At 43.7% G+C, this 141,305-nt stretch overlaps 9 protein-coding genes across 22 annotated transcripts; 7 read left to right on the top strand and 2 right to left on the bottom strand.

Annotated features, from left to right (window-relative positions):
* Positions 1–10,075: 10,075 nt before the first annotated feature.
* Positions 10,076–14,025, top strand: ACD2 (accelerated cell death 2 (ACD2)). Its single transcript, XM_008784001.5, has 2 exons — positions 10,076–10,442; positions 12,466–14,025. The coding sequence occupies exons 1-2, from the start codon at positions 10,101–10,103 to the stop codon at positions 13,072–13,074; spliced, it is 951 nt and encodes a 316-aa protein (XP_008782223.3). The 5' UTR covers positions 10,076–10,100; the 3' UTR covers positions 13,075–14,025.
* Positions 14,026–15,151: 1,126 nt separating this feature from the next.
* LOC103701814 (putative calcium-binding protein CML13) lies at positions 15,152–22,697 on the top strand. Its single transcript, XM_008784000.5, has 7 exons — positions 15,152–15,283; positions 18,031–18,154; positions 18,245–18,281; positions 18,388–18,415; positions 20,848–21,000; positions 21,161–21,263; positions 22,357–22,697. Exons 1-7 carry the CDS (start codon positions 15,281–15,283, stop codon positions 22,419–22,421), a joined length of 513 nt encoding a protein of 170 aa, XP_008782222.3. The 5' UTR covers positions 15,152–15,280; the 3' UTR covers positions 22,422–22,697.
* Positions 22,698–56,033: 33,336 nt separating this feature from the next.
* LOC103701813 (uncharacterized) lies at positions 56,034–69,517 on the bottom strand. 3 transcript variants are annotated; one of them, XM_039130071.3, is made up of 8 exons: positions 67,129–69,517; positions 64,187–67,008; positions 63,840–64,072; positions 63,608–63,749; positions 59,355–59,541; positions 58,928–59,266; positions 58,136–58,827; positions 56,034–57,320 (listed from the first exon to the last, which is right to left on the bottom strand). In XM_039130071.3, exons 1-8 carry the CDS (start codon positions 69,179–69,181, stop codon positions 56,637–56,639), a joined length of 7,152 nt encoding a protein of 2,383 aa, XP_038985999.2. In that variant the 5' UTR covers positions 69,182–69,517; the 3' UTR covers positions 56,034–56,636. The 3 variants fall into 3 exon arrangements, with proteins under 3 accessions (XP_038985999.2, XP_017696999.3, XP_088565109.1); XM_017841510.5 differs by having other exon boundaries at positions 64,187–69,517; XM_088708983.2 differs by having other exon boundaries at positions 58,928–59,197; positions 64,187–69,517.
* Positions 69,518–72,025: 2,508 nt separating this feature from the next.
* On the top strand, positions 72,026–84,367 carry LOC120103751 (protein WEAK CHLOROPLAST MOVEMENT UNDER BLUE LIGHT 1-like). Of its 3 annotated transcripts, none has more exons than XM_088708981.1 (4): positions 72,101–72,422; positions 72,771–72,805; positions 80,804–81,798; positions 82,348–84,367. In XM_088708981.1, the coding sequence occupies exons 3-4, from the start codon at positions 80,842–80,844 to the stop codon at positions 84,199–84,201; spliced, it is 2,811 nt and encodes a 936-aa protein (XP_088565107.1). In that variant the 5' UTR covers positions 72,101–72,422; positions 72,771–72,805; positions 80,804–80,841; the 3' UTR covers positions 84,202–84,367. The 3 variants fall into 3 exon arrangements, with proteins under 3 accessions (XP_038985997.2, XP_088565107.1, XP_088565108.1); XM_088708982.1 differs by lacking the exon at positions 72,771–72,805 and adding an exon at positions 75,005–75,048 and having other exon boundaries at positions 72,296–72,422; XM_039130069.2 differs by lacking the exon at positions 72,771–72,805 and having other exon boundaries at positions 72,026–72,422.
* Positions 84,368–86,886: 2,519 nt separating this feature from the next.
* Positions 86,887–92,436, top strand: LOC103701901 (initiation factor 4A-like protein). Its single transcript, XM_039130068.2, has 7 exons — positions 86,887–87,258; positions 87,362–87,410; positions 87,491–87,628; positions 89,235–89,468; positions 91,712–91,751; positions 91,832–91,929; positions 92,003–92,436. Exons 1-7 carry the CDS (start codon positions 87,185–87,187, stop codon positions 92,018–92,020), a joined length of 651 nt encoding a protein of 216 aa, XP_038985996.2. The 5' UTR covers positions 86,887–87,184; the 3' UTR covers positions 92,021–92,436.
* A 4,886-nt stretch (positions 92,437–97,322) lies between these two features.
* On the top strand, positions 97,323–101,729 carry LOC103701900 (UDP-glucuronate:xylan alpha-glucuronosyltransferase 2). Its single transcript, XM_008784118.5, has 3 exons — positions 97,323–97,782; positions 98,186–98,789; positions 100,546–101,729. Exons 1-3 carry the CDS (start codon positions 97,597–97,599, stop codon positions 101,478–101,480), a joined length of 1,725 nt encoding a protein of 574 aa, XP_008782340.3. The 5' UTR covers positions 97,323–97,596; the 3' UTR covers positions 101,481–101,729.
* A 2,327-nt stretch (positions 101,730–104,056) lies between these two features.
* LOC103701899 (putative LRR receptor-like serine/threonine-protein kinase At1g67720) lies at positions 104,057–108,286 on the top strand. Its single transcript, XM_088708848.2, has 8 exons — positions 104,057–104,529; positions 105,362–105,902; positions 106,042–106,505; positions 106,744–106,879; positions 107,028–107,099; positions 107,231–107,299; positions 107,402–107,473; positions 107,607–108,286. The coding sequence occupies exons 1-8, from the start codon at positions 104,403–104,405 to the stop codon at positions 107,680–107,682; spliced, it is 1,557 nt and encodes a 518-aa protein (XP_088564974.1). The 5' UTR covers positions 104,057–104,402; the 3' UTR covers positions 107,683–108,286.
* Positions 108,287–109,996: 1,710 nt separating this feature from the next.
* LOC113462379 (calmodulin-like protein 5) lies at positions 109,997–110,510 on the top strand. The gene has a single exon (XM_026802508.3). It carries the CDS (start codon positions 110,056–110,058, stop codon positions 110,371–110,373), a length of 318 nt encoding a protein of 105 aa, XP_026658309.3. The 5' UTR covers positions 109,997–110,055; the 3' UTR covers positions 110,374–110,510.
* Positions 110,511–110,912: 402 nt separating this feature from the next.
* On the bottom strand, positions 110,913–137,924 carry LOC103701810 (phosphatidate phosphatase PAH2-like). Of its 10 annotated transcripts, XR_015972187.1 has the most exons (13): positions 134,743–137,881; positions 133,886–134,466; positions 133,730–133,803; positions 133,514–133,672; positions 130,130–130,214; positions 119,329–119,415; positions 119,107–119,179; positions 116,983–117,026; positions 114,105–114,155; positions 113,341–113,469; positions 113,152–113,250; positions 112,776–112,922; positions 110,913–111,264 (listed from the first exon to the last, which is right to left on the bottom strand). XR_015972187.1 is itself a non-coding variant. In XM_088708980.1 (10 exons), the coding sequence occupies exons 1-10, from the start codon at positions 137,168–137,170 to the stop codon at positions 112,866–112,868; spliced, it is 3,657 nt and encodes a 1,218-aa protein (XP_088565106.1). In that variant the 5' UTR covers positions 137,171–137,881; the 3' UTR covers positions 112,651–112,865. The 10 variants fall into 10 exon arrangements, 2 of the variants coding, with proteins under 2 accessions (XP_088565106.1, XP_038985995.2); XR_015972186.1 differs by lacking the exon at positions 114,105–114,155; XR_015972180.1 differs by lacking the exons at positions 114,105–114,155; positions 133,514–133,672 and adding an exon at positions 112,177–112,300 and having other exon boundaries at positions 111,064–111,264.
* Positions 137,925–141,305: the final 3,381 nt, after the last annotated feature.

Below are 141,305 nucleotides of genomic sequence, written 5' to 3'. Positions count from 1 at the left end.
GAGGGTGATGATGAACAACTGACTTGGGATGAATTTAAGGATATATTCTATGATCAGTATTTTCCTAAGTCAGTAAGGCTGACAAAGGAGAATGAGTTCCTATCTTTAATGCAGTCAGAGAATATGACGGTGCTGGAGTATGCCAATAAGTTTAATGAATTAGGCCGGTTCTGTCCTCGACTTATGGAAGATGATCAAAGCAAGGCCAACAGATTTGAGCAAGGCTTGAGATACAGAATTCGATCCCGGTTGTCAGTTCTAATTTTTAATAGTTACAGGGATGTACTCGACAGGGCTCTGAAGGTTGAAGCTGAACTGATTAGATCAGAAAGAGAAAGGGGTAGCCAGAAGAAGCCTAGAATATTAGGGAATCAAATCAAACAGCCAAGGGATTCTGAAGGCCCTCCAAATAAGAAGAGATTTGAAGCTTGTTACTACTGTGATAAATTCCATGCTGGACCTTGTCTAAAGAAAGCAGGAGCCTGTTTCATTTGTGGGCAGCTGGGGCACATAGCACGTGACTGTCCGAATAAAAAGGAGAATGACTCTAGGCCTGCCAGACCTACTGATCAAAGACAGAAGGGTGGTGCACGGCTTTTTGCACTAACACAACAGGACGCTAGTGCCAGTGACGAAGTGGTGGCAGGTATGATTCCCATTAATACTATAGATGCTTATGTATTATTTGATTCTGGCTCTACTCATTTCTTTATATCCTCCAAGTTTTCTGCCTCCTTGAATCGCACACCTGATAAGCTAGATGAGCCACTACATGTTGCCACTCCTCTTAAGAAAACAGTAGTAGTTGATTTTGTTTTTAAGAACTGCATAATTCAGATAGGAGATAGAGAACTGATGGCAGACTTGATACAATTAGATATACATGACTTTGATGTGATTCTTGGGATGAACTGGCTGTCTGAATATCATGCTCATATTGACTGCTATGGCAAGAAGGTAGTGTTCCAGAAGCCTGATGATCTGAAATTCTTCTACCAAGGTGATGCACCCACCATAAAGCCCTCCTTGCGTATTATTTCTGCTATGAGTGCAAGGAAGGCGCTAGGAAAGGGATGTCGGGCCTATCTAGCCTATGTTGTGGACACTCAAAAAGAATCAGGACTGGATGATATCCCTATTGTAAGGGAATATCCAGATGTTTTTCCGGAGGAGCTACCTGGACTACCTCCTAATCGAGAAATTGACTTTGAAATTAATCTCATACCGGGTGTTGGACCAATCTCTAAGGCTCCTTACCGGATGGCCCCTGCAGAGCTGAGAGAATTGAAAGTTCAGCTACAGGAGCTTCTAGATAAGAAATTCATCCGTCCGAGTGTTTCTCCATGGGGAGCTCCTGTACTATTTGTAAAGAAGAAGGATGGAAGTATGCGGCTGTGTATTGATTACCGAGAGCTGAACAAGGTGACAGTTAGGAACAAGTACCCTTTGCCCCGCATTGATGACTTATTTGATCAGCTGCAAGGTGCCCAAATCTTCTCCAAGATAGATTTGCGATCCGGTTATCATCAATTAAAAATAAGAGCCGAGGATGTGCCTAAGACTGCATTTCTAACCAGGTACGGCCATTATGAATTTTTGGTTATGTCTTTTGGACTAACCAATGCACCTGCTGCCTTTATGGACTTGATGAACAGAACCTTCAAGCAATATTTGGACCACTTTGTTATTGTTTTCATAGATGACATATTGATCTATTCTAAGAGCAAGGAAGAACATGAAGATCACTTGAGAAAGGTGTTGCAAACTCTTCGGGAGAAGAAGCTCTATGCCAAATTGAGCAAATGCAAGTTTTGGCTGGACAACATCGCATTCCTCGGGCACGTGATTTCCAAAGAAGGGGTATCAGTGGACCCAAAGAAAATAGAAGCAGTGGTGGACTGGCCTCATCCTACAAATGTGACTGAGATTAGAAGCTTCTTGGGATTGGCTGGGTACTATAGAAGATTTGTGGAAGGGTTTTCCCGGATAGCTACTTCTTTGACTCGTTTAACCCAGAAACGAGCAAAGTTTGAATGGAGCGAGGATTGTGAACGAAGCTTTCAGGAGTTAAAGCGAAGGTTAGTGTCTGCTCCCGTTCTCACTCTGCCGTCTAATACTGGGGGTTTCACCATTTATAGTGATGCCTCCAAGAAGGGGTTGGGCTGTGTACTGATGCAAAATGATAAAGTAGTGGCTTACGCCTCTAGACAGTTGAAGCCCTATGAGCAGAACTATCCGACACATGATTTGGAATTGGTAGCGGTAGTCTTCGCTTTAAAAATTTGGCGACACTATCTGTATGGGGAGCCATGTGAGGTATTTACTGATCACAAAAGCTTGAAGTATATATTTACCCAGAAAGAGTTAAACATGAGGCAGAGGAGATGGCTTGAATTACTGAAAGATTATGATTTAAATATTAAGTATCATCCGGGGAAGGCTAATGTGATGGCAGATGCCCTCAGTAGGAAGTCAGCAGTGGGCACAACAGCCTTGCTCACTACTCAAAAGCAAATTTTGAAAGATCTCCACATGATGCAGATTGGGGTGACTACCAAGGATGCTGGGAGCATGCTGGCTAGTTTGATGGTACAACCCACATTGATAGAGAAAATAAAGGCTGCCCAACAAACAGATGCACAGATGTGTCGGCTCATCAAAGATGCAGAAAGAGGGTTGCGACCCGAACTCAGGATTCACCCAGATGGTACTCTACGATTTGGGAGTAGACTGTGTGTACCTAAAGATGCTGACTTGAAGAAAGAGATTTTGGAGGAAGCTCACCAATCCCATTTCTCTATTCAACCTGGAAGCACTAAGATGTATAGAGATTTAAGGGAACATTTTTGGTGGAATGGCATGAAAAGAGAGATAGCCGAGTTCGTAGCTCGGTGCTTGGTATGCCAACAAGTGAAAGCTGAACACCAAAGACCTGCAGGATTGTTGGAACCATTGGAGATACCAGAATGGAAATGGGAACATATCACCATGGACTTCGTTATCGGGCTTCCCAAGACAGTCAAGAAAAATGATGCAGTATGGGTAATTGTTGATCGCCTCACAAAGTCAGCTCACTTTTTACCCTTTAGGGTTGTCACTTCACTTGATAGGCTGGCGCAGAGGTACATTGACGAAATCGTGCGCCTACATGGGGTACCGGTGAGCATCGTGTCTGATCGGGACCCACGATTTGTATCTAGATTCTGGAGAAGTTTTCAGGATGCCATGAATACTGAATTGAGGCTCAGCACCGCTTACCATCCTCAGACCGATGGTCAGTCAGAAAGGACGATCCAGACCTTAGAGGATATGTTGAGAACATGTACAGTTGATCTTGGAGGTTGCTGGGATAATCATATAGCCTTGGTGGAGTTTGCTTATAATAATAGTTATCATTCTAGCATCAAGATGGCACCATATGAAGCTCTCTATGGGAGGAAGTGCAGGTCTCCTCTGCATTGGGATGATGTCGGAGAGAAGAAGTTATTGGGTCCGGAATTAGTGCAAAATGCCAGGGAGAAAATCTTGTTGATCAGAGAAAGACTCAAGGCAGCTCAGGATAGACAGAAGAGTTAGGCAGATAAAAAGCGGAGAGAAGTAGAATTTCAAGCAGGTGATTGTGTTTTCTTGAAGATTTCACCCTCGAAAGGTGTCATGAGATTTGGGAGACATAGTAAACTAAGTCCTCGCTACATCGGGCCCTTTGAGATTTTGGACAGAGTTGGAGAGGTTGCTTACAGATTAGCCTTGCCACCCGGGCTATCTAAAGTACACAATGTTTTTCATGTTTCCTTACTAAGGAAGTATATCTCGGATCCCAGTCACGTGGTACAATATGAGCCATTGCAAGTTGACGAAGATTGGACTTATGAAGAATTTCCTTTACGTATTATCGATCGCAAGGAGCAAGTTTTGAGGCGGCGCACCATCCCCTATGTGAAAGTACAATGGAGCAACCATTCAGAAAAAGAGGCAACTTGGGAGCTTGAGGATGAAGTGCGTGCGAGGCATCCGCAACTCTTTGGAGTCTCAGGTATGTAAATTTCGAGGACGAAATTTTATTTAAGGGGGGGGGGAGAATGTGAGGCCCAAGCCGAAGGAGATGCCGGAATCCTCGGCTGCGCCTTCTCGAGCATAACGGGGGCGAGATCCGCGGCGGCCAATTGAATGGCCGATGAACCCGCGCAACCGCCGCTGAAATTGCGGCGGTGAATGAGCATAGCCGTTTGTAAAATCCCCCCCCCCCCCCATTGACCGCATCTGAGATCCACCAAGCACTCCTCCTTCTCCACCCCACTCTGCCTCTAACCCCTTTCTTCTCCTCCGCTGCTAGGGTTTGGAGCTCGCACCAGTGCCGCCGGAGAGAGTAGCTGCAGTTTCTCTTTATAGCAAGGTATACCCTAACCCTGTGTCCTTTTTATCTTATAATAATGAAATAAAACAAAAGAAGAAGAGGGGAAGAAGGCGTACCTGTGGTCGTCTGCGTCGCCGGCTCCCGGCCACAAGTGCCGTTTGGTTTCGGCCGCAGCCACCGTCAGTCGTCGGTAGGGACTGCAGCCGGATCAGAGCCTTTCCCTTCTCCCCTCTGGTGGGACAAAGGGGGCGACTCACGCCTGTCTCCCTGGGTGAGAAGCAAGAAAGAAAGAAAAAAAAAAAAAAGAGGAAGGGGAACGCCGGCCACGGGCCGCAGGCACGACCTGCGACTGCGGGCGCCGGAGGCCGGGGACCGCCGGCCGCAGGCACGGCCTGCGACTGCGGGCGCCGGAGGCCAGGGACCGCCAGCCGCAGGCCGTGGGTTCGGCCACGGCTGTAGCCGCGGACCGTGGGCACGGCCACGGCCGCAGCTGCGGGTGCCGTAGGCACCGTGGGTGACGGCCACCCGCGGGCGCCGCCAGTCGGCCGAAGGGGCGTCGCCGGCTGCCGTTCGTCCCTCTCGAGCCCGACCTCCCTTACGGGAGAAAAAGGGGGGGCGAGAGAAGAAGAAGAAGAAGAAGAAGAAGAAGAAGAAGAATAAGAGGGGAAGCTTCGGGAAGAGGGGAAGCGTCGGGAGAAAAAAAAAGAAAAGAAAAAATAAAATAAATAATAATAATAATAAATTTGTAATTAAATAAATAGAGAATTAAGGTAATAGATGTATTTAAATGAAATGAAATAATAATAAATAAATAAATTAAAAATAAAAAAAATGATCAATGAGTGGTTAATAATCTGTCCTCTATGATGATGATAGGTACAGTGAAATTGTCATCTGGTTCTAGAGATTCGTGAGCGAATCAAGGTAAGTAACCCTGGCACTGATCTTATTAATTTAAAAATCACTGTTTAATTGTAAGAATAAAATAATAAAAAATATATTTGTTATGATGTATTTTCTTAAAAATAGGATCAAGCATATGATTGCATATGATTAATGAGTTTGATTAAATTGCATCCTTCATAAATATTTCAATATAAATTATGGTTATGATAAATTGCATGAAAATAAGATTTGTGGCATGATTATGAATTTTATACATTACGATGAATTATGGTTATGATGAATTGCATGAAAATGAGATTTGTGGCATGATCATGAATTTTATACATTACGATGCCATTTGTCATTTTCCAACCTATATATGAAAGTATGACTTATGAAAAAGAATAATGATTTATGAACTCTCAGATAGCTATGCCCACCTCTAGAAATAGAGGTCAGTCGACCCCTCTGGAGCTAGCATCCAACGAATATGGCCCTCTGCCAACGGGTTAAAGTTGGTAACGAATAAGAATAAGTTATAAAACTTGTCGACTACGAATACGAAAGCTGTCACGGGATTATAGTGACCATAGCAGCACATCCGTCTGAGAGTAAGATTTATAAAGTATGGATGAATGACAACATTTTTATAAGACTTGCATTATCATGTTTATGAATTTGCATGGTTGAAGCATATTTTGCTTTTTAACCTGTTTGAATAGTTTATCTATGAAATGCTTTATTTTCTGTTAAGTTCTTCAAATGATGCATTGGCATGAGAAAAATTATGCTTGATCTAATGGGATAGTACATGGTTACTTACTGAGTAGCAAGCTCATACCTCCCTGTTGTTTTCTTTATTCATTTCAGATAATTAAGACGATTTGGAGCGGAAAAGAGTGAATGAAAATTGGAGTGGAAGCATAGTTATAGGGACTCTTAGAAGTATCTATGTTAATAAGTTTGGGTTGTAATATTGCAAACTCAAGTATTTGATTAGATGCTCTGTATTTGCTTCTTTATGATTAGTCAATAAACTTGATCGGATTTGGTTTTATTTCATAAAATAATATTGTTATCATGGGCTGCGTGTTATTGTGGGCAGCAACCTACAATAGCACGGCCATATCATGAGCCGGATCTGGGATGCAAAACATAAAAAAAAAAAAAAATAAATGTCCGGATCCGGGGCGTGACAAAAGGCAACTACCTCTATACGTTGTGCTGATAAGTCCAAAGTAGGATAATATCCATGCACATCCGACTGGGAATGGCCACAACAACATGAAAAGAGTGCTCATAAGCATCCGTCCTGAATCATGATTTATGTCTTTGCCTAATGTTGTGTAGATGAAAGCACGCTAGCATCTTTTTCTATAATTTTTTTATTTTTATTGTAACAAAGCAATTTTTTTCCTCAAAATTCAATTGAAAATTAATTGATGGTCTATGACTAGCGGTTGTGCCAGTTTGATTGCTGACGGAGGGAGAGGTGCGGGAGTCACTCTGGGCCCTGGGAGAGGATAGGTGTCACGCCCCCGCCTCTACGAGGCACGTGAGGCACCTAGTGCCCACGTGGGGGCCACATGAGGAGGGAACACGGGGCTCCCCTGCCAGATATTGTCCGGTTCTGGGACTTCACGCAAGCGTCCTTCATCCCTCCCCGGTTTTGTTTTCCACCCAAAACGCGTCTGCAGGATTAGGAGACACCCGGCTCATATGCCCAGGCTCTTAGAACGAGTTTTTCCGATGTGGGACTATTGGGCCTCACACCCTTCCCACCATCGGACAAGAGCCGTCCTCGGCTCTGATACCAAATGTCATGTTTCCGCCTGCGCGAGATACGTGAGGCACCCAGTGCCCACGTGGGAGCCACATGAGGGGGGAACACGGGGCTCCCCTGCCAGATATTGTCCGGTTCTGGGGCTTCACGCAAGCGTCCTTCACTCCTCCCCGATTTTGTTTTCCACCCAAAACGCGTCTGCAGGATCAGGAGACACCCGCCTCATATGCCCAGGCTCTAGAACGAGTCTTTCCGATGTGGGACTATTGGGCCTCACACCCTTCCCACCATCGGACAAGAGCCGTCCTCGGCTCTGATACCAAATGTCACGTCTCCGCCTGCGCGAGGCACGTGAGGCACCCAGTGCCCACATGGGGGCCACATGATGGGGGAACACGGGGCTCCCCTGCCAGATATTGTCCGATAATGTTACGCTCCCGCCTCTGCGAGGCACGTGAGGCACCTAGTGCCCACGTAGGGGCCACATGAGGGGGGAACACGGGGCTCCCTTGCCACGCAAGCCTTTCTTTCTTCTCTCCTCCTCTGTAAACCAGATAAACAAACATAATAAACTCGTTTCTTGGTTGCTATGCTTCTTTCCTCCTTATATGTGACTAAGCAAGCGCGCATACATGATAGTGCAAGTTAGTGTATGACATATGACTACTTGTTAGCTACGGATTACTATTTAACTTCTGTTCTACGAGTTAATATACATAGGCAAGGTTTGCAAATACACTTTTTTTTTTTAATTCCTGGACTCTGTCTTTATGAGTTGATTAAGAGAAAGAAAAGCATCATAAGCATGTTTTGCAACCAATACATCTATCAATTCCTAGCGTGGTTGATGGATTAAACTCCATGCAGCAAACATCTTGATGGCATTCGATAATTAATCATTGCCATAATATGTTGAATCCATTGTCAATCCAAACTTGACCGTTTGAACGAGTTAAAAAAATGAAAAAAATGTGACATGCCGTCTATCAAAAGGCGACATGCCTGACATGCCTAACTTGTTTGATAATCAGATCTAGTTGTCTTAGATCTATGATGATATGTTAACTTGATTTGACATGCATATTAATCCATAAATAAAAGTATTTAAGATAGGTCTAAAACATGTTTACAAATAAATAGGTCTTAAATGAGATAGGCATAGTTGTATCAACCCTACTCAATTATTAAATGGGTCGATCCGGATTAAATAGGTCAGAACTCCGAACTTTAATATCAACCAATTAATAATTGAATTAGTTGTGTTAGCATATTTACAACATGAACCTATTATGTCAAGTTTACATGTACTTGTTGCAAGTTAGTTGCACATTAGATTGGAAGATCGGGTTGTGGATTAATTACCAGATCTACTTATAACTCTTTAATCGATTTTATTGGATGGTTTTGAGTAATAATGAATGCATCTTCGATTTGGTTAGTGTATTGTTTGCAGTAGATTACAAGTAATTGTAGATTACACCTACAAAAATAAATCTTCTTGAATTTTAAGATGATCCAGTTGTTTTTTTTTTGTGTGTGTGTGTGTGTGTGGCATTAGAGAACCATATGCATGTATTATAATGTTCGTTGTACTTCGATACTAGGACCAATAACTGAAGTGTAATCCTGAATATATCTTGACAACTAATTGGATGTAACTAAACAACTTATTTTCAAGCTTGTGTGGGAACCTGCGCACTGCATATTCTTTTGTGCGAGCTTTTAGATATGCTATGATATATATGATTACGGAGTTGCGCCAATGGATTCACTTTTCTAGCAAAAGTATGATATTTTATGATTGCATAGGCTTTCTAAAATGCAAACATAATCTAGTTAGAGGGCTAAAGCTGCGGGTTGAAGAGTTATATTGGAGTACAATCTGACAACAGATTATGGTGGTATTGGTCCAATATTTTCTCCAAGTTAACCAGGCTATGCAGTCGGCCAAAAGCTTAATTTCATATATGGACTTAATTTGACATGAAGGTCAAAATTCATGCTAACGAGCAGGAACCTTCTTAAGAAGTTATCTATCCAGAAGTATAAAGTGAATGGCCCTTTCAATTAACAATCAATTTAACAAATATGACAAGAATAGAGATTTATGTTAACTAAGGTAAAAGTGTTGACATTGCAGAACTGGAACAAATTTCTGCACTAGCTAATACTCTTTTTAGATGATGTATATGCTTTTGTTTTTATAGCAACCACACTTTATAAAAGGCCAAGATTAGCAAGTTGATACCCCCATGTTTAGAATTGAACTCCACATAACTCTTTTTGGTGGGGTCACATGATATTCTTAGAACTTCAGAACTGTATACTATTTCTTCACCATCCCCTTATCTTGAAACATACTATACATCGAAGGAGAACAAACAAAAAAAATAGTATTAAAAATTTAAGAAAGAGAAAAAAAATTTGCTAGCACAAATTTGATAAAAAGAAGGAAAAGAAAAAGGATCTTTAGCAATTTATAGAATTGAATCATGTTGTCGAGTATATGAATTAAAATCCATCCTATAACTCAAATCCTGATCTTAAATAACTGCCATAATTCTTCACCCAAATCCAACCGCAGGTTAATTTTTGCCGATATCGTAAATTATGGTTGCAAGTCCATATTAAAAATTTGAGATAGGTTGGAGTAAAAGCAACGGCCGAAAAAAAAAATAATTTAAGAGCCGTAGGAGATTCGAGAAATTGCCAACCGCCACATCATCATTACATTATTCGAGATGTTTTTGCACCTCAAAATATCTAGCTGCAAGACACGTGTCACTCTCCGGAGGTCGCTGCCATGTGTAAAAGCTAAGCATCGGCCATGATCTGTCGGATCCAAGAGAATGATGTGGTATGGGAAAAAGCATATGTAAACCTTTTGAAATTACATAAATTAAGTGCAGAACAAAATAAACAAAATATGCATTTAGTTTATCAACCCCATATAATTATGATCCACAAGATCATGACCATCCATCAAGTAGTACACGACATTGAATGACCGGCACTAGCATATATCTCGTTACAAACGAGCAACGACCAAACCTCGCTCTTTTAGTAATCCATCCATCCATGTTGGCTCTTTCCCACCACCCCTTTTTACGTCATCTCCCGCCCCCTCTTTCTTCTTCTTCTTCTTCTCTGCCTTCTCTTCTAACTCCTAATTCTGTCAAGAGATTCGGCGCGGTCCGAGCCTCCATGGACCAACCGGCAGCTGCGTCGCAGGTGATGGGATTCCCGCATCTGCCGCCGCCCCATCGGGATCTGATGGTGGATCTGCTCTCCACGATCGAGGCCCGGCTGGGCCCCCACCTCCTCCCCTCCGTCGTCCCTTCCGACGTCCTCTCCTTCCAGGGCCAAGGCGGAGCATCCAGGGGCGCCCTCGATATCCGATCCGGCGGTCAGGACTCCTCGGTTCGTTCTTCTTCTTCTTATTATTATTATTATTATTATTGACCAAATATGAAGTTGCCATGAGTTGGTGGACAGTATCAGACTCATTCCATTTGATCAAAAATCAGTTAATCAGGGACCTGGAAAAAAAGCCACTTTAACTGAGAAAAATTCTAAAAAAGCATTAAATGCATATGTGACACTCTTTTGATACAATTTCCAACCTCCAAAAGAAGCAACAAGTTATTTGCAACCTATTTGTTCTCTTATGCTGGAGATGAACAACATTCTGGGTATTGGTATGCTTGTAGAAGCCAATGTTGGTTGAAGAAGCTGCATAGTAATAATAAGGCTCATGAAGAGAAAGAGTCGAAGAAAATTAGCAGCGATAATTGTGAATTGCCTTGGTATATTCCTCCATTGAAGAGCATAATGTTTCTTAATTGTATTTTGTAAAAAAATGTCCAACAAGTGGTGGCTGAGAAAGCCCAATGAGGCTGAAGCGCATTCTGGTTGAAGCTAGATAGGGAGGACAATCTCACACAACTGAATTGTGAGAGAAGTGTTCCGTTGGATTAATTAGGTTGTCATTTTACAAAATGGTAATGTGGTTTGAAATGCATAGTTTTTGTGAAAAACTAGAGCTTAACAACTTCATTCTTTTATTGGATTTGATACTCTTGAAAGATGCCATTAGTCACATGATAATTTGAACTGAGCTGTAGATAACCAGCTTTTGAGAATTTTCATTTTAAGATATTAATATTTTCAAGCTACACTATAATACGAAGATACCTGCATTCAGCAATGACACTTTTGTGAAAAGTTTCGATCCTTTCTTCTTGATATTGTGGGTGACCTATGATTCGAATAAAGTTTTTTTTCTTAAAAGCTTCTTCTTTTAATCCATCTTTAATAAATGCGGGCTTCAAGATACACCTTCAAATCTTGCGTATCTTGTTCTCCCAACATATGGCCAGTATAACCTGTATATGAAAACTTGAAAATCCTCTGTTAGTCCATGAAAGACTAAGTGGGTCTCCTTGTTAGTCACCTAAGTGTCCTTATGCCTTGAGGAATGTCAATAATTGAGTTCAGCAATCCTGATTGAAAACCTAGCAGACCTTAGGACCATCTCATATTGTGCTTAAAGTTTACCACCAGAGTAACCTTGACAGAACCATATCACAACCATTTGTCCGAAACAATTTGGCCATGTGGGACCCATTAGATACCCAATCAACGCTCATGTTGAGTTGCCCATAGGATCTCTCCTTTTTGCCTATATGCAATGCGAAGGGCCACATGAAACTCGGTCACCTTATATTTCTACAATTGACAATTGAAACTTCTAAGCCCTAGCTCAACCGAAGTGCATTTAATGGATAAGGATAGAGAAGTGTTAATTGAACAAAAGGCTACTGGAACCAAAAAAAAATAGTGTTTCTTTCCAGCCTTCCGAGAAAGCAACAACACGACTTTCAAAAGAAGCAGCAATAGTAATGTCATTCTAATCTTTTTTTTCCCCTTGAATCCAACATGTATTTCAAGTAAATCATCACCACAAATGGATAAAGGAGCACTCCTAAATGAAGAGAACTGCATTTATATCTGAAGCAGAAATCACGAGACAAGAGTAGCTAATTAAAGTCACATTCCCAAGGACGATTCTTTCATGAAGAAATTAACAATGAAATGATAATGGAAATTTTCTTCTAAAAAGAAATGGTATTGGAAATCTCTAAACTGTGGTCTGTAAGTTGGTCAAAGGCCTAGTAGAATGAAATTTTCATGTATGAAACAGAGAGAAGAATGAGTTTCTGTGTTTTTAACATCACACACACAGTTGAATTTAAATTTGATTCTGGGAGGATGTAAACATTACTCTATTTTCATTAGGAACCCTCTAGACACCACCATATATGCAAGAAATTAAAAGGAAAACATTTTTTCTTTGCTTGATAAACTACGGTCACCATACCTCGAGCGACTTTTTATGAACCTAAAAAATGGATTGAGCTAAGACTGTGTCCTTTTTGTACAGGTTGATTTCATATTAGAATCATGGCTCCACTGCAAGGTCCCATCTGGTTCTCTCAATATAACTACTCTATTTGCCTTCCTTAAGGCTTCAACAGATGCACCTCACCTTCTTATGGAGTTTATACAAGGCAGTCCAACCTCTCTCATCCTCTTCATAGATTTGCTTCCTCGCAAAGATCTTGTTCTACACCCTGACTATCTTGATGAGTTCTACCAGAATACCAATGTGGATAAAGTGAGGCAAGAACTTGAGAATGTGCCGCAGGTGCTACCGTATCGTTCATCCTCTCTTTACATACGCAGTGTCCTATCACCAACGGCAGTTGCTGTTCAAATAAATTGTGGAGCAGAGGGAGAGAGTGCTATGGAAGAGATTATGCGAGTTCAGCTTGACAGTGTTGCCAAGGAAATTATGAGAATCTGGTTGGATAAATGTGCCAGAAGTATTAAACAATTGGGAGAAACCGAGAGGGCCGATTTGCTCAGAAGAGACACTTTGATCAAGAATAAGACTGTTGAAATTGATCTTGCTGCAAACTTGCCTAGATTATTTGGCCCTGATGTTGCAAACCGAGTGGTGGAAGCAATTCAAAAAGCTTATAGGATATAAGACAGCAGGCAGTGAAGGTGGCTATTAATTTGTGGTTAGCAAAAGACAGCTTCTGAAGAAATACTGAATGGATAACAATCACCATTAGCAAATCCAGCTGCAATATTGGCTCGTTACAATAAATGTCATTAGTCTTACAAGGGTGTAAGTTTTCCTATTGTATCATGTACTCATCAGTATCTGATCATTTGAAGGGTTATTCGCCTGCTTCATCCTACCTTAGAAGCCACAGCAGAGTGATTCGGAGTAGGCAAATAAAAGTCGCATATTGAGAATGTATATATGCAATATCTATGTCATGTTTTTGAGAAAAAAATGTCGCCAATCTGTGCTATGACTTGTATTTAGCTTGTTTCTTCCTGTATCTTCACATGGTGCTGGTTTAGCTTCATCTCTAACTGGCCTTTCAGGTCTACAAAGCAAAGAGCAACTATTTTACATCTGAGATCCTAGCTAATTCACCAAGATTTCAGATGACTGTCTGGCCTTTATTTCTGATCCAGATTCTCAGCTGAATGCCATCTCCTTTTGCTTCGAAACAAGAACTCAGAACATTTAGTGGTTTGTGGTTATATGCTTTCAGCTTCTGGCACCATGGAGCAGAAGTTCATCGAGTTGATGAACGCGGCAGAATGGGCACAAGTCTTTCTATTAACTATGACAATTAACCACCAGAAGAGAGAGAGAAGAAAAACACCTGTCTCAGCTTCTAGACAGTTGACAACAACAATCCGGGCAGTAACATCTTGAAGAAGAAGACGCAAAAAGCACCTGTAAGACATGCTAAAAGGAACTCAATACTGTGGTGGATTATCTTGCAAAATTTTTTTTATGTAATGCACCAATCATTTGTAGCGTGTTCTTGTTAAAGAAATTTACTGCCAACTATGTCCTCCTATTTCTTCTTCACCTGGCTATCTATGGATTTGGAAACTGCCAGTTAGCCCCTAAGTCGAAGTCTTTCTTTTAAAATTGTTTTGTGATTGCCTTCCCATTGCTGCTGTGCTTTGTGCATGCAGGGTTGCAAGCTGATACTTATTGCAGTCAGTATAGTGGAAAGATTAAGATATTTCAACATGTTTTTATTGAATGTCCTCTCACTCAGACGACACTTGGACTGAATTAGGCAGTGTTCTGTTGTAGCCTGATCTGAAGTGGCTGGGATCATTTCTTGATGCATTGCAGTTAAGCTATAGCTCCATTAGAAACTTAATTACCTCCTCTAATCTGCTATGTTGCTTGTGGTATCCAGCTTACCATCCAGCTCACCAGCAACCGGCATCACTATGAATTCTTGAACTACTCCTTCAAGGGTGATTGTTTGATGGCCTATTATCTCATGTCAGGAGTTCTCTTACACATCTAAACCTCCTCTTCTATATCTTCGGTCCTCGGTCCTCTAGGGTTTACAACATAGCTCAGGCCACCTACTCTCCTCTTATTGGTTGGGATCCTTTATAGCAGGAGGCATCCAGGCAAATGGTGTCTTCAGTGGCCTCTCCTTTACTAGTTAATTCTGTTCCTGCGGCTAAGCTTCGTGGAGCATGGAGAGGTATCTACTTTATTTTTCTATTTTTGAACTATAGAAACAGCCTGTCCATATGTAAATATTAGGTTGTATATATCTGACCCTTCCTATATTTTGCGGTGGTGGGAGCCTGCAAATACCGTTGTTTTGTAGTTGCTCGATCCATCTTAAAGATAACTCAATGATGGTAATCAACTAGGTTGCAAACAATGCCAATGATGTTGTATCCTACATTCCAGTGCTGCTTGATATCCAAGACTTTGCAAGGGATCTTAGAAGCATTGGAGTTTCACAAACCAAGCATGAGAGTCATAAAGTTACGGATCGGCTCGCATAACCAGGGACCTCCGAAAAAATGTTACAATGGTTGTTATGTGAAACCCTGCGAGATGGCTCTCTAAAATCACGGTGTTTTGGATTGGTAATGAGTAAGCTCCGGTCTGGTCTTTCAAGGGTGGACCGGGTGTATGATGTGAAAACGGGTACAACTTTTCATGACCCGACCCGTTTTCCTTTTCCGAATCCGTTAAGGAAAACAACCAGCTTTTAAAAGAACAAGCCCTGCAGATGCCAAAAAATAAAAGAACCTATGAGGCTATAAATCTCAAGAAGAAACGCCATTGGGTTGTAGTTGCGAACCCGGTCGACGATCTCTAGAGTCCCATCCAATCCAATCCAATGGTATCTTCCAATGGTTTCTCCACGAATTCTCATTCATTCAGATTTCTCCACGAGTCCAATTGTTGTTTCCATTTGTTTCTTTTCGCCTTCAAATCACTCTTCTTTCATTCGTTCTTTCCGTTTTAACCTTGCTTTTTCCTCATGTTTTGATTCTTTTTTCCTTTTTAGCCGGATTTGGGTTTTGGGAATTTGACCGATCTCGGTATTTAAATTTTATAATGTTAGCTACTCGATAAAAGTATAAATTTTTGGATTAGGGTTTTCCTTGGTTTGAATAAAATTTGAATTTATTCAGAAGGCGTGATTTTGTTTAATAAGTTATTTTTCTTTCCACCCATTAACTATGGTTTCCAAGTTTTCTTGATCTGTCCGGACTCAGATTTATATATACCATTAGTGCTAATTCTTCGAGTAATGCTGATTAATGTGCTCATTGGGTGGTGGATTAATATGTTCATAATCTTCATACCTAACAAAACAAGTTGATTATACTTCGTATTTATGAGTTCAATTCTTTTTCACTTGTTGCAATTCATGCATTTCGCGTTGGTATATGTAACAAATCTTCGTAATCAAATGCAGAGAAAGGAAAGAAACAGTAATAAACTATGGAAACAAATATGAAAGTTCACATTGTCTAGAATTTAGATGATTATAGAGAAAATAAATGCTTCCTAACTATCAAAAATTGCAAGGAAACCTCATAAAGACTGCAAACATTTGATTCTATGCCTATGCATAACAATTGCAGGTTTAGTTAAATTCCATTGATGGAAAATGTTCGTATTGGCTACATATGTGTGCTATTCTTCATATCTTGTTTTAATGCTTTATCCGCAGCAACAATCAAAGAAGCTTGGGTTAAATGATCCTAATGCATGCTTGCTGGTTGTTTCACTGTGTTATACCTTTCCAAGTATGGGGAGGTTCATTAAGATCTCTTAATATTGGTTGGACGTTATCTTCCAAGGTGGATGGTCTTTTTGATCATGGGATTTCGTAGACTTATCCCAATGAAGGAAGCTTGAGCAGTAAATTACTTTTTTTTTTTTTACCAATTTCGTGATGCTTATGGTGAAAATGCGACTTTCACTCCTCTTGACGAGGGACATATGCCAGCAAATTTGGGAGACCTTATGACCTGTCTCCTTTGCAAATGGCTTGTGCTACTTTATGATTTCTATGGTCTTGCCTTCTTTGGGTAGAATGAAATTCTACTGCTGTTGGTGTTATCAGTCTCCTATCTGACTCTGCCATGATGGCCCTGGCTCCTCTTATTGCATGATGTGAATCTTTTCTACGAAGTATTTCGGCCTTTTTGCTTAAGTACTTTACATTTACCAGTCAGATAGGAAAAGAAAGTCCTCCATAGACGATGAAACTTGTTATATTAGGTCTTCTATGTGTTCAAGAACTTCTAGTCATGGTGTGTTTTCTGCAATTTAGCAGTGCATAGACTGCTTTATCTTTAGCATCTACCATATGGCAATGAGCAATAGCAGATGCTTCATAGAATAGTTAACTTTTTTCAAACTAATGTCTCATTTATTGAACTTTGTGAAATAATTTTTAAACATGTTTTGTGAAGCATAAATGGTGAATTTATCATGGCAGTCCCCAATTACAATCTGATGGACTATTTGTCTATTTCAACCATGTTAAAAGTCTATTGCAGTCATCCATTTGGTATTTGTTGTCAGAATAGGATGGGCATGTATAGCAATCGAAATTGTGCTCTTTATTAAAACTGATGAACAAGTTTTCTATTCATTGATTCATGTCAATTAAAATATCTTTCTGGAAAAGAATTTTACTTGTCGAATATTAATGTTTTGACATATCCTTTGGGAAGTGCTTCGGTTATTTTTAAATTTATAACAATTAGATCTTCGTCGTGTGCAATGAATGTGAGAGGGAGCTTATCGATTAAACAGGTAGTTGAAGCATCCGTAATTTTCCCCCTTTTATAATTCTCTCTCTCTGTCTACCATGATGGCAGGACTTCTGCAGACTGTCTGTTATCTTCTTTCCTCTTCTCCTTCCTTGCAATCATTTGAGATTTCACGTGATAGTACAGTTGAACCCAATTAGGGCTTCCAACAGACATCTGGGAGAGTTTGCATTATATATTAGCATGTTAATTACAATATTACCTAAAAACTTCAGTTCTCAAGTTTTTTGGATATGATTCATAGCAAGACACTCCTTGACACCCCAAAAAATGGAGTACCCTATTTACATCAGCCATAAGTGTGACAACTTGACACATTCTGTTGGAATATTCCAATAAAAGGCAACTTAATCTAAGTTATAATTCTATAGTTTTTAACTATTTAGATGCTAAACAGTATTAGCTTAATTTGTCAGGTGTTCCAATTGATGTGTCACGTATTTTTCCTCTTTTCCATTAGTGTGATAGGGTGAGAAATGCAGATTTATTGAAAAATACCCTAGAGTAATTAACTTAGTCTCATATTCAACATACTTAGATATTTGATAACATAATTTTTTTAAATATTCTTGTCACATGGAGGTTGGGGTTTTTTGAAATTTGAAATGTCATGCACCTTGGAACACTGGGAAGCTTGGCTCCCATGCCACCTTCTAGGTAACACTTTGTGTACATAGATAAAGATTTTGGATTTATATAATGCTCGTTAAGCTTTGTTATTAAAACATCTGCAGATCTTGTTTGTTTACCTTGTCTTAATTGAGTAAATGTAAATTTATGATTCTTGGTCATGTAGGCAAGTGTTCATCCTAGGGTAGGATCGAGAAGAGAAAAGTCAAGAGGACGTCATCATGGTTTAAGCCAACAAAAGAGGCAAGAGATAAGGGAAGCATTTGAACTCTTTGATACGGATGGTTCTGGTATGGACTTTGCTTTAAATTATTGTGAATTTGTTTTCCATTCTTCTTTCTCTTGTCCACTGTAATATAACCTTCTGATCTTTTTTATAGGGACTATTGATGCCAAAGAGCTGACTGTTGCCATGAGGTAATAATTTCTTATTCTATTTAGGCCCCATTCTTTTGAACTAATTTACATGCTATCTCATTGTATAGGGTGATGCAACAATACTCATATAGAATTTTATTTGCAGGGCCTTGGGTTTTGAAATGATAGATGAGGTAAAAGTCTTCTCTTCATTTCAAGTCATTAAATCTCTTTTCCTTTTTGCCTTTTAAGTTGTACTTGAAGTTCAAAGTTGTTTTAAAAAGTTATAATGTGGGCATACAATTAACTTTCTTTAGTTTACGTTTATCTGTCCATTGATATATCAATTCACAGCGGAGAATCTGTCAGATACAAAAGGAAGTTATAAACTGTATGCTAATGCGTTCCAATTCAGGGCATGTGGAAAAAATGAATTAGAGACATTCGTGGGCCAATACAATATATTTGTGGCAAACACCACGAAATACATTTGGTTAGAAAACTTGATGTAAGAGTCAGGTAAGCAGAAGCAATTGTCTAGACTTTCTTAAAGTTCCATTACTTTTTGGTTTATTCTTCAATTAGCCTCCATTCTATATCTTGCACAGGAACCACCTTTCTATAAATCTGTCGTCCATTTTCAAATGGATGTGTATTAGTGGAAAAGGAAGCCGTTCCTTGATCCAATTGATTATGCTCTTCAGATCACCTCCAATTATAAGTGGCTTAGTAGGTTTTTGCTAGAAGCAGAGATAACCCTAGCCTGCACTTCATGCAACGTTGTTAAATGGGAGAGGTAGCCACCTCGTCTTGAACCCTTTGAGAAATCAATCAATCTGCATTGTGCATGGTTCACAATGTTCCAGCAGAAACCTATGAAATACATTGATCTACCTTTTCCTTAATCAAGGCATGTCTTCCCACTTGATGCACCCCTAATATTGAGGAGAGATGTGTAAGGAACACAATAATATAATTTCTTTGTAAACTTAGATTTGTATTCAATAAGGAAGGGCAATGATGCTTAGCCTCCGATACATAAACCAACATACAACAAAATAGAAACACTAAAAGAGTAAAAGCCATCATGTTGAGGTGGAATAGAGCCAGGTCCAGAGGACCTTCAGACTATGCATATACATAGCAAGTGCAAATTACAAGTGTCAACAGCAAAAATTGTTATCACAATAGAGAAAAATGATCATCATTATTTTGCCATTGTTAGTGTTTCAGAAGGTGATCTTAACAATCATAATTAAAGTTTCTCTTCATGAGAAATGATACTCCCAGCATATAAGCTTCCTACAATATTGACAATAGTTATATAACTTCTAGATCTTGAACATGATAACCAGCAAGGGTTCCTAGAATCTCCTCAATATTCAATTACGGGACTGAGGATTTTGATGTATGATATCTTCGTTAAAACAGATTTTGTCTTATGATATATTACTTGTTCATTTGGTAAATGGAATATGGTTATGTGCTACTCAATCTTGATGTATGTTTAGTATTTTCGGTATGTTACTGACGTGCCCCTCTTTAGGTTATACATTTCTGATCTGTGGTACATAGCTGAGGGTGTTTGCTAGAGGTTGTGGGCTGCAGTCTCCTTAGATTATTATGATGAGTTGCGATATTGAATCCACCACTAAGTTGTTAAGCAACATTAGAGTGATAGATAATTAGATATAGTTAGAACCTTACGAATTGCTACGGCTCTGTAATGTCCAGGAAGATTACTATGTAACAGTAGACAATATGTCGTATCTTCCACCAATAGCATCTTGATAGATGATTCTCATTTACCTTTATTGGTTGAAGCAAAGGAAAAAAAGTGCCAGGTGTTGTCTTGTTAGACAGGATACTGAATATAATTTAATTTTGACTCCTAGTTCAAATAGATCTTACTGATTGATGAACCTAAATTGTAAAATGTACTAATTTGCTTCTGGATGCCTGGTTGAGCTTTATAGTCTTCAAAGGCTTCACTTTTTTTAAGTTTTAAGATTCCTAGGTGATTGCTTATCATGGTCAAAAGAGGAAAATGAACCGAAATTATGTTAAATAAGCTGAAGTCATCCTAAATGCTACTTTAAAATCAATTGGGGTTCACTATATAGGCCTTTCCAATATTTTATTGGTATTGATGTGTAAGATTCTAGACATATTTTAAGGACATGCTAAACATACTTTCATAATGGGCAAAAAGCTCTCCTCGTTTTCTTGCATAGTTTTGTATAGTTCAAATTACCCAGATCCATGCTTCTCCTTGTCAAGCATTAGCAAGTATAATGATGCTTCAAGTTAATATGCGAAAATTCTTGGCTTTATTATTGGTCCAATGGTTAAGCTGCAACTGCTCCAAAAAATCTAGATGTTATTGAACCCTTTTTGTCAACTATTGCTATCCCAATATAACACTCTTGGCCTTAACAGCCTGAACTTTGAGGCACCCTAGATTCAGATGTTGTTTGATTATATTAGCATGACAGAAAATGAGAATCATCGTTTCTGCAAGAATTTCTTCGGGCTAAATGCTTATGTTTTTCAATTCTTTCAAAACCTGAACTTCTAAGTGAAATCTGACTTGAAACTAAGACACAGAACCCTTATTTTATTGCAGCAAGTTAGTCAGATGATTGCTGATGTAGACAAAGATGGCAGTGGTTCAATTGATTTTGATGAATTCGTTTACATGATGACATCCAAGATTGGAGAAAGGGATTTCAGGGAACAGTTGATGAAAGCTTTTTGCATTATTGACCAAGATAGCAATGTAAAGTTTGTGACTGTCTTGCTTGTATCTATATAGCTATATCAAATTCTCTCTCTCTCTCTCGCAACCTACCCCCCCCCCCCCCCCCCCTACATATGCATGGATACATGTATATGGGATTTTTTAAAGACTGTTGTAACTCTTTTGGGGCATATTCCAGGGAAAGATATCTGACGTTGATATCCAGCGTCTTGCTAAAGATTTGGGGGAAAACTTTACTCTTGAAGAGATCAGAGAGATGATAACAGAAGCAGACCGCAATGGTGAGAACTCTCTCCTTTTGAATCTTCAGTGGAACTCTTGAATATTCTCCAGGGTTAATAACATGCTTTCATATATCATCTTTTTAAATCATTCTAAACCTACCAAATTTGATTGAATAATTTCTCTCTTATGCAGGCAACCAACATATTCACATACAATAATTTCCTGGAACTTTTAGGAAGTATAACCAAGATAATGTGTCAGAAAAATTGTACAAATACTGGTGATACTTGAAATTCTTATTTAGGGATAATTATTAGAATCTCATCTTTCTTAACTAATTAGAAATCAGCAGCTTATTTTTTTCCTATTATGGCTTTCATAGAGTTTCACCATTTAAGAGGATGAAGTCCAGTTGATGGACAGGGGAGAAAATAATTCTACTTTTAGTTTCTATAGCTGTCTGTGTATAATTAAGAGGAACTGCAGTGGTTAGTTGGGAACACTTGCATCCCACACCAGTTGACTTGGGAATAGGAAACTTCATAGTACTTATACAGTATTTACATAGGATCCAGATGAAAGAACATGGCTCAATATAAGTTTGTCCCTCCACCCTCCGGCCTCCACCTTTACTGCAAATATTTAGATTTTTGAGTTTTGCCACTTTGGGATCTCTTCTTTTCTAACCATATTTCCGAAATCCTCTTCCAGTTTCTTGCAGTCATTTCTGCAATGACTCCACTCTGTCGCCTTCTTAATTATTACTAGTTGTAAACTCCTTGGAGAAGGTTTCCTTTCTACTGTTATTTTCAGAGTCTCATCTTGATGTTTGTACCATTATACTTAGTTCAAATGTTTTGGGGATAATGTCATTTCCTGCAGCAAATGTAATTAAATCTTCCGTTCAATATTGCCACAGGCTGACACCATCAAACTGTTGTAGCTTCCTCTTCTAGTTTGATGAATTTGCTTACTAACAAGTTTTCTCGTGACTCCATATTTATATGTTGATCAACCTTTTCATTGGCTGGTCTCCCTAACAAATGCCCCTGCAAGTAACAAGTAGAATTCCAGTCCTATACAGTTGATTGGATTTTTTTCATCCATGTAAATTATTGGAGGTAATTGAGATATTCATCTGTTATGCAGGCGATGGAGAAGTTGATGCTGATGAGTTTATCAGGGTGATGAAAAGGACAGGTTATGGTCATTAAATATCCAAAATTATCTTGCTGCAAAAGACTCATTCTTTATGATGCAAGTGACTCAGAAAGCCTTGAACTCAAGATTATGATGCAACTTAAATTAACCAATCTGTCATATGAGATGGTTTTCTGTGTATAACCATATTTCACTTGCCCATATAAGCCTTGTGTGGATTCTGGAGTTTCATTGAACATGTTTTATTTATGGTTGTGTTTATTGGTAGTTGTGTACTCTATTAAAAATGGGTAAATTTTGGATGTTGAATGGATAAATCGTTCACCAGATTTTTAACACCTTATGATTGATAATTCATTGATCAAAAACCAATTGCATCACCAGTGAGACAGTGTACTCGTTTAGGGCTTGAGCTGATGGATTCTTTGCAGAATTTTTTCCTTTGATGTTAAATACAGTCTAGGAATTAGCATTCCATGTGGACACACCGGGGAGTATTGCAGCACATCAGCACATCATGGATTCATGGTGGCATCGTCAAGGTTTTAGAACTGTGTGGCATTTAGCAGTGACCTCTGGAGGCTGCTATATACCAGATTGGTGATGAGGAACTTTGCGATTTTCACTTTACCATATGAATGGCTAAGATCAGGTCTTCCATGTGAGACTTACAAGAATGGATTTTTTGGTATGTATGCTTCCTTCCCTCCTAGATGCTAAATCTTCTTCCCCCTTGAAATGACATGAAATATATTTCACAGGAAAAAGGTAGCTATCAGTTCTCAATGTCACACTCATTGAAGAAGATCCAAGTATCTAGATACTCGCTTATTAAATGATTCCAGCTTTACTCGCTTATTATATACTTCGACATGAAAAATAGTTATCTTGTTTTTTCTTTATAGGTCAATATTCTGATAGTTCAATCATTATATTTTGCCCCAAGGAGACATTAATCAAATACATTATCTCATATGTTGGCATTTTAATCCCTTGTGACTAGCTTATTAAATTCGTAGTCTCAGTTTTACTATATGGGCTACTATTTTGATGCCTAGGTTTTTCTTTTAAAAAGTAAATAGAACTCGAATAAACAATGTAATGATAGAATATCATGCTCTCTTTTGTGCTCTACCTAATCTATGGTTGCTGATTATAGAAGAAAGTCTCGAAGGTAGGACAGGTAATTTTGGATGAGCAACAACTAAATCTTCTCTTGGTACTTAGTGAGACAATTTAAATTACTAGCATCAGTACCTTCGCTTGATGCGTGATTGGCTTGATAATCATTTAGAGAGCTAGGCATTTCATGAACATCTTGAAACAGTTTACATCTTTTATTAGTCCACTTCGCATCTGTTTTTGAATCCAATTCAGCTCAGTCTAATATGTGGATGGAATGAAGGCTATATATGTTTACCTAGTTATCTGGAGAGATTCCAACATTGAAGTTCTGCAACCTCCTGCATCAACATGGATAAAGCCATATCCAACTTGACACCCACAGACATCAATCTAACATGATAATGGCAAAAGGACTTCTTTGGTAAAGGTAAAAGATACAAGGAAGACATTGCATCGGGAATTGATGATCATGTAAATTATGGAGCTTCTGCCTTGGAATATACACTCCAAGTGCACTAAATTCTTGGATGCATGACCCATCTCAAATCTGCCACTTGGATTACCTATAAAAGGCAAAGACTGTTCAGCTACTTCAACAAATCAAACCCTCAATGCTAAAAAAAAAAAAAAAAGCAGAGACAATAGCATAATTTTATTTTTTTTATTTTTAATTAATATAAATATAATTTTTCTTAACATCGTTAGAATAATGTGATATTAGGGGCATTTGTACAATAACAGAGTTTTACGAGGGTATACATACAAATATCAATTTTAGAAGGGTATTCATCCAAAATTTAATATTTAGAAAGGTATCCATGCAAAAGATCGTTAATTCTATGCATGGAACCGCAAGCCAAATTGAATCTTGGGCCAAAAGATCATAATAATTGGGTCTTGCAAGATGGCTCATATCAGATGGCCCATCACGTTCCATTACTAATATGGGCCACCCAGTTTGAGCTTCTCCACAGGCCACAGGAAAAACCTATGATACTATAATGGGAGGATGTGGAACAGGTTCGGTATAGCAATCACGGCCGTCTATGACTGGCACAACCGCCAGGATTGGATGAACTCCACGACATAATGTGATGATCCGGTAAATACTGGGCTAACAAAGAGAAAAAGCTGAGCTTGGACTTTCCTTAGCCTTAACGGATTCAGTAATATCCTCATTTGTTCCTAATCCAACCCCGATACACTTTTTAGATGAACCAGCCTGCCTCTGAGACCAACCAACTTTTGGTCTATATGGGCTTTGGGTGCGTCAATGGTCCATAATGTGCGGACGCAACTAGGCTTCTATCAATGAAAATCCCGCTAATACTATAAAGTCAACAGCGTATCACAGCCATCCACAGTTCGTTTCCTCGTGCCGCAATAGCATGAAACCAACGGCAGACATTGCGAAAGGAGGTCATGAGGGATATAACCCGAACTTGTAGGACTCGGAAATTTAATGAAGTATCCTTCGATAGCAACTCGAATTCATAATTCGAACAGAAGCTTTCCATATATGTTACACCAGCGAAGCCTTTCTTCCCATGTTCTCTTATGATTTCCGAACCCGTAGGAGTCGGAAAGAACTCTTATTCGATAGCAACTGGAATTCATAATTCGAACAGAACTAGAAGTGGCAGCTTTCCATATATATATATATATATATTACACCAGCGAAGCTCTTTCTTTCCATATTCTCTTACGATTCCCCTTCTAAAAAGGTTCTTTCTCCCCTTCTCTTTCTTGCGTTGCTCTTCTTCATCAATTCTTCTACCACGCAAGAAACAAGAAAGATGACGCAGTCCAAAGGGAAGAAGGTCGATGCAATTCATTGCCCACGCATCATTCCTTGCTGGGTGATGGATTTGGCGGAGAACGAAAAGGGCACCGAGCCGTGCTTCATCATGGCCGAAAAGCTCACCAAGACCGACCTCAACCGGCAGCAGAACCGCCTCCTCATCCGCTCCGGCTTCATGGATGCCCATCTCATCCCTTTCCTCTCCGACGAGGAGAAGGCTGCCGCCAACTTTCTTGACGATGGGAGGAAGCGCAAGAAGACGAGCAGCAGAGCCGGGGAGCGCAAAAAGATCAAGCCGGCCGGGTCAGGCGGTGGAGCAGTCGAAGAACAAGTCCACGGAGAGGCCGCCGAAGACGACAAGAAGAAGGAGGCACGGAGGGTTGCCCGTGTCGGTGCACGTGGGAGCTCGCGGGTGGAAGCTAGGCCTACGTGACGATGACCCATTGGGACTCCTCCAACAGCACCGTTCTCAAGGGCGGCGAGTACTCGAGGTATGTCGCCAAGTGGAGTGGCGTCGAGGTGGGCGAAGAGGTGGAGTTGTGGGGATTTTGGAAAGAAAAGAGGGGAAGTCCGTGCTTCGTGCTCCATAGAAAGGAGAGTAGTTTGGTGGGTTGGTTTGCCTTTCTTCTCCTCCTTGGGTTGGTTTGTTCTTCTTCTTATAATTATTATTATTATTATTATTATTATTGTAGAGGCCCCCGTTTGAGTTGGGCCGGCCTCTGAGTAAGGGCGGCCCAACTCGTGGAAATGGGGGAGGGAGTCTCCCGATCGAAACGCCTCCCTCCCCTGTTTTTCGGAAACCTCCTCCCCCTACTCCCGAATCCACCGGAAAGAGGGATCTCAGGGTGATAAAACCATAGCAACCGGGCGAGAATCACCCCCTCCTCTTTCTAGGGCATCCGTCGAGAGCCTTTCCACACACAAAAAAAAAAAGAGGGTTTGGGTCTTGCCTTGCCGCGGGAGGAATCGGAGCGGTCGCCGACGATCCGGCCGGGAGGATCTCGCCGGAGGCAAGGTGAGTCGTCCCTCCTCCTTCCTCATTCTCTAGATCCTTATTTCATTCGAATCCGGCCGGCGAGCCGTTGGGTTGGAGACAAGAAGTCTCCGGTTCCCCCCTCTCGTTCGACCGCCCATCGTCGGGTTGGCGCGTGGCAGCCGTCGCCGGACGTGGCGCATGGCCGGCACCATGTTGGGGGCGTCGACCGCTGGGGTCGCCGGCCATCGGTGGCCACTGCCACCGAGCACGCCATGGGGAGAAAAGAATGAGAGAGAGAGAGAGAGAGAGCCAACTCTCTTCTTTGTAATTTTATTGACAGAGGGAAGGGAGGAAGGAAGTGAGAGGGGGAGAACAGCCGGGTTCCATCTTCCTTGTTCTCCTCCCACTCCAGTTGCTCTAGTTGCTCTATTTTAATTCCATGTTTTCTCTCTAGTCTAGTATAGGGAAATCATGGACTGATGGTTAATCCTAGAGTGTTAGATACTAGTGGACCCTCAAGGGGATCCATAGGGGGTTTGGGTTTTATATATATTGGATAATTTTTAATGATGATTTGGTTCTGTAGGGGAACAATCTGTTGGACGAGAGGACATTGAGCAGGATTCTGTGCATTCCGGTTCTTTATCGCCGTGAGGGCAGGTGATTGGTTGTCTAAATTTTCAACAAAGGTAAGAATCCTTGTACGCCAATCCTACATGATATAAATATTTTGCACTATATATATATGTTTGATATGCTATGATCCAGGCAAAACAAAATGGTTTTTATATTTAAATTGTATTTTGATCGTCTTTGCTTGTGATTGGTATAATGATAGATGCATGCATGCGCATAACTTACACCTACATAATTGGACTGATGGATGTGGTGCTCTAAACTAACTATGTGATATTGGTTGCCCCGTCACGGGCTGGAAACGTGACCGTGGTTAGTTTAAAGCCGAAAATAAATATAAAGAAAATGGATGTGTAGATGTAAACTGGATTATATGAAAAGGAACTTTGGGTTTATCTTGTTATTATGGCAGGCCCCGTCACAGGCTGAAAATGTGGTATTTTGGTAGGCCCCCTCACAGGCTAGAAATGTGGAACTATAATGTGCAGGCCCCGCCACAGGCTGAAAATGTGATATTTTGGTAGGCCCCCTCACAGGCTAGAAATGTAGAACTATAATGTGCAGGCCCCGCCACAGGCTGAAAATGTGATATTTTGGTAGGCCCCCTCACAGGCTAGAAATGTGGAACTATAATGTGCAGGCCCCGCCACAGGCCGAAAATGTGATACTTTGGCAGGCCCCATCACAGGCTAGAAATGTGGAACTATAATGTGCAGGCCCCGCCACAGGCTGAAAATGTGATAATTTGGTTGCCCCACCACAGGCTGAGAAATGTGACCGAGATTTGACCCAAAGTCGGAAAGATAATTAAACCGGATCAAGTTGAAGAAAAGACATTGAAACTATAATACATGTTTATGAGCTATCATATGCTATATATTTCTTGTGTGGCTGGACTTTTATTGATGATTGATGTACATACTGGTATCGATTATTTGAGCTTTGATAGCCGGTTTATGACTTCATGATATGTGCTTTGACTTGTCGTGGTTTTCAGATTTTTATTATTATTGTGTTGGTGTGGATGTGTAGGGATTCTTACTGGGCTGTAAAGCTCACCTCCTTTTCTTCTTTCTTTTTATCAGAGTTGCAGGATGCTTAGATTTGGATGGGATGGGCGCAGAGTGCAAGTATCAGAGTCATTAGCTAGTTAGTTTGTTTGTCCTTCTTTGATGTCGATGAACATTTGAAGATCTTGTAATTGAACTAATTTGTTTATTTGGATACGTCGGACTTGTCTATTTGAATTATTAAATTAATCGTGGATTTATTGGAATTTTGTTAAACATAGGCCTTGCATGATCTTTAGGGCACTGCTCTAGGGCTCATGCGGCCGGTCGCGTACCGGACCCGGGTGTTAGGTTCGGGGCGTGACAGAGTGGTATCAGAGCTTAAGGTTAAGGTATCCTAGGGTTTAGGTTCAGGTGAGAGTGAGTGGGGGAAGAATATCTAATGACTTATTAAAGTACCCTTTAGATACATTTTTCTTTGTAATCTTAAATGTTAAAGGTAACTTGTGTAGGTTGATATGGCACGAGGGAGTGGACGTGGGCGTAATAGGAGGCCGACTCGTTTTGCCGATGGCTCCGCTGCTTGGACGCCCTCCGAACAACAAGAAGATGTTCCACCCTCACCAGCCAGAAGTGTGCACCCGCAGGAACACCCCATCAACCCTGTTGGTAGTGCTCTGGAAACGGGAACCCCGGAAACTCCAAGGACAGGAACCTCGGGTGAGCCTAGGATTCAGCCGAATGAACCACTAAGTGCTTCTCAGATGATGGAAGCAATGATGCAACAACAAGCTACTTTCCGTTCAGATATGATGAGAATGATGGAGATGCAACAACGCTTCATGGAACAGCAGCAACAATTTATGCAGCAACAGTTACAACATCAGCGGCAGCAGATGACTCCTCAGTATTTACAGGGGGCTACAAGTCGGCAAGAGCATCATGTTAGTTTGGCAGAATTCAAAAAGTTTGCACCTTCAGCTTTTAAAGGCACTTTTGACCCTTTAGAGGCTGAGACTTGGCTGAATGAAATGGAAAAGGTTTTCAATGCTCTGAGATGCCCTGATGAGGATAGGGTTACTTTTGCTACATTTATGCTGCTGGGAGAAGCGGATATTTGGTGGAATGTGGAAAGAGGAAAGATGGGACAGGACGCTACATCTTTGACTTGGGAAGGATTTAAGGAGCTTTTCCGTGACAAGTATATTCCCCAAAGCGTGAGACGGCAGAAATTTCGAGAGTTTACCCGGTTAGAGCAAGGGAATATGACGGTCGCAGAGTATGCTGCAAAGTTTGAGGAACTGGCCAGGTATGCCCCAGGACAGGTGGAGAATGAAAGAGAACGAGCTGAGAAGTTTGAAAGTGGACTCAGAGCCCGAATCAGACAACAGGTGTCTACCTTCGAGCTTTCTTCCTACAAGGATGTGGTTAACAAGGCTTTGGTAGTTGAAAAGGGTTTGAATGACACTCAAGAAGAGAGGGAAAGAATTTTGAAAAAGAGAAACAGACAAGCTGAGTTACAAAATAAGCATGGCAAAAATACTGAATTCAGGCCCAAGAAACAAACTACTAGGAATGATAAGACTCAGCGCAAGGATACTGTGAAATGCTATAGATGTGGCGGACCCCACTATCAGAGCGAGTGCAACTGGTTTAATGGGAATTGTTTTTCATGTGGCCAACAGGGCCATAGGGCAGACACTTGTCCTAATCGCGGAGAGCAACAAACTCGACAGGCATCTCAGCCTATTCAGGGAGCTCCAACCAACCAAGCAACTCAGAATGAACAACAACGAGGAGGACAGCAGAGGCCTAGAACTCAGGGGCGAGTCTATGCTCTTACACAACACGATGCTGACGCCTCTAACACCGTGGTGACAGGTACAATTGAAATCTCATCCACGAATGCCTATATTTTGATTGATCCTGGAGCTACTCATTCTTTTGTATCTGCTGATTTTGTTGGAAGAAATAGTACATTGATTTCTTTGCCACTAGAGACTGAACTGTGTGTCTCCATCCCTAATGGAGATGTAATCTTAGTTAACTCTGTCTGCAAAGACTGTATCTTGAATATTGAAGGCAGGGAAATGAAAGTAGATTTACTAGTCCTAGTGATGAAGGATTTCGACATGATCCTTGGGATGGATTGGTTGGCAGCATATCATGCCACTGTTGACTGCTTCGAGAAAACAGTAAAATTTCAAATTTCTGGTCAGCCAGAGTTTACTTTTAGTGGCAACAGAGTGTTACCTCCGCCAAAAGTAATCTCAGCCATACAGGCCAAGCGACTCCTTCGGAAAGGTGATGAAGGATTCTTAGCCATGGTAGTGGGCACCCAGCTGGAAGAACTCAAACTAGAAGACATTCATATTGTGAGGGAATTTCCAGATGTCTTTCCAAAGGATTTGCCAGGATTACCTCCTGATAGAGAGGTTGAATTCTCCATTGATTTGATTCCTGGCACTGGACCAATTTCTAAGGCCCCATACCGAATGGCTCCAGCTGAATTAAAAGTGCTAAAGGAACAACTACAGGAGCTGTTGGACAAAGGTTTCGTCAGGCCTAGTGTTTCTCCTTGGGGTGCTCCTGTACTATTTGTGAAAAAGAAAGATGGCAGTTTTCGGCTTTGCATAGATTATCGAGAAATAAATGGAGTAACAGTGCGGAACAAATACCCTTTACCGAGAATTGATGATTTGTTCGATCAGCTGCAAGGGGCACAAATCTTCTCAAAACTTGATCTACGCTCCGGATATCACCAGTTGAGAATAAAGGCTGAAGACATACCAAAGACAGCATTCAGAACTAGATATGGACACTATGAGTTTTTGGTTATGCCCTTCGGGTTAACAAATGCACCAGCAGCCTTTATGGATCTTATGAATCGGGTGTTCAAACCCTATCTGGATCAATTTGTGGTAGTATTTATTGATGACATTCTAGTCTATTCAAAAAGTCCACAAGAGCATGAGGAGCATTTGAGGATAGTGTTACAAACTCTTAGAGAAAACAAGCTTTATGGCAAGCTGCAGAAATGTGAGTTCTGGTTAAACAGTATCACCTTTCTCGGGCACGTGATCTCCAAGGATGGCATCTCTGTCGACCCAAAGAAAGTAGAGGCAGTAGTTGATTGGAGTAGACCTACTAATGTGTCCGAGGTGCGCAGCTTTTTGGGAATGGCGGGATACTATCGGAGATTCGTTGAGGGATTCTCTCGTATTGCCATGCCTCTATCTCGTCTAACCCAAAAGCAAGTAAAATTTGAATGGAAGGAGGATTGTGAGCAGAGTTTTCAGGAGTTGAAAAGACGATTGGTGACAGCCCCGATATTGGCCCTTCCATCTGGATCAGGAGGCTTCAGCATCTATAGTGATGCATCACGCAAGGGCCTCGGCTGTGTTCTTATGCAGAATGAGAAGGTGATAGCCTATGCTTCTAGACAGTTGAAACCATATGAGCTGACTTATCCTACTCATGATTTGGAGTTAGCAGCTGTGATCTTTGCTTTAAAAATATGGAGGCACTATTTATATGGTGAACATTGTGAAATTTTTACGGACCACAAAAGTTTGAAGTATATCTATACTCAAAAGGAGCTGAATTTGAGGCAAAGGAGATGGTTAGAGCTATTAAAAGATTATGATCTAACTATCAATTACCATCCAGGAAAGGCAAATGTTGTGGCCGATGCTGTAAGCAGGAAATCTTCAAGTAAATTAGCGGCTCTGATCACTACACAAAGAAACATTTTGTTGGACTTGGAGAGATATGAAATTGAAGTACGACTGCATGATCCTCAAGTACGACTTGCTAATCTTATGGTGCAGCCTACCTTGATTGAGAGGATTAAGTCATCTCAAAAAGAGGATCCAGAATTACAGAGGGTGAGGGGAACAGTTGAGTCTGGTGTTCAAAGCGAATTCCATATGCATGAGGATGGTTCCTTAAGATTCGGTAGCAGATTGTGCGTCCCTAAAGTTCCAGAATTAAGAAATGAAATTTTAGAGGAGGCTCATAGCTCGGCTTATACAATGCATCCAGGAGGCACAAAGATGTATCAGAATTTAAAGAAACATTTTTGGTGGAGTGGTATGAAAAAGGATATTGCTCAATTTGTAGCTCAGTGTTTAGTATGTCAGCAGGTAAAAGCAGAACATCAAAGACCTGCAGGACCATTACAGTCTCTACTTATTCCTCAATGGAAGTGGGAGCATATCACCATGGACTTTGTGACTAGCTTGCCAAAAACCCTACGAGGTAATGATGCCGTGTGGGTAATTGTTGACCGGCTAACCAAATCAGCACACTTTTTGCCTTTCAGAGTTGGTTTCTCCTTAGAGAGATTGGCAGGCTTATATATAGAGCATATTGTGAAGTTGCATGGGGTTCCAGTTACCATTGTGTCAGACAGAGACAGTAGATTTGTATCACAGTTTTGGAAGAGTCTTCATAAGGCTTTTGGAACCAAATTGAGCTTTAGCACAGCTTTCCACCCCCAAACCGATGGACAGTCAGAAAGAACCATCCAGATCTTAGAAGACATGTTGAGAGCCTGTGTAATGGATCTAGGAGGAGCGTGGGATGGCCACTTATCACTAGTAGAGTTTGCTTACAATAATAGCTATCAAGCAAGTATACAAATGGCTCCTTTTGAGGCGTTGTATGGCCGGAAGTGCCGATCTCCTATTTGTTGGGATGACGTGGGCGAGAAAAAATTATTAGGCCCAGAGATAGTACAACAGATTGTTGATAAGGTGCAAGTGATCAGAGAACGACTCCGTATAGCTCAGAGTCGCCAAAAGAGTTATGCTGATAATAGAAGGAGAGAACTGGAATTTCAAATTGGAGATCATGTTTTCTTGAGAGTGTCACCTACAAAAGGTGTGATGAGATTTGGGGTTCGTGGCAAATTGAGCCCTAGGTATGTTGGTCCGTTTGAGATTTTGGACAAGGTTGGGGAGGTGGCGTATCGATTGGCTTTACCACCGGCTTTATCCAGTGTGCACAATGTTTTTCATGTGTCAATGTTGAAGAAATATGTACCAGATCCGAGTCATGTGGTAGCATATGAGCCATTACATCTTCAGGAGGATTTGACCTATGAGGAGTTTCCGGTACGAATTGTGGACAGAAAAGATCAGGTACTACGACATCGAACCATTCCTTTTGTGAAGGTACAATGGGATAATCATACGGAAAGAGAGGCTACTTGGGAGCTCGAAGAAGAGATGAAAGTCAAGTATCCGCAGCTTTTTGAAACCCCAGGTATGTCAATTTCGAGGACGAAATTTTCTTTTAGGGGGGGAGAATGTAGAGGCCCCCGTTTGAGTTGGGCCGGCCTCTGAGTAAGGGCAGCCCAACTCGTGGAAATGGGGGAGGGAGTCTCCCGATCGAAACGCCTCCCTCCCCTGTTTTTCGGAAACCTCCTCCCCCTCCTCCCGAATCCACCGGAAAGAGGGATCTCAGGGTGATAAAACCCTAGCAACCGGGCGAGAATCACCCCCTCCTCTTTCTAGGGCATCCGTCGAGAGCCTTTCCACACACACAAAAAAAAAAGAGGGTTTGGGTCTTGCCTTGCCGCGGGAGGAATCGGAGCGGTCGCCGACGATCCGGCCGGGAGGATCTCGCCGGAGGCAAGGTGAGTCGTCCCTCCTCCTTCCTCATTCTCTAGATCCTTATTTCATTCGAATCCGGCCGGCGAGCCGTTGGGTTGGAGACAAGAAGTCTCCGGTTCCCCCCTCTCGTTCGACCGCCCATCGTCGGGTTGGCGCGTGGCAGCCGTCGCCGGACGTGGCGCATGGCCGGCACCATGTTGGGGGCGTCGACCGCTGGGGTCGCCGGCCACCGGTGGCCACTGCCACCGAGCACGCCATGGGGAGAAAAGAATGAGAGAGAGAGAGAGAGAGAGAGAGAGAGAGAGAGAGAGAGCCAACTCTCTTCTTTGTAATTTTATTGACAGAGGGAAGGGAGGAAGGAAGTGAGAGGGGGAGAACAGCCGGGTTCCATCTTCCTTGTTCTCCTCCCACTCCAGTTGCTCTAGTTGCTCTATTTTAATTCCATGTTTTCTCTCTAGTCTAGTATAGGAAAATCATGGACTGATGGTTAATCCTAGAGTGTTAGATACTAGTGGACCCTTAAGGGGATCCATAGGGGGTTTGGGTTTTATATATATTGGATAATTTTTAATGATGATTTGGTTCTGTAGGGGAACAATCTGTTGGACGAGAGGACATTGAGCAGGATTCTGTGCATTCCGGTTCTTTATCGCCGTGAGGGCAGGTGATTGGTTGTCTAAATTTTCAACAAAGGTAAGAATCCTTGTACGCCAATCCTACATGATATAAATATTTTGCACTATATATATATGTTTGATATGCTATGATCCAGGCAAAACAAAATGGTTTTTATATTTAAATTGTATTTTGATCGTCTTTGCTTGTGATTGGTATAATGATAGATGCATGCATGCGCATAACTTACACCTACATAATTGGACTGATGGATGTGGTGCTCTAAACTAACTAAGTGATATTGGTTGCCCCGTCACGGGCTGGAAACGTGACCGTGGTTAGTTTAAAGCCGGAAATAAATATAAAGAAAATGGATGTGTAGATGTAAACTGGATTATATGAAAAGGAACTTTGGGTTTATCTTGTTATTATGGCAGGCCCCGTCACAGGCTGAAAATGTGGTATTTTGGTAGGCCCCCTCACAGGCTAGAAATGTGGAACTATAATGTGCAGGCCCCGCCACAGGCTGAAAATGTGATATTTTGGTAGGCCCCCTCACAGGCTAGAAATGTGGAACTATAATGTGCAGGCCCCGCCACAGGCTGAAAATGTGATATTTTGGTAGGCCCCCTCACAGGCTAGAAATGTGGAACTATAATGTGCAGGCCCCGCCACAGGCTGAAAATGTGATACTTTGGCAGGCCCCATCACAGGCTAGAAATGTGGAACTATAATGTGCAGGCCCCGCCACAGGCTGAAAATGTGATAATTTGGTTGCCCCACCACAGGCTGAGAAATGTGACCGAGATTTGACCCAAAGTCGGAAAGATAATTAAACCGGATCAAGTTGAAGAAAAGACATTGAAACTATAATGCATGTTTATGAACTATCATATGCTATATATTTCTTGTGTGGCTGGACTTTTATTGATGATTGATGTACATACTGGTATCGATTATTTGAGCTTTGATAGCCAGTTTATGACTTCATGATATGTGCTTTGACTTGTCGTGGTTTTCAGATTTTTATTATTATTGTGTTGGTGTGGATGTGTAGGGATTCTTACTGGGCTGTAAAGCTCACCCCCTTTTCTTCTTTCTTTTTATCAGAGTTGCAGGATGCTTAGATTTGGATGGGATGGGCGCAGAGTGCAAGTATCAGAGTCATTAGCTAGTTAGTTTGTTTGTCCTTCTTTGATGTCGATGAACATTTGAAGATCTTGTAATTGAACTAATTTGTTTATTTGGATACGTCGGACTTGTCTATTTGAATTATTAAATTAATCGTGGATTTATTGGAATTTTGTTAAACATAGGCCTTGCATGATCTTTAGGGCACTGCTCTAGGGCTCATGCGGCCGGTCGCGTACCGGACCCGGGTGTTGGGTTCGGGGCGTGACAATTATTATTATTATTATTACTATTTGAAGAGAAACCAATTTATAGTTTGTCTGCCAAACGGTAGGATGTTGCGTTTAGGTTTTCTCTGAATTTTTTTTTGCTCTTTTATTACTTATTATCATTATTATTACTATTTGAAAGTATGGTTTTTTTTAGAGTTTCATCAGGAAGTTTTCATGATACCAGAGAATCATGGGATTTTGTAACTATTTTATTGATCTGGTGAATAGATACTATGCATTACTTTGGAAGAGTCTGTTCAGTTAATTTGGTATTCTTGATTCTATTTCTTAATTGTGACTGATGATGGATGGTCATAACATACATATCAAACTTCATCTCATTGTTATGAATCTTTGCAAATTTTTTTTTGATGAAACTCTGTGAAATGTAGCTGATTTAAAAATTATAATTTACCCATATTTTGGATATCCCCAACTTCAGACCCTTTCTGACCCTCTTGTTAGAATTTGGCCGACTATAAATCTCAACATGGAGAGTGTTGCTGGAAATTGGACCCGGGGGCGATCGTCGGTCGAAGAGGGGGAGCTGCAGGTCTTCACTGGGGAGCAGCGGTCCGTCGGCGGGCGGCGTCCTCCGTCCGGGTGCCTGCAGAAAAGCCGGTGGCCGGGTCTTCCGGCGCCGGCCCTCCGACACTCAAGTCAGAAGGGGGGCAAATTATATGGGAAGAAGAAGAATAGTATTTGTAGAGTGCGGAGTCTCCAACCCCCCTCTGAGAAGCAAGGGCTCCCTTTTATAGGGAGGGTCGGTTTACCTGTGATGTGATGGGGCAAGGCTATTGTACGGCTCGGCATGTTGCTCAGATCGGCGCACGATCAGGTGAATCATTATATTGATGTCGGAGGTGAGGTCGTCGTACGACCCGAGGTGGCACGCGATCGGGCGAATCATTGCATTGATGTCGGAGGTATGGCCGAGATCAGAGACTTATCATCGTTGATTGGACTCTGCTGGGCTGACTTGCCGTGGAGAGTTGCGGGTCCGTAGATAACAGGAGCCACGCGCGATAATGGTGGAGTAAGCTGGAGATCCGCATTAATTATTGAGTGAGCCGGAGATCCACATTAATTGTTGAGTGAACCGAGGGTTTGCAGAGGTCGTGCGCAATAAATGCCGGGGCAGTGGCAGGATATGGCCCTCGGCCGGACCTTGGAGGGGTACGGTCGTCGTGGGTAGTCGACAAGAATAGACCTCGGGTGTCGGAGATTCTGAGGTCGGATGTTCCGAGGCCGGAGGTCGGACGCCGACCTCGGCTGTCCCAGGTCGGCGGTTGTGCGGCCTCTTAGGAATAATTATGTTGCTGGGGGAAAAGCATATTTCCCCAACACTACCCCCCGACTTCCGAGTTCGAGCAGCTTGCAGGCTCGGACGCGGGAAGTAGAGATTATCATTATTAAAGTCGGAGGGAATCACGTCCGCACCCTTACGCTTTTCGGAGCTTTTATAACGGAACCTGCGCCCTTTGGCGCTTCGAGGTCGCTTTAGCCGGCGAGCTTATGATGGGGTCTGCGTCCTTACGTTTTTCGAAGCGACTGCAACGGGGATGGCGCCTTTTGGATCTCCGAGATCGCTTCGTGCGGCGAACACATGATGAGGGGCCTTGGGCTCGACGAGGCGGCGCCTCGATCTCATGGTCGAGGCTTCCCTCAAATAAGTATGCCGTTTCGTGCTTTAAAATGGACACGCGGCGTGATCTGAGGTCGGACGTTTCCGATCTCGTATTAGCAGATCACTGATCTGGGGAGGTGGAGGCTACATCGGTGCTCCACGTGTCCCGGAGGTTTATTAAATGAAGGGAGTGGGGATGACGTCCGCTCGTCTTTTAAGGTGATTCGGTTTTGCGGACCCATGATGAGGCCGTGAGATCCGATGGGACAGCGTTTCGATTTTGTACCCGATTTATTGATCCGGAGTGAATGTGGTGCCTCGGCTTCTGAGGCCGACACGCGGCGCGATCCGGACGGGGCACGGAAACCGATCCTGTCGATCTGGACTGTCGGGGGGGTCTATATAAACCCCACGAGTCTGCCCTAAGAGTTCTATTTGGTTGCCTTGTATTTTTGCCGTCTCCTTCCTCGCTCCACCCTTCGACCAAATTTTGCCGACGGTGCCCGGAGCGATTTCCGGCGATGTCCCGTAGGTTCCCACCCTGTACTAGCTAGGGTTCCTTTTCCTCCTCCCTCCTGTATCTTCAGTTTTATTTTATTTCATTTTCCTGCAAAATGGGTCTCGGTCCCGAGGAAGTAGGGTCGAGCTTGTCGGGGGAGCAGTTGGAGTTGATCCGCTCCCGGTTCTTCTTTCAGCCCGGGTTTCGTCTCGAAACTGCGGGACCGGAGGATAGGGCGACGCGGCCGCCTCCAGGTCGGATCGCGGTTCACCGCGAGACGCTCTGGGCCGGCCTGCGGTTCTCTGTTCACGAGTTCGTGAACAACTTGCTGGTCGAGTACCAGCTCGTCCCAGCACAGCTTGCTCCGAACTCGTGGAGGACCATAATCGGGTTCCTGTCCTTGTGTCTCGGGCATGGGATTCCGATCTCCGTGAGCGTCTTCCGTCGGTGTTTTCTATTAAAGAAAAACCCGGCGGACGCAGAGTGGCTGTACTTCGCCTTTCGGGGCGGTATGTCACTCTTTCATGGTGCCCCTTCCTCTATTCATGAGTGGAAGGGAAAATTTTTCTTTCTTGCGTCTGAGGTGCCGTGGGGGTTCAACTCGAGGTGGGGGCACCCTCGGTTGAAGGCTCTCAACAGGCTCTCCGAGCCCTCGGGGAGGGAGCTGAGGGTCCTGGACTCTTTACGGGCCCTCGGGAAGGGATACAACCTGACCGAGCTCCTACAGGAGGACGCCCTGGCGAGCGTGGGTCTGAGTTCGGCGCGCCCCGAGGGTAAGAGTAGTTACACTACCTTCTCTTTTTTATCTGTTCTTTCTTTTTACTAACATTGGTCTGACACTTAGGAGAATTTTTAATTTCAGATATTTCCCACATGCCGACTAGCAACACGTCTCTTTTCTCGCGAATTAAGAGGCGAGAGACCGAGGCCGGGGGGGCTATTCCCCAGCCTCGAAAAAAGTCGAGATCGGCCGGTGCTTCCTCATCGGTCGGGGCGAGAAGCCCAGAGGCGGGGGCCTCCGCAGCCGACCAGGGGCGGACGTCGGCCGTCGGTGATGCGGGCTCGGCGGCCCCGCCTTGTCCTGCCCCCGTCGCCCAGCGGGGGTCGACCATGATCCACCAGCAACGATCGGGGCCTGAGCCGAGAAGAGGCCCCGAGGTCCCCAGTTCGGGAGAGCCGAGCTCTTCAAGGGGGCCAAGGGAGGAATCGGCCGAGCCGGGGTCCCCTCTCCTCGAGGGGAGTTCGGCTCTACACGACGCCGATGTCGCACGAGCCGTATTTCGGCGTGCGATGCTTCCAGCGGACCGGGCCGAGTTCCGAAACTTGCCGCTGGAACAGATCGTCGACGGTACCTACCGCAATACCGTTCGGGTAAGCTACTTTCCCAACTTTCCTTAAGCTACTGGCGAACACGCTGTATGTTTTTCGACTCATAATCGCTTCATCCGTTTTCTCTTGCAGCACATTCACAAGGTCGACGCCTTGGTGTTCATCGCCCAAGGGTGTCAAGAAGAGGCTCGGCAGCTCGGCCGGCAATTGGAGCCAGCTAAGAAAAGAATTGCCGAGTTGGAGACGGCACTGGCCGAGGCCGAGGCACGGAGGGAGGCCACTGAGGCCGGGCGCCTAGCTATGGTCGAGGCGCTCGAGGAGGAAAGGGCCGCCCATTCGCTGGCCAAGTCGGCTCTGCGCGCCTCGGAGGCGCGATTGGGGGAGGCCCAGTCCGAGATCGCGGGCCTCAAGTACGAGTGCGGGGTCTTCCGCCTCAAGATCGAGCAGCTTGAGGCTCGGAAAAAGAAGGCACTCGAGCGGGCCGAGAATGCCGTGGAGCTCTTCAAGGAGTTGGAGGAGTTCCGCGACATGTTAGAGGAGGAAACCGTTGACGGGTTCCTCCGGGGCTTCGACAACTTTCGGAAGCAGATGGCTCGGATCTGCCCCCAGTTCGACCTTTCAACAATTCGTCCGAGGATGAACCTGGGTTACGGGTCTGATACGGACGACATCCCCGCCATCCTGACATCCGAGGCGGGGTTGTATGAGTGTGACGCCGCAGAACCTGCGACGGCGGTGGCCGAGTCGGAAAGTGTTCCGGAGGCGTCTGCTGAGGCCCCTGCCGCGGACCCCGAGCCCGTACCCGCTGAAGGCCCCCAGGTCATCGTCGTGGACGACCCCGAGGGTGACGCGTACGCTGCTGCCGCCTCTTAGGATTTAGGCTTTTATCTTCTCTTTACTGTAAATGAGGTCGGCCTTCAAATTTGTTAGACGACCGACCTCCAATTTTGTACTTAGCCTTTCGGCATTTTGCTAATGAAAAATCCCTTTTGTCACTTTGCCTTTCTTTCTTCTTTTGTTTTAAACGAGGCTGGGATTTTAACCCATCGTTTTACCAGCGGTCCGCTTCATACCTTAGCTTTCGAGTTGCTCAACAGAGGCGTGTCTCTTCATTGGATATACCCCCGCCTCCGCTAGTTCCGATCGCACTAACCGGAAGGAGCTTTGAGCCTAGGTTTTTAGAAAATTTTTTCAAGTCCTACAGCTCGGACTCTAAGGTCGCAAGAGTTGCCGTATTTGGCTTTTAGGTTTGTGAGGCACCGAACTTGGGCCTTGGTCCTCCAAGCGGGGCCGTGCCAGATTTGCGCTGGCCACTATCTGGAGAGTTTAGTTGATCTTCCGAACTCGGTTCTCAGATGGTAGGACCATAGAAAGGGTTGGTGCTATCCCGCATGGGGGAGCATGAGCTAATAATCGAGTTGTCGCCAGGGTTTTCTCAACTTTCGTCCTCGGACTTTGCCGAGGTTCCGATGAGCAGGGCCGGAACTTTTAAAGAATATCTCGACATCTTTGAACTCGATCGGTACGCCCGCGGTCGAGGTCATTTTCATAGCTCGACATCGGAGTCTACGCATGGGGGCCGAGTTGGGCCTTAGTTTACGAGGACTTGCATAAGTTGTGGAGATTTAGCAAACGGAGTATGCATAATGTTGGTGGGAGATCAGTTTTAAACCGACTCATAGGAGTAGTCCAACTTTGGCCAAAATAAGGCCTCGACTTTGACTGAGATTTCGCTAGCAGCGCGTAGATAAAATATGACAAGGAGAGTGTCGAGTTGGATGTACCTTTTGCATTCCCAGAGTTGTGCTCCACATAGCTGAGTGGGTTGTTCCCCTTCCTCGTCGACTTTCGGAGTCATTCTTTGACTTGTTGGGGGGGGGCTTGAGCCTCTTACGGACCGATGACGCCCGCCGAAGTCGAGAGGATCTGGGAAGACTTTATTGATCCGCGACTCTTCCCGAGGTCGAGGGAGTTTGGGACTCTACGGTCGAACCTCGGGGCATCCCGACCTTGGTCGAGGAATCTTACGTCAGGTCGGTGATCCTGGGAATGCTCTGCCGACCTGCGATGCATCCCGAGGTCGAGGGAGTTTGGGACTCTACGGTCGATCCTCGAGGCATCTCGACCTTAGTCGAGGAATCGTTCATCAGGTCGATGGGTCTGGGTACGCTCTATCGACCTGCGACGCTTTCCGAGGTCGAGGGAGTTTGGGACTCTACGGTCGACCCTCGGGGCATCCCGACCTTAGTCGAGGAATCGTTCGTCAGGTCGATGGGTCTGGGCTCGCTCTATCGACCTGCGACGCTTCCTGAGGTCGAGGAAGTTTGGGACTCTACGGTCGACCCTCGGGGCATCCCGACCTTAGTCGAGGAATCATTCGTCAGGTCGATGGGTCTGGGCACGCTCTATCGACCTGCGATGCTTCCCGAGATCGAGGGAGTTTGGGACTCTACGGTCGACCCTCGGGGCATCCCGACCTTAGTCGAGGAATCGTTCGTAAGGTCGATGGGTCTGGGCACGCTCTATCGACCTGTGACGCTTTCCAAGGTCGAGGGAGTTTGGGACTCTACGGTCGACCCTCGGGGCATCCCGACCTTAGTCGAGGGATCTTGCGTCAAGTCGACATTTCATCATCCTGCGATACTTTCCGAGGTTGAGGGAGTTTGGGACTCTACGGTCGAGCCTTGAGGCATCCCGATTTTAGTCGAGGAATCTGAGGATCACAGATGACTCAACATTAGAAAAGAATCATAATCATTGAAATGGGCAAATTATTTGTAGAAAAGAGACTGAGTTCATATTCCTGATTGTCTTGAACCCCTGGGGGTTTCATTGGTAGTACATTCGTAGATTCTCGGAGTTCCAGCTTCGCGGAATCAGAGTCCCCTCTAGGAACTTCAATTTGTATGCTCCGGGTCGTTGTACTCGGGCGATTTGATACGGCCCTTCCCAATTTGGGCGAGCTTTCCCTGCTCGGTCGGTTGAGAAGCCTCGGCTCTCCTGAGGACGAGGTCCCCTACTTTGAAGAGCTTGGGCTTGACTCTGGAGTTGTAGTATTGGGCCGTTCTCTGTTGATATCTCGCCATACGGACCCGGGCGACCTCTCGTGTCTCTTCAACAAGGTCCAAGTTGTTCCTGAGCCGGGAAGAATTGGTGTCGGGGTCGTAATGCTCCACCCTTGAAGAAGGGAGGCCGATTTCCAGCGGGATGACGGCCTCAGTGCCGTATGCTAGGTTGAAGGGGGTCTCTCCCGTGGGCAGTCGGAACGTAGTCTGGTACACCCAGAGGACGTTGTACAAGTCCTCGACCCACTGTCCTTTGGACCGATCGAGCCTAGCCTTGAGCCCCTGCAAAATGGTACGGTTAGTTACCTCAGTTTTCCCATTTGTCTGGGGATGGGCGACCGAGGTGAAGCGGTGGTCGATGCCGAGCTCAGAGCAGAATTCCCTGAAGTGGACATTGTCGAACTGCCGGCCATTGTCAGATATAAGGATACGGGGTAGTCCGAATCTGCAAATTATGGACTTCCACACGAAGTCCCGCATCTTTTGCTCGGTGATCCGGGCTACAGGTTCGGCTTCGACCCCAATTGGTGAAGTAGTCGATGGAAACGACCAGAAATTTTCTTTGCCCGGTAGCCAGGGGAAAGGGCCCCAGAATGTCAATCCCCCATTGGGCAAACGGCCAGAGGGCGATGATTGAAGTCAGCAGGGCTGAAGGTCGGCGTTGTATGTTAGCATTCCGTTGGCACCGGTCACACTTCCGGACGAAATCCATCGCATCTTTCTGGAGCGTGGGCCAGTAATATCCTTGCCGCAGGATCTTATGGGCTAATGCCCGACCCCCCAGGTGATTTCCGCAGATTCCTTCATGGACCTCTCGGAGGGCATAGTCCGCCTCAGAGGGGCGGAGGCATCTGAGAAGAGGAGAAGTAAATGATCGACGATAGAGTCTGTTTTCATGCAAGACATACCGGGGAGCTTGGCGCTTGATTCGGCGAGCCTCTGTCTCGTTATGGGGTAGGGTTCCGTCCTGGAGGTAGCAGACGAACCCGTCGATCCAGCTTGGTTCGAAATCGATGCACATGGTGGGTTCTGGTTCCTCCGTGCTGGGAGTCTGAAGATACTCGAGCGTTGTCCCCGTGGGAAGCTCGCTCATGCGGGAGGTCGCCAGTTTGGACAGCTGGTCCGCCCTGAGATTCTCCGCTCTGGAAATGTGTTGAATACTGAAAGAGTTCAAGGTAGTCGTGAGTTCTCGCACTTTTTGGAGATATTTCTGCATGGATGGCTCTTTTGCTTCGAAGTCTCCCCGGATCTGGCTTACTATCAACTGGGAATCACTGAAGGCCATCAGGTCTTCCACTTTCAGCTCCTTTGCTAACTTGAGCCCGGCGGTAAGAGCCTCATACTCAGTCTCGTTGTTCGAGGCCGGGAACTCGAGGCGCAAGGCTTGCTCGGCCACCACCCCGTCTGGACTGGTGAGAATGAGTCCAGCCCCGCTACCCCCCGAAGTTGAAGACCCGTCCGAGTGTAAGACCCATGGTAGCCTTGGGGCTTCCTCTATGGATACGGATGGCAGCTCGGGGTCGTCCGGCAAGGTGCACTCTGCGAGGAAGTCGGCGAGTATTTGAGCTTTGATAGCCGGCCTGGGTCGATATTCGAGGTCAAACTCTCCGAGCTCGACCGCCCATTTGGCGATCCTCCCCGCACGATCCGACCTTTGCAGTATTTGCTTCATAGGCTGGTCGGTCAGTATGGTTATTGTGTGGGCTTGGAAATAAGGCCGGAGTCTTCGAGCTGAAGTAATGAGAGCAAAGATCGTCTTCTCAAGTTTGGAGTATCGGGTCTCAGCATCTCTGAGGACCCGGCTGATGTAGTAGACCGGCTTTTGGAGCTTGTCCTCTTCCCGGACGAGGACTGAGCTCACTGCAACTGGAGAGATGGCCAGATATAAGTAAAGGACTTCATCCCTCTGCGGTTTGGTGAGCAGCGGGGGAGAGGCCAAAAGGCTTCTGAGCTCTTCGAAGGCCTGCTGGCATTCTTCTGACCACTGGAAGTCCTTTGGCTGCTTGAGGATCTTGAAGAATGGGAGGCAGCGCTCAGCCGATCGGAAGACAAATCTCCCCAAGGCGGCGACCCGCCCGGTAAGCCGCTGCACCTCCTTGACTGTCCTCGGGGGCGTCATTTCTTGCAGCGCTCGGATTTTCTCAGGGTTGGCTTCAATTCCGCGCTGGGTCACTATGAAACCCAGGAACTTGCCCGATGTGACTCCGAACGCGCACTTCGCGGGGTTGAGCTTCATTCGGTATCTCCTGAGCTTGGAGAACGTTTCGTTGAGGTCAGCTACATGGTGCTCCGCCGCTCGACTCTTCACCAGCATGTTGTCCACGTAAACTTCCATATTCCGGCCGATCTGGTCTTTAAAAATTTGGCTGACCAGCCTCTGATAGGTGGCTCCAGCATTCTTCAGGCCGAAGGGCATCACCTTGTAGCAATAGGTGCCCTTGTCGGTGATGAAGGCCGTCTTCTTCTTGTCTTCTGGCGCCATTCGAATCTGATTATACCCCGAAAAGGCGTCCATAAAAGTCAGCAGTTGGTGTCCTGAAGTGGAATCGACGAGCTGGTCGATGCTTGGGAGAGGAAAACTATCTTTTGGGCAAGCCTTGTTCAGGTCGGTGTAGTCCACGCACATGCGCCATTTTCCGTTGGCCTTCTTTACGAGGACTACGTTGGCGAGCCAGTCTGGGTAAGAGACCTCCCGGATGAAGCCGGCTTCAAGAAGTTTATCCACTTCCTCGGCCGCCGCTCGTTGCCGTTCCGGGGCGGAGCCTCTTTTCTTCTGCTTTACAGGTCTGCTGGTTGGCTTCACCCGAAGTCGATGGACCATGACCTCGGGGTCAATTCCCGGTACGTCCGCGGGCGACCAGGCGAAGATATCGGCATTGTCCCGCAGGAAGCTGATGAGGTGATTCCTCTCGCGGGCGCCAAGGCCGGAGCCGACCTGCACAGTTAGCTCGAAAAAATTTTCTCGTAGTGGAACTTAAACAAGAAGCTCACCAGGCTCTACTTGCTTCTTCCAAAGGGTGTCCCTCGCATCCAGGATTTCTATGGGTAGTGAGGGGCCTGTTGGCTGAATCGGCGCCTCGGTCGGTTGCCTTACTCGGTAGGCCGCCATGTAGCATTGCTTGGCAACCAACTGGTTTCCACGGACCTCGCCTACTCCTTGGCCGGCGGGGAACCTCATGAGCAGATGGCGGGTTGAGACCACGGCTCGGAGGGCGTTTAGCCCTGGCCGCCCAAGGATGGCGTTGTAGACTGAGGGCAGGCAGACCACAAGGAAGTCCGTCCTCACAGTGCTCTCCCGGGGAGCGAGGCCAACTGTGACAAGGAAGCTGGCCTCACCTTCAACTGGGACCGAGTCCCCGGTGAACCCAACCAGTGGGGTATTGATTTTCCGGAGATGTCCTTCTGGCAACCCCATTTTTTGGTAGGCATGATAGTACAAAACGTTGGCTGAACTTCCATTGTCAACTAGGACATGTTTTACATCAAACCTGTTTACAATCATAGAGATGACCACAGCGTCATCGTGGGGGGTCTCAACCCCTTCCAAGTCTTCGTCCGAGAACGAGATGACTTCATCAGCACGCAAGCGCTTCGGGGGGGCTCCCTAGGCGGCTGCTCCTACCGAGGCTCCTCCAATCATATTAATGGTGCCGGCGATAGGCCTGTTGTCGTCCGGGTTCTCGGGCAGTGTGGCGTTTTCCGTCGGCCTTCTTTCCTCACGTCGGTTTCTCACGAACCGATTGAGTACTCCCCGGCGGAGGAGCGCCTCTATCTCGTCCCGGAGCTGGAAACAATCCTCCGTGTCGTGCCCACGGTCTCGGTGGAAGCGGCAGTACTTCCTGGGATTGCGGGGAACTCCAGTATCCCGCATAGGAGGCGGGGGTCGGAAGAAATCCTGACCCTCGATTTCCATCAAGATCTCGGCCCGGGGGGCATTGACAGGTGTATAGTTCTCGTACCTCCCTGGGTACGTCCGAGGCCGCGGTGGAGACCTTGGTCGAGGTGGAGTCCTCCGCTGAGGTCGTCCCTGCTGCCGAGGCGGGCTCCTCAGTCGGGGGAGGTTCTTCTCTCGACGGGGGGATCGGCTTCTTTGTCGGCCGCGCTCCTCGCGGCGTTTCTTCTGCTTTCTTGAGGCGGGCTCAATTGCACCCCGCCTGGAGGCAACTGCCTCCTCGGCCTTGGCGTACTTTCGGGCTCGGGCCAACATTTCGGTGAAGTCGGCCGGAAAGCTCTTCTCAATGGAGAAGAGGAATCGGTAGGAGCGAACTCCAGTCTTCAGAGCCGACATGGCTATTAACTGGTCTAGCTCGCGAACTTCCCACGTGGCGGCAGTAAAACGGTCCAGATACTCCTTGAGGGATTCCCCCTCCTTCTGCTTGATGTCCAGGAGGGAGTCTGACGTCCGTCGGTGGCGTCGACTGGCGGCAAAATTGGTAGCGAATTGCCTGCCGAGTTGCTCGAAGGAGGACACCGTGTTCGGCTTTAGTCCAGAAAACCAAAGCCGAGCTGTCCCTCGAAGAGTCGCTGGGAAGGCCTTACAAAGTACGGCCTCCGAGGATCCTTGTAGAGCCATGAGGGCTCGGTAGCTCTCCAAGTGGTCGAGGGGGTCGGTAATTCCGCTGTAGGGCTCCACCTGAGGCATTTTGAACCTCGCGGGGACAGGCTCATCCTCGATCTGGCGGGAGAAAGGGGTTTGGTGGTGAACTCGAAGTCTCCCTCCTGCCTTGCCTTCCTACTGTGGAGCGCTGCGATTTGGCGCTCCAAATGCTCAACTTTCCTGTCGAGCTCCCCAACCCGTGGGATTGTCACCGTGGTCTGCTCCGGCTCACGGTGGTCTGGGGCTGACTCAGCCTCAGAGGGTTGGGGTCTTCTATTGATATCTTCCCCCGGTAGCTCTCTCTGGGGAGAAGTCCGCTCTTCATTGTTGGCTCTGGAGGAGCCATGCAAGTTCTGGCCTGGGAGAACCGGGCCGTTGGGAGGAAATTCCGGCAGGACCTGGGCCTGCGGGGGGAGCGTTGGTAAGGCCTCCTCGCGCCGCAGGCCTTGAACGGCGGCCGCCAGGGCCTGGACTTGCTGTACCAGGGCATTGAACTGCTCCGGCTGGACCTGAGGAGCTAGGTCAGCCGGAGTGAGTGAATTCTGGACGGAATGTCCAGGACTCTGCGGGGGACGCCGGGAGATGTTGGAGGCTCCCTTGCTTCTCAACTTCATGATCGCTACTCGGGCCCTTTGTTGAGGATCCACGCAAGCAACACCAAGGAAGCGCCAAGCCAAGGGAGGATCATGTGCCAACTGAAGGACAAAGTTACCCCGCCAACCAAAAAGGACATCAGGACATAAAAAGGCCAACGGAGGGTCAAGCCAAGGTCAGCCACTTTGCCGGGAAAAGCCTTGGCCAAACCCCTTCATTTGGCCAAGCACGCCCATGGTCGGCCGAGACCATGCCCGGGCCGCACGCACCGCGCCCATGCATGCCAAGCCTCGGCCGAGTGCGCCCAACCTCGGCCAAGCCAACTGCGCACCCATGCGTGCCCAAGCCTCGGCCGAGCATGCCCAACCATGGCCGAGCCCACCGCATGCGCAGCCCCGCCAAAGCCATGCCGCAGCCAGGTCCAGCCGCGGTCAGCCAGCATGCTACAGTGCGGCGAGGTTTGGCTGCAAGAACCTCACCAGCTACAGTGACACGCCTGCTACAGTGCGGCGAGGTTCTTGGGCAAGAACCTCGCCAGCTACAGTGACTGCGCAAGAGCCAGCCCGCAAGCCAGACTGCTACAGTGCGGCGAGGTTCGGCCAGCCGAACCTTGCCTGCTACAGTGCCCGCGCGCACAGTGCTAGCACGCCCAGGCCCACGCGCGCCCAGCCCTGCGCACAGCAGCGCCCGCGCGCCCAGGCCCACGCGCGCCCAGCCCCGCGCGCCCAGGCCCGCGCGCGCCCAGGCCCGCGCGCGCCCGGCCCCGCGCGCAGCAGCGCCTGCCCGCGCGCGCGGCCGCGCCCGCCCGCGCGCCCGCGCGCCCGCGCCCGCCCCCGCCCGCGCGCGCGCGCGCCTGCCCGCCTGCCGAGCGCCCAGCCCCAGTCCCAGTCAGAATGGGACTCTGCCAGCCGGGACGCGCGACCCGGCCAACCGGGACACGCGTCCCGTGCGCCCGGCCTGCGCGCCCCGTCCCAGTCCCTCCCGGACTGGGACTCTGCCAGCCCAACCGGGACACGCGTCCCGGCCATCCGGGACACGCGTCCCGTGCGTCCGGTCAGCGAGTCCCGTGCGATCTAGGCCCTCCATTGTCCACCCTTCAACGGCCAAGGATCAAACCCAACCAGCTGCGAGAGGACCTCTTCTTGGGTGATTTTGAGCCATAGATCTCATGTCAATCAACGGTGGAAAGGCCTTGGATCCATGAGATGACAATATGCCAAGTTTATTACTTAGTTTTGTCTAGGGCTTAGCCTATAAATAAGGTTGTGAGGGGCCATTGTAGGGCATCTAATGATCAATGAGTTGAGTCTTGTTTCTCTTGTGAGAGAGTCGGCCGTAAGGCTTGGGCTATTGGGGGGTTAGGCCTTCAATAGATTTCGGTCCTTAGATCTCTTGTTCTAGGACTTGGGCTAGTGGTTGATAAATCAATCTCCACTAGATTGGGCTAGGAAGGGATCTCTTCAATCTCTTTCTAGATTTCTTTTTGCTTTCTTTATTATTGTTCTTCGTTGTTCTTCGTTGTTCAAGTTAGTGGAATACAAATCAAGTTTGCTTTCATTGATTGATCTCTTTTATTGAGTTATTCCACCGGCGTTACCTACAATCGGTCCATCATCCACGTACTTTGGAGGCGCACACGAGGAGCGCAAGGAAAAAGGGCTTGGTGAGGGGTTCTGGACCGTGAGCCCCCATCAATTTGGTGCTTTCGTTGAGAGATATTCTTCAAGGAGGTAACGTTCTCATCTACAGAAAATTCCAGATCTGATTTTTGGTGTTTGGGGAATAGATTTTTGAAGCATATTAGGATCTGGAGTTGTTTTAAAAATTCTGCAACCCCATATCCTTGATCTGAAATTCTGCAATACATATAACTTGATGTTTGAGGATCCTGCAGAAATTTTCAGATCTGAATTGGAGTGTTGGAAGATTGGAATTGGGTGTTAAATATATTTGATCCATTGCTGTTTTAACTTTCTGAAACCCATATTGGTTGGTCCGAGGGAGATTAAAATTTCTGCAGCCCATATATCTTAGTCTGAAGTTCATAAAAAAATCTGCATCTTATATTGGGCTTGAACTTGTATTCGATTGGGAGATTTAATTTTCTGTTTTTCATCCTTGTGAAACTCCTGTCGGAGGTTGATTGAGTGGTGTACACGTCAGGTGGGTTGGTTCATCCATTGGGTGACAACCGCAGGAGGATTGGGGACTGGTTTGTGAAGTTACTGTGTTGCAGAAAAATTCTGCAACTAGGTGTTTGCTTGGGGTGTTAAGAAGGGTTTTTCTGAAGCTTTAATTCTGATTTTTTGTGGAGAGTATCTGAGGGTATTAGTTACTGTCATAGGCCTCTTTGTGGGGTGATTTGAGTCTGCCTTGAAGGTGAAACTGGCTGCTGAAGTTTGTGGACTGCCGCAGAAATTTTCAGCAACACAGAAATTTTCCTTGTGCAGCAAGTTGTGGAGATTGTTGAGTTCTGATTTTCGGGAGTTTGAGGGGCTGTTGTCTCAATGTTTTAGAGTCCTAAAACAGAGGGTTAAAAGGAGATGGAGTCCCCCCGTTATAACAACCAAGATAGGAGGTTAGAAGCCCTTGAAGTTAGTTCGGCCAACCTAAACCGGGCATTGGAAAACTTGTCTAAAACAATGGCAATGAACATGGATGAAATAAGGAGGGAAAGAAGGGAGAAGATGGAGAGATTAGAAAGGAGAATAGGTGGATGGGAAAGAGAGAAGGAACAAAGAAGAACTTATAGAGAAGTACCTAGGTCGCATGCCTCACGGCAAGACCGAGTATGGTATGAGAACGAGAGTGATGATGATGATGACCTTAGGCATAACACGAGGCCAACCATAAGACAAAATATGAGGAAAAACATGAGCCGAAGAAGAAGTGTTGTAGAGAGGAAAAAAGGAGGAAGACTAGAAGACCAAGGAGTTGTGGTGAAAAGATGGTATGAAGATGGTGAGACGGAGTCCGAAGAGGAGGCTTTCCATGCTCGAAGGCTTAAAGGCCAGAGAGAACACATGGATAGAAGGAGGAGGGGGCTGATTGGTGATGTCTATGATATGAGTGCTACTAGGGATCGAAGGCTTCAAGAGAAGGGGCCAAAAGAACCTCGACTTAACTTTCCAAGGTCCAGCACCAATACCAAATTGACCGACGGCCCTGAACTTGATCCCAAACTTGAGTTCAAAGCCAATCGTGCAGCCCCAAAGCCACAACAACTAGCTGCAACAACTAAGGATACAGCAGCAACCTTGGAAGAAGATAACCAACAACGGGTGACTATGGAGAAACCCAATTCTGCATCGGCAATTCCTATAGCAGCAGAAATTCCAGCAACAACTGAAATTTCTGCAACCATTGCAGCAGCCCACCGAGCTAATATCCCTTATCAAACCAAGGCTGCTGATCTTCAGATTGCAGAACTGCAGGAGGCCGAAGTCACCACCGGAAATCCTATTGGTGCAGCAGCAAGCAGCAGCAGGAAATCCAACAGCGAACCAGAAATTTCTGCAACTGCAGAAATTCCAGCCGCTGCCCAAAATTCTGCAACCCCAACCCAAACCATGGTGTCTGAATTTTCTGAGGAAGATAATCAGCAAGTGATGATCGGGAGTGATCCTGATTCTCTACCAAAGAAATCTGCAGCAGCAGAAATTTCAGCACCCGCAGAAATTTCTGCCATCCCAAGGTTCAACCGGGCAAAGTCAGATGCTAAGACACCAACTACAGCAGCAAAGGAGGCCCAACTTCAGCGTTCCGAGGCCGCAACAATGGCCAAACACCTTGCGGCCCAGCATGATGTAGAGCTTGCCCCAGCAACTGCAGAAGTTTCAGCCACTCCTGAAATTTCTGTGACAGAAATTTCTGCAACTCCTACCGCAGCCAACCGCTCCAAGGTAACCTCCCAAACCATGGCTGCTGAACAAACACTTGCAGAAATTCCAGCAAGCAAGGAAGAGGCCAAAAGTACGGCAGCAACTCCAAAAGACGACAGCAGCAAAGCAGCTCTTGTAGAGGGTATTCAAGAACTCCTATGTGGGAGCAACAACAAAGAACTTGATGCTGGAACCAACTGTAGCAAAGGGGGGGATACTGAAACAAATTGCTGCAATAAACTGGGAGCTACAGCTGAATTTGCAGCAACCAACCATGAAGGAACGGCCAAGCAAACCGAGCCAACTACATCCACAAATTCAGATCTGCAGGTGGCCACAACAGAACCTATTGATGTGACACTAGACGGCTCCGAAGATGCAAATGGTCGCAGCAATAAAGCAGAGCCGCAAAAGACCGGCAAAGCTTTCTTGCCGGATGATTGCAGCAAAGAGGACGCTGCAACTGGACCTACAGCAGCAAGCAACGAAACCAAAAAACACGAGATGACTATAGAAGATCATGTTGGTGCAACCATTACTGACAAGAAGTTGCAGATTTATGACCATGACCATAGAGGGCGGATCTTCTACATTCGGTATGCTCATGCGCATATGATTCCTAACTTTAGCAGGAACATGACCGGACACTTCCACAACATCAATGAATGTGGACGCCCGAGATGGCTTCGAAGCATAGAGAAGCACTTCTCCTATTGGGGAAGATTGAAGATGTGGCAGATGATATTCCATTGGAGCAATGCACCAAAGGCATTAACTACACGAGAAGACCATGACCGGGAAGGGCTGACCTTCTACATGCGGTATGTCCATATACCCATAATTCCTAACTTCTACAGGGACATATTTGGGTTCTTCCACAACAGCCAAGTGCACGGACATCCGAGGTGCCTTCACACTCGAACAAAGCACTCTTCCTATGAGGAAGGGTTGAAGACTTGGAAACGATTAATCGATTGGGGCAACAATGACATGAGGCTTGGGGAGGCCAAGATGTTGGAGACACTATACGGCCGAAAGCCTAAAGAAGAAGCTACAAAAGAAGCCCATGAAGAAGGAGTTCGGCGACATTCAGAGCATATCCTTGGGGGCAAGGATATTTTTCAAGGGAAGGGGTTTGTTGAGGACCCACGCAAGCAACACTAAGGAAGCGCCAAGCCAAGGGAGGATCATGTGCCAACTGAAGGACAAAGTGACCCCGCCAACCAAAAAGGACATCAGGACATAAAAAGGCCAACGGAGGGTCAAGCCAAGGTCAGCCACTTTGCCGGGAAAAGCCTTGGCCAAACCCTTCATTTGGCCAAGCACGCCCATGGTCGGCCGAGACCATGCCCGGGCCGCACGCACCGCGCCCATGCATGCCAAGCCTCGGCCGAGTGCGCCCAACCTCGGCCAAGCCAACTGCGCACCCATGCGTGCCCAAGCCTCGGCCGAGCATGCCCAACCATGGCCGAGCCCACCGCATGCGCAGCCCCGCCAAAGCCATGCCGCAACCAGGTCCAGCCGCGGTCAGCCAGCATGCTACAGTGCGGCGAGGTTTGGCTGCAAGAACCTCGCCAGCTACAGTGACCACGCCTGCTACAGTGCGGCGAGGTTCTTGGGCAAGAACCTCGCCAGCTACAGTGACCGCGCAAGAGCCAGCCCGCAAGCCAGACTGCTACAGTGCGGCGAGGTTCGGCCAGCCGAACCTCGCCTGCTACAGTGCCCGCGCGCACAGTGCTAGCACGCCCAGGCCCACGCGCGCCCAGCCCTGCGCACAGCAGCGCCCGCGCGCCCAGGCCCACGCGCGCCCAGCCCCGCGCGCCCAGACCCGCGCGCGCCCAAGCCCGCGCGCGCCCGGCCCCGCGCGCAGCAGCGCCCGCCCGCCCGCGCGCGCGGCCACGCCCGCCCGCGCGCCCGCGCACGCGCGCGCCTGCCCGCCTGCCGAGCGCCCAGTCCCAGTCAGAATGGGACTCTGCCAGCCGGGACGCGCGACCCGGCCAACCGGGACACGCGTCCCGTGCGCCCGGCCTGCGCGCCCCGTCCCAGTCCCTCCCGGACTGGGACTCTGCCAGCCCAACCGGGACACGCGTCCCGGCCATCCGGGACACGCGTCCCGTGCGTCCGGTCAGCGAGTCCCGTGCGATCTAGGCCCTCCATTGTCCACCCTTCAACGGCCAAGGATCAAACCCAACCAGCTGCGGGAGGACCTCTTCTTGGGTGATTTTGAGCCATAGATCTCATGTCAATCAACGGTGGAAAGGCCTTGGATCCATGAGATGACAATATGTCAAGTTTATTACTTAGTTTTGTCTAGGGCTTAGCCTATAAATAAGGTTGTGAGGGGCCATTGTAGGGCATCTAATGATCAATGAGTTGAGTCTTGTTTCTCTTGTGAGAGAGTCGGCCGTAAGGCTTGGGCTATTGGGGGGTTAGGCCTTCAATAGATTTCGGTCCTTAGATCTCTTGTTCTAGGACTTGGGCTAGTGGTTGATAAATCAATCTCCACTAGATTGGGCTAGGAAGGGATCTCTTCAATCTCTTTCTAGATTTCTTTTTGCTTTCTTTATTATTGTTCTTTGTTGTTCTTCGTTGTTCAAGTTAGTGGAATACAAATCAAGTTTGCTTTCATTGATTGATCTCTTTTATTGAGTTATTCCACCGGCGTTACCTACAATCGGTCCATCATCCACGTACTTTGGAGGCGCACACGAGGAGCGCAAGGAAAAAGGGCTTGGTGAGGGGTTCTGGACCGTGAGCCCCCATCACCCTTCCTCTAGCGCCAACTGTTGCTGGAAATTGGACCCGGGGGCGATCGTCGGTCGAAGAGGGGGAGCTGCAGGTCTTCACTGGGGAGCAGCGGTCCGTCGGCGGGCGGCGTCCTCCGTCCGGGTACCTGCAGAAAAGCCGGTGGCCGGGTCTTCCAGCGCCAGCCCTCCGACGCTCAAGTCAGAAGGGGGGCAAATTATATGGAAAGAAGAAGAATAGTGTTTGTAGAGTGCGGAGTCTCCAACCCCCCTCTGAGAAGCAAGGGCTCCTTTTTATAGGGGGGGTCGGTTTACCTGTGATGTGATGGGGCAAGGCCATTGTACGGCTCGGCATGTTGCTCAGATCGGCACACGATCAGGTGAATCATTACATTGATGTCGGAGGTAAGGTCGTCGTACGACCCGAGGTGGCACGCGATCGGGCGAATCATTGCATTGATGTCGGAGGTATGGCCGAGATCAGAGACTTATCATCATTGATTGGACTCTGCTGGGCTGACTTGCCGTGGAGAGTTGCGGGTCCGTAGATAACAGGAGCCACGCGCATTGATGGTGGAGTAAGCTGGAGATCCGCATTAATTGTTGAGTGAGCCGGAGATCCACATTAATTGTTGAGTGAACCGAGGGTTTGCAGAGGTCGTGCGCAATAAATGCCGGGGCAGTGGCAGGATATGGCCCTCGGCCGGACCTCGGAGGGGTACGGCCGTCGTGGGTAGTCGACAAGAATAGACCTCGGGTGTCGGAGGTTCTGAGGTCGGATGTTCCGAGGTCGGAGGTCGGACGCCGACCTCGGCTGTCCCAGGTCGGCGGTTGTGCGGCCTCTTAGGAATAATTATGTTGCTGGGGGAAAAGCATATTTCCCCAACAGAGAGGTTGCTGAAATATTGCTAGTTTTGAAAACAGGCGTGGACAAAATATTCCATCGTTAACTAAGTTGTTGGCTTGTTGAGTTGCTGAACTGTTTGAATGTGATCTTGATACTAACATAAAAAAGAAGGAATGCAACATTTTTATGGTCAAAATTTATGCAAGGCCTATTTGCACGGTAGAAGCGCTATATGATGATTTTGCGGACATAGGGCATTCTTTTGGCAATAATGGTTTGTGCCTCCTCAATTTAGCCCTTTTAATTCCTAAACAACTGAATCTAAACTCAGTTGAAATAGATCTCGTGGTTAAGTCTAAATCTTGATGCACTATATTTGTTGCTTTTTTCTGATGAGATCCATTTTGTATTTGAGATCAACCAATTTTAGGTCGACGTCGTGCTAGTGCGGTCGTGTGTAAGTTTAGATAGATGACTACATTTTAGCAAGATTGCTAACCATTCGTGTAAGTAGGAATGCCAATGTTTATGGCCAGATTTTGAGGTGTAAGTTGGTCTTGACCAGATTTTGCTATACATCCAAGGTTGTGACGTCAATTTTGATGTTACTTAGGTCTAAAATTGAGTCTGCTTCAGATATTGGTCAAGTCGAAAGACTAGAAATTTATGCACTAAAGTTGTGCAAGCACCTTCAGACACAAATAAATATTGAACCATTTTGGGGGTTCAACTCATCAATAAAATGTCAAAAACTTCATATGCCTTGGTTCCATCAAGCCCATAGATTAGTATGGGAATAGGATATGGACGAAGCATCTGCAAACATCAAAAGACTCGCTGGCCTTCCATAAGAAAATCCAAGATATTGTGCCCCAAGCTTGCCTCCTGTAATATTTCCTCATTTTACCAAACCAGTCAGCCTCAGTATCAACCTTACTGGAAGTTTTATAGTCACCATCTACTGATTACCGTCAGATATTCAGATTGAAGGTAAATTATTCCGAGCAAGCAGACATAAAATTTCATCACTGATACAACAAACTAAATCCCAAGTGTAAATCCCATCGACAATTCTCTTGTTAGACTGCAGCGATGATATGCTGAAGATTAATCAAGTGCTACAGACTCGCCTAGGGAGACAGTTTATCAATAACAGATTGAAACCAAGCTCCGTCAGTCCCAAGTATCAAACTACGTCGGAGAACATGAACATTCACAAATTAATTCACACAAAACAAAGGGGACATACAAGCCATTCAAAGCATGGAAATCCTCCTACCCTTATTTCAAATCGCGAGTTGAAATGGAATCCCCACCTGCTAGTCTTATACAAATAAATAAGCATCCTTTTCTCGAGTTTCTGGTGCGGCAGAGAAGTACATATAATAGACTTCATGAAATTATCTTACATCATGCAAGATAGGAAAGAAAATTGAGATGAGGACAAGAAAATTGAGATGAGGACTCCAACAGGCACCATCTCACTAGCATTGGTAAATAAAATTATCAAACTTCTGACTGGATTTCTTACAGCTGTCCAAAGCTCAGCACCTTTGCAACCCGAAAAATAGAAGTTATTGTAGAAAGACCAGCCAAACAGCCCTTGCACAACATCACAGCCAGGGTTCAGAGATCGAAAAGCCCAATCTCAGCCCACATATTTATGCTTCCAACAGCAGCAAATAATGCGTATAGTGACATATTGAGACGTGCCCCTTCTCACCTATCAATGTGTCTAAAAACGTCCAGAAAAGACAAAGCTACCACTTATAAGAACATTAGTAAACAAAAGAAGCAGCTAGTAGAACAGGTCCAGTCGATAAAGTTTTCTTTCCTGGTTGCTGAGAAACATCAGCTCAATCGGAGCTGAGTGATCCTGATAAGAAGAGATCCCACATCATCTACCCTGGGTTTGCAGGTCCACTTGATGGCTTAGCCACATATATTTGCTTCATCTTGGCAGAGCCAAAATTCTTGTCTGCACTCGAACCCTGGCTTCTTCCCTGGAATCCAGTCCTACGGTGCCACTCGCCCCCAGAGCCTATCTTCTGAGAAGCCCCACTTCGCTGATCAGCATATCCAATTGGAGGAAGGTACTGCTGACCTGATAACATTGGCTGTTGAGTCTTCGATGAAGGGCCTGAAGTCCGACTGCCAGTTGTAGTGCCAGTTTCCCCAATAGTGCTGCTCTCACTGCCACCAGTAACAGTAGTTCTTGTTGAGGTTTTGGTAGTGTTTGACACTTCGCTATTGTTGCCACTTGCAGGGTTGTATGAAGGCCCAACGTTTTGGGCATTGGAATTACTGGAAGTCGGTTGTTCCACCAGACCCAACTCGCCTGAGAATTCTGAGGTGGTAGAACTTTGAACTGGGATGTTCCTAGTGCCATCATCCAGCATTGATGAGCGAGGCTCATGAAACTTGTTATTTCCGTTAGATGCCTCAACTGGCAAACTATGGTTATACTGCAAAGGCAACCCACCCTCTACATGATGCAGCTGTAGTGGCATGGACAGTGGAACAGAGTGGAGTGGTGGAGCAGGTACATGAGACCAGCGAGCTTGCATTGGTATGTCGGCAGATGGCTGGAAAGACGACATGTTTAATTCAAAGTCAAATTCATGCAACCTAAAAAAAATAATTAACAGAGAATACAACACACTGACAAATGATGGGGAAAAAAAAAAAGATTCTAGTCATCGGCATTATTAAATTGATGGTACAGATACCTAAAAAATGGCAGCATTATGATTTGACTCCTTAACATCCCTAGTATATATAACATGTGTTTTCTTCTTTAACCCTGCATTAAGGAATGATACATAATCCTTGTGAAACATGCTACACGTCCACTCTAGACTGTTTATGTTATGACTGTGTGCATTGTGCGTGTGTATGTTGGGAGAGTCACTGCTATCAGAATATGGAAGTACATATATGAAACAATTATAAGTCTCATCAGTCTCTTAACTCTCAATCCAAACCTCTTAACCCATATACCAACGCTCATATCACAAGCTTAATTTCATCCACCTTGAGTTGGCTTTTAGTACTTCCCTTGGATATACTTACTTGATAGAGGTTCATATTCTCCATCATTACACGCATTTCTTAAATCCCTTCTCAGCACTTCCACTCACAACTTCCTTGATCTCTGGCTTCTTAGACCTAATCGAGATACTAACCCCCCATACGTGCCTCAATGACAATGATCTCACCACATTGCACCATTGAGCAATGCTACCTAGAAAAGGTTCATGATATGGAACGTGTATACTTCTGTCCACCTCACTCCATCTTTCTACAATTAACTTGATAGCAAATAGCTAGCCAAAAATGATTTACATCCCTTTCACAGCTATAATAGCTACAGTTTTGCTTTTTCTTTAGAAAAACATACCTGAAATGGGGTGATGTCGAACATGGTCAAAGGAGAAGCCATTGGCATGAGAGGTGATCCTGGGCCCAGATGCTGAAGAGGAGTAGGCATGCTGTGTGAGGTGCACTGACCAGAAACAAAACTTAGATTATTCAGGTTGCCCTCAGAATCACCAACTGTGGAAGATGCTGGGTTGTGCTTCCAGTCGGGTTGTTTTCCAGTAGGAATATAAGTAGTACCCATAAAACTTAGGCCTACTTGCCCAAACTGTCCAACTGGAGCAAAATGGTTGTAGACAACCATATGAGGAGGGCCTTGAACACCAGGGATTCCTCCAGGACTGATGAAAGGACCAGCAAACCCTGCTGGAGGGCCATAAAAGGAATCCACACCAGAAGGGCATTGCGGCCAAGGCCCAACTGGACCAGAACCTAATGCAGTACTTCTTTGTGATTGTCCCTGGGTGCCACCCAACTCATCATGGGATCCAAAGGCAAAAATACGCCCCCCCAACATTGGGTTCATCTCTAAGCAAGGGAAATGAGAAGGTGGAGCTCCAGGGAAATGTGAAAGCATCGGTCCAGAACTTTGTGGGCTGGGTAAAGGAGGCCACAACGAGAGTGGAGTATCAACAGAAAGATCTGCTGGCAGAGCAACAGTCAAGGACTCTTCACCAGCTGATTGACCAGTTACTTCTCGATTCATTGTCACACCTGTTGCAAAGTTTAATGCTCAATCATTATTGTGCAAAAGTGTGGACACTTTATATAATGCACAATTTTGGATTGAGAAGCAAAAAGATTGATTTATCACCTCCTGCAGCTAATCCAGTGATATCTGCACTACTGAAGCTTTTGGTGTCTGAAGCAGAAGCTGAGCATGCACCGATCCCAGATCCAACCATCTCATCATTAGTGATAGCAGCCACAGCAACTGCAGAAGCAGCTGCTTCAGCTTCAGCCTCCGGATCTTCTAAATTTGGACAATGTTCGTTAGGATGCTTCTCTTCATCAAAGAACATGTTGCAATCATTGTTAGCTGCAGGTAAGTTGCGATCAATGTTCACGTCCAACCTACATGAACCTGGAGGCCTAAGTCCATTAGAGATAGTTCTGCTCCCAGGAGGTAGAATGGTTGGTGATGTAACAGCTCCTGAACTCAGTGGAAATATGCTTTGAAAGTCAAACAGCATGACCAACAAAATTATATATAAGTGAAAATTCAACAGAAAATTGCTTACCAAATTGAATTTTCTCCCCTGCAAGGAGGGAGTTAATGGGACTTGTCGATGAACACACAGGTTTTTCTTGAGTCATGACAGATGCTGTGGGTTTATGTGGCTCTAGAACCATGCTAGAAGCCACATGTGAATCAAATTGAGCTGGCTTCATAGCTTCATCAAGTTGAGTCTGGGTCAAGGCCATCACCTGAAAAACTTGATATCGATAGGTTAGAAAGTGCATGACCACAGAAATCATAAGACATCAAACATTAGCTAAACCACATAAAAAACTTAATATGCCAACTTCTGAAAGTAAAATCTATTTAAATATGGCTAGATATCAAAATCGGCCAGCCCAAACACCTATCCAGGCCTAATTTTGTATTGTTTTGGGATGGGTTTTCAAGATGGGCCTATTGAAAATTTTTTATCAGACTTGGCATCTGTAAATACAGACAAAAATAAATGCTCCCCTTCTACATGATCATCTCTTAAAGCTTGTCTCATGACAGACCAATTCCATCCAACCAGACCAATAGGCTAAAGTTTTTAAACAAGCTTTTAGTTACAAAGGCTAAAGGCAACAAAATGTAGAAAATCTAGGTGATGCATCAATTAGCAGAATAACCAGTTTTCTCATAGCAGCCAGCAGAGCTGCAATTATTGCAGCTACCCTGGTAAAACTCAAGTTTAACCAAATGCAGATGGTCAAACTTGAATCCGTTAAACATGTGCCATATTCATGTGAGATATTTAACAGACAAACAAACATTTGTTTGTGCATATAATCATTAAGGCTGACAAATACTAAAAATGGATGGCTTGTGGCCTTCCACAAATAGTAAAATCATTCAAATCATACAATTTCTCTCTCTTTTCTTCTCTTTCTTTCTCCTCCTCCTCTGGTGACGGCATTTCGGTTTCTTTGTTGGAACCGTCCTAGTAAGCCGTCGGTACGGCTCGAGACACCCCGAACCAGGCGGTTCCGCCAACCTTGACTGAGACCATTTAAGTGAGACACATTGTCATTGGAAACGAGGGTTGTTCCACCTTGCAACCCAACACCATATCCATATCTTCCAATCCCTTTCAACTCTCCATAGTGGTAGCCTAGTGGGAGCGTGGCCTTACTTCCAACCAAGTGGTTCCGAGTTCAAAACGCACGGGCGTCGATTAAATTGTGGAGATCGGATGCTCCTTGCTCGGACACGGGGTCTGGAAGGGCGTATCGCTCTGCTGATAACCTCTGTGGTGCCAAGTGTGACGTACTCACACGTGGTATTCGTGCCGGAGCCTAGAGGGGTAACCGAGTCGGGCCCACGGGTGGGGAGGGTATGAGTAAAACCGGCCGGGGTGCCCAACACACGGTCATTTCTGCCCGCATCGAACATTCTCCTGGCATGGTGGGGGCTGCTACGCGGGGGTGGGCTTGTCCCTTCCTCCCCCCTTCCCCTTTTGTTTAGCAAAAAAAAAAAAAAATAAAGCAAGCACAAATATCAAATCCAAGCATTAGCTGCGAAAATATCCAACCCCTTAATGATTTAACTAACTTGTGCCCCAGTTGTGTGACAGGACCACAAGAATATCTGCAGCTATGTGGCCGCTCTATCAAACCTAACTATCCAAAAAGGAAGAAATGATTTAATCAGAAAGCCACATTCCATACCAATCAGAAAACAATTTAGCAAAAAACTCCATCATGGAATAAATCTTATGTTACTAGCACTGTCTCTGCATTCTCCAGTATACAGTGCCAGCCATTTCGAAAACTACAAACATTATTGGTACTACACCTATTCCACAAATCCATAACTAAGTGGTTGCAATTGGCAGCACAAAGTTAGGGAGAAACCAATCAAACTGAATATGCCATGATTATGTTACAAATATTTTTCGCTATTACTGATAACATACAAAACTTATCCTGGATACTTGGATTAGCTTGCAAACTGCTGTTCTCTCGCGAACCCTTAGTCGCCAGTTTTAATAGCAAATCATTCCGATTAAAGCTTTTTCTTCAATATTTTTCTTCAAAGTTTCATACAAGTTATACAAGATCTTGGCTCCTGTTTTCTAAATCCTAACCCTTCAGTACAAGGCCAAACCTGTGTTTTAACTATCAAAATGAGTATATTAATATGCAGAAACTGTATATAATGACGATAAACTGATAGGAATCAACTGACACAGATGTAGACATGCTCATCAAAGATTTGAGGGTCAATTACAGCCTTTATGTCATCAAATCAAACCCACCAGTTGTCAAGAAATTTACAATTCCAAATTCATGTGCCTAATGAATGCAGAATCATGTAACAAAGGAAATCACTCAAGCATGACATAAAAACTGCCCGTGCACAACTCCAGCTACTGTTGGATATACAAGCACTATTGCTACCACACTTACCTCAGAAATATGCACGAAGATGCTAAATAAATTGTTGCAACTGATAGCGAACATGTAGAGAATTTTCTCAAACTGAAAATGGATTTTTTTTGTAAGAATTATCTGACAGCATTAGCAATGATACAGAAGGTCACAAGTCTCAACCCATATACTTGGATTAGTTCCATGAACCTCCTTTGACATTATTCCTATTAATAGTCAATGCTATAAAGGCAGGTCTACTCATTTTTCTTCTCACAACCTCCATTCCACTCTTCCTAATTCCTAAACCTTCGGAACAAAGTCAAAGATCATACTAATTGAGTTTCAAGAATGTGCAATAATTGCATCTAATGAGGATATGGTGACGCTACCATCGCATACAGTAGACATGTTCGACAAAGATTCGAGGAATCACTTATATATTCAACTTTCAGGACATGAAATCAAAACTAGTTTCTATATTTGCCAATATACCGTTCCAGCCATCTTTGAAGTTGCAAATAAGCCCAATTCAGATGTTAGCACTAAATAATGTGCCACAGAAACAGCTGCAATCAACATCAAACAGTTATAGTGAGTCTGCTATAGTGTAATCATATTTGCAGACATGTCAGTATTAACAACAATACAGAAATCTTAGCCAAAAACATACGGATTCAAACTAAGAAACATCCTTCTCTAACTATTCCTATTAATAGTTACCTCTGCAGATGCAAGTTCATCTCCATTTTTTCTCACAAATTCCATCAAAATAAGTCACCCGTATTTTAACTTATCAAGATGAGTATATTAAAAACTGTGCAGGAATAGTATTTAATGAGGACAAGCAGTGGAGACCAAATGAGATGGTATGGCTATGCGCATCTAAAATTTGAAGGAGCCCAAATAAGAAGTGGCACCTGTCTTCCAGAAGATCAACCAGAAAGATGAAATGGCAAGGAAAAAGTCATGTTCAAAAGCTGAGGAATAGAAGATCTAGCAAGGGAAGATAAAAGAATGAAGTTAAATTTTGGGAAGAAGGGTCAAAAACTGTAGGATTTGCAGCAATTAAGGTGTAAATGTGCAGAATTTACTGGGATTGCATGCTCAAGTACAACAAGAACATCTGAATGTTAGTATATGATTGGATAAAGCAAGACACAGAAACATTTAGGTGCAAGGAGGCAAAGTCTAACAAAAGATGATAGAAGGTGCCTCAGACACAATTTTATGCCTGAGAGCATTTTTTTTTTAAAAAAAATATTAGTTTTTTAAACAGATTTCAAATAACTATGCTGAAAAGGTAGCAATAATAGAAGTAGCTATTTGACTTTAGATTCTTGATGGAGCGGTAGTAGCAGTGGCAAGCGGTAAAACCATTACAAAAATGAAAAACAACTGGAAATTACAAACAGGCAAGTTGCGAGAAAATAACAAGGATTCATTATTTTACGAAATAGAATAACTCATTATCTAAGTGCAATAAATATAACAAGGATCTGTAGAATAAATGTTTCTTTGGAAAAAGGAAAGAATATCTGATGAAAATGATCAACAAAAAGAAAATGTCGGTTTCTGTCCATGAATAGATCCATTGTTACAAATTCATGATATAAGTAGCTATTGGAAAATTGAGCTTTTCCAGAGCATAATAGCAACATGCTTATGAGCAACTATCATCAGCAGGTTTCAAACAAAACCATATCCAATATTTACGACATCCTGATAGCTCAGAAACCAAACAGAATTTACCTCAAAATTAACACCATCACGAAGAAATTAACACCATATCCAATTGTATGAAGTAACTATATAAAAAAACAAAAATATAAAATAGAAATACAAAGATAGAGAAATGGTAGACACCCAATCACGAAAGAACAAAGTAAGAATTAAGTCAAACCTTATTTAAGTTTGCACTGTCCCAGGAACCCAAAGGCAATGAAGCATTGTCTGGAGCTACATTCTTGCTAGCAAAGAGCAAGCCTGGAACAAGATTTGCCCCAGCACTAGATATGACAGGGGCAGGGACTGTCTGATTAGACCTGTGAAAGACTATGTGAATAAAGGCCCTAACATGCATAAGTGAAAACATAAATTGTCCAAGTAACAAGGAATACTTCAAATTGTTGGACCTTGTTTCGGAATCAATATTCACTGAAGGAGTGCCAATTGGTGGTAGAGCCTGAGATGCTGTGCTGGCCATGAATAGAAGTGATGGCTCAACACTAGCAAATCCCCTTCCTTCTGTGACAACAAGGTCAGACCGAACACTGTCTGCAGCATCTCCGCCCAAAGAGGCTGCTGCTTTATTTGAGTTGGATGTAGCGGCACTATTTTGAGGAATGAAATGTTGTTTGCGAGGCGCCTTGTATTAGATCATGCAAAAGAAACAAACATGAAGCATATTTTTCAGCAGCATGTGAAGGATAACAGTGAGATGAAATCATGAATATAAGGAAATCTCAGAATCGAACATTACCTTCTGCACCCTAGACCGGGACTTAATTTCTTTTTCCCTCTGTTCTCGCCTGTCATTCAACATCTGCCTCTTGGACCTTACCTCAATAAAGTTATCCTCATCACTAGGAGCTTCAATGCCTGGCTGCTTGAAAATGCGGACAACTCCACTCTGCATAGGAGCATCAACATCCTCCTCGGAAGTCCCATTTGTCTTCAAAGTTCCTTTTGGACCATGAGACTTGTCAGCAAAAGTTATACTCTTTGGCACAGCTTCTTTTCCGGTGGCCTTATCTGTCTTGCTCTCAGAATTCACAACTTGTGAACTGGAAGCACCTGAGTTTAAGTTATCTGCTTCATTCATCATCCTGGTCAACCTATTGGACATAACATCTTTCTTACCTGCATTCCTTACAGAAATCCCTGAGGCCCTCCCATTAAGAGATGGCCTCTCATCCTGCCTGGCATGGTAAAATGACTCTGTGCCCTGTGCTTGCTTCCTCTGAAAATTCTCTCTAACTCTAAACTCAGTTCTCCTGTTGTTCCTCCGGTTCCTCTGAAAGCCACCTGCATCAGTGTCTAAGGTTTCTGCTCCTGAAAATGATAATTTTGAACCGGCATTCTTCACAGAATAGGCAAATCTTCTGCCTCTGCCACCTGATACATTTCCAGGAGCCTTTGACACAGTGGAAGCCTTCCCTCCTGAAGGGAACCTGGAAGATTGTGGTTCAGTATTTAGCTGATTTTGAGATTCTCTATTAGCAATTGATCTATAATTCTTCTTTGAAGTGCCATCTTGATTACTATGACGGTCAATTTGGGAAGCTGATTCACCTGTAGCTTTCTTGCCAACATAGGACAATCGATCTGTATGATTCATTAGTGCTAGTACTCCTTTCTTTGGAGAATCTGACAAAGCATTCAGCTGCTCAGAATTTAAGGTCCCTGGAGATGGATCAAGAATCTTTTGTGCAAGACTAGCCTGGTTATCTACAGAAGGCATTCCGTCCCCTAAGTTGTTCTGGGAAGAGTTTTGAGGCCCTTGGTTGAGTAGATGGCCTGAAGGATTCTGGTTCAAAGAATAGGAATCTGGAGTAGGAAGCTGAACAAAGGGCAAAGTCTGAGGGCCAAGAGGTAAAACACTCTGAGAAATAGGTGGTGAATACCTCAGCTGGCCAAATTGGAATACTGGAGACTGTGAAGGGTGTATTGGAGCTAGAGAATGGCCAACCTGAGTATGTAGATGGATTGGCATCTGAATAGAACCAATTTGAATGGCTGGAACAGGAGATGGTATTAAAGAAGGGCCAGAAAACAGACCAAACTGAAGTTTGACAGGTACTTCATCCTGAGTAGCAACAGTAGATGCTGAGGGCAAGACTGGTGGGATTATGGATGTAGACGGCATTGGCAAGCTTAAAGGAGATATTATTGGATTTTGAGCTGGCATTCCGGAGCTACTAGATGCCTCAACACTCTCATGAGGATAAACGGAGGATGCTACTGGATCAAGAATCAAATCTTGCAGTGCCTTCTCTGTTTCATTTATGATTTTTGAAGAGTTGCTTGCAGACACCTCCAGAAGAGCATTGTCTGTCTTTAATCTATCTACACCATTACTAATCATTTCTTCCATAGAACCTGGGTAATCCACCTGTTTGGTTGCCTTTTCACTGTTCCTAGGAGTCATTTCGAACTCATCATTACTAGCAATTTTAACTTCGACACCTTCATTGAAACCTAGAATAACCTGGTCCATCTCCCCAGATTTATTCTGCACACCTGATTGCAGATGTTTGAACTCCTGGCCCAAGTCAAGATTTTCATTATCACCTTCAGCGACTTCATCTATTTCCTGGTAATTATTATCTTCCTCATACTCTTCTTGCTCCTGCATTTCTTCATTGTTTTCAATAGCCCATTCATCATCTTCTCCACGAGAGACTGAACTCGAAGTTGTCGTTGTATTAAGATTACCTGCCTCCAGTGCTGATTCAATGTGCTCATTGTCAGATGACACAGTCCGTTCCCCATCAGCAGATGGTGGCAATGCTGGAGAATCTCCAGAAACATCCATTTCATCATGTGAAGGATGCATTGGCGAAGCAAGTGGACTTGAAACAGAAAGAGAGGATTGTGAGTCACATCTTGGGCCATTATTGTCCTCATTATGATCTAAATGGATACCATTCTCTTCAACTAATACTGTTGTTCCAGGTTCTCTAATGTTTTCCTGATAGACTCTGTCATATCCTGTCTGCCTACTTTGTTGCTCAATTCTACTTGCATGGTGGTAGCATGTTTCTCTGTCCATAAATGATGATGAGCCAGGGTGATCTGCGGGTCTGTAGGAACTTCTGCGCATTGATGTCATAGATGGAGGTGGGGGCACATGGGGCTGTTTCAAAGAATGACGAACTCTTGTGAAGGAGGACAAGCCATCAATCTCAGAATTCTGAAACACTCGTTCTTCTGCATACGGAGAATGCGGACGTCCATGAGAATTACTAGGTCCCCATCCAACATCACCAAACTTATCATTATCAAGAAAATCAGCATCAACATCCGAGCTCCTGTTGAAATGATCACCATCTTTGCTACTGCTCCATCGTTGCCCTCTTGCATGGCGGAAATCGTCTTGCATCTGTGAATGTTCGACATTCCCCCCTTTAGAAGAAGGCCTCACAGACATTATCCCAGAACCACCATTAAGCTCTTTCTTAGGGAAGCCCCTCCTAGGACCAAATGAATCTCGTTTTGGACTTCTGTAAATATTCTCTTGATTATGAAAAGGAAGTGATGAGCTGTTTCCACAATTCCAGTGATATGCATGTTTTCCTCTATCTGTAAATGCAGGATTTCCATCACTCGATGAGTAAGGCCTAGAAACTGGATCAAAATATCTGTTCATACTTGAGGAATCAGACAATGCAAAGCTAGTAATGCATTCAACCATTCTCTCACCTTCCTCCCAGTCCCCAACATCTGCAACCCTTGGAGCATCTCTCTCCTTCACCAGGCCAGGCACCCGTTCATCAGCAGCAGCAGAGGGAAGTCTATCATCATTTGGATTAGCTTCAGACTGCCTTCTTGCAATCCTGGCCTCCAATTCCAAGAGCTTCTGCCGTGCAGCTTCTTTCCTTCTTTCCTCCTCCACAAGAATTCTCCTCTTTTCCTCTTCTCTCGCAATCCTTTGATCCTCTGCTGTTCTCGCAGCCTCAAGCCTCTCTTGCTCTGCCCTCCGAGCAGCCTCCCTTGCCTCTTCTTCAAGCAACCGCCTCCTTTCTTCCTCCTCCCTGGCCAGCCTCTCTCTCTCCTCTTCTTCCTTCCGAGCAAGCTCAAGTGTTCTAGCTTGCTCTTCCATTACACGTTCGCGCTCCTGCTCTTGCATCCTCAGAATCCTCTCCAGCTCCGCTTCAAATGATTCCCTGACAGGGTCATGGAAATCAGCCTGATTTGGTGTGTCTTTCTTCCTCTTGAATAATTTAACATTTACATCTCCAATGCCCCCAGAAAATGGATCCTTGCTGTCAAGACCAGCATGATCAATGTATTCCTTCCCGCTGTTCACAGCCAGCCGTTTCTCTCTTCCAAGATTCCGTATTGGATCATTCAAAGAAAGCCCTTTACCCCCAGAAGAGAACGAGCTCTTAGGAATCAGGTTATTCTGAAATGAATTTCCTCTGTTCCAGTTGCTGGGAAAATCACCCTGCCAGCCACGAGTATTCTGCTCCGTACTCTTTCCACTGAAAGCTTCTGCTACACTTCTCCCATTTCGAGTGTTTATTCCTGAGCCCTGATCCTTCCTAGCGTACCAAGAATCCAGAGTCCCACCATCTCGAGCATCATCCCTGAAATGCGACCGGCCATTATTAGTATCTCTACCCATTTCTCTGCTTGCGCTAAAAGGCCTGATATCAGCTCTATCTCCATCAACTCCCAATTCCTGGGTACCCAACCTATCTCTCTGCTGCAGTGGTGCCCTCCATGAGCCAACATCCCGACCTTCTTTATTAGAAGGCACTACGTCCCTCCCCAAAGAAACCCCTCTGAAAAAGTCCCTTGATGAAGCACCACCAGCTTCGGCATCACGTGGCCCCCTTCCATCATATAGGTCATGGACCTGAACCGACTCCAACCTTGAATTCCCACGATCCCTGTCCCTTTCAGGAATACTGAGGCCCGTGTCTCGCTCATCATCAGCCCAATCAGTTGTGTGATGCAGCCGGACAAGCGGGAGCAACCCAGGCAAGTACCTATCTTGCTTCCGAGACTGTTCCGAAGAAGCACCGGACGGCCGGCTCAAGCCCCCATCACCATCCAACACAATATTGGTACTGGCACGAGAGGATCTCATCTGGGGGCGCATTTCAAGAGGTACCTGTGACTCGAATCTCTCCGCCCGCCCCTCCAAATGTTCCTCGCCCGCTTGCTTCTGCCTCTGCTTCTGATTCAAGGCCTCCCTCTGTTTTGGAACCGACATGGCAGTGGCTTGCAGGGAAGGGAAATCCTCGCCTCTCAAGATTACAGCTTTCTCGGAAAAACCTTGAGCTGGAGAGACCGGTACCGGCTGCCCGGCAGACCGGGAACTAGGAGGCATGTAAGGGCTGCCGGACCGCTGATCCCCAGTCATCACTGATCTGCCAGACTGAGCCTGGCCTCCGGCGCCGATTTCCTTGTCTTGGAAAGCCGGCGGGAGGGCCGGCTTGCTCCACCCCGTCGTGGAAGGGCCCGACCCAGATCTGAGCCCGGAGATCCCATGGGCGGCGGAGGTCCCGGAGGAGGAGGGCTCGAAGCGCTCGTGCTCCTTCCTCAGGGAGGGAAGGTTCAGGGGGGCCGGAACGGACAACCTCGGCGTCGTCTTCTGCCCCGCCGAAGCCGAGCTCCGGGACCGGGAAAGGACCACCATCCCACCACCGCCGGAGCGAGGCCGGCCATGGCCGGCGACGGAAGAGGAGGAAGGCTGACCGTAGGACTTATTGAGATTAACAGAGACAAATTTGCTTTGATGGGTCATCGCTAGAGGAGTTTCCAGCCGACGCCGAGCTCCCAAACCGCATGAAGAAACCCTAACCCTAGGATCGATCGATCGCCAGAGCTCTCTCTCGCTCTAGGGTTAGGGTTTTCAACGCGGGGGGGGGGGGGGGGGGGGGGGGGGGGGGGGGGGAGGAGAGAGGTGGCGGTGAGGAAGCGGGTCGAGCTAAGGGCGGTTACCTCTTGACGGGGAGCGGCGGACGGGGAGTAAGCGGGCGCCGCGGAGAAGCGGAAACGGGAAGCCCTAACACAAGCCAGCAAAAGCTCCGAGAGAGGAAGAGTACGATCACAGAGAATCCTTTTTTGCCATGTGTTTGCTGGGGCTAAGCCAAACGGCAAGGCTGAAATCCCAAATCTACAGGATTTGAGCATGCCAATTTCACGTGCTGTTTGCATTTGGATCCATGAATGGTTTGTGATGACACTGTAATTTGACAAGAATGTTCACGGTTATGTGATGGGTCATGTGATGTTATTCATCTAATTGATCTTGTTGCTGGTTAAATTTATAAAGAGAGATCACAAGGATAAAATCTGACAATAATACAAAGTGTATGTAGTTCAAAGAAAAATAAGAAATTACTAGAATTTTAGCATATATTCGAAATTGAAAAAATAATATATATATATATATATTATAAAATAAATATAGAAGAGTAAGGGAAAAAGAAAAGTAGCAATATTATCATAAACAACAGCAGATAACATCAATAAATATAATATGTGAGTGTTTCATGAGTACAAAAATAGCAAATCACTGAATTTTTTTTTTATTATTATTATAACAAGCAGCAGAGAATAACTTAAATTTGATTATTGGCTACAAAACAATTGGTATTATGAATGTTATTAAGTGAAATATCATTTTAACTATGGAAAAGCCTTTAATGCTGACGGTTTTAGATAAGAAAGACTGTAGAGATTTTTCGATAGCACTATCATTATAAATTGGTCAACTATTTTGGTGTGCAGCTCAAGTCCATTTGATGAGCCAAAATTAAATTAAAACCATCACAAACCCCCTTAGATCGATGTTAAGTGTTATTAAACTAGTAGTTGGATATTGATTTATTTGAAAACAAATAATGTCTTGAAAACTATAGATCTTTTGTTGAGCTAAAAATCTCTCTCTTATATGTTTATATAAGGGCATTATGTACTATTTTCTTCGTATGGACAGCAATTGATATCGAGCATCTTGGTGATAAAGTTAAGAGGAAAAGTAAACAAAACAAAGACTACTTGAAATTATAAAACTAAATTATATGTTATAACTTTAACAAACAACTCCCTTGCCTTGTAGATATAGGCTCTTGGGAGCTTGACATAGTTTGCATCTCCGTTTTTCATGTCTTTATGACACCAACAACTATCCTCGTATGTTGTCCAAAAATGTTACATATCATGCTATTTATACCTAATATTTTTCTTTTGACACTCTTTCTAATTATCTGAACTTATTTAGGCAAATTTGAACAACTATATCTTCTTCAAGAACATTTAATTTCTTTTTTCTTTCCAACTATATTTTTTTTACATGCGTTCATGTATATGCGCGCGCGTGCTCATGTCTTTATGACACCAACAACTATCCTCGTATGTTGTCCAAAAATGTTACATATCATGCTATTTATACCTAATATTTTTCTTTTGACACTCTTTCTAATTATCTGAACTTATTTAGGCAAATTTGAACAACTATATCTTCTTCAAGAACATTTAATTTCTTTTTTCTTTCCAACTATATTTTTTTTACATGCGTTCATGTATATGCGCGCGCGCGCGGGCACACACACACACACATATATATATATATATATATATATATATATATATATGCACGAATTGACATGTTTATATAAATAAAATAACGGTAAGCTAACTTAAAATCTATTGTGGAGTGTTTGTTATGAAAATTAGTCATAGTTTTATTTGTCATCGGCGAATATTCACAAAGACATCCATGTTTAATTTGGACTCGGGTTATTTCTTTCACATGAAAGAAAGATTCATATTTCGTTGTGTTAATCCACTGTTGGATCATCCACATATGCTTTGAGATTTATGCAAGCAGATAAATGATGAAGTCCAGAGTATTTTGAGATTTGCATGGTGGGCGATCCAATGATGGATTCACATGAAAGACGGTGAATCCTTCTTTTGCATGAATGATACAACCCGAATCCATTTAACTTCAAGTTTTTAGCAATTTTGATGCCCTATGATCAATTATTTTATTTTTTATTTTTATTGGGCATAGTTTAATACATATATTGCAATTTCATGTGCTTGAATACTTGTTCTGAAGATGGCTTTGACTTAAACTTTCAGTAAAAGATTAGAGTTGAATTTCAATCAACTTGATAAAAGCTTTTTGTGGCTTCAAGGTGGATTGAAGAATTTTATATAGTATATTTGAGTTGAATTTCAATCAAATTGGTAAAATCTTTTTGTGGCTTCGAGGTGTATTGAAGAATATTATATAGTATATTTTAGTTGAGAAGTGCTTTAGAGACATCATATTTGGTTCATGACTCATTCCAGTAGAAAAGTCGTGAATCCTAATTTACTATATTGTTGTTTTTTATTCTTCAATAAAAATATATCGTTGACTGGGATCCCGACATCCCCATTAATTTATGAGGCCTTTGTTCTCCCCCCACATGTGAGAAATTTCCACGGCAAATTTTTTCCTTCCCACCGCCGTCCCATCCACTCCTTCGCATACAAATTTCTGTACAGATAGATAGATCCACCGTCCGTTTCCCCTGATACCAAGACTCTTAACGGCAGATTCTTAACGCATAAAAATATTACGCGGACAGTTAGAGATCGGTTGGGATTTGGGTTTTTGAGAGGAAGCGGTGAGGCGGCGCCTCCGCCACCCCCTGTCACATTTGTCAGCCTTCACTTTCATTTCTTTTATAAATTTTTTTCTACATATCGAGAAAAAAAACTGAAGCCTATATTTTTGAAGTAACAAAAGATGATGTAAGAATTATTTTGTTGTAAAGATATAAATAAAAATCAAATGAGGAAGGGTGGGGTGGCGGGGGTCAGAGCTTACTGAAGGGAGACATGGTTCGAGACTGTGAAGAGGTCCGGTCCTCGCGCACGTGCATCGCTGCTATCTCGCTCTCTCGGCCCCAAAAAGTCTTTGCAATCCTTCGTTTTCTCGGAGGGATAGAGGTCTTCTGGAGGGCTTGGCTCAGAAAGAATTACGAGTAAGTATTGCTTTTATTTCTTCTTTCTGAGAAAATACTTTGATTTATATTTCTTTCATCTGCATGGATTCAGTTAAGAATTGTTGATGAATATTAGGGAAATTGAACTTGAAAGATACGGCCTTTTTTCTTTTTGTGTGTGTGTGAATTGACTGGTTGCTTGAAGCTTAGATGCTTAGATTCGATGTGAATCTGCGGATTAAAGTTTGGGTTTCCTTCTTAATTGTGGAATCTGTGGGTGGTAAAGCATAGGTCTTGCTTAAAAATTTCGAAGAAAACCCATTTTGTTGTATCGCTATTTCTTCCTTCCTTATTTTCTTCCCTTTATATTTTTTTTTTTGTGGTTAGAATTTCCTCTGAAGAAGCCGGCATCAAGAGTTGAGGTAACTTGAATTTGCTGTTAGTAGTGTTTCTTTAGTGTTCTCTCTGATTTGGAGATAGATGATAAAACGATTAGTACGTTCCTTGTTTCCTGCTGCAGTTTGAACTTTTAGTTCAATCCTATATATAGGCTTCTTTTGGTGAATGGTGATTTGCATCCCTCATTCTCGAGCCTTATTTCTTTTTTGTCGTTCTAATTGGGTTGTGGATTTGGGTTGGCATCCTCCTCTCTTTAGATTTGCTCTACTGATTCCAAAGGTACAATTTCTTAAGAGTCTTCTTTTTTTTTGAATTTTTCTCACTGCAGACTGCCAATATCAGTGGCATATCTGCAAATATCTTTCAATTTATGATGTAACTTGATACATATCTGCAGTAAGAAGCTAAGCATCCGATGTCTCTCTCTTTTTCCTCCTTTGTTAAGTGATTTGTCTTAGTCTGAATGGAGACTGTATACTGTTTTGTTCTCATACTAGCTAAGCAAGATCGCAAGTTAATATCAAGAACAAAGTTTGAATGGATATTAAAAAAAATTTAGGATACTTCACAAGCCATACTTCTATGCTAGTCTCTTCTTTTCACTGTAAATTATACATTGTTTGTTCTCCCATCAGCTTTGATTTGTTTATAGTTTAAAATATTATATGCTTTTGGTATATTTCTATCCTTACTCCTGCTTTTTCTCATTTCAACCATCTGGTTCTCTTTGTGCATCGATTTTCACTTTACTTCCTTTCTGTTGCTGCATCAGTTTGTGCTTACACCTGCTTTTCCTGTATATATGAGAGAATGCAAATGCCAATTATCTGTTAGATTAGAATAGTTGGACAAATTAGATAGTTTTTTCATATTTTCCAACCATAATACTTTCAATTATAACCTGCTTGCAAAGTGAATTTATTGAAAATATGGCAAAGACGACAGTGACACAGGTCAAAAGCAGAAATATTATGGGAACAAAATTTGTGCAAAGTAAAGAGCCACTAGAATTGGAATAAGGAAATATTTGATATAAATAATGCTTCTAATTTCTGTGACATGCATGCATACATGTCTTTATATATGTAGGCTAACAATGGTAAGGTCAACTATTTGAGACCAGATCCGATTAGGACACAATTATACATGGGGCTTTAAAAGGAAAACCTAAACCATAAGATATGATCTACTTCTTCTAAAGCAACGATTAAATGCCTTTGACGTGAGGCTTGCTGGCCAGTAATTGGTACAACATGTGTTATTCTAAGCTGAAACAAAAACAAGGACTTAGGAGCCCCTTTGGCTGTATCAACCCATGCCGAGTTGTCATTGGTCAAATATGGGCGAACAATACCAACTAGTTCAACTGGTACGTAGAATCAACTGAATGTTGAGTGCTAGTACTGGCCTAGTATAGGCTGACACTTGGAACAATGGTTGAATTACCTTTAAACTAGAAACTTATATTTTCCAGACCCCTCGTCCCTGTATCATCTAGAAATGGGCAGTTCAAATAGCACAAATGTAATATATAGGCAGACCAAGATTCGTTGTCTCGGTACCGGACTTCGTACCGATGCCACACTAGCAAAGTGTCGGTATTGTATGGTACGAAATTTTTTTGGTGTACCGAGTATTGGTATGCCACCCGTATCAGGTACCGATATCGAACATGTATGGTATGGTATGCCCCGTACTGCTTTGCTCGGGCTGGTATGGCATACCATGAGGCAGACTATGATAAGGCTAACCAGCTTTGTCCACATATCAAGTCAAATTCAAAGATGGAGGTTTTTAAAGTGAAGAATTGAATGGCTGGATATGATATACTACGTCTAGAATGCCTATAAATAGAAAATTATTTTTGTTGGAGGCCTCTTGCCTGTGCATAAAGTTGTTTGACATGAACGATTTAAATAGCACACCACTATGTTTTGATTTGATTCATCTCAAACGCATCAAAAACAGTTGAAATTTGGTTTCCATATGTTTTAAGACCTCTAGATCAAATTAAAACAGGGTGCAAAGGGAGGGGCTCAAAACCGCTGAATGAGCTAAAAAACCTTTATCTCCCTATACTTGAAATTTGAAAAATAATGATGGTATTCTTATAATCTAATCAGGCATTAACATTAAAAATGCCATCATGTACCATGTAAGTGACTTCTTTAGCTGCATTTAATTCTTAGTTGAATTACAAGAATGGTCTTATCCTTTTTCAGGTGCTTGAAAATAGAAGAAAGATCGTTGACTTATTTGGCGGCATGTATAAAATCTTTCTTCTCACCTTTTTTGTATGCTAACCCTTCCTTCTATGTTTGTGTGCGTGTGCATGCTGTCTATGCATGTGTATTCATGTAAACACATTCATATTAGGAATGCTTTAATTTTATTGGCACATAACTATTTTGGTAACATCTCGTGCCAACATGTATGGTGAGTCATCCAAGTCAACGATTCTCACAATTCAATGAACTCTACATACTTTAAGTTACTTGTGGACCAAAATTTGATTGGTTCAGTGGTCCTAGTTATAGATGAAACAAGTCTGTTATTCAATGTTTGGTAAACCTTCCATTTAGTGAATGCTTGATAATAGGTCAGGTCTCCAAAAAAATTTTGTTCAAGTACTTTGGTTGTATAGGATCATGATGAACAATGTTCAAGTACTTTGGACAGGTACTGCATTTCAGATGTTGTAGAGCATGTCTAATGATACGTCTTTCTAATTTAGATGTTCCCTTCTTGATCTTGCCCTAATAAAATTGAGCCTTCAATCCTCATGCTATGATTTTGGTTCAACTGTATCTATCTACATGCATACGCATGTATAGTGAGTATACATAACATACCATTACCATAACCATAACCATTAAGCCTTGTCCCAACGGTTGGAGGTTGACTTATTATGGGCTATCTGTGGTGTTATTCAAAGTTTTTTCAAATCCTTTGTCGGAACATTCGTCCATGTTGCCTTAGGTCTTTCCATCCTTGCCAATATGCTTTGACACATGCTAATATCTCAACTTATGAGAGCCACAGAATCTTCTGCCCTGTATGTTTGCACCATCACAATGTGTTCTCTGTTTGTCCTCAGTCAATGTAAGTCCTGAATCATATATGCAAATGCATATAAATGCATGCATCCATACAAAATAAAAGGTCTAGACCTAGAGTATAGTTGAATGTCTCAACTAAAATTTTCAGATTTTCAAGTAAAAGAATTGACTTCAAAATTGGACTGTTTTGAGGTCATCTCAGGCATTTCATGCGGTTGTATTGTGTTTCTCTCAAAGGTTCTATTTTGCGCTAAGCGTCACTGGTTTTGCAAAATGCGATATGAAATGAATATTTTGGTTTTGTCCAATTTTGGCTATTTGGGTTTTGAACTGAAGCTAACAGACTTTGGGTCACCTCTGACCAAAACATAGACTATCAAAGTGACATGTCAATTGTTTGAGTTAAATAATCTGAACAACTGTTTGATTTTGGCTAGTTTCAGCAGTTCTCCTTTTGTCCAAAGCTTATATTTTGGTTACAGCCTATCGAACATAACAAAAGCTGAACCTTGGTTGCAAAGGAACCAAAGGTTATATAGGATAAAATTGGCATACTCTAAAATTAAGGGATAAGGGTTACATGTAATTTTGATGGTAAAGTGTTCATATGCTCCTTTTTCTCAAGTTTAGTTTCCTTTTGGGGAATATATCAGTAAGATGCTCATCTTTATTAAAATTTGTTCAGTTCTATAAATGTTGTTAGTGTACTCAACTACTAATGTATATTGTTTGAGAAATCATCTTTCTTTCTTGTTTCTATAGATCTTACAGTTTCATTTGCCACCTATAGTTCCAAAAATAAAAAGAAATAAATGAAACATGTTGATCTTTGAACTAAACATGCAAGGTTTGCCCCAATATGAGGGGCGTACCAAGTCTCAGTATTCCAATCATAACATCCCATACTGGGGCTACTCTAGACGAGGCTCACCATATCGGTGCATGCTGCCCCATGCTGGGTGTATTGTACCGTACCAGTAGTGAACTAAGACTCAATATGAGGGGCGTACCAAGTCTTAGTATGCCGAACCAACCCCTATGCTGGGAGTTCGACACTGTATCAACATGGTACCGATATGAGGTCTAGTATTGAGATTGCAAACTTTAACGGAAACAATTGGTAACAATAAGAATAAAAAGGAAAAAATAAAAACAATCATGTCATGGGTTTTCTCGATCCTTCCCGACCATCTTGGTGCGTCCCAAGTGTCAGGATGCAAGAGGGATGGTTTGGATACCCTGGTTCAAGAGAGAATTGGTGTCCCACACCCCTCAGGGTCCTATTTTCTTGTCGAAATGGCATGACCAAGGATGCCATCGTATTCCATTAGGATCTAAATCCTTGGTATGTGGCGTTACTAATATCATTTTAAGCTTAATTGTTCTCTATGAATTTGTAAAAGATCTATGATGTAAGTATCGCCTAAGACCCCAAGAAAAATCCCTGTTCCTCTTCCCTTTTCTTTGGAATTGTTACATGTATACCTTGTGCATCTTCAACAGCCTTGACTTGCAAAAGTAAATCTTTAAATAACTTCCCTTGTTAGTATCCTTTACCACTTTTCATCTATATCTTTCTTTCGTCATATTAGAGTTACTAGATTAAGCTATCATTCATAAGTTGCTTTTTCTTTTTATGCCAAATGTTTTTATTTTTTTTGCCTCTTGTATCCCTTTTCTGACTTATGTTTTGCTGAAGCACTGAAGTTAATGACTATGGTGAATGGATCTTGTATGTTTTGATGTCGGGTGTTGGTTGCTGCTTGTTATAATTCAAATTATTTAGTGATACTAGGAGGCTACTTGACCATGCAATTGGAGGAAACCCTGTGAGCTTGAAATTTTAACCTGATAGAAATGTAGTTATTTGGAGCCTTAATTTGAATTCTGCTTCCTAATAGATTAACATGAGGTGACTTACCTAAGTTTTTGATGAACTAATTTTGATTAACTTTTCTAACTCATTGGTGCCCATCTTATCTTAGATTATCTTAGATGAAATGAGTGGAGGTTTGATGCTAGATTGTTATACAATTTTTAGAGAAGAACTAACTCTACAATTAGTCATAGGTTGCAACTTTTTTTTTTTAAAAAAAATAGATATTGAAGTTTTTAGTTATGTACTTGGTTGAAAAAAGAAAAAATTACCTGAAGGAATAATTGAAGATGGACGAGAGTGAAGACCTTGTGTACTGAATTTTTTATTGAAAGTAAAATGTTTCAATGTCATCACTGTAGGCATTTTATCATTTTTTTACAATATTTTGTACAAAAAATAAAAACATGTAATTCCAGAGAATTAACATAAACATAAAATATCATGATTTTATAATACATCCAAAGTTCTTTTCCTTTAAGGTTTTGCTTGCTAGATAGATTAAAAGTTTGTGATAAGAACTTTCAAGACAAAGACTTCTCTAGTTGACATGTGTGCAAGAGATATTTGGTGTTGGTCCATTGTATAATTTGTTAATGGATGGCAATAGTCATTAGCCAGGTGTGGGTTGAGAAATGTTTGGTGGGTGGTTTTGATTATCATGGTATAGAGGTGGTTTTGCATTGATGACTATGATATCATGCTATATCATGTGCAGGGTGCGGGTTAGGTGTCTGTTTGGTAGTTGTGGATGGCAGTTATCACCAGAGCACAAAAATAATGGTGAGATGGTTGTTAGCGGGAAATTGCAAATATTACTTGAGAGCAAGAAGAGCATGGATATGTGATCACTTATGAACAATCAGTGCTTGAGTCTCTTCGCCTATGATGAAATGGGTAGTTGTCATTTGTACACTTGCAGAAGAGATAGAGATAAGTGGAGGGAATTCTTTTTGGACTGCAGAAACACCAATACCTGTAATGACGTGAATTGAGGAATTTAAAGTTGGAGTCGTATGAATGGTAATTGGATGCATTTTTGCTCACCATTTTTGGTTTAAGCATAGGTTGAAAGAAGAAAAAGGTGAAGACTAGATGTTGGTAGCGCTCAGCAAAAGATAAAATTAATTCCAAGAAAATTATAATTATTCTCGTTGCTACTTGTTTACTCAAGGACAGAGTTCCCATGCTTGGTGAAATAATGGTTGTTGGATATGGTTACAGGATGAGGGTGGGCGTGATGTCTGAGCATGAGAGATATCTTGTCCGAGCCCTACATGAAACTAAATGAATGGATGTTCATTTTCTGCATTATAGGCACAGGAGAATGAGCGTGATGGGGGTTTATGTCTGATTATGACATGACAAGGGAATTTGTGTCCTATGAGATTGGTGCATTAGTATGTGGACAACTGTAACTATAATATGAGATGAGATATGATATTTCTGATCTTGTGATCTTTCTAAAAGAGAGGGTGGATGGATGGTTATATTCACATAAAATAGAAGCTGTGAAGTGGATGAATATCCTTTCATGGTGGTGATCTAAATAACTGGGAAGGAAAAGTAATCATGTTAGTTAAGGTCATTCTCTAAGACTGGTGAAAGTATTAGCATGAGTTTGAGGCACTGCCTGAACCATTGCTGTTTGTGTAATACGCTGGTATAACAGGTTTAGAGAGCTCAACGGAGTTCTGTTTCTAACTTTAAAGCAAGACTGCTAGAGTGCCTGCATATAATTGGATTTACTGTTCATCCATCTCTTTTATGCGTACTCAAAATTCCTCATCCTATCTTTCTACTTTTCCCTACTCATTAGTCAAAGTGAGAGCTCTTTGGCTTCTATATTATGCACTCAATCAATCTGGCCTACATGTATCTAGGGGTGGCAAAATCTAACCTGGGCCTGCCTGCACAAACTCACCTGACACAAATGGGTTTTGATGGGCTTTTTTGTAATGAGGTTGATTTCGGGTCGATCCAATACCAACCCAGTTAGAAATGTGTGGGTTGGGTGATGGATCACCTAGGGTGATCCGGTCAGGAACCGGACCTGACATAGTTGATTGTCTCTAATTTTTCTCATATAGTTTGGCTCACATAAAAAAAAAGTTATAGTGAGTGACGGACAAGGTGGCCACGGGATTTTAGGATGTGTGGCTATATTTTTGCTAGTTTTAGCCTTAATTAGTTCACGATTGTCATATACTATAAATTTCTAAATTTATTATGATTATGATGATATACTTGAAGTTCAATTTACTTTTTTTGTTTATGATCTTTGAATACCATGCTTTGCTTTATTTTTTAATTTTATATATATATATATATATATATATATATATATATATATATATATATATATATATATATATATATATGATTGATGAGAAAAACTTAAATGGGTTGGTGGGTGGGTATGGATTTATGTCAAATAAATTAGTTGGGTATGAGGTTGCAATTTCCGACCCAATTAGAAATGGGTTGGGCATGGATTGAGAGTTTTTTTGACCTGGACCCAGTGCACCCTGACCCAAGCCCAATCTGACCGGACCCATTGCCAACTCTACCTGTATCAAACCATCGTATAGGGGCACTGTACACACAGTTGAATTTGGATGGGCACTTAATCTTTTATCTAAAAAGTTGTTCTTTACTCTGTGAGATGCACTAGATGTTCAATTGACAATCTGAGTATTAATTGATATAAAAGGATCATGCAGGTTTGTAGTAGTCTTGATAAGATAGCAATTTATCTTGTAAATGAATGTTAAATGGTCTTTACAATCTGCAGATAGTATTAGCAAAAAAAAAAAAAAGATTAGGTAAAGCAAATATTTTGAAACATTAATTGGGCACTAATTGTATATGCTGTAATGGATTGTATATGACCTAAGTATCAGTACACAGTGTTTGCCTATGTATATGGAATTATGGATGGGTGAATTTTATTTTATTTTTTTTGAAACATCTTTACCTTTTTTCGAAAGTGGACTATAGTTTTGAGGGTTGTATGATACACTGCTCACTCTATGAAATTTTGTGCTGTTTTTTGTGTTCTTTTGTTTTTTGTTTTTGGTATATAGAGAGAGGGTATTGAAGTTAAGAACCTACTAATTGTGGGATGCAAGAATCAAAGGCCAATGAAGACAATCACTGTGGAGAATCCTCTCTGACCACATCGTTGCCTTCACCAGAATGTCTGCCAACTTCCCTGCAATCCCTGACTTCCCCAGTTATTGATGAAAAAACTGACACTGATCATCAGCAGAGAATGATGGTAAAGGATCCTGAGACTCTAGTTCAGCAAGATGTTCCTAATTGCTCATCATTGGATCACAATACACCAAATTCATTGGAGAAGTCAAATGTATCAGAGGCTACCAGCTACGATGCTGCAGTTGTGTCATCAGAAGTGCTTAGTCATCCAGTACCTCATTCATTGGATATGTTGGGAGAACTGGAAGACATACCACATCAGCTTGAAGATAGGGTTTCTGATAGAGTTGCCGATGTTCAGAACAGTCTTGACTCTAGTGCCACAGTTGAAATAAAGAAGGCAGAAGAGATGCCCCAAGATGTGCAGAACAACCATGATTCTACTGCATCTATTGAAATGAAAAATACTCAAGAGATGCCCCCTGATGTGATCACTCATGATTTTAAGACTCCCCATGATGTTCAACCCAGTCATGATTCTACAGCCACTGTTGCAATAAAAAATACTGAAGAGATGCCCCAAGATAGTCAGATCATCCATGATTCTACTGTCACGATTGAAATAAAAAGGACAGAAGAGACAAACCATGATGCTCAGAGCAACAATTATTCTACTACTTCTGTTGAAATGGAAAAGACAAAAGAGAGGCCTGATGTGCTGCACGATATGCTTGATCACCATGTGGAGATTGGAAGTACACACAAGATGTCAGAATCAGCTAATTCTTCTAAACATGTAAAACATGAGTATGCAAACAGAGGCCTTGTCGACACTGCAGCACCTTTTGAATCTGTCAAGGAGGCTGTTGCCAAGTTTGGAGGAATTGTTGATTGGAAAGCTCACAAAGCACAGAATTTAGAGGTAATACAGATTCTCTTTGGAGACTTATTCCTCCCTTCTAAGAAGCATATGATATGCTTTGCGTCCTTCATGCCCTATGTGGTCATATATTTCTTCACATTTCCTTCCATTTTATTTCCTTTTTCCTTTTCCTGTCAAGGTTACTGTTGCCTTTAAGAGCCAAAGCACATTTGAGTTGTCGTTGTGCTTTTCGTGCAGGTGGAAGCTGGACAATTTCATTTGAACTCAAATGGAAGAAAAGAATATTATGTAACATGTTTTCCAAAAATAGTATTATCATTATTTATTTCATAAATACTCCCAATTTGGATTTCATAAAAGCTTGGTAGGTCTTTTTAGCTGACTTCCATTTGGTCTCTTTATTCCTGGCTTGGCTTACAGTTTTCAGAACAAGAATCTTCCTCCTACAACCTAGAGTGTGAACTTCTAATATTGCTTCAAAAGAATCTGTGTTCATGACTTCAGATAGTTTCTCCAATTCTTATGAGATCTCATGACATCTCAATTTTTGTAGAGAGGTTTCTAAATTTATTGATTTGGTTAATGCAGCGAGGACAGCATGTCCAACTGGAGCTTGAGAAGGTACAAGAAGAAATTCCAGAATACAAAAACCAATCAGAAGTTGCAGAGGAGGCTAAAGCACAAGTACTGAAGGAGCTAGACAGCACTAAGAGACTTGTAGAAGAACTAAAGCTGAACATGGAGAAGGCGCAAACTGAAGAGGCCCAGGGGAGACAGGATTTGGAACTTGCCCAACTCAGGGTCAAAGAAATGGAGCAAGGAATTGCTGATGGAGCTAGTGTTGCAGCCAAGGCACAAATAGGGGTTGCCAAAGCAAGGCATGAAGCAGCAGTTGCAGAATTGAAGTCTGTGAAATCGGAGTTGAAAATACTGCAAGAAGAGTATGTTATATTAATTAGTGAAAGGGACATGGCAATCAAAAAGGCTGAAGAGGCTGTTTCTGCATCCAAGGGGATTGAGAAGACTGTTGAGGAACTGACTCTAGAACTGATAGTAACAAAGGAATCACTAGAATCAGCTCACGCCGCACATCTTGAAGCAGAAGAACATAGAATTGGTGTGGCCTTGGCAAGAGAACAAGATTGTCTTACTTGGGAGAAAGAATTGAAGCAAGCTGAATTGGAGGTGCAACAGCTAAATGAACAGCTTTTGTTGGCAAAGGATCTCAAGTCAAAATTAGATACAGCGTCAACTCTCTTTCTCAATCTCAAGGCTGAACTAGCAGCATATATGGAAGCAAAGCTGAGCCAAGAGTCCAAGGGAATAGAGGAAGAGAAACTGACAGATGATGCAGAAGAAACAAAGAACATTGGGAGATCCACTCAAGAAGCATTAGCTTCTACAAGAGAGCTTGAGGAAGTAAAAGCAAAGATTGAGAAAGCTAAGGATGAAGTTAATCGTTTAAGAGTTGCAGCTTCATCCCTCAAGTCGAAGCTTGAAAATGAAAAAGCAGCCCTCACCAACTTGCAACGGAGGGAGGGGATGGCATCTATAGCAGTGTCTTCTCTCGAAGCTGAGCTCGATAGAACAAAACAAGAAATAGAAATAATTCGGACGAAGGAGAAAAAAGCCAGAGAGAAGATGGTGGAGATACCCAAGTGTCTGCAGCAAGCAGCTCAGGAAGCGGATCATGCTAAGTCAGTTGCTCAGTTGGCAGGAGAAGAGCTAAGAAAGGTCAAGGAAGAAGCAGAACAAGCCAAGGCTGGTGCAAGCACCACAGAGATCAGATTGAATGCAGCTTTGAAGGAAATAGAGGCAGCTAAAGCATCAGAAAAGCTGGCGCTTGCAGCAGTCAAAGCATTGCAAGAGAGTGAGCAGGCTGCAGGTGTTGGGAGTGATGACTCTCCTAGCGGAGTGACTCTTGCATTGGATGAATACCTCATTCTTACTAGGAGAGCTCATGAAGCCGAGGAGCTTTCCCACGAGCGGGTGACAGCTGCCATTGCTCAAATTGAGGTGGCTAAGGAGTCTGAGTCAAGGAATTTAGCAAAACTGGAGGAAGCATATCGGGTGATGGGTGAAAGGAAGCAAGCACAGAGAGTTGCAATGGAGAGGGCTGAGAAGGCCAAGGAAGGGAAACTGGCTGTGGAACAGGAGTTGAGGAAATGGAGAGCCATACATGAACAGCAAAGGAGAGCTAATGATGCTGCCAAAGGTGCTGTTAATCCTTCAAGGAGCCCCCCCAGAGGTTTTGAGCATAGCGAACCAAAAAGCTTTAGTAAGGAAGAAGCTGATGTTCTTGTCCATCCCGTGTCCGTTCCGAGGGTATACATGTCAGATGATAGCCCCGAGAACTCTGTGCCAGGGTCCAAGGTAAGGAAGAAGAAAAAATCTCTTCTTCCTCGAATTGTCACGTCCCTTGCCAGAAGAAGTGCTCAATAGCTCAGCTTGTATCTACAAATTTTCATTCATCTTTGTTGAACATGTATAATAAGATAATTTGTTCTTAATAAGCTGATATGATGCAAATTTATAATTTATTTGTATAGGCTTTTGGGGAACAGGTCGAGTATGTTTATATGAATTTTGCTATGGTTGAAGTCTAAAATGGTAAATTGTGTTAGCACTGCATGGTAAAATACGTGCATATAGTCATTTTGATTACAGAGGGATGGTATCGGCAATCATTTGCAATCTCCATAGTCCATTAGTATTTGTTGTATGGTTTCATTTAGTATGTAGTTTGTTCTTCAATCTATCTCGCAGAACTGTATCAAAATACTGCATAATGCCTAAAAAATCTCATGGCTTGGGACTCTATCATGGCCTTTATTCTGGCAATGGCCCTCCATCGAGTTTTGGTTGAACCGAGATTGTACTTAAGATCTGTATATCGCTTTAGTAGAGGTCTAATATATGTCTTCGGAATGTGATTGATGTTGCATATCATGATTCATGCTGCTGCCCTTGGTTTATCAGGAATAGCACAGATACTTCAAAGCCACTTGCTGCAGGAAGTGGAATCGCTAATGCGAAGAAAACAGGTGCGGCAGAGACTTGAGACTCTGCGCCGAAGGTGATTGCCAAGCCTCCGGCGATGGGCAGTCTCTAGCGTCTGAAACTGGGGCCTAATAGCTTGTTAACTCGAATGTAGTATGAAGTGTCAAAAACATGTTCAATTAGCTGTTTGGTCAGGTTCAAGTTTGAGCACTGAATGTGGGGGTGGCAATCGGGTCGGGTCAGGTATAAACAGGTCGGCTCAGATATAAATCGGGTCAAAAAATTATAAACCTGAACCCGACCTGTTTATTAAACAGGTCAGGAATTACAACCTGAATCCGACCTGTTTAATAAACAGGTCACCTGACCTGACCCGTTTAAGACCCGTTTAAGAAAAAAAAAAAGATGGGGGCCGGCGGGATAGGAGGGGAAGAGAGAGAGAGAGAGAGAGAGAGAGAGAGAGAGGAGGAGGAGGAGAGACCGAGAGAGAGAGGCAGAAGGGTAAAGGAGAAAAAAAATATTAACTGCTCATCTTCTTCCCCGATCGGCCTCCCTCGCCACGGCTGCGCCCGAGCCGCCACCCCGCACCGCCTGCGGCCTCCCTCGCCTGCGCCCGAGCCGCAACCCTGCACCGCCCGTGGCCTCCGCCTTGCCACGTCGCCGCCGGAGCTTTACCAGTCAAACCACTGCCTCAAGATCTGCCGTGACTGCCGTTGTGCCGCCGTTGCAGCGCCGCACCGAGCCACCACCGCTGAGCGCCGTTGCCTCCATCGAGCGCCGCCGCTTCCGTCGAGCGCTGCCGCTTCTACCGTTCCGCTGCTCGGATCCAACGCCCCCTCGCCTTCCCGATCGGACGCTCCACCGCCTTATCCGAGCCGCTCGCCTTTCTGATCGGGACTCGTGATTTCTTTCGACGAGAGAGGGAGAGCCGAAGAGGTGGGAGGCGAGGGGGATTCGACGGGGAGAGAGAGAGAGCCAGGTCCATGGAGGGTTCAACGCGACGAAGGGAGAGATGAGGAGGTTCCCTGACGGCCTGATGAAGGGAGAGATGAGGGTTCAACGCGACGAAGGGAGAGATGAGGGTTCAACGCGACGCCCTGACCCCGTCCCATCTCATTAAATCACGCTGGACCTATGGGCTAAGCAACCTGTGGGCTGTGGAGATAGGTAATAAACAACAACTATTGCTTTTCTTTGGGCCGAGGCTTGGGCCGGCCCTGTTTGATCCAATCCAACCCATATATTAAACGGGTTAAACGGGTTCGACATTTAAAATATGTATCCGACCCAATTAATAAACAGGTTAAACGGGTCAACCTGTTTATGACCCGAATCTGTTTAGGCCAAACCCGAACCTGTTTATGGCGGGTCGAACACGAGTCGGGTTAGCGGATCGGGTCATATTTTGCCACTCCTAACTGAATGTGATAAGTATTTGATTTCTGACCATTATTGAGTTCACATTTGGACATGGATATCATGCCACCCTTTGGGCAGACTTTTCTGCAATACAGACCTGTACTGATAAATGTCATTGCCACATCCAAGGATTTGAGCAGCGTACTGATCCAAATTACAGAACTAGCAGAAAGGTTGGAGATTATGAACCGTCTCACACCATACTTCTGGATGAATTATCAAATTTCAGGCATTTAGTTGATCATAGAACATATAGTGCAAACGTAGGTTAATAATAACAAACAGCACAAAAAAGAACTAAAACAAAACTCAACAGTTTAACATGAATTTACCATGATGGTCAAATTTCGAAGAGGGATATATTTTATTTCTATATCAAATTTAAAGAATACATATTTTATTTTTATTTTATTTCTAAAACTCTAAGCCCTAAACGCTAAGTGGCACTAAGGATGATTTCTTGAGTTGAAAGACCAATTTGAACTTAATTCCACTATTTACGAGGAAAAGAATTATAGAACCAGAAAGCAGAAATTAAGAAGTTGAGAACAAGAGGGCTAACTGTTAGAGTTGATAAAGGTCATTGGGTGTTGGATGGTGATGACCTAGGTTGAATCCTATTCTCACCTCAATTTCAATTGGGTTTGTCCTGTCCTGGCTCTCAAATTGTTCTCAAATTTCAAAAGATTGGAATGCCTTACCTTTACTTATAAATGCCATGATGACATGAAACCCGAAAAAAACCTAGATTTAATTTGAAACATTAATTCAGCCATTGAACTAAAATCCGATAAAAGGAAAGGAAAAACAAAAGAAAAAGAAGGTCCTGGCCAACTAGATCCAATCTTGAGGTGCTCGGGCTCCAGGGTTTGATCACAGAACCAAGCCATTTGGTTTGACGTATATTAGGTTTCAAAGACGGTGGCCCTGGGCGCCGAGGAATGTAATCCCAGCTCCTTCCAGAGCCCCGCCGGCTTCTCTTTGTGCAAGGCGAGGGCGAGGAGCTATGAGGGGAACGGCGATAGACCTCCCGGAAGCGCTCCCCTCTCCATCCCCTCCTTCTTCTTCCTCCCATTTTAGGTCTCTCTCTCTCTCTCTCTCTCTCTCTCCCTCTCCCCCCCCCACCTCCCCCTCCCTCCCTATGTCGTCTCTATTTTACTGATTCTATGTACAAAATTAACAGCCCTGGGCGCCATTACTACGTCGCTGTCGATCGGCTTCAGTTCAAGATGGTAACCTTCTTCAAGTTCTTGGTCGTAGTTACGATATTGATCAATTTGAGTGAACAAAAGGGGGTGATTTCTGATTGTAGGAGACACTAGTGGATCTGCTGGGGGTGGCGGGACGGCGCCGGTCGCTGCCGATGGTGATATGCTGCAGCTCGCGAGACGAGCTAGATGCCGTCTGCGCCTCGGTCTCCAACCTTTCCTTCATCTCGCTTTCCTCCCTGGTGGGTGGCTTTGACTACTCTCTTTCTATATGCTCAATTATGTTATTGTTTTAGGGACAAATGTTGGATCTTGGGGGTGTTTTATAGGATGAAGAAAGGCTTGTGAACTCTTGGTGTGGGACTGACTCCGTGGTAATATAATTCAGTTTTTCCCCAATCAATTCCTTCATGCATATATAAAAGGGCATTCAGAATTAGGTTGTGCAAATGTTCTACATATTTGTGGCTGGGAAAGGAAGTGCAAGTTGAGAGATGCTTTCCTCCCCTCTTTGTTCGTCGTGGAAACAAGTGATGCAACTGAGCTAATCTCTTGTTTTGGGGTCACTCAACTTCTTTTTTTTTTTTTTTTTTTTTTTTTTTTTTTTTTTTTTTTTTTTTGCTAAACAAAAGGGGTAAGGGGGAGGAAGGGACAACCCCACCCCCGCGTAGCAGCCCCACTGGGCCCCCGCCCCGCCAGGAGAATGTTCGATGCGGGCAGAAATGGCCGTGTGTTGGGCACCCCGACCGGTTTTACTCATAAAGGAAGAATCATTAACCTTTTCATATGCTGATGAGGATGTCAGAATGCTGATATTAAATATAAAGAGTATCTGCTTTTTATTTCTCATGCCACAAAGGCAGTAGAAGAAAACCTAGAAGGCTCACTTTATTGTAAATTGCAAAATAATTTTTTGTGGTTTTCCAAAGGATTTATGGAGAAAATTGTTACATGATTGACCTTTAGACTTTCCAAAAGATTTAATTTTTAATTATTGACTATTGTGGAGGAAAACAAAGTTCAAAAGACTATAGACCGCCCTTAGAGTTGAGCAGGGAAGTGAGAAGCCAGAGTATGTGCAAATGTAGAAGTCATATGAGACCATTTGTTGGATGAGGAAGGTTGGGTATATGGGTTAGGTAATTGTAAAATTGCACCTGCATTATCTTCAATGCATTGGCTTTGTGATTTATCCTTTGTATCATATTTTACAAGGATGCAATTCTCCTATCTCGTTCTTGCATTTATATTCTGCTAATTTGTCGTCCTAAGATAGTAGAAGAGCTCTAATAGTTGACTGAAGGTAAGGACTAATAATATTTTAGGTAGATTGGACAAGGCTTCTTGGTTTAGACAAATGTTTCACCCTGTTCTTTCTGGGAAACAGATGGCTGGTAAGGTTGAGAGATTTCTTTCCCTGCTAACGTGGTGTAGTTTGGGTCATCATCATGGATTGGCTGCTGATGCAGAGTACTTAGTCTACTACATGGATTCAAATGCTGGCTAGTAATGGTTCATGCCTGCAGGTCCAATGGTTCCTAGTGAACCAGTACCTTTTAGGTACACTGAGAGAGCTTATATGCACCAGGTCATTACCAGTTGAATCAACCTCTGACTGGGTATTTTTTGTGAGCTTATATCATCGTGGACTATTATAATTTTGTTGCTGTTAGCCTTATAGTTCATCTTGAAGCTGGAATTCTGCAAGTAAACTGCCTTTGTTCATCATATTTTATATATACTTTCGATTTCACCCGAAATTGTCCTCTTTTAGTGACATGTTATTTGCTAGTTCTATTTTTAACTGCTCTTTTAGTATATAGTTTACAATTATCCCTTTTTGTGCAGTACAGTGACCTGGCTGAATCTGAACGTGTGCTGGTACTAGAAAAGTTCCGTCAGTCAACAGCAGAATGGAGTCAAATCAATAATGCTTGTCCTGGTGATGACCTTGAATGTGGAAATGTAGCTCACAAGTCATGGATGATAGTTGTAACAGATGCCTGTCTGCCACTTGTTGCTTCAGGAGAGGCACCTCTTTTAGCTCGTGTTTTAATAAACTATGAGTTACCAACAAAGAAGGTGCATCTATGTACTTGACAACTCAAATATTCTCTTTCCATTTTTTTTTTGCTCTCTCTAATCTAATTGTAGTTTGAAATGTCTCATGGTTCAATATTGAATCGGATTGAAATTGATTTAGCCTATTCTGATGCAACTGTTGATATATATTTGGGCAAAAATCTAATTTTGTTTTATATTTTATTTTCAATTTCTTTGATAAATAATTATTTGTAATTTTGTGACTTTATGTGGCAATTCTAAGTAAGGAGACATACAAAATTCAGGTTAAAGGCTCTGCCCTGGAACCCCTAGATGGGTTCAGGCCTTCCATGATGATACTTCAGGTGTAATGCGGTGCAGCCCTTGCAATGGGCCACAGCCTCTGAACTGGAGGCCTGAAGAGATGCCCCATGCCTATATACCCTCTAATACAAGATGCAGCATCATAAGACATTCAAACCCTTGGATTGCTAAAATACATATATTGTGGCTGTGGAATTTAACAAACAGTGAAGGGAGAGACAAGTGTGGTGACAGAAGAAGCGTGAGTTGGCATGACAACTGAAATTTTACATCAGTCTCATACACCTTCACATTATAGTTATGCAATACAACCCAAGAAGACTATTACTTTCTAAACCTACGTCGAGGCTTGGAGCTTTTACCTCCTTAATATTTTAGTTGATAATTTGATCTATTAAAACTTTGAAATATCATCTGGGTACTCTTGTTAGAAGTGTTGACATTAAGGGCTTGTTTGGGTTAATCTTGCAGGATCTGGTGGGATTGCTGGAGAGGGAGGGGGAGAGAGTGTGAGCTCGCTCGGGGGGTTGGGGGTTGGGGGGGAGAGAGCAGGGGAGGAAGGGATATTGAGAGAGAGCATGGGATTGTGGAGCCCGATTACCACGGGATTAAGAAAATGACCTCTCTCCAGCCCATGACGCCGGATACTACAGGATTAACCCAAACAGCCTTAATAGGAGATCAAAACTAGGGAAAGTTGTTTTACTTCTGGTTGTGTGAGTATGCCTTCACGTATGTTGACTACATGTTTACTTGGACTCTGCTGATGCAATAAACATATGTTCAACATGGAGCTATCACAGTCTTTGGTGTGATCTTCTACATGGAACTATATGTGATCTTTGGGATCGTACTCTCATTTGCCACTTCAAACTTTTTGGACCTAGGTACAGACCCAGGATGCTTGATAAAGAAGAGTAGTAGTAAATGAAGATACACTCTGCAGGATGTCTTAGCATTTCGTTAGCTTTTCAGGTTCAAATAGGGTTAATGTAATATTTGTGGTTGTTATGCATCATGTATATTTCTTCCTTATTTTTTGTTTTGCACTGCAGCTGCCTTGTAAAGCTAGAGGCTGTTCCTTCTTTTATGGGTGTAAAAGAGGCCACATCATATGCCATATTCACAACTTTGAGCTTTCAAACGAAAAAAATAAAGGTGTTGATGTTTAACAACATGATTTCCAGCTGTTAATATATTTCTTACTCTTCAATTTTGAAATTGAACTTCTTTGTATGCTATTTAGAGACAATTATCTCCTTCCCCATCAACTACCATGTTTCAAAATTTACCTATATAATTAAATGTGTACGACACTAATAGCATGAAGGGCTTCTTCTTATCAAACTATGTTATCTTCATCACAAGTTGGATTCTTATTTTTTTGTAAGACTGCCATCTGCAGCAAGATTGCACCTACTTGGGAGGAGAGGATGCAGTACGTTCAACCTTACTACCAAAAATTTAGGTTGTGAATTGGCTCTCTTTTGGATGCTATGAGCTTCATAACTTTTTGATTTGTTTGTGGTATATACATAATATGCCACCATCTCAGCAACTGGAAACCTTCAAACTTGCCCAATGAAACATCTCTAAACACAAACATCTGTTTAACTTTTCAAGTCAAAGTTTCTCATGATACTCATTGCTTGGTCCATTCCTTGGTGAGGTTGGTGGGGTTCATTAAAAAGAGATTTAGCTTGATCCAGAACTATGTACAGAATTGGAGGTTCTGTTTTGGAAATGCAATTTGTTAGACGTCATGATTTGTCTTAACAATTCTATCTTAAATTTGTTCCCTGGATATAGTCATAGTGAGGCAATAGGTTCAAGCAGGATAGTCAGCAGTTCTGAGATGCACTTGTCCGCAGTTAGGATTTCATTGTAATTGCATAATTTCTCAATGTAATCTCACCAAGCAAAAGGGACCTTCTATTGATGTTACAATTTGCTTTCAGGAAACATACTTGAGGCGCATGTCAACTTGTTTAGCAGCAGGTTCTCTTTTACCATCCACTTAAACTTTCGAGATATGCTACCCAGCTTTATACAAATGATTATATGATGATGTCCTGCAGATGGAATTGTGATAAACATGGTTGTTGGAGGTGAAGTGGTGGCCCTGAAAGGACTTGAGGAGAGCAGTGGTCTTGTCATTGCAGAGATGCCCATCAATGTGAGTTTAATGTTATATTTGTACTGTTGATCGTGTATGGAGTTTGACTGACTTGCAGCGGATCATGATGCAGATCTCTGAAATCTTATGAAGATATTATTGTCATCTGCATCTATGGAAGGATTCGTTTGTAGAATTTACTAGAACTGGTGATCTGTTGGCTGCACCATGGAAGACCCCACCAGTTTAAACATATTCAGACAATGATAGTTTGAATCATTATGCCTGGTATCGCTATTACACTCTTGGGAAATATTTTTCTATGTGAATTTGAGTATACTTTGACCGAACTGGGAAAAAAAGTGGTTTCTCCTAGATACCTTAGCAGATAATAATTTTGCTTACTCAAATAATTTTTAATAATAATCAAGGGTGAGTTGATAAATTTTCACCTTGATTATCATTTATTTTACATCCTTATGTCATTCATAATTTATATTATGCTTCCCGTTGGAGCAAAATATTGATATTCTTGATAATCTCTTGCCAGAAGGCTGTGCTGTTAAATTTGATGTTTTAACAAAGCATATACTAATCCAGATTCATGCTTTATTATCTGCTACCTTAGCTAATATTCTCTATTAAATCTATGTATGTTTGGAGAATCGTGGCCTAAACTTTGTAGGTCCAATTGCTTTTAGGTTGTTCCTGCTGCTCTTTGAGGTACAGGGGGACCCTTAGCTTGCATCACTTGACATTTTTTAGCTTAAGATGTTTTTTATATCCTACAAAACCGTCGAGGGCCAGATAGGCTCACTGCACACTGAAGATGTCAATGCCAGGATTAGCTGGAGAAAGATTAAACACAGTCAAGTAACATCTAGTATCTCAAAGCAAAATTGACATCATTACATAGTTTCACTGCCTAACCCAAAACAAGATTCCTGACAACTCCCATTCTAGCACCCCATGTACTTTAAAGCCCAAATACTAGACTGCCAACAACATTAACCCACCCTCCAACGAGCTGCAACTAAGAAATCTATGGCAAGACGCTCTAGCACTCCAATGCCACCTTATTACCATGATACCTCCAGTGATCATCCAGGAACCCTCCAAACACCATATTAAACATTTTCTCCTAGCTTTGCAACTCTGGAGCTCAGTCTCAAGCCTCCTGTTCCTTCTGAAAACTCTATTGTTGACCTCTAAGATGCATGGTCATGCCAAGAGAAGTAGCCACATCCCAAATAAGATAAAACTAGAACACTAAAACTGAGACTGGAAAGCATAGTGAGGTCTTCAACGTACCCATATATGGAGCAACCAAAGAAGCACCAACCTTGGTTTGCAACCATCTACAAAGGCTAGGGTGGAGCTCTTCTTCCACGGTAGCATAGATGGACGAGATTGCTTGAGGACACAATGCTGATAACAATAGGAAATGCAAACAAGGTTGATCTTTTTATCTATTAAAAAATTGCCCTCTGAAATCTATATCTTAAATATAAATACATCAACCTGCATCTTTGTGGTGGTTCACTTCCCTGAAAAGAAAAAAATATAACTGTTGCAGGATTCAATTGTCATATAGGGTCTATGCGGGTTTTTTTTTTTTGGCTGAAATGGATGATTCATATAATTCTAGCATAGACACAACAAAAAAAGGGCAAAAGACAACAAATTCCGCATCCTTTTAGGCAGCTCCTTCTCCGTAACCCAAAGGCAATCTTCGAAGTGGTTGGTCATATACGATGTCACTCAGTCTAGAGCCCCATTGGCCTCTCTGTACACACGCTTGGCCTGTAAGGTTACATCGTCACAGATCATGATCCAGATATCTCGAAGCAAGGTGGGGCACCTACACATACCGCCAATGCTACTCTGGATCCAGCCAATAACCGTAGCCAATTACCCTCAAGCCGTACTGCTCTAGCCTGCAACACACGGTGAGCATGACCTAATCTGGCCCACGCCGTCCTTAGCTCAGCCTCCAAGACTAAGATGTTGAAGATCTGACAACCACCAGCCACAATCATCTTGAAATCTAGGCCTCTAAGATAAAGCCCACCTCTCTCCTATAGAGTCTATGCGTTTGCTGAGCAATGGATGAGCGAACAAGATGGCAGATGCACAAAAGGCGGTGATTCCAATTGAAACAATTTCTTTTACCTCATCATGTAATGTTTGATCGCTGATCTCCAGCTCCATTATCTCTCATGGACGATCAGCGATGCTCCACAAATGATTGCTACCATGTTGCCTGTTTCTCTGCAGACTATGTATCATCACAAATTCCAATCAGCGTTGATCTCCAGGTCCATTGTCTCTCATGAACGATCATCGATGCTCCATAAAGGATTGCTACCATGTTGCCCGTTTCTCTGCAAACTATATATGTATCATCACAAATTCCAACCATTTGATATAACAGCATCATGCAATGTAAATTCCTCTTGCTTATATCCTTGTGCACGCATGCCACATTCTTCTTTTTCCTGTATGAGACGCACATGTCCATTCTCTTGGTAACGTTTAAAGGCTTGCTGCATTTGAACTCTTTCCTTCATTCCTTGTCATTTATAGCCTAGTAGTTGCGACGTGCGTTTCATGGCAAGAGGCTGTGGGAGGCACAACTTTGGACCGCTCTATGATGGTCGACATATGTTATACATGAACGAAATGCTGAGGCTTAGAGTCATCCCATGGGGGTTGAAAGATGAGTTTCGGTGCTCGTTTTGTTCTTATTTTTGGGTGAGGGAGAGGGACAAATCGATTCCAAAAGCATCAGCTGTAGCCACTTTCCGTGCTCATTTGAAAACCCCAACTGCATCTAGTTTTGTTCCTCTGTCGCTCTTAAAGACCAACCATGGATGATAATGATAATGATTCCAAATTTTTTGTAGTGGAATGATGCTTTACCTCCCAACAACTTGTCACCATGAATATGTAATGGCTAGCTAGTTGGCAATCCAATAGCTACTGCGACAATTGCGTCACACTGAATGTGCAATGGTAAGATGCCTTATATGCATGATAGCCCTTGGGTTGCACTCACTTGCTGGACACTACACTCATGACGGCTACAGTATTGCAGCTTCCTACAACCTAAAACACCGAACAATTTCCTTAGCTATAATGGTTTGTCGGACATTATAAGTTTTAATGAACCAGATCCTCTACGGTGCGATCCATGCACCAAAAAGTGCTATGCATCTTTGGATGGTTGATTGCCTTAGCTATGATAGTTTGTCAGTTGCTACAATTTTTAATCAACCAAATCCTCCGCGGTGCGGTCCATGCACCGCAGAGTGCTGTGCATCCTTAGATGGTTGCCATTAGAAGATATTTATGGCATGGCACACACTTGTGGAGTACCTTATTTGATAGTTGTTTAATTATTTCTTGATGTCGGCTGCACAAGACTCTTCAGTGCTGTGCGTGCACCATAGAGGATCTGTGCTCATTTTCAATCACTAATACTAAAAGAATACTTAGCAACCCTAGATGGTAACATTGCAAAAACAATGCCTGCATGTCTTAAAAATTCACTAGAAATAACCTGTAATATCTCATCTACAATAGATAAGCCAGCTGCCTCATTTAGGTAACTCTTAAAAGAATTCTTTGATTCTGCAAACATGTCATATCTTCCCACCACTAGTAGAAGTTATATATATAAATACACACACACACACACACTTCTAACAAAACAATTAAGGGAGTATTATTGATTAGAATTATTGGAATGAAATATTTGGAAGAAAGTCTTCTAGTTTAAAGTCAAAATTGGCAAAACAAGAAGAGAATATCTCACCATATTTTATTGCAAGAAAACAAGATAGAAATATGATGTAGTAACCCTTTCTTTGAAATTAGATGGGGCTAATCTCCACCTTTCTATCCTACACCCACCCTACCACTCAAGGGTTGACCACAACCAGAATCAAATCTTTATTATTCTATCTAAGTAGCAAGAGGTGATACAGTTCACAAACACTAGCTAATGAGTGGTAATATGCCCTTATAGAATTGTAGCTCCCTAAATAATTAAATATTATCTTTTCAAGGAGCCATTAGGTGCCAACCAAGGCCTTGACTTTCATCTGCCTTCCAATGTAAAAGGCATAAGGAAACCAGCTAGAATGTATCTTTTTGTGGATTTGCAAATGAGCTGCTTGCCATATTACAGGGTGATCATATGACAAAATTAACTAGGCACATCATATCAACGTGTTCCACGATATAAGGTAGATAAAATGGACGAGACAGCCACTTGATTGATGAACTATCACCCATTCCGTTATTGAAAGTCTCTAACACGTCTCACAAGATCGAGATTGAACGATTCAGCAGTAGTGATCATCTATCAATCGATGCTTCAAGGACCAGTTGATTCCAAGTAGGAATCCGAAGGAGACAATACACCAAATTGCTACACCAAATGCTTGTGTGGCGACTTATCAAGCTTCCTCTTGCCTAACTAAAAGGCAAGATCGTATTAAATTTGGTAGGTTGTGATATCTAATGAAGCATTTAGCACAATAAAGAAGCTAGCAAGGTAGTTGTAGGGGTTGCTCTCACGTCTTGGTGGTCACAAAGTTGGCTCCCTCTTCTCTCTATATCTTTTTTAATTTTTTCTCTGGAGGATTTGGACTCTGCACCCAACTTGGATGGGCATCAAAGCCAAATGACCATGGTGAGTTCCTCCGTGGAATATATTTCTAGAATGCCCTTCCATCATATGTAATTAGATTCCGCGTCTATATATCTGACAGATATACAGAGTTAAGAAAGAAGTATGAGTACACATGGTCCTGTTACATTCCATGAAACCATGCATTGTATTCTCTTTGCATCTTCATTTGCTTCGTAATTAATGACAATCTTTGTTTCTGTAGATGAAATCATTGGTCGTCAAGTGATTACATGGATGAAGATAAATAGTAAATAATTGATAAGAGCTGATAGAAGAGAGAGAGAGAGAGCTATTATTATTATTTTTTTGCTATAACAGATGGCTCATATACTTCTATTATGGATACACGTTACGGAGTGCTTCAGGCAACTTTCTTTTCTCAACCCATAGGAAGAAAGCTATTATCTAGTAGTGAGATTTAGAAATTATTTTTTTAATAGCAAGAATAGAACTTTTATGTATTTTGATGTTAACCTTACAGACCTAGGTATTTGCAACTACAAATATGAACTTTTATGCATTTTTCTCTCGGGCACCAAAATATATGACCTATGCAGTTTGAGGACGGCCAATATAACATTGTATATGGGAAAAAATTACAATACTGTCATTCTTTAATATAATGATGCAATACTTATTTTTTGTTGGAATACAATGATGTAGTATAGTTCCTCACAAAAGGGCACCCGGTAGCAATTCCACCAACAGTATTATGAGAGCAAATAATGGGAAAGAAACCTCCTAAGGACAAAGCGCAGCAGCAAGGGAAAGAAGCCTTACTTGCCCCCATCCCATCTATGTCCGGCTAACCCAAGGGTACACCTAAATCAAAAGCAAATGACACATGGACCAGTCTTAATGCTCCCCCTCTATCTCTCTCTGTCTACATCCCAACCGCTTCGAAGCAAATACTTACGGTTCACATATGAACAAACGTACATTGCAAGCATAAAAGGATTTTAAAAACCAGGAGGCTTAGTTCCTCGCATGATCACATAGGGTGGCCAAGGACAAAGTCACTTCAGAGGATGGGCTTGGGAGGGGACGTGATGAAGGCCGCCGCGTCGAAAGCTCTGGTCATCAAGATCAACCTTGCCTTCCTTGCCTTCTTCCTTCTCGCCTACATTGCTCTCCTCTTCCAACCATCTATTCTCGGCCATGAGAATGCTGCCTCTCTCGTCCGGTGCTCCTTTCGCGATTGCCACACGAAGAAGGTAAGGTGAGTGCTGGTCCTAAGTTGTTTCACTTTCCAAATTAAAGATGAGAGAGCTTTTGCTCGTATTGCAGGGAAAAAATCCTTTAGAATTTAAGTAAACATGCAATCTTTATAGAAGAATATTTGCGAATTTTGTTGTTGTTTACAAATTTTCTGGTCAATCTGCTGCCTGATTCGTTCATTTCATCTCCTCATGAAATAAGTTGATGGGCAATAGTCTTCCTCTTTCTCAAAAAAAAAGAGGATTCACTGATTTGAACTCAAAAATATGAAACTCTCTCTCATTTATTATTTTGTTTGCCAGAGCAGCTCCACAAAGTAAACAATTCAGATCAGAATAATTAACTGATATCCATTCAATGAAAAGTTACTAACTAGAACTCGAATCTCAAAATTTGCAGGTGGAAAAAGAAATCAGTAAGAAGACAGCCGGAGAGAAGCGAGCAGCACTGAAGAAGGCTCCAAGTTTCCTCCAAGGATTGCATGGCAACGTGACTATCGGCTTGGTGAACATGGAAGATGATGAAGCGATTGATTGGGGTGCCTTGGGGAGAACTACAAAAGCAGATTTTGAGCAGGTATCCGAATTGTTTGAATGGAAGGACTTGTTCCCGGAGTGGGTCGATGAGGAGGAGGAGAATGAGGGGCCGGCATGTCCTGAGATCCCGATGCCGGACTTTTCGATGTACGATGAGATGGACGTGGTGGTGGCCGAGTTGCCATGCCGACGACCGGAGGATGGTTGGGTCCGGAATGTCTTCAGGCTGCAAGTTCACCTGGTCGTCGCGAACTTGGCGGTGAGGAGGGGAAGGAGGGACGGGCGAGGGATGGTGAAGGTGGTGTTCCTTGGTGCATGCCAGCCGATGATGGAGCTATTCCGGTGCGACGATTTGGTGGGGAGGGAGGGAGAGTGGTGGATATATGAAGCTCCGGCAGGGAGATTGGAGGAGAAGGTGGCGTTGCCGGTGGGCTCTTGCAAGCTGGCCTTGCCATTGTGGAGAGAAGGTAACCCCTCCTTTTCTCTAATTATTTGTTCAGTGTCCCTTTCTTCCTTTAGTTTTGGGTCCCTTGGGAATTTTTTTTTAGCTGGATGTTCAGATACCGCACACACGTCTCCGGTAGGGTTCTTCCAGTATATTTATTAAATCACTGGAACTTAATTGCGGTGCATGCATGGAGTTCAACCCAGTGTGGACTCCTCCATGTTCGATGGAAAGGAGTGGATTTGGGTCATAAAGAGTTTGTGAGTAGTCGAGTCAATAAAATTGTGGAAGAAGGGGCGTAAAACAAATAGTTTACTACTGAACTCCAAATTACAATGAAATAGTCGGCGGCATGAAAGGAAAAAATTGTCACTTATACTGCACACTAGGTTTTATATATAAAATTTTAGCGCTTGGTATGGGGTCATCCATCAGCCAGGACATGTTCTGCATCTATTTGGTAAAAGGTCATGATCAAGAGGATTCTTTCAGGACCAATGAATTGCTCGGCAGTTTGCATGTAAGTACTAAAAAAATCTTATAGAATTATACATAATTATAGTTGCCCAAATATCATTTGTCTTGAGAAAAATAAAATGCACGTTTGAGCCACATTTGGAGAGAGTCCAATAGATAGGGATGGGGATGAGACTAGTGTCGTAGGATAAATCAATTATGCCATCATATACTTGGTGATGAAAACCAAATTTATGTTAGTTTTAGTGTTGGGAGCTGCATTCATGCAAAGAAAAACTTATAGACTAATGACATAGGACTGTTTCTTGTCTTTTTTTTATTGACATATTATTTTATTTCAGTTGTAACTCAATGATTCAAAGATCACATTTTTTTTTATATTTAATTCGAAGCCAGGACCCATTAGTGCTGTCACGAACCTCTGTGGTTTGAAAATCTTTGGCTAAGCACATGTTTTCTAGACTTGCAATTGCCAGAAAAACTGAGGATTGTACGATATCACTATCTAATTAAAGCTTTTGCATCTTTTTTTTCAATTTTTTTAAACTTAGCAAAAGAAATATCCAATTAATTACTTTTCTTTGATGATTCAAAGATCGCGCTTTTCCATAAGTTAGCTGGACTCATTAGTGCTGTCATGCCACGTACCTCTCCCCTGGCTTGAAAATTTTTGGCTAAGCACATGCATTCATTCGATACCTGTAATTGCCAGGAACACTTACACGGTTCAAGAGCTTTTTATGTCCTTTTTTTAAAATTTATTTTAAACTGAAAAAAAGAAATATCCAATTAGTTTTCTTTTTACATGCAAAGGATCAGTTGGTAAAATGTTATACCATTATTAAAATTTAAATCACAATGAATCCTTGAAAAACTGCATCGATCACCAACATCCACCCTCTTTTATTATGGAGTTAGTAAGCAGAAATTATTAGTAAGACTAAGGCCAGCTTAAAAGCAAAGACATCACACGGTAGTTAGGTGTGGAAGATTTGGCTTTTCGTCCAAATCAAAAGGTACTTGTCTCCTTTCTTCTAGTAGAAGCATCCATTACTTAACCCTATCCTCTCTAATAAATTAGAACTACTTCGAACGAGACCTCCCATTATTAGTTCAACAACTAGTACTGCACGAGGCGGTGCCAAGACTTCCAATTGGATCTTTTAAAAAAAACGGGCACATGCACTCAAAGTTAGGTGCCACAATTATTCCCCCGTGGACCGGATCAAAAGCCTGATGCAGTATATGTAATCTTCTTAGCATCACCGTTGCATTTTAGTATTGCATTAAAATTTGTGCAGGGACCAACGAGGAGTACGACGTGTCGAAGTTGGCCGTTCCGGTGAACCCGCACCGGCGGGAGGCCTACGCGACGGTCCTCCACTCCTCCGACAGCTACGTCTGCGGCGCGATCACCCTCGCCCAGAGCATCCTCAAGACCGGCTCCACCCGCGACCTCGTCCTCCTCCACGACAAGTCCATCTCCCAGCCCAAGCTCCAGGCGCTCGTCGCCGCCGGCTGGACCCTCCGGGAGATCGAGCGCATCCGCAACCCCCGCGCCGAGAAGGACTCCTACAACGAGTACAACTACAGCAAGCTCCGACTCTGGCAGCTTACCGAGTACCATAAGGTCGTCTTCGTCGACTCCGACATCATCGTCCTCCGCAACCTCGACCTCCTCTTCCACTTCCCGCAGATGTCCGCCACCGGCAACGACGGCGTCATGTTCAACTCCGGCATCATGGTCATCGAGCCGTCGAACTGCACCTTCAGAACCCTAATGGGACGCCGGAAGGACGTCGTCTCGTACAACGGCGGCGACCAGGGGTTCCTCAACGAGGTGTTCGTCTGGTGGCACCGCCTGCCGAGGAGGGTGAACTTCTTGAAGAACTTCTGGGCGAACACCACGCTGGAGGCCAGCATGAAGAACCACCTCTTCGCCGCCGAGCCGCCGAAGCTGTATTCGATACATTATCTCGGGCTGAAGCCATGGCTGTGCTATCGAGACTACGACTGTAACTGGAACATCGAGGACCAGCGGGTGTACGCGAGCGACGTGGCGCACCGGCGGTGGTGGAGGCTGCACGACGAGATGGATGAGGGGCTGCGGGCGTTCTGCGGGCTCTCGCCGCAGAGGAGGATTGACCTGGACTGGGACCGGAAGACTGCGGCGGAGATGGGGTTCCCGGACGGCCACTGGAAGCTCCACATCTCGGACTGGAGGCAGAATGTGTGAAGATGTGGGAGAAGAAGGATAGATCGCGAAAAACACAAACTCTGTTGCTGTTAGCTGACATCAGTTGGAGTTCGTTTTGTTTGAGTTCGTTGGTGCATAGAATACTTTATATCTTTTGAAAGATTCATCTTTGAAGGGTCGGGGCTTGGGACGGTTTCCATTTTGCATTGGGCTGCACGTAAAGCCTCACATTGATGCAGGAAATGACAGGAGAAAGTTCAGAATAAACAGTTTCATCAATTCTGACAATTTTAGGAAGATGAGAATGGGTCTCATACCACGCTAGCTCTTTTTGATAGATCAAGGATGTTGATTCATTAGCCCTTTCTCTGTTACTCCCTTGACTCATAGTTCAGTTATTTTACCTGGTCTCAAGCTATTAGTAGGGCTGTTAAACGAGCTTCCTGCCCCGGCCAGCTCGTGTTCGGCTCGAAATTTGGCTCGAAGTTATGCCTGCTAGACTAGCAAAAGAGCTGAGCTAGAACTAGGCTTAGCTCATTTGACGTCAACTTGGTTATATATATATATATATATATATTCATAAATATATACCTACATATACACACATATATATATATATATAATATTTAGGTTATAAATATCTAATATACATTAATATAATTTATATAGAATGAAATATATTTTAACTTTAGAATTAAGATATAATGGAGATAATTAGCTTAATTGAATTATATAAATAATAGTCATTAAGATTTTATGTAGTCATGTACTCATCAAATCTATTAAATGAGTTGTTTGTGAGCAAAATTAAGATATAATTAAATAAAAGTAAATCTATCAAATCTATTGAACAAAATTAAGATATAATTGAGATAATGGCTTGATTATAAAGTAGCTAAATTTAGGTTAGGCTTGGCCTGCTCATATTCCGCTCGTTTATGTTCTTGGCTATTAGAGTTCGCCCGATCAAATTCCCACCTAAATTGATCATTGGATTGGATTGCTAGAATCTAGCTTTCAACTGAACTTATGGAGAACTAAACAATAATGTTGTGCTTGATTCTTGAATAGTTTTAATCAATATATTTGAATAGACACTTATTTCTCATTAATCAGCTTAAATTATCTGGCTTCTTCTTCCAAAGTTTTAAAAATTAAACTACTACCAATAACTATCTAGATTTTGTTCGAGAGCGGAAAAAGTTTATTGGCTAAATAAATTTGAATAAAGTTGAGAAACTGAACTTTATTTAATTTTTTTTCATGTTTACCGAGGAACCAAATTTCAGTCTAAGTTGAAAACCTGATCGGACGTTTAGATGGATAAATGGTTCTACTCCATCAAGTTATTTTGAAAAATTTGTTCATGAAAATTAAGTTTTGCCAATCATTTATCCACAAAATTTCTTCCTATGATTTAATGATCTTCAGTTTTTCAAAATATTTGTTTTTTGAGAAACGTAAAATGTTTTTTTTTTTTGGATGAAACGGGCATTTCATACAACACGGGTACGAATACACCCAATAGAGTCAGAAAACAAAAGGCTCCGAAGAGCTCCGGGCAACTCATACTCGCCTGACCATAGGGTGCCTCCTGAGTGGCTCGCAACATATGCCGCCACCCAATCGGCCGCCCCATTGGCCTCGCGATATACATGCATGGCCTGGAACCTAATCTCCCTCGCCATATCCCAAATGTCACGGATCAGAGGGTGAACTCCCCCATAGCTGCACGAGCCCTTTCGGACCCAACTGATCACAGTAGTAGAATCTCCCTCTAACAGGAACGTAAAATGTTTTCAACTATATATTTCCTATTCAGGTATAACCAGCTATTCTGACTTTATGAGTCGGAGATCGATGTGATTGACAGCACATGGATACCAGAAATTTGGGATAACTGACATGCCACCACATCTAGAGGGGCCAATTTCTCTCAAAACAAGAAAAAAAAAAGTTAATTAATTGGTAGACTGATTGGATAAAATGATAGCTAGGTATCCATAAATATACTTTTCAAAGTCAATAACTTGGGATTGGAAGTGCCTGCTAACCATTTTCACTTCTATCATTGGACCTCCTCATTGTATTTAATAAAATATGATTCATTTCCTTTTGTTAGCCTGATTTTTATTATCAAATTAATTTTTATCCTTTTCAATATATATTTCTGTATGTGGGTCTGTAGCTTGATCTCATTCATTCGTTATGCATGAGATTTGATTTCTATCGACATCATTCAACTTTTATTTTGTTTAAATCATGTCATAAAAATTAAAATTCTTTTATCAGTCTTTTCCTTTTTTATATTTTTGCAAGTTATTAACCAAGACAAGATTGAAAATTCAGAAACTTATTATTCTCTCCTTATAATATGTCAAAATTGTAAATTTAAATTAATTTTATATAATTGTAAACTAATTTTTTATAATCAAACCATTACTTATAATGTATAACATATATCAAGCATTGCACAGGTTTTTGGCTTGTCGACATAGACGTTGTATCTATCAGCAATTCTCGTACACTGAATCAAATGTATCCTCATGAGATATACCTTTCTCTTCCATGTGCATCACAGCCAAAGGTGACATATTGGGCTCTTTCCTTGGCAAGCAACATTTTGCAGTCTACGGGATCACACCCGTTTATCAATTATATATCTGTTCCTCTGCTGCGATCACAGCCATCCATTGCATACCTTTCCCCACTCACGTGTGACATTCACGTGCCAAGCGAGAAAGATGGTAGTCGTCCATGTCTCATGTTTGACCAGGTCCATCCATGCTTTATTTAGACCCCATCAAAACCAACATCTCTCCACATGTCAAAACTACAGGCATGACATGAAAGAAATCCTCTTCTTTGGGGTCTCCTTCCACAGCCCCGTCCTTCCTCTTGGCCCATACGACGCTTGTTTGCTCGGCCGGGGCCTCCCTTCTCGGCCCCTCGTTGTTATGAATGATGTCTCTCTCCGCCCTCCTCGTCCTCCTCCTATGCCTTCTCACGTCCGTCCCTCCCTCTCTCCCTGATGCCACTTCTCCTCCTAGAGGTAACAAAATAACAATACCCTTCTCAGCTGAGAGATGAAGTACCTCTCTGCTCGCTACCTTCTTGTTTGGTTTCTTTGTGCTTCTTGTCCCTGTGGAGATTGTGGAAATCTCACCTCGTCTCCTGTGCTAATATTGGTCATAATATTAGCCTCTGCGTGGGCTGCTGGCATAATCCTCAATTGACCACCACCTTAGAATTTTATGCCTTCCTTTCTGAGCAGCCTTTCTGTTAGATTGGTGCTTTCATGGCTAACCATGTCTACATGGAGCAAGGCTTGACTATTAACATTCAAACAAAACAGTGATGAGAACAAAACCATGCATGTTGATTTGCTAAAAGAAACATATGTGGGAATTTTATCTTTGTTAGCAACAAAAGCCATCTTTCTTCTCTTGGCAAAGGAAAAGGCTGCACCACCCACCTAGCTGAGCAGGGGATTGACCCTTTCCCCCTGCAACAGGCCAGTTCCAGTCCTTTATAGCTGGATTACAAATTGGATCTCAGGACAGGATTCAGCCCCACTCCTTTGTCATTCTCTTGCTTGGCCAAATAGTCGGCTTCTTTGTTGTCACATAGTATTGTAAGAGGCGACAGATGTTTTGGATTGTTATCATGCCAGTTTATTGGTTGTCACCTTCAAACAAATACATACGCATAGCCTTGGTTTCAAGCTTTCGCAGAACTTGTCCAATTCATTCAGCAACATAATTCTACTTCTGCTTGTTTTCATTCTTATATGTGGCTAAGGATTATCCCAAAAGAACCGTATATGAATCCTTCTAATTCTTCTTTGTCGATAGTTTTTATTAACAAGAAGGTTTACGCTGTTGGTTGTGCTTGCATTCAGCCCATGTTATGATCCACAGGTTACTTCATCAACTGTGGCGCGTCCAAGGAGGAGACGTTAAGTGGAATCCGATGGACATCAGACACAGAATTTATAAGTGTCGGGAATGTATCCGAGATCAAAGTTGCAGGTGTTGTGCCCATACTTTCTCAAGTAAGGTATTTCCCCGACAAGTCGGCTCGAAAGTACTGCTTTGTGTTCCCCGTCAACAAAGAAGGCAAGTACTTGGTCCGAACAACATACTACTATGGAGGCTTCGATGGTGGCTCGGAGCCCCCGGTGTTCGATCAAATCATTGAAGGTACGAAATGGAGCACCGTTAACACGAGTGCACACTATGCCAATGGTCTCACCTCCTACTACGAGATCATTGTGGTAGCACAAGGGAAGACATTAAGCGTGTGCTTGGCTAGGAATAATCACACAGTCTCAAGCCCGTTCATCTCCGCCGTCGAGTTGGTGAATTTAGAGGATTCCATGTACAACTCAACCAGTTTCTCAAAGTATGCACTAAGTACGGTGGCCCGCCACTGCTTTGGCTCCTACGGTCGAATCATGAGGTATGGAATTTATTCCTGCAGATTTACGTCCATCATTAGTCAATGGTTCGAGCTCTTGGATCGTTATCATCGATTGCAAAGAATTCGATGCCCAGCCTAACATGCATGGTGATCAAAACAATGTGGATTTCGTAACTAGCCATCCAGATGATCCATTCAACCGATACTGGGAGCCTTTTGAAGATGAAAATCCAGTGGTCGACTGCCATTCGAATGTGTCGTCGAAGGACTTTTGGAACTTCCCACCGGCGAAGGCGATGCAGAAAGCTCTCACAACCAGCAGGGGGAAGGAACTCGTCGTCAAATGGCCGGCTGCAGCACTCCCTAGTGCTATCTACTATGTGGCACTCTACTTCCAGGACAACCGAACCCCGAGCCCGTTCAGCTGGAGGACGTTCGACGTGTCGGTGAACGGCAAGGACTTCTACAAAGGCCTCAATGTTTCTACTGCAGGTGTCATGGTCTTCGGGACACGGTGGCCGCTCTCGGGGCAGACCCAAATCACGTTGACACCTCATGGGAATTCCCCTGTTGGGCCACTCATCAATGCCGGAGAGATTCTTCAGGTGGTGCCTCTTGGTGGGAGGACTCGCACTAGAGATGGTAATCAGCTCCATCTACTCATATGATTGTTTTTTCTCTTTATCTCTCTCTCTCTCTCTCTCTTCCAATCATCCATGGTAATGCTCCATTATGATCGATCAATGTAGTCCCATATTTGGAAGACCATAAATTAAATCCAAACAGGTTGCTAAGAATTGATCACCTTTGAAGTAAGCATGCACTTGGTGCTAGAATTTGATTCAGCTGTCGAAGTCGAGCATATCTTTGTCTTCTGCAGTGATTGCGATGGAGGAGCTTGCAAGAAGGTTTGACAAACCACCGCCGGATTGGAGAGGAGATCCTTGCTTGCCATCTTCGCATTCATGGACCGGAGTGTATTGTGTGGGATCCGATATTCTCCGAGTAGTCAAGCTGTGAGTTCAAAACATCAAACCAGAAGATACTGATCAAAAGTTTCCTGTCATTCAACTTAAGATCTGTTAGAGTTTGACACTCGAGCTTTCATCATTGTCCAGTTAGTGCAGATCATGATAGCATGACTTCGCATTGGCTCTGTTGCAGGGACTTGACAGACCATGGCATTTCAGGGACGCTGCCTGACATCATTAACGACTTAACGGCACTGACGCACATGTAAGAACGCTTCCTCGAATGCCTTCGCACTACGCTTCTGAATTCCTTTGATGATGCCATATGAATTCATTTTTGTTATGTAATGAATTCTTGATGCTGAGATGAACTGACTGAAAGACTGGCGCTTGCAGTTGGCTCGGTGGGAACAAACTCTCTGGTTCCATCCCGGACATGACCAATCTAAATAACTTGGTTTCCTTGTAAGCTCAGACAACCTCAATATTACCTGTTTGCTTTGATGATTCACTAACTCAAGGCCTTTCTCTCTGCTTGATGGTGTTCTTGGGTTTTACCAATGGAAGGCGCTTGTCAAAAAATGAGTTCACTGGAGAAATCCCTCCATGGCTCGGAAAGCTCGAAATCCTTAAAGAGTTGTGAGTATTGAAATTCCTGTGATTTGCATGAAGAATTATACTATGAACTTCAAATATTCCATGTGCTCCACAAGATTGCATACTATGCAAGCTCTTGAGTGTTTGCTTTCTCTTTATATTCCCTCGGCCGCAGGCACCTCCAAGAGAATAAGTTTACAGGCAAGGCTCCTGAGAGCCTGAGAGGCAGGAGTGGACTAGATCTGCAGTAAGTGCAGTCCTTAACTTTTTAGCTATTTGTCTGGACAAATCTCTTAGTTTTCGTGACTTGTCATGGTAATGCAGGCTTAGTTCAGAAAATCAATTTGACAAGAGCTAATCAAAGATGGATGATCCCGGGAGTGCCGAAATGTTCTCAAACTCTTCTTGCTCATGCAAAGCTTGAGACTGATTTTTTCCTTCAAACACTTCAGGTTGGTCTCAAGGCAGGAAGAGAGTGGAATGAGGACACTATACTTGCATTTGTAATTATGAAGTGCTCTTCTTGAAACCCTTTGCTTTGTTAATTAGTTGAATGCAATCTGAAAATCCGGTGCACCATATAATCGCCCAATATATGTATGTATTAATATAAGTAATGCAACTTTCTTTTGTAGTGTCTCTCAAAAGAATTTTTTGCTCTCTCAGAAACCTTTTTGGAGAGGAAAGAGAATATCTCTTTCCCTGGAAATCTATTACTTTCTTCTAATTGTTTTAAAGAAATATGCTCTCTCCTGTGTAAAGTGTATATTTTTTTTTCCTTATCTTCCTTATTCAACCATGCATAACACCCACTGTGATAGAATCATCTGCTTTGGGCACTGATATGTGCCTTTACAGGTCAGTTGTGAGGAGATGAAGTTTCCTAGTCAAGATAATTAAGAGAAAGGACTAGTAGAAAGATTTTAGGAGAAAAGCTGGATAAGTAATAATTGAATTTATTAAATCAATCTAGAATAAATGCATCCATGAGCCTTGGAAAATAAAATATCTAATAATTCAGACTGAGTAACCACCACAATCATCTATAAAGGTAGGACTTTTTCATTTCTATCATTCTATGCTTTAGAACTTTCCTTCAATGTTTGCTCTAAAATGAAATCAAATCTATTATAAAAGGTTGCTTTTTTTTTCTGCTAGCTAGCTTCTGATGAAACCCAAGCCTATAGAATAGGGCCCACATATCTAGTCAGCAGAATATTAGGCATTTCCAACAGCAGATAAGACTCTAGAGTCCAAGCATTTGCTTAATGAAACTTGTACTCAATCTCCCCCTCTCTTTGTAATCTCCTTCTGCCAACTACCACTTGCTCTGCAACCTTTCATTTATCTAATAAAGTATGGGCGAAGTTTCTCACTTCCTCCATATTTCATCAAAAAAAAAAGGGGTCAAATATGCTTTATAGGCACGAGAGATAATGAAACAATTGTTAATATGCTCTGATCTCTTTATCTGAAACTTCCTACCATTGTCGACTTCTCCAGAACTTCTAATGTTAAAAAGAGTTCAAATCTTATTCTCAAAACGGATTATATTCAACAAAGATAGGTAGACAAAGACCTCGAGCAAACTTTAAGCCACTACAACATGCTCCACGTCACACTCTTCTGATTTAAGCCATGATGTATCTCATCCCATCCTGTTTTTCCATGTGCAGCAAACTTGCACTTTATATGATTCTATTCCTCCTTATGACCCACAGCAGGCCCAGTTCATCTCCTTTTAGACTAGAGGACCAGAATTTGGAGGCCACTTGTTCAAAGATTCCATAGGTTCGGCCTTTCAATGATTGAAGCTTTAGACTCATATTAGTTGTGTACTTTTTAATTGCAACCTAAAAATCATCTAGTATCTTAGTGGAAAACATAATCCTTAAACAATTCTCTTCACTTGAAAGCCACCTACCCATCCGCAACTGAGAGACATCCGGGCCATGGTTTGTAATGGGATGGTGATCCAAGCGAGGCATGTATTCAGGGAGGCCAAGGGGACCACGGATTGGGTGGCTTCCTTTGTTGCTGACCACTCATGAGACCACCTATAGGTGGGTGAGGCGGAGTTGCCTAGTGCTCTCCGTGATATATTACTTTTTAACTTTTTTTGGATGTGTCCGTACACGTTATATATGATACTTCCGTTTTAGCAAAAGAAAAAGAAAAAAAAAAGGAGAAAAAGAAGAAGAAAAGAAAGAAGCAGCAGCAAAGCCACCTGCCAAATAAGACGGGTGCAAGAAGTTAGGCATGAAGAAGATTCCTCCATAGACTAGACTGTAAGAGCATAGAACAGTGAAATAAGTTTGCAAATTGCCCATGCCCTTCATGCTTACATGACCTCAATCACTTTGTGACACTTAATAATGCAGTCAAGAAATTTGATCAGATCTGCCGAACTAGAAATGCAAACTAGTCTTATTAATTTAGCAAAAAATAACGCATGTCTAATACTTGATGACTTTCTAGATAACGAGGAATAAAGGGAACCAGAAAGATGGCGACAGTCGATGCTTTGTAAAAAAGATCACGCGGAAATACTTTTTAGGTAAGGAAAGTTGCACCACCGAGGATCTGAACTTTATAAATAAGCTAGACTTAATTGTGAGCAGCAGATGCACATTGCCTTCCAAATTGCGACATATTTAGCTATCATGGCTATCAAGCATACGCGTTCTGCCAACGGGGAGATGACAGTGGAAGACTTCAAGGAGTGGCTAAAGAACTTTGACAAAGATAAGGATGGACGCATTAGTAGAGATGAACTACGTGAGGCCATCCGTAGCAAAGGAGGGAGGTTCACCACCTGGAAGAGCAGCCGTGGGATCCGGCAGGCCGACTCGAATCGCAACGGGTTCATCGATGATGCCGAGATTGATAACCTTGTGGCGTTTGCACAGAAACACTTGGGCATGAAGATCGTCCCATATTAGCTCCTGGACCAGATAGTTTGATTGCTATATAAACTAGTATGGTCTTATCTACCAGTTGGACAGTATGTTTTAGTTGCATACTAGTATTGTGATCATATGTTTTCCACTCCAAACGTGACTTGTGTGGCATGGTATTGTGAAAGGCATTGCATCATATTTGTCAATGATTTTTCTTAATTTTTATATAAAAGGGTGCAGATGGTAGGTGGGGAGAATATATGACTTTGTATAATGTAATTTGCTTTCGTTCTTGTGTGTTTCTTCTGATTGTGTGTAGTTTAAAGTAATGTTATGTCTCAAGAACTGTTTGATGCTGTGCTTCAGCGTTGGATCCTAGAGTTGGCTACAAGAGGGACATAATTAATAAGCGAAAAAATTAGGGGGAGAAAAGGTAAGTCTCAGTAAAGGGGGAGACGAGGCAGAAGATAAGAAGATTGTTTTCTTTTCTTTTTTTTTGGGATGTGATTGGGGGGTGGTACCCACCTGATTTTATTGAAGAGTGTGTGGTATGGAAGATAAGAAGATTGTTTTGCACCGTCTTTCCTACGATACCATCTTTTTCAGTTCTTTCATCCAGCTTGAAAACAAGTTTGCTTGGATTATTAGGAACATTAGCTTGCACCCTTACAGATGCTTACCTGATAATAATGGCTTCTATTGATTTAAAAACCTCTCCGGAAGGGCATAAAGTTCTGCTAAAACCAACTTTAAACTTAAACTAGTGGGCATCTCTCTGTGTACAATTTGACAAACTGCAATATTTATCACTCTGTCAATCATGCGCCACCCCACTAAATTAGTGTTACTGGATTGAGCACTGATCTGCCTTCACCTCATGATATTTTCTGCATATCTCCATGTTTTTAGGATGCATGTTTTATATTATTTTCCCTGAAAAAAACATCCAGGCATATGTCAGATGCTGACAAACTTAACAAGATGCAAGATGTTATTTTATAAGAAGGGGTTTTAGATGAAAGAAGAGATTTCTGGTGCTAGAGCGCACACAATATCACTATATCTCAAAACTATTTCAATCTTTTAATAAAGGTTTAAAAATATTCTGAGAAAAATCCAATATTACTGATCTGCACATAGGTCCATTCCACAACATCTTAAGACTATTACAATCTGTTAACCAAAGTTTAAAAGCTCTAAAAAGGTAAAATAACTACCTAATATGTGGTTAGGTCTGTTCCACGATGTCTTAAAGATGGTAACACTACAATCTTTTAAGCCAGAGTAGTGATAGCGCACCGCAGCTTTCATACTACAAAGTTACACAGCTGATGGGACTCCTACAGCTCCATTCACTGACAATGTCATCAAGTGGAGCCATAGGACCCATCAAACTTCAGCTATTAACTCGATTTTGAGAGATTGCTGCATTACGTTCTCTTTTAACTAATTAGATTACATCGTCTGCTGCTCTTTGGACCTTATTTTGAGTGCTCGAATCAAGCTTACAACAGGAAGAGGCAGAAAGAAGACGAACACCCTAGATGAACTTGAGTCATCTTAGTTCATCAAGATCTGACAAAGTTGTTTTATACAAGATTTTTAGTAAGCCAAAGAACAACCATTGAGTTAATACCAATGTCATAAAAATTAAAAGATAACATCAACCTGTACACTGCTTTTACTAGATCTAAAGCACATTGACATTTGATGTACTAAAAGCTAACACATGAATGATGGCTAATAAGAATGGAATTGACATTACATTTATTTGCAACTATTCTGTTTTTTCTTTTCATACAATAACTAATGAATGAAAAAGAGTGGTTACATTACTTGTATGACCTTACGGTGCAAGTGTACAAATCCATCAGGTAAAATACGTCTGTCTCCATAATCCATTAATGTCTATGTACAATGTCCAGCTGACAATCTATCATGCTTTTACCATACCCAACCAGTGATTAGCCTGTGAAAGTGAATAGCATTTAAGGAATCTTACATAATATATGCTACTCAACCAGATAGAGGAACGAGTGTTAGAACCAAAATTATCCAAAATCAGTGAAGGAATAAAACAATGTTCAAGCATAATATTAATACATGGTCGAACGGCCTATTGTCTGTCTTGAAATGGAGCATTATAACTGTACATAGGTTGACTTACCAAGCTCCAGTCACATAAGCTATTTATTTCTAATACTAAAGATGAGAGAGTTTCCATCTCATCAATCAAGATAGCACATATTTTAACATACACAGATCCATCATGCATCCATACATTATAGAATCATGCATATATCCATAAATACACAGATAGCGGTTGATAAATCATTTCATTGCAAGGGCAAGCTGCATGTGTGCTTCCTCTCTCGAGGATTGCTAAGCTAATAAATTATTATCGTTACATCAGATTTACATAACAAGCAAGTTAATAACTTTACCTGAAGGTTCTCAAGTGATGCTTGCAGGCACTCTCCAGCTTCACGCTCCACGTGGTTAGTTCAACTCCTCTTGCAAGGACATAGATAGGTTCAAACATCAATTTCAGGAAGAGGCAACTTCCAGTAATTCCAGGAATTATAGTCCTCCTAAAGCCAAAAATTTCAAATGAAAGCACACAAAATTAATTTAAGCATACTAAAGTAAAGAAATGAAAAGCCAACCACCCTTCACTAATGTAAGATAGTAATAGCTAGAAAAAGAATCATCCAATTCCAAGAAACATTACTCCCAAGATCAGGCATTAAATATATTACTAAATATTATGATCCAAAGTGATTTTACCAAAAATGTGAGGTATAGGAATATAGGATTAACCTGCTCAGCTGAGGACATGGGAGGAAACATTCCATTGACTAAAGCATGAAGGGAAGTATATGACTTTGTATCAACTCGACGGTTCACTGTAACTTCACCCTAGCCATTTAAAATAACGAACTTCAATTGATTTAAACCATTGATGATTGTTGCAGTTTCTTTAATACCATCAAAATCTAAAAATCTTACCTTGGGATTGATTATGAAGATCTTTCCTATAGGAATTCCAACTTTAAGGTAGCTAATCTCATCCGTGTCTCTGTTTCCGAAGCCAGCATAGAATGGGTTGCAATCAGAAGGAAATAATGCCCTGATTTCCTGCAAAATATCATAGAAGTAAGAGCTTGCATAGAATGTGTTGCAATCAGAAAGAAATAATATGCCTTTAGAACAAGGTTTCAAATATCGTGGGATGGGACTGTATTTGTTTTTCTATGGAATGGAATGCCACCCATCCTCACACTCAAGACTGTGGATATCTCGTCCCACCCTGGTCTATTTTCCAACTTGTCCCGTTCTGACACTTGGGATGGTGCCCCATCCAGACACTTGAGACGGTGGGATGCCCCATCATCCCATTGGTATTTAAAACCTTTCCTTGAAATTATATCTTTCCAAGAAAACAAAAACCTTCTGAAATGTATAGACAAAACCTTTCTAGTGTGACACGTTGAAGCAAAAGAAAAAGAAGCCGGCATATATCAAACATAACCAAGCACATTTAATAAATTGGTACAGTAAAGTTAAGACATGCCTGAGCTTTAACATATGTATATGGAATTTTTGGCCATTTTGTGAGCTAGAACCATATGTTCACTATCAGCTCCAGAGAAAGCTAAAATGCTTTATCCATGAATGTTGACCACCTTTGTCACAAGTACTCCTTGGCCCAACATTGTAAACCAAGCAAACAAAGAAATCATTACAAGAAAAAAAATGCAAGAGCTATTCACCTTTCACTGTTGCATTTCTGTAGTGAAGGGGCAAAGGCCGTAATTTTATATCTGCATCAAAATATATAAATGTTTAGCGCAATGTCCCAGCGAAAATTTTCATTCCTTTTGACTTGGTAATGGAAAGCCTATCTATGGTCCCCATGCACCACATAAGTGTGGTGCTTACTCGTAATAGTTTGATTCTTTTTATTGCATATATTTAGATCAATACCTTGTGGGAGTATTGCCTTCACTCTTGCACCTCCCTCAAGTAAAGAATATCAGAGCCCTGTATCACTATTCCAGAACTTTTCCAGAAGCTTTGGAGACAACAGTAACTCACTGCCAAACACCACTGTAGGATCGATTGACACACCAAAACTGGAACAAACCAAAAAGTTGGACCTGAATACTAACGGAAAACCCATCCACTACAAAATCACCTTATCACTCTTTGAGATCTGGAAAATAGAGACCTCCATGCAGATGGCAGCAGTTTTTTGCACAGTTGCTGTATTATTTGCCGACCCACGAACTTCAATGCTAGGATTATGCTAACGTTATTTGTACCTAGGAATCCTCTCTTAGAACATGTTTGGTTGCTTGTAAGTGGGAGGCTGACCACTCACTTCATCGAAGTGACTATAAGTCACCACCAGCCGAAGTCACTTCATGCATTTTTAAGCTCGGTTCCTCTCGCAACGAGAAATCACTTCAGGCCACATCACGATAACCAAATGCCCAAAGTGACTTCATGCATACCTTAAGTGACTTTGAAGTCTGGAAAGCCTAACAGATCACCCCACGGTTAGCTCCTAGGCAACCACCACCAGTCAATCATCTTGCACACCCAAACTTATCTCAATCAGCTCATGAATAATCTTTAATTTTTCTTGCAGTAGGATCATAATGATTGTCACGCCCCCGCCTGCACGGGGCACGTGAGGCACCCAGTGCCCACGAGGGGGCCGCATGAGGGAGGAATACGGAGCTTCCCTGCCAGATATTGTCCGGTTCCAGGGCTTTACGCAAGCGTCCTTCACCCCTTTCCGGTTTTGTTTTCCATCCAAAACGCGTCTGCAGGATTTGGAGACACCCGCCTCATATGCCCAGGCTCTGGAACGAGTCCTTCCAATGTGGGACTATTGAGCCTCACACCCTTCCCACCATCGGACAAGAGCCGTCCTCGGCTCTGATACCAAATGTCATGCCCCCGCCTGCGCGGGGCACGTGAGGCACCCAGTGCCCACATGAGCCTGGGCATATGAGGCGGGTATCTCCAAATCCTGCATACGCGTTTTGGATGGAAAACAAAATCGGAGAGGGGTGAAGGACGTTTGCGTGAAGCCCTGGAACCGGACAATATCTGGCAGGAGAGCCCCATGTTCCCCCCTCATGTAGCCCCCACGTGGGCACTGGGTGCCTCACGTGCCCCGTGCAGGCGGAGGCGTGACATTTGGTATCAGAGCCGAAGACGACTCTTGTCCGATGGTGAGAAGGGTGTGAGGCCCAATAGTCCCACATCGGAAAGACTCGTTCCAGAGCCTGGGCATATGAGATGGGTGTCTTCAGATCCTGCAGACGCGTTTTTGGTGAAAAACAAAACCGAGGAGGGGTGAAGGATGCTTGCATGAAGCGCTGGAACCGGACAATATCTGGCAGGGGAGTCCCGTGTTCCCTCATGTGGCCCCCACGTGGGCACTGGGTGCCTCACGTGTCCCGCGCAGGCGGGGGCATGACAGAAGGCTCATTGGATTGGTATCGGGGCTTCTACTGACTGGCGATCGGTTCGGTATGGTACATGTATGTACCTTACTAGTTCGAGACATATTGAACCAGTGGGAGGGAGAGAGAGAAGGAAAGGAAGGAAAAGAGAGGAGGGAGGGAGGGAGGGAGAGGAAGGAAGAGAGAGGGGGGCTTATGAAGAGGGGGGAGAGGGGGAAGGAGAGGGAGGAGGAGAGGAAAGAGATGGAAGGAGAGAGAGAGGGGGGGTCTTACTGAGGGAGGAAGAGAAAGGGAGTGAGGGAGAGGTAGGGGATGTCGAAAGTCCCAAACTGTGACCCTAACCCCAATCATCGATAAGGGCCAGAGATATCGGCAAGAGTATCCATGGCATCGATCAAGAGCGACAGTATTGTCTTTAGCATCAATCGAGGGCGACGACATTGAATAAAAAAGAATATACTCCTAGGAGAATCAGAAACTGGTTTAAGGTAGTAGTAAATAATTTTGAACTCTAGCAGGATTATGGTTTTCAGTCCAAGGATCATGTAATTGATTGTTCTTCATGTAATATCTGCAAAAAGAATATAATGTGTTGCTAAGGAAAATTGATTTTACAATAAGGGCCCAGCCATGTGTCATCAACAGGTGATAAACAAGAATAATGCAGAATAGAATAAAAAAGCTGTTTGTAATATTAGAGATCAGAATTATGGACCAGGTTTACAACCTATAAGAGGACAACCATTAATAAGTAAAAGAAGGAAGAAAAGTTAGTGGCTGAGGAAAACAAATGAATCCATCTTTAATCCTCAGTGACATCAAAAGATCTGGATACCATGTACAATAATAAGAAAATCACTTTATAGGAAGCTGACCGATTTGTACTGCTACACAAAGTAGACAACCAAAACTACCATTTTTTGCATGAGTTTCTTCATGATAATGGTAATATACAAACAAATTAGTAGAAGACACATAAATAGTCATATTTGATTGTTAAGTGCATTTAGAAATTCATGTTAACACCCACAAAAAGTCACAGCAGAAGTTTTCAGCTCATTTTCAAAATCCAATCTATTAGTTAGACGATTAAATAAAAATAAGATAACAATAATAAGGTTCAAGAAACAAGCACCTCTGAAAAAATCCAACATGCAAGAGCAGAACTCACCTCTAGGCATGAGATCTTGAATTCGTGAGGAGCTCTTCTGATAACTACAATTAATAAAGTTAAAGAACTCAATTTCACATTATTTTAAACATAGAACAAAGGCACAATAGCTTCAACATATTTCCTTCGGAGCAAAAGAATCAAGTTTTGTAGAACATATATGGAAAAAGGATTAAGCCAAACAATACTGTAAATAAAAAGAAAATGAAATACTTGTCTGGTTCAAAATGTCTCACATGGAACTCAAACTATTTCACTTCTGACTTTGCAGTGTCATAAATTGAAATAAAACTTCAAATAGAATGGTTAGAACTTAGAAGCTTCATTCAAAACTCTCAACCCGAAACACAAATATCCAAGTTTCAAGTAGCATGGTCAAGGAATTTTGGCTAAAACTAGTTTATGGGATCAAAATTCTAAAGTTCATAGCTACTCTTGGTTGTTTTCTTCACAAGCTTTGAGAAAAATGAAACCATTGCATATGTTACAAAATTTAAAAAAAAAATAGAGAAAACTAACTGCTTTGACAAGTTTTGGCTAAGTCCTAAAACTCAAGACTCATATGCACCTGAATAATCATATGCTAAATTTCCCTCAAACCGTAAAATGATGTGTTATACTCCAACCAGAATTTTTTAACAATATATTTAAAAATATATATTCTTTTGATATCTCAATGCTAAAGCACCCAAGGTGATACATCCAAGGGTCCCAACTCCCAAATAATATTATGTACTTTAAATTAAAAGTAAATTATTATCATGACTTGTTTTATTTTTCATAATTTTATTTGACATTTTTCTATACAATTTTTTCAATCAGGATGCCGAAAATAAAACCAAAACTACCAAAGCCACTGCAATTGTCAAAATAGAAATTCATTTCATCCAGTCAAAACTCAAAACTGAAACCTAAAATTGCATTTTTAAACCTTGTCTAGTAGAATATAAAAATACCAAAAAGCAAGGAATCCTTGCACCTAAAAAATCAGAAACAAAGACCATAAGCTGTTAGGAGCTGGCCCTTTGCCTAACGAGTTTAGCTTTTTGGGTCTAGTGGTAAGTTATCATAAGCAACCATCTAGAAGATGAATCAAGACCAACTAAATTTAAATAATTTTCAGTATAATCTGAATTAGCAAGTCCCTATATGAGAAAATGAATAATTAGAACATTTAGAATTACTTAGACCACCCACTGACATAGGCACATATTGGCATATGCTTTCATAAGACACAGAAATGAAGTTAGGTGCTTTTCATATAATCTCATATCTCCTATGGGAAAAACAAATTGTTTTATATTTTACTTCTTTCCTTTGGTCCACATCTCTTTAGCCTTCTACACCTCTTTCACCTCCTTCCACTCATTTTACCTTCCTTTTCTTTGATCCAGGAATTTCAGACTTTCCCAAAATTTTATAGCCCCATTCTTTCTTTGGTGGCCTCAATAGCAACTTCTACTAATTTTCTTGGTGGCTTCACAAGTAACTAATAACATCACATTATTAGCCTTTATGATGGTACACCTTATAAGACAAGATTTACAGGTTTTATTTCTGGCATTCTTTTAATGGCAATCATCATGCCACTAATATTCATCCAAGTGTGTGAAATGTGAATTCTCTAAGAAGCTCATGACACAAAGGTCAATTACAAACTTTTATCATTAACAATCTATAAATTTTGTTTATGTTTTCTGTTTGGGCTCTCATGAGTTCAATTGATAAATCTTTTAAGATACATGATGCAGGTAGCAGAAATCTGTTGAACTGTATTGGGGCATCCAACTGAACACAAACATCAAGTTTCAAGTATGCATGAGCGTAAATAGTGCCTCCCTATAGGTTACTCGTGTAATATGAATCCTCAATAATCCACAAGAAATAACATGGAGATGCAACAAGAGTCTAATTTAAAGTGAGAACTATAATTAGCATAGCTTAAGTAAGAGTCTGAAGTACATCAGCATATATTCTAGCACACGTTGATGCCTCTAACTCAAAATATAGGTAATCTCTAAGACTGAACATAACAAAATATATTTTACATGCAACTCTTCCAATATCGATAGCAAAATCAAAAGCAAAAAAAAAAGAAGAAAGAAAGAAAATTACAATAACCACCTTCTCTGTAAAGTGAAGGAAATAGTCCATCTGGAGATATAACAACTGGACCATCAGGAAGCACTTTCCCGTCCTGCAAATTACAACATATTTACATCTCTAGGAAATGAGAGTATGTCTTCGTCACTACCTTCATGGTTATATTTAGAAATGAAGATAACATAGAAAGGACAACTTTATAATGCTGATAACAGAATTGAGAATTGGTTCTCTGTATGTGACCTGTTTAAGGTTGAAAAGGAACTGCCTTGTTAGATGCGCCTGTGAAATTGCACGTGCACTGAGAAAGAGCAGTTGATATCCATTCTCCTATAACAAACTCAAATATGCTTACAAAGATGACATGGTGCAATATCCTAGATCTCATTGGGCATCAGCAAGAGAAAAAGGATGCAATTATAAAGACAATGCACTATGGTACAAGTGATTCAGTTTTTAACTGCATATCAAATGGACACAGAATATCATCTACTACCTTTCCTCAAAAACCTAGTTCAAAATATGAGCAGGTATGAATTCCAAGAGTTCAAGCAACAACAACATACATAGCAAGCTAATTTGTAAGCCTGCTGAAAATATCAGGAAATATGCAACAGAACTTATAGATCAAGCGTCCGAACAAACAGGTATGAAGTTCAAGAGTCGAAGCAATAACAACAAACATAAGATGATAAGAAGCTAATTTGTAAGCCCACTGAAAATATCGAAAACATGCAAGTTTTTCTCAATAATATATTCGTCAAGACTTCAGGGTTGTTCCTAATTTTTGGCTTAATTCTCTTTGAATTTGGACCATGAAGGTATTCATCACATATTTTGTTGACCTTTTTGACAAAATATGATTCAATAATTAATGAGTCAACTTGACAAGACACAATTAAAAGCTATCAACATTAGTGCTCTATGTCAATTTATTGAATGATTTCTTTAACTACCGCATGATTAATCTCCTAACAACCATGAGTCATCTGTCTTGATCACTTTATGGTTTGTTTCTCTGATCTCAACTTGTCTTTTAATAAGATCTTCAAATAACAAAAGACCCTCTCTTCTAACTGTACCCTAAAAATACACAATTAATCGTATTATGCTGGCTACAGAAAGAAGCATACTCTAACATGAGTCTTTTTGGTTTTTCATCACATAAACTAAAATGTATAGTTTCTTGTTAGGATGTCCAATAAATGCATGCATTTGTGACTTAAGGGTAACTCTGAAAATGGCAACAGGGATCAGATAATTACATGGTTCAAAAGATTGGGAATTAAGAAGTTCTGAGCATGTAAGATGACCAAAACAAAGATTAGAACGTTGAGATGGATTTGGGGCAACTCTAGGAAGGATACAAAAAGAAGCGAACACAAGAGATGAAGTGCAAAACTTCTAGAAATTGAATGGGTACATGCATATTAAATGAAGATCTAATAAAGCTCTGTTTGATGAGATATCGGATTTCCTTGTAGGGATAGAAAGAAAAGTAAATGGCCTAGGATAACAAAAATAAAAGTCATGTAGAGCAAAAGCTTTTTTGAATAACTCTCAATAAACTAAGAACTTAAGGCAAGGGTTAACTGTAGGAAATATATTGTAGTTCTGCTGTTACCAGATTATTTTAAATTGTTTAGAAGAGCAAAATGCTTCTAAGTTTCATCAAGTCAATCTTCACTAAGGAGATTAATTATCTCATTCAATCCATGTTTTATAAGTCTCTGATAAAGTTTAAACATCTCTGTGCAGGTTAATATGAGTTTGTGGTTTGCAGCAACCAGAGTCATGAAAATCTTATCAGATAAGCTTAATTGGATGAGGGTAGTAGTTTAGGCATGCAATTCACACTTAACTGGGTAAGTTTCGAAAAATAGACCATATTGCAGTACATAAAGTCTTATGCTCTAGTATGTACTAATACATCTTGTTGCTGGTGGTCCAAACCGAGAACGATTGACACAGCGGTGTGAACGGGGTTCCGTTTGAGTTGCCTTGGTTGGTGTTGATTGCGCTCCACCTTCCACTGGGAAACCTGCAAGCAAGCCTCGCACCACCACTGGGGTAGTGGGGGCCCTCCGACGATCAAGTCAGAGGAGATTGGAGGAGAAGGAGAGATAATAGTAGCAAGTAAGAGAATGCTCTGGAAGTTCTTGCTTACCCCCCCTTCTCCCCCCAGCCGCATATATACCAGGCTGGGGGGTCTTTCAGGGGGGTTCGTCATCGTGGGGCACGATGGAGCTGCCACTGACACGGCCGTTACAGGGCGTCGTGGGGCAGCGCTGGGTACGGCCGTGACAGGGCGTAGTGGAGCTCCGCCTTGTACGGCTGTTACAGGGGATCGTGGAGCAGCGCCAGATACAACCGTTGCAGGGAGTAGTGGAGCAGGAGGCTGCGGCGTGCCTCTGGGGAATAGCCTGTCGTTGTCGAGAGATGTCCGACTCGGGGTCGGGCTGCGGAGGCGAAGATGTCCGACTCGGGGTCGGATTGCTGGATCAAGGGGCAGCCGACTCGGGGTCGGGCTGCGGAGCCGAAGATGTCCGACTCGGGGTCGGATTGCTGGATCAAGGGGCAGCCGACTCGGGGTCGGGCTGCGGAGCCGAAGATGTCCGACTCGGGGTCGGATTGCTGGATCAAGGGGCTGCCGTAGTCTTCCTGGGCGCGCGTGCCGGTCATGTGGGGCGTGGTGGCTAAGTTCCCCCGTAACAGTAGCCCCCCACTTCCGAGCCTGGAACCAGAAGGGGAACGGGTGAAGGGAGTGATGCTTCGTGATTGCCGCCATCCCTCGGAGAGGCGCGCGCGCTTCGAGCTCCCCGCCTTCTTTATGGCGTATGGCGGTTGTTGCTGACCTGACAGTCTGAGGATTTCGGCGGACATCCCTCCTTAATGGCGTCGATTCGCCTTTGGGGCGCGAGCGACCCTTCGGCAGCCAGGCGTCCTCTGGCGTCACCGAGGCGTCACCCACCTTTCCGCCTATTTAACCGGGGGCCCTCCTCCGTCCGCCTTTCTCTTTACAGACATCTTCGAGTTTCTCCCTTGCGCTGCCGTCATTGCCGTCGGACTGTTCGCTTGCTCCTCCTTTGACGCTCTCGGAGCCGTTCTTCCTTCTCTTCCGGTGAGTTGCCCCATTCTTCAATTTAAGGCTCTCCATACTTTCTCCTTTTGTATTAGGGTACTCCAGTCGTTCCGGTCCTTTCCCCCTTCTTGACCCCGTCCTGACCGTAGATTCACTGGCCATTAGGGATGGGCGAAGTGAGAGCAGACCGCATTAAGTCGGAGCTGGTCGCTGAAGACCTAGATAGGTTCGTGGCTCGATACCACCTTCCCGAGGCCTGCAATGTTACGCTCCCGGGGCCTGAGGAGAGGATGTCCCATCCTCCTCCAGGGAAGGTCGCCATCAATGAGGGCATTCTTCAGGCTGGGTTTCGCTTTCCCCCCTCGGACTTAGTTGTGCAGGTGCTTCGGGGTTTAAGAGTGGCGCCGACGCAACTGGTGCCGAACTCATGGCGCGCCCTGACGGCCTTCCAGGTTCCCTGCCGCATGCACGAGGTTCCCGCCACCCTGAATGTCTTTTGGGAATGCTACGGCCTGAGCGGCCACCCCCAAGACAAAGGGTGGTGGTGCTTTGCGGCGCGGCGAGGGTGCGGCCTCGTCAAGGAGGCTCCTTCCTCCATTCACGGCTGGAAGGAGCGTTTCTTTTTCATTGACGTAGATCCCTCTTGGGGAATCAGGGCAACCTGGGAGACGCCGATGAAGTCCCCGATTGGCCTATCGAGGTTGTCGAGGGAGGAATCCGATGGCGTCGCCGTCTTGAAGGGGTTGGTTGCCGAGGGCCGGCTCCCCCCGGTGGCTTGCCTTATTTCCGAGGATACCTTGGTGAACGTTGGTCTGAGCTCGGTTCCCACTGACCGTGAGCCCGCCACCATTTCTTTTTTAGCTCTTTTCTCCTCTTTCGTCTCGTTCTTTCTTTCAGTTTCTCAACCTCCGACCACCTCGTCCTTTTTGCAAAGATCGACGACGTCATGCGGTCGGACAAGGCAACGGCTGTTGGTAGGACGTCCCTACTGGAAGCAGTCCGAAGGAAGAAACGAGCTCCTCCGAGCGGGGCCCCACCGGCGAAGAAGTCCCGCCGGCAGGCGACTCCGACGCCGACAGACGGGTCCGGACCCACCGATCAGGGGGACGCCGCGGGCGCAGACCGGGAGTTGACGCTGTATCAGCCCTCCGATGCCGAGACTACCGTTTCTCCGGAGGCATCACCCGGGCGCGGCCGAGATGGACGGGTCGGACGTGATCGGTCCCCAGCCCAGCCTTTGACTCGGTCGGCTCCGGATGATACGAGGAGGGACGCGCCGAGGCCCCGGCCGAGCGGGACCCTGTCAATTCCAGGGGCGGTCCCCGCTCCGAGCATGGTCAGCATGACTCTTCCCCAAGCGATGGGTAAGGGTAAGGCTGCAGAACCACCGTCCAACTCCGGGGAGAAGTCGGGGTCGGCCTTCACTTTCGCCGGCGCCCGAAACCTCATCGAGACGGTACTGCTGGAGAAGGACCGCAGGCAGGTCCGAGAGATGAGGGTCCCTGACGTTGGGGCTGCCAGCTGCGTCTGTCTCATGTCGGTGAGTGTTCTTTCGGTCGCTTTCATCATTTATAGGCTCTGTTGATCCCCGCCTGACGCCCTCGTTTTTCCTATCTCTTAGCTCGCCCAGTACATGATCCGCCTGGAGGAGTGCTACGAGGAACAGGCGAGGCTTCTGGCGAGGGCCGAGAGCCAACTGAAGGCAGTAGAGGAGGGAGGTCAGGCTGCGGCGGGGAGGACGACCAGGGACCTCGAGATGAGGCTCCGGGTGGCCGAAGAGCGGGCACTCGGCTTCGTCACCCTCGAGAAGCAACTGTTGGAGGCTCAGGAGCAACTCAAGGTTGCCTCGGGTCTCGAGGGCGAGATCAAGAAGGCGGAGGAGCGGGCCGAGAAGCAGTCCCGAAAGGCTGCCGACTACCGGGAGAGGTGGGAGAAGGCCCAGCGGTCAGCCGACAACGCCCGCAACCGAACCCGGTCTCTTGAAGCCAAGCTGGGCGAATTGGAGTCGGCCTTGGAGAAGTCCCGCGCGAGCGACCAGGAGCTTCATTCGCGCCTGGAGGAGGCTGAGGCTGAGGCTGCTCGCATTGCTGCCGAGGCGAAGCACAAGGAGGCTCAGGCTGATCTGCTGAGGGTCTCCTCCGAGGCGGACGACCGGATTGTGGCGAAGGTCTTGGAGGCGAAGGCTCAGATTATGGAGTGGGCAGAGGCGGCGCTGGCCGAGAAGAGTGCAGAGATCGGGCGTCAGGCGGTACAGGCTTATCGTCAGTCCGCCGAGTTCACCCGTGATATGTCGGAGGCGGTACAGGCCTATCGTCAGTCTGACGAGTTCGTCCGTGACATGTCGGACGCGGGGTCCGACTCCTTTGTCTTAGGCTTCGAGGAAGGCCTGGCAAGGGTGTCGGCTAAGTACCCCGAAATTGACCTGAGTAGGATCTCCCTTCTCGACTCCCCTCCGGCGCCATTGCCTGCTGCTTCTCCAACCGTCTCCCTACCCCCTGCGGACGTGGCCGGCGTTCCCGACCCGGGGGTTCCTCCAAGCTGACCTTCTGTATTTTCGTTCTTTTCTTTGTGTGTTGGCGTTTTGCCAAGTTGTATGGGTCTCGGCCCTGAAACAATGAAAGTTAATGCAAATAGAGTTTCTTCATTTCACTTTCGTCCTTCTTCTTTTTAACTCTTGGTAGCGTCTCGCTGACTCCCGACTCTTGAAATTCTTCTGGCGCTAGGCCAGGTATCTGAGGGTTAGGCCTCAGGGAATTCTTCCGGCGCTAAGCCAGGCATCCGAGGGTTAGGCCTCAGGAACTTCTTCCGGCGCTAAGCCAGGCATCCGAGGGTTTGGCCTCGGGAACTTCTTCCGGCGCTAAGCCAGGCATCCGAGGGTTAGGCCTCAGGAACTTCTTCCGGCGCTAAGCTAGGCATCCGAGGGTTAGGCCTCAGGAACTTCTCCCGGCGCTAAGCCAGGCATCCGAGGGTTAGGCCTCAGGAACTTCTTCCGGCGCTAAGCCAGGCATCCGAGGGTTAGGCCTCAGGAACTTCTTCCGGCGCTAAGCCAGGCATCCGAGGGTTAGGCCTCAGGAACTTCTTCCGGCTCTAAGCCAGGCATCCGAGGGTTAGGCCTCAGGAACTTCTTCCGGCGCTAAGCCAGGCATCCGAGGGTTAGGGCTCAGGAACTTCTTCCGGCTCTAAGCCAGTCATCCGACGGTTAGGCCTCAGGAACTTCTTCCGGCGTTAAGCCAGGCATCCGAGGGTTAGGCCTCAGGAAATTCCGCTCGTTGGTCGGCCAAGGCTGGCACAAGCCGAGGCGACCGGTCGGGGCTTCAGGCTAGTCTGCTCCCGGGATGATCATCGGGTTAGCCTGGCATCCGAAGGCCGAGCCTTGGGAGATTCCGCTCGTTGGTCGGCCAAGGCTGGCGCAAGCCGAGGCGACCGGTCGGGGCTTCAGGCTAGTCTGCTCCCGGGATGATCATCGGGTTAGCCTGGCATCCGAGGACCGAGCCTCGGGAAATTCCGCTCGTTGGTCGGCCAAGGCTGGCGCAAGCCGAGGCGACCGGTCGGGGCTTCAGGCTAGTCTGCTCCCGGGATGATCATCGGGTTAGCCTGGCATCCGAGGGCCGAGCCTCGGAAAATTCCGCTCGTTGGTCGGCCAAGGCTGGCGCAAGCCGAGGCGACCGGTCGGGGCTTCAGGCTAGTCTGCTCCCGGGATGATCATCGGGTTAGCCTGGCATCCGAGGGCCGAGCCTCGGAAAATTCCGCTCGTTGGTCGGCCAAGGCTGGCGCAAGCCGAGGCGACCGGTCGGGGCTTCAGGCTAGTCTGCTCCCGGGATGATCATCGGGTTAGCCTGGCATCCGAGGGCCGAGCCTCGGGAAATTCCGCTCGTTGGTCGGCCAAGGCTGGCGCAAGCCGAGGCGACCGGTCGGGGCTTCAGGCTAGTCTGCTCCCGGGATGATCATCGGGTTAGCCTGGCATCCGAGGGCCGAGCCTCGGGAAATTCCGCTCGTTGGTCGGCCAAGGCTGGCGCAAGCCGAGGCGACCAGTCGGGGCTTCAGGCTAGTCTGCTCCCGGGATGATCATCGGGTTAGCCTGGCATCCGAGGGCCGAGCCTCGGGAAATTCCGCTCGCTGGTCGTGCGCCTGATTTTCACCCCGGCAACAGCCTTAGTCCCAACCGAGCCGAGCAGAAAGAGACCGCGTCCCCCACGAGGTATTGTCCGCTTTGGGCGCTCCGGTCCGCGCGTCCAGCGCTGACAGAGGGAGACGTTTCCGGCCCGCGCGTCCAGCGCTGACGGGGGGATTGCCCTCACGGTTTTGTCCCACAAAAGGGCCCTCGTAAAACAAAATATCAGCTGAGCTTCCACTATCCACAAGAACACGCCTTACATCATAGTTTGCCATAGTGAGGAAAATCACCATGGCGTCATCGTGGGGGGTCTGAACCCCCTTTACATCTTCATCACAAAAAGTGATTACATTACCGACCCTCTGCCTCTTTGCGACGGCTGCCCCTGACGCTTCAGTCGAGCCCCCTGCGTTCCTCTCGGGCCGGGGGCAGCCCCCAGTGATAGTGTGGATCACGCCCGCGACGGGTCGATTCTGCTCCCGAGGCTCCTGAGGGGCCGGATCGGCCGGACGCGGGTCTGTGGGGGGACGTCGGTCGTTCACATATCGACCGAGACGCCCTCGGCGGATGAGAGCCTCGATCTCGTCCCGAAGCTGGAAGCAGTCTTCGGTGTCGTGGCCATGGTCCCGGTGGTACTCACAGTACGCCCGAGAGGGCCTCCTCCCAGGAATCTTCTTCATCTGTCTCGGGACCGGGAGGTTCTCCCGCCCCTTGATTTCCATGAGGATCTGTGCCCGGGGAGTCAGGAGAGGAGTGTACCGGTTGAAACGTCGGGGCGGAGAACGAGGGCGTAGGGCGCCGTGGTTCCTCGCCGGCGACAGGCTTCTGCGCCGACGTTGAGGCGTCGGGCTCCTCCTCTGGCGTGCCTCTTTTCGCCTTTTCTTCCCGAGCTTTGGAGGGATCTCGGCGGCCTCCTTGCTCCGGTGGGCGGCCGCCTCCTCGGCGTCCGCATACTGGTTCGCCCGGGACAACAGCTCCGGGAAGCTCCGCGGCAGGCGTTTGTCCAGGGAGAAGGTGAGTCTGCCCTTTCGGAAGCCATGCTTCAGGGCTGAAAGAGCCACTTCCTGGCTCAGGTTCCGGACTTCCAGCGTAGCCTTGTTGAAGCGGGTAAGATAATCCCGCAAGCTTTCTCCCTCGTTTTGCCGGACATCAAAGAGGGAGTCGGAGACCAGTCGCCGCCGGCTACTGACGGCGAAATGGGTGATGAAGAGGCGAGTAAACTGGTCGAAGGACTGGATTGAGTTAGCCTCCAAGCCGGCGAACCACGCCCTTGCCGGGCCACGGAGGGTCGCCGGGAAGGCCTTGCAGAGGAGAGGATCTGATGCTCCGTGGAGGAGCATAAGGGTCCTGAAACTCTCGACGTGATCCCGCGGGTCCGCCGCCCCGTCATAGGGCTCGATCGCCGGCATTTTAAACCCCGGCGGATTCGGGGTCCGCAGGATCCTCGAGGCAAGCGCCGGCTGGGAGGAGATCTCCAAGTCGGCGAAGGGATCTTTGGAGTGGCCCTTCAGGACCTGGAGTTGTCGGTGGAGATCGTCCACCCGCCGGTCCAGGGAGCGCGACCGATGGGTGGGAGACAAGGTGCACCGAGAGGGGGACCGACTGGAGCGCGGGTTCCTTGAGGACTGGGAGGTCTGGGAACGCGCCCGGGCCCGCCTCTCGTACCCCGCGCAGCTCCGATGGGAAGGTCCCGGCAGAATGGACCGTGCTCGAGAATCTTCTTCGCGCCGGCGCTCCTCCCCATGGGAGAGGAAGGAGCGCGGGTTGAGGAGGACAGGTGAGCGCTCAGGGAGCAGCGGCTCCTGGGCCCGCTGCGGCGCCCGAAACATCACACCCTGCAGGTTCTGCACTGCCTCCGCGAGGGTGCGAACCTGCTGGGCTAACTGGTCGAACTGAGCGGCTTCGACCATCTGAATGGGGGGTGGAACGGTGGAGTGTTGCTGAGAATGTGTTGGAGACGCAGCGGCCTCCCGGCCGGAGGCGCGAGAGGCCCCGCGACCGGAGGCATTGGAAGCTCCACGACCACCTCGCCGTGCCATTACGATCGCTTTGAGATTCGGGCCCTCCTTCTAGCGCCAACTGTTGCTGGTGGTCCAAACCGAGAACGATTGACACAGCGGTGTGAACGGGGTTCCGTTTGAGTTGCCTTGGTTGGTGTTGATTGCGCTCCACCTTCCACTGGGAAACCTGCAAGCAAGCCTCGCACCACCACTGGGGTAGTGGGGGCCCTCCGACGATCAAGTCAGAGGAGATTGGAGGAGAAGGAGAGATAATAGTAGCAAGTAAGAGAATGCTCTGGAAGTTCTTGCTTACCCCCCCTTCTCCCCCCAGCCGCATATATACCAGGCTGGGGGGTCTTTCAGGGGGGTTCGTCATCGTGGGGCACGATGGAGCTGCCACTGACACGGCCGTTACAGGGCGTCGTGGGGCAGCGCTGGGTACGGCCGTGACAGGGCGTAGTGGAGCTCCGCCTTGTACGGCTGTTACAGGGGATCGTGGAGCAGCGCCAGATACAACCGTTGCAGGGAGTAGTGGAGCAGGAGGCTGCGGCGTGCCTCTGGGGAATAGCCTGTCGTTGTCGAGAGATGTCCGACTCGGGGTCGGGCTGCGGAGGCGAAGATGTCCGACTCGGGGTCGGGCTGCGGAGCCGAAGATGTCCGACTCGGGGTCGGATTGCTGGATCAAGGGGCAGCCGACTCGGGGTCGGGCTACGGAGCCGAAGATGTCCGACTCGGGGTCGGATTGCTGGATCAAGGGGCAGCCGACTCGGGGTCGGGCTGCGGAGCCGAAGATGTCCGACTCGGGGTCGGATTGCTGGATCAAGGGGCTGCCGTAGTCTTCCTGGGCGCGCGTGCCGGTCACGTGGGGCGTGGTGGCTAAGTTCCCCCGTAACACATCTCATGTTCCATATTGTCTTGTATCAAACAAATCATGAGTAGATGGATATAAGGGTATACCATAGTATATACCATGTTGATATGTGATCAATAAGACCAATACCGTGGGTGTTTCGCATGGTTGCAAAAACCATAGAAGCGGGATGATATAACCAGTTCCGTACCATTCCAAGATGAAACTGGCACCAGCAATGGCTGCCGAAATGCTAAAATAGTCGTATTAGTATGGACTAGCCATACCAATCTATATCAGTCTGTATCGATGTGCACTTGCAGTACTAAACCAACCATACCAGTCAATATCGATGGTTTTTCTTTTTTTTTTTCTTGAAAGAGCTCAGTTTCCGTACATACCATCCATACCGCTACCATATCAATACTATAGTGTTCCGATGGAAAAACATTATAGTATTTGGTACCAGTATTTAAAATCTTGGTGTTACAAACCGTGCTGGGAAATCAAGTCATTTGTGAATGGGAAGTAAATATTCAATTGTAGCAATTCAACTCAAGGATGTCCATTAGGTGTCCCTATGAGCATACAGGAAGACAAAAATCATATAAAATGTCCAGACTCCTTTAGCCATTTTGAAATATTTTGTGCTTCTATATCCATTTTGACAAATAGAGAGAGGATCAAGAAAAGCAAAAAGTGACACCAGATGTAGCCTTTTATAGGATAATTAGCAAAGAAAATACATATGCCAAATTCAAATAAATGGAACAAGGCTTGGTGATTAAGATTACAGTTATGATCTGTATTTAATACATAAAGTCTCATCCACAATGCGTTATTGAACTTACCAAGTGCAATGATAACTTTATAATCTCCATTAAACCAAATCCATAGCTTAATACGGATAAAAGAAGTGACCGTTTACTAAAGTTTTATTCGTAAAAACGTTTAATGTTAAGTTGCCACTATCGCAAATGTGGAAACTTGTAGCGAACCTTAATTGCAGAAAATAGATGTGCAACACCAGTCTGGGACCAATCTACACCAACTAGAGGCATGAACTGTCCAAGAACATCTGATCTGTAAAATCAGCAAAAAGATATAGCAAAATCAGCAAAACCAAGACCTTCAAAAGATAAAGCAATTCCCCAGTCAGGAACTACACACAAACATAGAGACAGAAAAATTTCCATGCAAAAGAAGTTCTCCACTGCCCTATTTAAAGTATAAAATTCTTACATATGATCTAAAGAGGAATAAAATAGAACAGCTTATTGCACATCTACAACAGTAGAGCTCAGATCATCCGTTTGCAATCAAAAAGTTTTGTACGTAAAGGCTGCCAAAGTCGACAAAATCTATACAAGTGGCTACTCAGAGAAAATTTAATACAAAGATATTTGTCTCATATTGAGTTTTTAAGCAACCAGATATAATGATGCCAAACAGTGTGGAAGTTGCAAATACATTCAATGCTCCTAACTAGCATGCTTTTGCCTAAATAACTCCAGGATAACAAGAGTGGGTAAGAGATTTACTTGGAATGATCAGCAGGCTGAAGCAATACGATGAGACACAAAGAGGATATGCCGGTTCATCAGTGGAAGCCGACAGGGAACATCATCTTTAGTGTGCTTTGGTTGCTCATGAAATGGAAATAAAACAAGAGGTATAGTAGTATACAAAAGATAAGATGACAGCCTCAACTCCTATATCCATAGAGCCATGCCAAATCTTATGCTTTTCTGCTTCCATGAATTGCACTTCCCAGACTTCAATTTCACTTGGATTACATCCATATGGACTTCTTACCCAAGGTACGCGGTACCGACCGTACCGACGTACCGGTGGGCATCGGTACCGGTACGGTGCCAAACCAAACCGAGCCGAACCGGTACTGTACCGATGGGGCTAAAAACCAAAAAAAAATTGGAGCCGGTATGGACCGGTTCGGTTCGGGCCGGTACCGGTTCGGTACGGGCCGGTATCGAGTCGGTTTGGGCCGGTACGGGCCGGTACCGGTCGGTACGGGCCGGTACGGTTCGGTACCGAAATATATAGTTGTACCGTACCGGTAGGATCCGGTACCGGCAGACTATGTTCTTACCATTATTTAATCCTATGCCCTTAAAAGACTTCCCATGTGATGCAGGAGCATTTTTGGGGTCCAAATCCATGCCATAGGACTGTTACCCTTTTGGTGTTTAAACAATTAATGATGTTTTATTAAATGTTTTCTATTTACAAAGGGAAACTATTATTCAGCACTGTTCCCACTACAGTAGCCAACAGCAATGACAACTGTTGAGAACTTTAATTTTAAGAGTTTTTAGCTGTCCATCAAGTGTCCAGTTGGCATATCTTACATAATTTTTAGATACTTTAATTGGAGTTAAATTAGTGAGAAAAAAGGAGGTGGTTGCTGATTTGTTTAGGAGATTCACTTTCCAATTTTAGTGATTCTTTTTGCTGTCAAACCATGCGGAAAGCATTCTACAGTCATTATACGAGTCCTTTCTTGAGTAAGAAGCAAAGTCTGCCGTATTGGCCCATACCGTACCGGAAGAAAATTGGTACGAAACACATTCAAGTCGGTACAAGTCCCATACCGGGGTGTTCCGACATGTGCCGAGGTGTGTACCAGTCCATACCGAGGCATATCGAGATGAAATTGAGAAAATGGGTAAGAAAACTATTTCGGCACAAAGGTGTATCGTACTGTACCGTACCGAATCAATAAAATACCGATACAGTATCCGGTACCGAGATTGCGGACCTTGATAAGAAGAAATATTTTCTAGTCAATTTAGTCCATATAAATAAGTCTATGTGAACTCCTTTATCTATTTCAGTTATAAAATTTCTATTTTTTAATACGTTTCTATGTAGAACTTGGGCTGTGCCTATCTTACTTTCAGTTTGATTGGAAAATTGATCTTATTTGATCCCTTTTACCATAGCAATTAAAACTTTCCTCTTCTTCCCTATTCCTGAAAATTGGACAGCAAGCTAGATATTTGTTTTTAGGGCCTTCCATACATCAACATGTATGAAAGATTGATGCCAAAGCATTGATTGTCTGGAAATTAAAAGACTAAAAGCCATCAAAAATACATGAAGCTCAATGACGTAAAAAGTCTACAACAACAATGGAGAGGAAATCAAGATTTTAATCATTGGATGGCTGAAAATCTGAGAGTAGCTGCTAAACCTTTTGATGATCGATATAAATGTTAAAATCAAAGAAATGAGATCTTGCTGCAATTGAACTACTATTACTACTGAATATAGGTGATTTAATTTGAATTCATCACCATTCACAAGTGGTCATTAAGCCATTGAGGCTCCTTGCATTCTTTCTCCTGAGTTAATTCTGGCATGGTCTTACCCGCTGTTGGGGTCCAGTTCAACCCTTCACCAGTTGGATCAATTAGAAACATTATAAAAAAGTTATATCGACCAGCCTGCAACATTTTCAAGTAACCTGAGTTTCTACTACATATTTAGGTAGTTTGACTATCAAAGGGTCGAAAATCACTTTTTGAGTACTGGAGACCAATCAAACTGGTTATAGCTTTGAAGTGCTTTGTACCGTAACTAAAAATAATAAGGTTTTATGTATCTTCGTTTCTGTATCAGCCAACTACGATATACATATCATTTTTTTCGCAGTGATGGCACTCAGCAAGAATCAACATGAAAAGATAGGAAGACCTGTCTATACATCTATGATCACATACAAAGATGCACCAGGAAAATTCATAGCTATCTAACATATATCATGTTAGATAGTTTTTAGTGATAATAATACATGTTCCAGATCTTATAACATACATATTTGACTCTTAGAGGCACAAGTACATTATAAACTTCTTTGGTAGACAAGTCATTTTCATTGAACACCACTGTAAACTCACATGCTAATAAATATATGTAACAATATTAAATAAAAACCACATTATTTGAAAAGAAAAAAACAAGTGTTACAAAAGAAAATTCAATTAAGCAAGTCTAACAGATGTCAGAAAAATGCCTACATTATGTAAATTGAATCGGCACTTCAAAAGCTTGCAAAGGCATAGGTGACAGAATCTTGGATCAACATAATGAAAATAGCAGACCAAGCTTACTTTCTGGGACCATAGATCCATAAGTCAGGAGGACTCTAGGAAGAGTACGGAATTTGCTATGTTATTTAGATATTGATGGAATATCAAGACAATACTACACTAAGAGCCTTCTTTATTAGTAATAATAAATACGAAAGTAAACCAAATTGCATGATTTATCATGGATCATGCTTCCCTGTCTCATCCCAGAAAGCAACCAGCTCTTTTATTTATACTTATTAGAAAATGAGTGGTAAAGAAGGCGGACACCTCAACTTTTGTCAGTGGGCTAGAACACACAAGGAATTGCAGTTTTATGACCAGATCTGACAACCTATGGGCATAGTGCTTCTTCCAATCATTACTTCCCAAATCAGAATGCAAGGCTGGCCATTGTCTGAGATGAAACAGCTGCACCTGCTGGCCATCCTAAATAAACAAAGTCATCTTAAATGTACGTCTTGAAAGAGCAAGTAGAGAACTCACTTAGTAATTGTTCCATCAACATCAGAGATAACTATGTGAGTATTCCATTTCCATAGATATATACTAGCATCCACCTGTTGAATGTAAAAATGCATTAGGTAATAGACTTACAACTTAAAATATGTCTATAATGGGTAAAGCTATGAAAACAATAACCTGTTGCCGCCCAAGCATCGCAGTGGAGAAACTAAATGTTATGATATTCCGACCCTCCTTAAGATTTAAGGAAGCAAGCTGTTCGGAAGTCGGAGCAAGTGATTGCACCTTCTTCCTCATACTCCTGGCGTTCAGCATGTCATTTTCCCCAGTCAGGTTTTTAGTCTTCTCAGAAGCGGAATCTACATCTATTTCACTAAGACCTTCATGGGCTGCGTGCACGGTGCTTATGGTTCTAGATCTTTTAAAGTTGAACGGCCAAAGCCTCCAGCTAACCCCAGGTGGTACTGTGCCACTTGAATTATCCCCTTGAAGCTTTTTCTCTTCTCGATCCACAGGTATCATACCTTCAGTTTTGAATATTTGTTCCTGACCAAAAGAAACCATTCCCAAAATGATTGGTGCAGCTGCATCCCACGGATAATAATGATCACCAATTTTGACAACTAGCTTATCATTCTTCACAAGCGATGGGCCCAATGCACAAAATTTCTCTAAATTCACTTTTTCAGAATTAAATGCTTGACAAGCTGCAGAAGCCCCCATCCCTTCATATAACAAGTGTTTGCAGAGGGATAACTCTGTGTAGAAGTACATAATATATAAAAACTCCAAATTTAGTTCAAAAATATGCATGTGTCCAATATTCTAATCATGTATAACCCAGATCTGAAGAGGCATGATAATTTGCAAAGGCTTTGCTGATATACAATTCAAGATGCATCTATTCAGCAGAATATTTTGGTGCAACCTTTAAAAGTAGAATTTACCAAAGAACCAATAGGCAAAGTAATATATATAGCTTTGCTAGACTTATATACATACAGAAGCAGCGGGAAAAAGATTCATTCACTCACCAACAGCAGGGTTGATTGGAGTGCCGTTCTGCTCTCCCTTATTTTCGACATCAACGACTGTAGCAACATGTTCAGGTCTAACTTGACCTTGCTCTTCACTGCTGTGAGAGTCTGCCTCCAATTTTGAAGAGCTCGAACATTCCTTCTCAAGTACATCCAGCACATCAATTGTAGATTTTAAATTCAGTGAGCAACTTAGTGGTTGAAGAAGATTGGATCCTTCAAGATCATGAATGTCAGAACGGATATTGGGTAAAGATCTTGCTGACAGTTCATTTCCGGCCTTATTTGTCCAGCTTCCAGGAATATTTATTGGACTGGCATGAGGTCTTGACACATTAGAAAAGCCTTCAAAAAACTGCTTATTTTCTATGTCTTTCAATTCATGCTCCTTGAGGTCAGCTTCTGCAGTGACCATTTGGTGATCTTCTGTTTCCACTGCTGTGTCATCAAGCGATAACTCAGGGTCAATTTCTTTAGCAGCAAAGCTGTGAGGGTCACTGAATGGGAACTGATCATCCTCTGAGCCCTCAGGGGACAGGGCATTGGCTTTCATTTCTTCCACAGATTCAGAAGCAATACCATATTCTTGAGCATTACTATCACCATTCAAGATACAAGATTCATTCACATTAACTCCCTTCCAAACATTTTCTATCCCTTCTACTTGATAGGTAGAGTCAAGTCGCTTGATCTCAATGAGGTCTGTAGTTTCTCCCGCCTCCATCTGAGTTTCATTCCCAAAGTAATCACATTGGTTATTACTTGTTTGCTTCACCTGAGTCAATTCCTCAATTACTCCGTTAGGTGAAGAACGAAGGCCACTCAAAATTTGTTCAGAAGCCATAATGGAAGAAGAGTCAGCATTGCTTGGACAGTCACATTGATCATTTTGAGAGATAGAAGAAACCTCAACTCTGGAAATCTCCGAAGTCTGGTCATGACATCCACTCAAATTTTCTTTGCTTGGGCAAGCACCTGATTCTAGTTGTGACCTTACTGCAGAGATTGGCTCACTTGTGTCACACTGAGTTTCACAACTTATCTTTCCCTGTCCAACCCCACCTGAAAAGAGGTCCGCAGCATGAGGAGCTTGGTTCATGGAAACATTGAGCCTGCGGATTGAGCTTTCTAGAGTTTCACAGTAGCTGAAAGAAGAAATTTCCTTCTCTTCATTTTCAAGAACAGAAAAATCATTGGTTGAACATGTGCACATTGCACTCAATGACTGTACTGAATCATGAGAAAGAGCATCCAAACCAGGACTTTGAACGTTAATTTGATTCGATTCTATTCTTACTAATTCAAAGACTGCCTCATTCTTATCAGCTGTATTGCTGGTCTCTGAAGTGTAAACATTTACAACGTCCTCATGGGAAGTTATCTCTCCAAAATCCTTTTTGTTTATCATATCATTTCCAAAACTGTCACCCAATCGCTCCCTATGGGAACCAGTTGAATCATTAAAAGAATCACAACTTTGGCTATTAGCGTCAGGATCCTTGGATTCTGAAGTCACTTCATCAGAGATGAACTCGCACCTATCAGCTACATTGTCATTCTCAGAAGTGCAAATCTCTATAACCTCCTCATCATCTCTCATACATGGAGAATCATGCTTAACTATCTCTTCCAAATGATTTTTACTTGCAGTACTGCTTCCAAAATTATCATCGAGGTCCTCACCATGAGAATTAACCATTTCATCATGATCAGGGCCTTTCTTCAAAGAAGGTGTATGTGTACTTTGTTCTTTTTCAATAACATTCACATCTTTATCGTCACTTTCAGATGGTTTTCCAAGAGAATTATCAGCCCTCCGATCACTGGTCGGGAGATTGGTCGACCACTTCACTTCCAAGAGGTCAGCTGCAATCTCTGCACGCTCCAACGAACTCACCCTCTCTGCATTGCTCCCCTCATCTTTATCCTTCATCGACTTCCGTCCAAACATACGACCCAAAATTGTTGAGTGCCTTGAACTTGTTCGCTTGACAATCTTCCCATTCCCCATATCCATGTGGCTAATCGTCTCTCCCCGACCACCATCAAAATCACAGCTCTGAATCTTCTTCAATTGTCCATTTGGCATCTTCTCATCTATCTCGTCTCCAGAGGATGTGGGAGACACAAGGAAGTCTCCTTCTTCGGCATCAGACTCCATGAGGAAATAGGCTTCACCTTTATGATCCAAGAACATGTGGAATCCAGCTTCGACTCCATTGACAGATATGTTGACAACTTTCTCCTTCGTCTTCAGCACACCTTGAAATTTCCCGAACCGAACATACCACGGCGAGGTCTTGAAGCTCCCATCCTGCTGCTGAACAACAATTATGTCCACAGCTCCTCCAAACGGGTGGAAAGGCCCCGAGACGGTGTTCGCCCCCCGGGTGATGTAGCTGCTCAACTTCTCCACCGCATACATCTTCCCCAAATTCCCACCTTTCCGATGTCCCAGATCATAAAACCGCTACAGGATTCACGCTTCACCAAGATCCAATCCCTAGAAGCCCTCCAGCTTCAGAAGACACCGCCTGGAACATAACCAATGATACCCCAAACAGACGGACATCGAAGCCTCAAAAACCTACCAAGATCGCTGTTTTTCTTCAAATTATCGGACAACCAGGTCGGAAAACCTCAGATTTCTCCGAAAAAATCCGAATCAAAACGAAAAAAAAAGAAGCAAGGAATGTAAACACCGAAGCCGGATCGAAAGAACAAAATCTCGCCAAAACGCGATCTTCATTCTTTACATTTTACAAACACCCAGATCAGAAAAACCTTCCCAAATGCCGAACCTCGAAGGCAGATCCCATCAAGAACCGCAGAAAGGAAAAAACCGATGCCGAATTACCGATCCAAATCTCAGATCGCGAATCCCTCCTCGACCGACCGTTCGGGATCCAGAAGAAGGAGAAGCCGCCGAGGAGGAAGAGGAAGTTGAAGGAGAAAGGCCTAAGGAAGAGGCGGAAGGCAGCGGAATCGAAGCATATTCAAATTAAAATTCGGGGAATAAGCCAGAGTATCAAATCATCGGGACCGAAAGCGCCTTGCAGCGGAGAAAAGCGGTATTTTTCGGGCTAGAGAGACGTTGGAGTGCGAACCCTCGAGACAGGAGAAAAAATAGTTGAACGCGAAGGGCGGCCAGCCAACTTGGCATTTCCTCGTTGGAAGGGATCGCGTTCTCCGCCTCAAGGTCCCCTCCTTCGCTACGCCCTTGGCTAACGACGGTGGATATTTGCTGAAAGTTCCACGTGTCTCCGTTCCGGCAATGGGAGCGATGGAATAGAGAGCGGGTGAAACGTGCTTATGATACTTCTGTGAGGGTGACGGGTTCTTGCGTTTGATTTCCCGTCGCCACGTCAGATGTGTCGGGAGACAGGGGTATGGCAGGGGACGGGGTTGTATCTTTCACGCGAAAGAAGGATTCACCTTCCTTCGCGCGAATTCACCGTTGGATCGCGCAATGGTCTCCTCGAGATTTGTGCAGGCAGAGTTTTAACGCTTTGATAGCTGTGCATAATAAGATCCAACGGCCAACATTGCGAAAGAAGTCCAATCATCCTCTCGCATGAAAGATATAACCCAAACCCGAATGGGAGCTCCACGCTAGATGCTGAGATGTGAAAGAGATGTTAAACTAGGTCGGTTCGGTAGCTTTTCTTTTCTGGTTTTTTGTTTATTTGTTTATTTGTTTGGAGGAATGCTGGGACTTGTTTGCATCGAAACTTTTGCATTTTAAGTAAAATAAACTGATTGCAGGCTCGTGGAGTGCGCATGGCTTGTTTATATGAAACAGGAAATATTTGATGGTCTGTTTTGATCTCTTTGATTGGAAGCAGATATCATATATTCTATTGAAAAAAAGGACTTAGTTAACTATTTTGATTCTAATTTAGATGCCATCTTTCTTTCTCTTTGTTAGCCATCAATTAGAGAACAAAGGCGAGTAGGTGCATTTGTAATTGAATTGTAAATTCATGACCAAGACATGCCCCTAATTTGCATGCTGGGAACAAAAAGGGATGTATCTATGACCATGAGGTCCGAGCCCCCAGCTTCTAGAGAAGACATTTGGATAAAGAGAAAAGGGAAAAGATAAATGCATGTGAAAGGAAGTATGGATGGCTATGAGATTCGATCTTATAGAGAGGACACACAAAGAGAAAAACGATGGCGATTGTAAATTTAATCAATAAAGGTGTCGACAACAAGATCCCATGCTTCAATTTAGCACAAAAATCTTCAGTGACCACTAGTAATATATGACATGAGTGGATGTCCTAATCCAAGGATCCACTAAAATAAAAATTGATGGTAGACATCCGATTTCTAGTAGAAAGCAAGCATCGAGCCATTGTGGTGTCTAGATGTGATAGCATCTAAATGGAATAGGTATAGAAGAGGAGGAGATGAAGAGAGGAGACAAGTTCTCAATATATTTTTCTCACTCCAAGACCTGGTATTGTTTGAAGCTGGCCAAGCACTAGGTTGTACAAAGAGATTCAGCTCGGTCCAAACCAATATGGACCAGTTCAGCTTATATACCAAATCGAACTTTAAAACTTTACTGGTACCTTGCCTGTATGATATGGTGAATACAAGCCAGTATGTCAGACCTTGGCTCCATGGAAGGAATGAGTAGATTTTAGGAGTGGTTGTTAGTCTAGTTTCAACCTTTTGGAAGAAAAGGGCTAAATTCGGGGCTATCGCAGATAAAGGCAAGAGTGGCCTGCCATAAAACCTATATTCCAGTTGGGGGTGGGGGTGCGGGGGGCAAATAGATCTACCTTATTGGTCACATTTTAAGCTCATGAACCAAGGAAAGCTACAAGGATACCTCTAGACGTGCGAAAACTCTAGATGAAGGATTAAGATAACTTTTGATGCAGGGAGCTGTGAGTTCATCTGAAAGTCACATGAGCCAGAGAGTCAAATGAAATGAAGTCCCAAAACATTATAGCTAAGTATGTATACTGATACTCATTATGAATAACTTCATCTACTCAATGTCCCAGGACAGATATTCTGTTGTTTTCTTTTTGGTCAAGGATGGAGCAAGTCCTGCGCTCTCTCTCTCCCCTCCCTCTCCCTTGGGTCAAGCCAAACCCAGCTCACGCCCACCAATTCCAGTGGAAAAGTAATCTCCACTGGGGAGGCCAATTATGTATTCAAAGAAGTCAATGGAGTGACCGACTGGATGGCTGCCCACGTGACCCACCACTCAGGGTACACTCTTTGGTCAGAAAAGGGGAAGCTGCCACTAGCACTCCGCGAGTTGTTGTATTTTGACTTTCACGGATGTATTCGTACACGCACTATATGAAGCACCCGCTTTAAGCAAAAAAAAGAAGAAATTAATCTCCACTTTATTCGCTCTCCTAATTTTCTAATCTAAGATTGGTTTAAATATAAGTGGCCAACGGTTTGAGTCCATTAATATAGGATCAGCACAAAGACTCTCTTTGGCCTACTAATTGAGATAAAACCTGGTCTATTAATTTTTTAAATTAATTAATTGTTATCATGATAGGAATCGGGTTAAGAAATTAGATTTTAGAAAATTTGAAAAGATTAGAGCATAATTCTTTAAATCTTAAGTATGTTCTCGCCATAAGTAGGAATGTGATATAAATCTAGGTATGGCCTTACCATGGGCAGAAACATGGTATCTAACATTAAGTATGACTAGTCACAAATAGGAGCGTGGTCGTGAACCATTCAAATGACTTTTGATTGTCAAAACGTCAGATATCATACAGAATAATCACATTATGATAATAATACTAATAATGGTAACAATAGTTAAAATAATGGTAATACCGGCCGCAACAGTAAGTTCAATGGAAATTCTGACTAATTGGAACCGTTGATCCAGTAATGCACGAGAAGCATATCAGAAATTGTTATTTTAATGGTATGCTGTATACATTTGAGTTGTCATATTTACAAAGCTTAATGTACATACAAATATTATTATTGGGATTGTCATTCCATGTCCATTAAGTTCTATTCATCTTAGTTTAATTATTGACTCTCAGGACAGATATTCTGTTATTTTCTTTTGAGAAACAGGTTTTTTCTTATTTTCTTTACCATGAAGAGCTCACAGTTACTCTACATATTTAGGAACCATAGGCATACAAAATTAAGGACATTTGAACCACCACACTAAAGAAGTTGGCCGGACTGGTGCTTCTTCCTTTGAGACATTCTTCCGCCTTCAGGGATTCAAGAGCCACATGAGATAGTGTTCTTGTGGTAATCACAAGGTGGAACAGAGTGATCGCATCGCCAATTATATTTGTTGGGAACTATCTGGTGGTCCTCTTGAAGTCAAGGACTTGCATGCATGCCATCAAGTTTTTGCCAGTCGCTGGAGTCTATTGAACAACAAAATCATTGTAACAAGGCTAGGCTGGTCACGTAGGTTGGGCAATCTGGAATAATAGAAGTGCTTCACATTGCATGTCATCAAGTGTTTGTCAATCTCCATTTCATTGTGGATGATCCAATACTTTCCTAGAAGGTAAAATGTCCTAGCTATTTAACTCGGG

The sequence above is a fragment of the Phoenix dactylifera genome, chromosome 12 (genome assembly GCF_051530095.1).
Source record: "Phoenix dactylifera cultivar Ajwa chromosome 12, Ajwa_hap1_PhDact_Kaust_v1.1, whole genome shotgun sequence".
Lineage (NCBI taxonomy): Eukaryota > Viridiplantae > Streptophyta > Magnoliopsida > Arecales > Arecaceae > Phoenix > Phoenix dactylifera.
Note: the sequence above shows the minus strand (reverse complement) of the source record. Positions and strands in the feature narration are given on the sequence as shown.

What these genes read in the sequence shown, in the direction of transcription:
- LOC113462379 (XM_026802508.3), top strand. Translation starts at nt 110,056, where the DNA reads ATGCACATTGCCTTCCAAATTGCGACATATTTAGCTATCATGGCTATC.
- LOC120103751 (XM_039130069.2), top strand. Translation starts at nt 80,842, where the DNA reads ATGCAAGAATCAAAGGCCAATGAAGACAATCACTGTGGAGAATCCTCT. An exon ending in ACAAAGCACAGAATTTAGAG is followed by an intron (nt 81,799 to 82,347) that starts GTAATACAGATT and finishes TGGTTAATGCAG; the next exon opens with CGAGGACAGCATGTCCAACT.
- LOC103701899 (XM_088708848.2), top strand. Translation starts at nt 104,403, where the DNA reads ATGATGTCTCTCTCCGCCCTCCTCGTCCTCCTCCTATGCCTTCTCACG. An exon ending in ACCCTTCTCAGCTGAGAGAT is followed by an intron (nt 104,530 to 105,361) that starts GAAGTACCTCTC and finishes TATGATCCACAG; the next exon opens with GTTACTTCATCAACTGTGGC. An exon ending in GAGGACTCGCACTAGAGATG is followed by an intron (nt 106,506 to 106,743) that starts GTAATCAGCTCC and finishes TGTCTTCTGCAG; the next exon opens with TGATTGCGATGGAGGAGCTT.
- LOC103701900 (XM_008784118.5), top strand. Translation starts at nt 97,597, where the DNA reads ATGGGCTTGGGAGGGGACGTGATGAAGGCCGCCGCGTCGAAAGCTCTG. An exon ending in GCGATTGCCACACGAAGAAG is followed by an intron (nt 97,783 to 98,185) that starts GTAAGGTGAGTG and finishes CAAAATTTGCAG; the next exon opens with GTGGAAAAAGAAATCAGTAA. An exon ending in CTTGCCATTGTGGAGAGAAG is followed by an intron (nt 98,790 to 100,545) that starts GTAACCCCTCCT and finishes AAATTTGTGCAG; the next exon opens with GGACCAACGAGGAGTACGAC.
- LOC103701810 (XM_088708980.1), bottom strand. Translation starts at nt 137,170, where the DNA reads ATGTATGCGGTGGAGAAGTTGAGCAGCTACATCACCCGGGGGGCGAAC. An exon ending in CGATGCTTGGGCGGCAACAG is followed by an intron (nt 133,804 to 133,885) that starts GTTATTGTTTTC and finishes TACATTCAACAG; the next exon opens with GTGGATGCTAGTATATATCT. An exon ending in CCATGTCCTCAGCTGAGCAG is followed by an intron (nt 112,923 to 113,151) that starts GTTAATCCTATA and finishes TTTTGGCTTTAG; the next exon opens with GAGGACTATAATTCCTGGAA.
- ACD2 (XM_008784001.5), top strand. Translation starts at nt 10,101, where the DNA reads ATGTTGGCTCTTTCCCACCACCCCTTTTTACGTCATCTCCCGCCCCCT. An exon ending in CCGGCGGTCAGGACTCCTCG is followed by an intron (nt 10,443 to 12,465) that starts GTTCGTTCTTCT and finishes CTTTTTGTACAG; the next exon opens with GTTGATTTCATATTAGAATC.
- LOC103701901 (XM_039130068.2), top strand. Translation starts at nt 87,185, where the DNA reads ATGAGGGGAACGGCGATAGACCTCCCGGAAGCGCTCCCCTCTCCATCC. An exon ending in TCTTCTTCCTCCCATTTTAG is followed by an intron (nt 87,259 to 87,361) that starts GTCTCTCTCTCT and finishes CAAAATTAACAG; the next exon opens with CCCTGGGCGCCATTACTACG. An exon ending in GTCAACTTGTTTAGCAGCAG is followed by an intron (nt 91,752 to 91,831) that starts GTTCTCTTTTAC and finishes GATGTCCTGCAG; the next exon opens with ATGGAATTGTGATAAACATG.
- LOC103701814 (XM_008784000.5), top strand. An exon ending in CTTTGATACGGATGGTTCTG is followed by an intron (nt 18,155 to 18,244) that starts GTATGGACTTTG and finishes TCTTTTTTATAG; the next exon opens with GGACTATTGATGCCAAAGAG. An exon ending in GAGCTGACTGTTGCCATGAG is followed by an intron (nt 18,282 to 18,387) that starts GTAATAATTTCT and finishes TTTTATTTGCAG; the next exon opens with GGCCTTGGGTTTTGAAATGA.
- LOC103701813 (XM_017841510.5), bottom strand. Translation starts at nt 69,181, where the DNA reads ATGACCCATCAAAGCAAATTTGTCTCTGTTAATCTCAATAAGTCCTAC. An exon ending in ACAGTGCAAACTTAAATAAG is followed by an intron (nt 59,542 to 63,607) that starts GTTTGACTTAAT and finishes CAAGTTTTTCAG; the next exon opens with GTGATGGCCTTGACCCAGAC. An exon ending in TCGACATCACCCCATTTCAG is followed by an intron (nt 57,321 to 58,135) that starts GTATGTTTTTCT and finishes TCGTCTTTCCAG; the next exon opens with CCATCTGCCGACATACCAAT.